Raw genomic sequence first — 138,589 nt, forward strand, 5'->3', positions numbered from 1 at the left:
ATTACAAGTTACTTCCAAATCATTTCTTGCATGAAACAACATTTTTATACATCACAAATAAAGTTCCTCCATTTGCTTGCTCTGCACCATCCTTCCAAAGTAATCTCAAAATGCAAGCATTCTGTTCTGCAGAATGTTAGATGGGCTTCCCCTTTGCAAACACTGGCTGTTCAGGCCTTTTAACACTCTTATTCAGAACCGGGGGCAGCCATGTCACTAAGAATCCTGAACTCAGGAAGTGCCTACGAAAAGCAGGTTGCTCAGCTACCACCATGATAAGCAGAGAAAAAATACCATAATTAAATAATTGAGAGAGAGATGACATTTTCTTATGTGAGAAGAACAATACTGTGCTGGCTCCAAAGCTTACTTTACTTGTCATAAGCTAGTGTGTCAAAAAAAATGGGATTAATAGGGTGGCTTCCATCATGCTATGTGACCTTCCCTGTTGTTCTCTCTCCTTCATAGTAAACAATTTAGCCATGAAGGGCACTTACAGAAGTGTCATCTGATTGGCTCATTGAAAGCATTCTACAGCCATGCCCTGACAGAAATGCATGGCTGCAGAGCACTTTAAAAGTTCCTGTTTGCAAGACAAAGTAATCATGGGCAACTGATTCCTCCTAATACTGAGGGGGGGCCAACAGCAGCTGATTGCCAACCAGAGATCATCCAGAGGTGACTAAACTGGAAGTGCTGGCAGCAAACCCAGAAGTGCTGCTGGCCCTTCTCTCAGGGTGAGGCACAGCCAATCTGTGCTGGAGGGTGAGAGAGGTGGATTAGGGGGTTCCAACCTTGCGGGGGGGGGGGTTCCAATCCACCTCTCCCACTCTCCAAATGGAGGTTGCTCAAGCCCCAGATGGAGCTCCCTCCTCTCTTCCCCACCCCCCCATCCCAAAGACAGCACCAGACCTGGGGAGGTGGTAGAGCTAGGGGAGATTGACTGCAGACAAGCAGCCTCTCTCCCAGGGACCAGTTCTAAAGTAGAACTTGATCACCCCCCACCCCTGACCAAACAGCAAACATTTGTTGGGTCGGAGGGTTCACAGTAACTCATGGCACTTTCCATAAAGCACCATGAGTTACAGTGGGGAGCTACTAATCTGTCAGTGCCCAAAGACTTCTCTTATCTGCTATTGCTTTAATATGCTCAAACTGACTAGCTAAAGGACGGTTCAGGTCCTCAGATGATGAAATTTCAACTTATCTTCATTGCTTCTTAAGGGAGTAGAAATAGCAGGAAGAGTGATTATCCAAGACTTGTATTTCTTTGGGAGGGCTGAAAGCTTAATTTTACAGGGCACAATCCTGGTGTTGCTCCTCTCACAGGGCATGCTTCTATAGGGGTAGCTCATGGCTGTGTGGCCTTTCCACAGTGTGCAGGGCGCGAGCCAGGTTGTGACTGTTGCCCCGGTGGGTTCTATCCCCTGATGTTAGTTTGCGAGAGGGAGAGGTGGACTCGTAAAGGTTCCAGAAGATTTTATTTGATTTCTTACTTACGCACCACCGGTGTGGATGTGGCTGCACAGGCGGTTACGCTTGGATCTGTCCCGGTTCGGGTAAGGGACAAAAGAACAAAAAACAAAATGATGGAGCCGAGATCTGAGATCTGAAGTAGTGATGAGATACGAACGAGTGCACAAACGATTGCCTATGGTTCCGGAGGCAGGAGAAGCTGTGGGAAGCTGGCCAGGCCTACCCACTGAGCAGTGGATGCTCTAGCTTCTCTCTCGGGCGGAAACGCAACCCTAGCTTTTATAGACCAGATAACAAGCCCAATTTCAAGCCCCGATTGGTCACATTTTCATGCTAAAATGTTCGCGGGGTTTTTCCACAGGGGATGGGGTCTCCCCAGCACATGGCCAGGGCCATGCAGCAAACCAAATAGGGGCTTTCCAGATTGCGAGGAGAGTGCTGACGGCATCTGTTGCTGGGCAAAGCTGGCAGAGTCCAGCTGGAGTGTGACACACAGGAGACCTTTAATGCAAGGAAGACTGCCTCAAAATTATGCCTCACTTCTTATTAAATACCTATCCACAGTCCTATCGACTTTCATGAAATACCCTAATTTACACCAGATCATTATGTTGGTCCTAAGGGAAAAAGAAAACCAAAACAATAAGTTATTCACAAGCAGTTACAACTGGGGGTTTTTCTCCAGCTTTACAGTGTAGCAGTGCACTATAATGGCACTGCACTACAGGACCACGCTGTAAAAACAAGCTGTATATTATGTTACATAAGAGTATTGCCTGCAGATACTCTCTGCAGGCAAGGCAATGGCACCATGGAAACTGCTCAAGAACAAAGGCATCTCTCTAATGGCATAAAACACAAGTTGTGAACAACCTAAGTAACAAGCAGCCTACTGAAAGAAAATAACTTTGACCTGGATCCATTGACCTAAGGTGAAAGTTTGGCCCTGTTGAAGTCAATACTAAAATGCACTGGCCTATATAAACAGGATACTTCTCCTATTGTTTGATGCTGTAATTATGGGATACAAAGCAAGAATCTGACTTGACGTATATTGATTCTGCATAAGACAGCTTTATTCATCTCTGTCTTGATGGGGAAGATAAGTCCAGCATGCAGGATAGTACAAGAATGTGTATTCTACATTAGGTACAGTATCACACTAACACTGAAAAAAAGAGAGTTTAATCAGAGGGGAAAAGATACTAAGACTTAATGAAGAAAACAAATGTATTCTCTATTATTATACACAGTAGGCCAGATCTTCATCTAATGCAACCCAGTTCAGTTGTCCTGAGTTACACCAGTTTACACCAGCTAGCTATCAGGTCCATCAAATTCTTATCTAACACTCAGATGGGTTAGACTGTAAAGGTGGCCTATAGATTCAAATTGCATCAGCTTGGAGCTGATCAGCAACATCTCTGTTAGGGAAGTGTCACTGACCAGTGATCCATTCTAAATACAGTGCAACATTTTTTCTTTGGTTTTAACTTCTTAATGCATTTACATTTAATTTTGAACACTGCACTTGAAAGTTCTAAATTTACAAAAACCCCTAAATAATCATGTGATTTCAGTGCATCTGTTTTTATCTGTGCTCTCCCCTTCTCCCTCCCATCGAGCCCTGATTACGTTAGGACAATTTAGTGATTTTGTGTACGGCACAAAGAAAGTATCAGAAAATAACTACAATGGTATCCAATAACATTTGGATCAGTGTTGTAACCCATAGTAGTATAATATCTATCTCACCTGTCCTTGTTAATGTTCATTAGTTTTAAATTTCAAGGCCAAATTAATATAAAATTAATTGAACCATGCCTCAGACTTCTCGATTTATACATGCCACACTTCCTATGACATTGAATAGAAGAATGTCCCAGCCAATGATTAGATGTTAAGTATTGCCATTTAGGGATGTACAACTTTATGGTTTGAAATTCCCTGGTCTTGCTCTGCCTTTCTATCCATGTCTAAATTTTGATTTAGACATTAACCTCAGTGATGCAATTTTTAAATCGACATCAGCTTGCTTATGAGTTCTATAACACTAAGAAGCAGCTTATACTATATAGCAAAGTTCTACTTCCTTTCATAGGCCTTTTAGGCTTTTATTTAAAAGCAGATTGAATGGGGTAAACAATCTTCTAAGAGGTATAACTGCCTTTGCTATATTTTTACTGGATGCACTTTTTATTCCATCACTTTTTATAATCACTTTCTAAGATTATGCTAGTTACTTCAGTAATATCTCTCAGTTTGTAATGATAGCAGTATGTCTAGCACACTGGGAGTTCTATTTTGGAGGCTGGAGAGCTCTACAAGCTGCTTTCTGACCACCTACTGTTACCAGATTTGCCCGCTACTTTGGGGTGTGCTCATTTATTAGGGCTAGGGTCTTGGTAATTCTATCAATGTGCTGCTTGTGTTACTTGTGTTGCTATATGGAGCTGTATCTCTCCCTTCTGCAAGCCCTCACCCCCCCAATGGAGCTATCTTGCAGGACTCAGTTCAGTGAGGCTGGGTTCCTCCAGTCCCCAAATCAGTCACACACACACACATACACAGATTAACGTGACACGCCTGACCTGGCCGGGTTGATCAGCATGGACAGGCTGACACCCTCATATGCCAAGAATCAGTTCATCAGAGCAACAATAAACTACAGTCAGACACAAGCACACAGTTAAACAGAATACCTCTGAATCTGGCTGGGTGTCCAGATGACACCCTCATGGGCCAGCATTCAGTTCATTAGGGCACGTCTGAGCCAAACTGGGTCAATCAGCCTGTACAAGTTGATCCCCTTATGTGTTTCAAACTCAGCACATCCCAATCTTTTAGCCTCTTGATGAGCAGACCCCACAGTATTTCTGGGCTTCACAGGGATCTTTAGCTTAGGTAAAAGGGGCATTGCTGCAGAGCAAGTGGGGAAAAGAGAAGTAAAGAAGGCAAAATATATTCAATTACCATCAGTTTGACTATAAAAGTTGTTTATTGCTAAGTAGATGAAATATATATTGACACTAGTAGTAATAGACATGCAAAGGAAAAACAAACACTAACAGTCACAGTATACCCTGGTTTCACTAAGTATATGGGGAAACTTAGCTCAAGTGTAACTAATACAGTTCAAGTTCAGAAATCTCTGCTTAGAGAGAGAGAAGAGAAAAGGGAGAGAGAGCTGGGATCTGACCAGTCCAAGGCACTCGGGTTGCAGAGCTGACAGGTCAAAGTTCTCAGCACGATCCTTGAAGGGAGATGATCTTCCTTCTGCAGCCTCTCCAGAAAAAAGCAAGTGGTGTCAGCACCCCCCACTGCTGCTTCTTTTACAGATTTTTATACCCCCAGTTCAGCTTCTTTCAGGCATTCTCAATAGTGTAAATCAAATTGTCCCCTCTATTGACAAGGTGTTATCTGGGTGGAACATCTCAGGAACTTAATTGATACTCAGGAAACACCTACTTGGGAGCCAGCTTGACATTCCTATGAATAGCAGATATACTTGATGGGATATCTCCTGCTGTCTTCAGAAACAATAGATTATAGCATCAGGGTTTTTGGATTTTTACTTGCTGTGAACAAGCCTCAGCTTAGCATGACTTTTCCAGATCTTACTATAGTCTTTTAACAGACTTAAGGCAATTATTGGAGTGTTCATAACCTGTTGTGGAGAGGACTTCCACCAGTCGTCTCGCGAAAAGTATGACAACACTTGTGGACAGGGCTCCAATGGGCTGGACGCTGTGATGAACCCGGTACCATTGTTCAAATGTTGCCCATACCCCCTCGGACTCGGTCTATTGCCTCAGCATTCCCTAACCCGGCAACCAAGTTTTAGCCAATTAAGTTTACATAGGCCTCCCATAGTGGGACCGGGGAATGTACGGCCCGAGATGCCTAGTAAACTTTCTCTTGCTTAGAGGTGTGTGTGTGTGGGGGGGGAAGTCCTTTGTAAATCCAGATTAGAACTGGTTTGATAAATGCTGAGCTGGGTGTGAGGGTTGATGAGCATTTGGAGCACAGCTTCCCCATCATGCAGTGCTCCCCTGCTTCACTGATCCCAGAATTCACTGCAGTCTCTGCTTCAGGCTTTCTGTTCTCCATCTCTCATGTAAATGAATAGTCATCTGTTCCCATCTCAGAAGGAAATGAGACCTAGGGCAGTTGTTTCACTTTTGTCACCCTTATCTGGAAGGTTTTAGGTGCGTCTCTCACTGCATCTTAATCAGCTTCTGTTTGGGGGTGGGGGGGCGATTCTTTGTGAGTCAGACAGTCTGTGTCCTGTGTCAGGGTTCCCCAAAAACATGGAGCTGACAGGTAACACTACAGAGGACAGGAAAGTCACTGATGAGCATTTCCCTTTCTTCCTGGGAAAATTACATCTTTTCCTCAATAGACTAGGGATGTTCCAAGACATACTGGAATCATACAAGTGAGTCAGCCTTCTGTGTCCAAGGATATTTGCCAGTTTCTGCTTGACCAACTATAACACATTCTGTATTTGGCCAGGGCTGTATCCTGCCAGCTGCTGAGAGTTCAGTGGGAGTTCAGGATACCTCTAGCACCTAGCCTTAATAGGCCCCAGTCTCAAATAGGATTAAGACCTAGAAGGAATAGGTCTCAGAGCAATTTGCCATCTATAATAGTAACAACCTGTCATGAATGCCATGTGCCCCTGGAGGCTGGGGGCGGGCATGGTGAGCTCCTGCAGGTGGCAGCGGTGCTTCGGCGGGGGTGGGGGGCAAGCACCAACCAAAGTTTGGCAACCACCTACAAACACCGCAAGCAGCAGTAGCAGTGGCCAACAGCAATTGGGGACCACCTGCAGATGCCACTGGCAGTGTCGGCATGGGCGGGGGAGGGGGTGCGAGTGGCAGCTGCCTTCAGGCGCTACTGGCAATGTCAACAGCACCTCTTTGCAGGGGTTGCACTGCCATGCTCAGGGGGTGCATGTGCACCTGCATGCACCCCTATGCATTGCCAATGAAACCTGTGTTCCTGTTTTCTTTGTATCACAGATCTCAACAAAGACCTATAGTACAAAAAACTGATAGGTACCCTGCCACTATGAGCAAACCAACTAGCTGTTATTTAGAAGGGATTTTTATTGGTGTCCATCACCACAGAATATGCAGAGAAGTGGGGAAGAGGAATGACAGAAGGAAAAAATTTCTTGGCGATTGGAGTTAAATCTTCAGCTGAAAAAGAAAGGTTGGGGGGGTGGAATTTCAGGAACACTTTTATTGTCATATTTTTAAACACTACACATATTTTTTTGTTACAAAACTAATTTATATTTAACCTTCTCAATCCCCATGGCTAGTCAAGCCTGGCTCCCCCACTGAATTCCCTACAGATTTGCTCATTGTGCCATTCAGATGGGAAAACACTGATGCTCTTCAATCACTCTCCACTTACCACAATGCAAGCAGCCCTTTCTGGATGGAAAGACAGACTTCCTTCAAGAACTTAGTATCAAAGGCTAGTGGGGAGGCTGCTTGGAGAGATGGTTTGCACCTGGCCTACTGTGGCTGCTGGATTCTTGTTTTTCCCTGATATTCTGGACAGTTCTCCAGGGACTGTTGGAATTGAGAGATATACAGTGGTGTCCAGACCTGTCTGGAGGTAGTAGCCCCATCTGATCAGCTCTTCTCCTTTTACTTTGTCTAGCCTGCTAATGCCACTTAAATATCAGTAGTTACAGTGGGTTTTAGCTCAAAAGGCTTTGATATCAATTTTTCTTTCATTTCAGAAAAGCCTCCAACTTTTAGAAGCTTCTAAATGGGTCAAAGTATTTTATAAAGCAGCCTCTCTCACAAGGTTTCTGGTAAACCCAGCTTTCAGACAGGCTATGCCATGAGAACAACCTTCCCTGAAATGTTTTGTCATTTGCAATTCTCATCGTGGCTACAAGCAGACAGTGCAGAGGCAGGAACAAAACTGTTTTCAACATTCATGGTTTTAAACCTGGCTTCAGACTTTCCTTTAGGTGGTGGTTTGAAAACAATCTCATTTAGCCTGCTTCTACTTTTCCTAATTTGTAGCAGGGTTTGTCCAGTTGGTAAACTGGCAGAACTGAAGGGATGATATTTCTAGAGATAAGTAGTGTTCAGTGGCTTCTGTTGAGTCAGCATGGTCAGCTCCATGCAGGTGAGAGGGGACTACATAATTTATTTTGCTCCAGGCAGCAAAATAGCTAGGGACAACTATGCTATGGACAAGTTCCATACTCCTGCTAACACCTGTTTCAACCAGCGCTTAAGAAATTCATGCCTTGGTTCTTACTGCATTTCAAAGGATGAGAGTGTCTATATACATGTGTGGGATCAACATAGTAGGGATGCCAACATAAGTTGTCAGAAAAAGGACTCATGTTTAATGTATTGTACCAGTGGCTTTCAACCTGTGGTCCACAGACCTTTGGGGGTCCACAGACTATAAGGTCTGTAAAAGATGGCTATGATCAATCAAAAGTATGTGAAAACAATTCAACAATTCACACTAAACAATTCAAATGGGTCTGCACTTCCATCAACATTTTTAGGGGTCTGCAAATGAAAAAAATGTTGAAAACCAGTGTATCGTACAATTATAATAATTATATACTGTAATATGAATTGTATTCCCAACTTCTGATGGGAAGTCAGAGCTGTAGCTTCCTACTGTATTGTCTTACATATGAGCTGCTCCTTTCCCCTGCCCAAATCAGCTGGGGAAAATTTGAGTGCATACTGTGTGCAAAGAAAAGTTTCCCCATAGGTCTGGCCACTTGGCATTGAGGGTGGGGTGTGGAGTAGCAGCAGCATTAATTTCCATAGCTCAGGGAGCCCTGGCAATTAATACTGCTATTCTCATCCCCTGTCCCTCCAAATGTCTGAATCCAGGGAGAGCCCTCTGCCCCAACAACATGCCACACTGGGCTGGCATGCAGGGTTGACTTGTGGCTGGACCCCACACACTGGCTCAGGATCCATGTTCAGGGTTGGATGCAGCATGCTGAGTCCACAATCTCACACTGGCTGTGAGTCTGCATGCTGGGTTTGACCTGGGACAGCTCTACTGCCAGTGTATGGGTTGGAATTGCTGTACAGCCTTAGCACTGCTATGGCCAGATTGGGCCTGGCCCCACTGCTGGGCCCTAGAGACCCCAGAACTCAGGTACTTAACCATACTTCAAAGTAAGATTTTTATTTCATTTCCTGGGGCCTTTGAAACAAAAGATGCATGTTATATTCAAGGCCATGTTATAGGCAAAAAATATACAGTATCTGTGCGCTGGCTGATCAGAAAAAATGGCTACTGTCATCCTCACCTTTATTATTATGCAAATACACTGCCCTCATTCACATGAAGATAGAAAGAGGTGGTACAGGAACAGCTCGGATTGCTTTCATTTTCAAATTCTCAGAACAAAGAGTAAAGATTTCATAGATTTCATAGACATTAGGGCTGAAAGGGACCTTGGAAGATCATTGAGTCCAGCCCCCTGCCCAAAGGGCAGGAAGTCAGCTGGGGTCATAGGATCCCAGCAAGATAAGCATCCAATTTACTCTTGAAGGTGTTCAGTGTAGGTGCTTGAACCACCTCCGCAGACAGACTGTTCCAGACCTTGGGGGCTCGGACAGTAAAGAAATTCTTCCTTATGTCCAGCCTGAAACGGTCTTGCAGGAGTTTGTGACCGTTCGACCTCGTCATCCCTTGGGGCGCTCTGGTGAACAGACATTCCCCCAGATCCTGGTGGTCACCCCTGATAAACTTATAGGTGGCCATCAGATCACCCCTGAGCCTGCGCTTTTCCAGGCTAAAGAGTCCCGTGGCTCTCAGCCTGTCATCGTAAGATCTGTTTTCCTGACCTCTGATCATGCGCGTGGCTCTCCTCTGGACTCTCTCAAGCTTCTCCACATCCTTTTTGAACTGTGGAGCCCAAAACTGGACACAGTACTCCAGCTGCGGCCTCACCAAGGCCGAGTACAAGGGGAGAATGACGTCCCGGGATTTGCTCGAGAAGCATCTATGGATGCACGCCAGCATTTTGGTCGCTTTACTAGCCGCAGCATCACATTGCAGGCTCATGTTCATCTTGTGGTCAATGATGACCCCCATGTCTTTTTCTTCTGTAGTGCTAACCAACGTAGCACTGCCGAGCCTATAAGGGTGCTGCAGGTTTTTCCTCCCAAGGTGGAGAACCTTGCATTTTTTGGTGTTAAACACCATGAGGTTCTCGTCTGCCCATTTGCTGAGCTTGTCCAGGTCAGCCTGGATCACCCGCCTATCTTCTGGCGTGGATGCTTTGCCCCAAAGTTTGGTGTCATCGGCGAACTTGGCCAGTCCACTCCTAACTCCAATGTCCACATCATTAATGAAGATGTTGAACAGTATGGGTCCCAGGACAGAGCCTTGAGGGACCCCACTGGTCACAGGGCACCATGATGAGTGACTGCCATCAATCATAACCCTCTGGGTCCGACCACGAAGCCAATTTCCCAGCCAGCGGATAGTGGTGGAGCCAAGGCCACAACCGGCCAGTTTGGCCAAGAGGTGATCATGGGATAGCAGATCAAAAGCCTTTTTGAAGTCAAGATATATGACATCAATCTCTTCTCCCTTGTCCAGGTGATAGGTCACCTGGTCATAGAAGGAAATGAGATTGGTCAAACAAGACCTACCCGCAACAAACCCGTGCTGGCTGTCCCTTAGAATGTTAGCCTGGGCCAGTCCATCAAGGACGGCCTCCTTAATAAACTTTTCTAAGATCTTCCCCAGGATAGAAGTCAGGCTAACGGGCCTGTAGTTAGCCGGATCCACTCTCCTCCTTCTCTTGAAGATCGGCACCACATTGGCCTTCTTCCAGTCTTCGGGCACTACACCAGAGCGCCAGGAGTTTTCAAAGATCCGTGCCAGGGACTGGGCTATGACGCTCGCCAGCTCCTTGAGTACCCTGGGGTGCAGGTTGTCAGGGCCGGCTGACTTGAAAGTATCCAGCTTCTCAAGGTGTTCCTTCATGAGGTCAGCATTGATGGAGGGTAGGGGATCCCCATCACCCAGATTTCCCTGTCCCATAGCAGGCATGGGCATCCCGTGTGACTGATGAAAGACTGACGCAAAGTACCTATTTAATAGGTTGGCTTTTTCCTGGACGTCAGTTGTCAGTTGCCCCATCTGGTTTAGCAGGGGTCCAACATTGCCCTTGCTTTTCCTCTGGCTCCCCACATACATGAAAAAGAACTTTTTATTGTCCTTGATGCCTGAAGCTAGTTGGAGTTCAGTTGCAGCCTTGGCTTTCCTGGTTTGGTCCCTGCAGGACCGGACCAGCGCGGAGTAATCCTCCTTGGAGGTGAATCCCGTCCTCCATCCTTTGTAGGCTTTCTTTTTTAGCCGCAGTAGGTCCGCTAGGTCTCTGGAGAGCCAGGGGGGCTGCTGTGCCTTCTTGCTGCCTTTCCTCCGTGTTGGAATAGATTTAGCTTGTGCACTGAGGATCGCTTCCTTGAGAAGCAACCACTCTTCTTGAACTCCCATCTCCCTGGGGTCATGGTCCCTGAGGGCCTGACCGACTAGCCTCTTGAGCTTGTCAAAGTCGGCTTTTCTGAAGTCAAGGACTTCTGTGTTGCTGACTGACTTGCCAGCTTTACGGCGGATGGTGAAGATAATGCAAGATGCGATTAAAACCCATAAAAAGTCAGTGGGAATCTTAGACAATCTGCCTCAGCGCATGGGGTATGGGACTGGAATTCAGGAGACCTGACCCTGTCACTGGCCAATAAGTTATTTAATTCACACATCTCAGTTCCCTTATTAGTAAAGAGGGGATGACAATATCTCCTTTGGATAGTGCTTAGTAAGCTCTAGACTAAGATGTCTACATCAGCTCTGATATAGTTAATTTTAGTGCATGCCCAGCAGCTATAGCCACTCAGTATACACTTGATTCTCATGGGCTAAGTACAGATATTAAAAAAGTCCAAGCCTGAATTGATTCAATCTTTTCAGGTTAGTCTAACCTATGTAAATAAGTTGAACCGGCAAGCAAGTGGAAGACATTCATTTTTGGTTTGGGAAATGCAGACACATGCCTGCAGTAGCTCAGGCCAGAAGTGGAGGGGAGCTACAGCAAGCCCTCCCTTCCCTTCCCCAGTGGCAGAGGAAAGTGGAGTGGGTGTGATCCCTAGCTCTGATGAGGCCTGGGGTGGCTTCCTCCTTTTGATAGTGTTCAATGCTAGGATCCGTCACCATGTGTATGCATCTAATATACAAGCATGCAGCTTTATACTCAGAAGGAAAAAGAGGTTGGCAGGCCTAGGAATGGCAAGGTCACTGGAAAGGATCTTAAATCAAATAAGGCTGCAAATGACAGGCATTTTCCTATGCATGCACAAATTCTTACATAATCCTCAAAGAAAGTGAATGTTATCAGCAGAGCCCAAGAAACTAATTCTGGGGTTGCAAAAAAGGTCAAACTGCTGTAATTCAATTAGGGGACAGTGGAAATAGCTTCTCGTTTAGGCTTGTTTCCAGCTTCTATTTGATAACGTCTTAACTATAGCACAATCATCGATACTGTGTCCCACTTACATCCATTCAATAAGGACCTCCAGGTAAGTGAGAGCAGGATTTTGTCCATTTTTTGTGTTGTACTTCTGTGAATTTTAAGAGAAATGAAATAAAATAAATTAAAATAAAATATTTACATAGAAAAGCTCTGAAGCCATTTCAGGTAAAACTGTATTTATCTCTAAGGTAACTGAATAAGTGTCAGGGCCACAAACAGTTCTCATAAGCAAATAAAGACATATTTTTATATATTTTCCTAAATTTCATGTGTACCCTTTTTGAACCAGAGCATGTGTTGGAATGGGAGCAACAATGCCAGCAACTGCGGGGTGCAACTCCATCAAATATTACAAGGACAGCAAAAATAAATTTATCAAAATATCTTTTGATATGTGAACAAGAAAATGTGGTCAAGCATACTTGGTCTCAGGATATCTGAGTTCCTAGTATTCTCCTTGATTACAAACAGCAGGAGTCAGCAACCTCTGGCACGCGTGCCAAGCACGGCACCCAAGGCCATTTTGCTCGGCAAGCCACTGCCAGCCCAGGCTCTAAGCAGCTGTTGCTAGCCGTGGAGCCCCGGCTACTCTCAGCAGGCAGTTGGGAGATTGCAAGCCCTGCTGCAAGCAGACTGGGCTCCATGGGCCAGTTGCAGCTGGCAGGCTGCAAACAGCTGCTCTGGGCCCTGTCATGTTGGCACTCTGGCATCTTTCAAGGTAGACATTGTGGCTTTTTCAGCACCCCGGTGAAATAACGTTGCCTACCCCTGACCTATAGGAAGCAAAACGCTAAGGGAAGATACATTACAATTAATCTTTTTGTCAGACAATAGAATCCCAAATCTGGTAAAATGCTCATGATTCATAGCATCTGATTCAGATTCAGTAGAAAAATAAAAGACTTAGTCTTCAAAACAGAACATTTATATGTAGCAAATCCCTTTAAGTAACCTCTTCTTGTGAATGATCCAGCCATGCCTCCATAATCATAACCATTTCCCCTGTTAAGATTTTTGCAATGAAGAACTTGTATGCAATTAGTATAATTAGGTTTTTTTTTTGTCAAACAGGTCAAGGTTATGCCTTAGAAAAAATCCTTCATGGTGCCATTAGGCCAGAAAGCATCAGGAATAGGTAACAGTTCTTCTTTCACCTTTGAGGTCAGAAGATTTTTTTAAATGTGTCAGGTCCACTTGGCATTCAATCCAGTACCATCTGTATTATTTGGAAACCTCTGCTGAAGTGCAATATGTAGCCATTTAGGCCAGGGGTGGGCAAAATGTGGCCCGGGGGCCAGATGTGATCTACCAGGCCATTCTATCTGGCCCATGGGGCCCCTAAAATATTTAGAAAATTAGTATTGATCTACCCTGGGCTGCGTGTCATGTGGCCCTTGATGGCTTGCCGAAACTCAGTAAGCAGCCCTCTGCCCGAAATAATTGCCCACCCCGATTTAGGCTGTTAAGCACATGTCTATCCTAAACATTCAGCTGGGCTCCTTACATGCCCAAAGACTAATCATACACTTAATTATTGAACCAGTTCCTTGAAAACTAATGAACTGATTCTCACTTATACCAAGGGCCCCTTTACACCATGCTAGTACCATAAAGTGGTATATAAAGTGGTGATCATATACTTGTATGATAGTAAATATAATCTAACATTTTAAGACCCTTTTATACAAAAACAGTAGTTTTTCATTACTCTGTATTTCTTTATGGCTACTTAGCCACTTCAGCCACACAGTATCATCCTTCCTAAAAAGGAAGACAGAGAGCATAATGAAGAGCTAATGTGCCTCATCTCCAGCAACTGAAGGAAGGAAGAACTCTGGTTCTGGTAAAGCAGACAATTGAAGAAGGGGTTATACCACAACAGTAAAAACAAAAAACCGAGCAAAACAAATAAACAAGCAAAAAACCCACATCAAGGTGTGGGAATTTTCTCTTTAGATCCTGGCTTTTACCTTGAAGGGAAAGGTGAAACTTTATGTTTAAGGGATTCACAGCTTGAGAAAACGAATGTTGACTATAAAGAAGATTTTGGCATTAATTCTTCAATTTCACAGGCTCTCTCTTACTATGCCACTTGTTTCTTCCTGTGAAAGCCTGGAGCGAGGATACCATGGAGATAAGCTGGATATAAAAACCTAGAGAGACAGGTTGAGAAGGTTGGGAAATTGTCATTCATTTTTCTGAGTGCAGCAGCATACAAGTGGCTGCCAGTGTCTTCAAGAAACATAAAAAGCAAGTGATATAAAAACAACTGTTGTCCTGTAAGGAAAGCTGCCTGACAGTAAAACAAGAAAAGTGAGATTGCTTGGATAAAATTGCTGTTAGACTTGTTCTCACATATACATTATATCTGAAGATGTGTGTTCTGTCATCAAGTGGCCTGTATGTTGCTGGTACTGCAGAGCTGATTTCATAGATTTCATAGACATTAGGGCTGGAAGGGACCTCGGGAGATCACCGAGTCCAGCCCCCTGCCCAAAGGACAGAAAGTCAGCTGGGGTCATAGGATTCCAGCAAGATAAGCATCCAATTTGCTCTGGAAGGTGTTCAATGTAGGTGCTTGAACCACCTCCGCTGGCAGACTGTTCCAGACCTTGGGGGCTCAGACAGTAAAGAAATTCTTCCTTATGTCCAGCCTGAAACGGTCTTGCAGTAGGTTATCACTGTTTGACCTCATCATCCCTTGGGGCTCTCTGGTGAACAAACGTTCCCCCAGATCCTGGTGGTCACCCCGATAAACTTATAGATGGCCATCAGATCACTCCTGAGCCTGTGCTTTTCCAGGCTAAAGAGACCCATTGCTCTCAGCCTGTCGTCATAAGGTCTGTCTTCCTGACCTCTGATCATGCGTGTGGCTCTCCTCTGGACTCTCTCAAGATTCTCCACATCATTTTTGAATTGTGGAGCCCAAAACTAGACACAGTAATCCAGCTGCAGCCTCAGCAAGGCCGAGTACAACAGGAGAATGATGTCCCAGGATTTGCTTGAGAAGCATCTATGGATGCAAGCCAGTGTTTTGGTCGCTTTACTAGTCGCAGCATCGCATTGCAGGCTCATGTTCACCTTGTGGTCAATGATGACCCCCAAGTCTCTTTCTTCTGTAGTGCTAACCAGCGTAGCACTGCTGAGCCTATAAGGTTGCTGCAGGTTTTTCTTCCCAAGGTGGAGAACCTTGCATTTTTTGGTGTTAAACACCATCAGGTTCTCGTCTGCCCATTTGCTGAGCCTGTCCAGGTCAGCCTGGATCACCCGCCTGTCTTCTGGTATGGATGCTTTGCTCCAAAGTTTGGTGTCATTGGCGAACTTGGCCAGTCTGCTTCTGACTCCAATGTCCGCATCATTATTGAAGATGTTGAACAATATGGGTCCAAGGACAGAGCCTTGGGGGACCCCACTGGTCACAGGACACCATGATCAGTGACTTTCATCAATTACTACCCTCTGGGTCTGACCACGGAGCCAGTTTCCCAGGCAGGGGATCGTGGTGGACCCAAGGCTACAATTGGCCAGTTTCGCCAAGAGGTGATCATGGGATAGCAGATTGAAGGCTTTTTTAAAGTCAAGATATATGACATCAATCTCTTCTCCCTTGTCCAGGTGATAGGTCACCTGGTCATAGAAGGAAATGAGATTGGTCAAACAAGACCTACCCGCAACAAACCCGTGCTGGCTGTCCCTTAGAATGTTAGCCTGGGCCAGTCCCTCAAGGATGGCCTCCTTAATAAACTTTTCTAAAATCTTCCCTGGGATAGAAGTCAGGCTAATGGGCCTGTAGTTAGCCAGATCCACTCTCCTCCCTTTCTTGAAGATCGGCACCACATTGGCCTTCTTCCAGTCTTCGGGCACTACACCAGAGCGCCAGGAGTTTTCAAAGATCCGTGCCAGAGGCTGGGCTATGACGCTCGCCAGCTCCTTGAGTACCCTGGGGTGTAGATAGTCAGGGTCAGCTGACTTGAAAGTATCCAGCTTCTCAAGGTGTTCCTTCACGAGGTCAGCATTGATGGAGGGCAGGGGAGCTCCCTCACCTGGACCTCCCTGTCCTGTAGCAGCCATGGGCGTCCCATGGGACTGATGAAAGACTGATGCAAAGTACCTATTTAATAGGTTGGCTTTTTCCTGGGCGTCAGTTGCTCCATCTGGTTCAGCAGGGGTCCAATGTTGCCCTTGCTTTTCCTCTGGCTCCCCACATATCTGAAAAAGGACTTTTTATTGTCCTTGATGCTCAAAGTTAGGTGGAATTCAGTTTCAGCCTTGACTTCCCTGGTTTGCTCCCTGCAGGACCGGACCAGTGCAGAATAATCCTCCTTGGAGGTGAATTCCGTCCTCCATCCTTTGTAGGCTTTTCTTTTTAGCCTTAGGACATCTGCTAGGTCCCTGGAGAGCCAGGGGGGCTGCTGTGCCCTCTTGCTGCCTTTCCTCCAAGATGGAATAGACTTAGCTTGTGCATTGAGGATCGCTCCCTTGAGGAGCAACCGCTCTTCTTGAACTCCCCTCCCCCTGGGGTCATGGTCCCTTAGGGCCTCATTGACAAGCTCCTGAGCTTGTCAAAGTCAGCTTTCCTGAAGTCAAGGACTTCTGTGTTGCTGACTGACTTGCCAGTTTTACGGCGGATGGTGAAGGTGATCAGCTTGTGATTACTGTCACCCAGCTTCCCATCGACCACTAAGTCACCGATTAGGTCATTCCCAGTATCCAGTACCAGGTCAAGAACCACTTTGTCCCTTGTTGGCCCATAGACTTCTTGATTCAGGTAGAGGTCATCCATGCATGAGAGGAAGCTTTGCAACTGCTCAGATTTTGCTGAGTGATCCTCCCATGAGATGTCCAGGTAATTGAAGTCACCCATGACAACCATGGTCTTGGAGCATGTGGCCTCAGCCAGTTCCCAGGCAAACTCCTTGTCAAGCTCTTGACTTTGGGTGGGAGGTCTGTAGTAGACTCCCACCGTTGTGTCCCCTATACCGTTTTCCTCATGGATTTTAACCAAGAGGGTCTCCAGTCATCCACCCAGGATGCCAATATCAGCTTGCAGGGATGCGTAGCTACACCCCTGCCCCTTTTATCTACACAGGGTATAGCCATCTATGCCCATGGTCTAGTCATGGGTGGAGTCCCACCAGGTCTCCATTATCCCTACGACATCATAATTATTTGCATTGAGCAGGAGGACGAGCTCCTCCTGCTTATTCCCCAAGCTCCTGGCATTTGTGTACAGGAAGGCAAGCATCCCCTTCGGGGCTCCTGCCTTGCCCACAGATTGTACCAGGGCTGGGGAAGGGGTGGGCTCATTTAAGTGCCTTGGCTTGCTGGCTTTGCAAGGGTTGCTCAGAGGGCCAGCAGTGGCTGTAGTCCCCCCATCCCCCAGTGGGCTTAGTTTAAAGCCTGGTGGAGCAGGTCAGCCAGCCTGGCTGAGAAGAGCCTCCTCCCTAGGGGAGAATAGGTGGAGGCCATCTCTTCCCAGCAGCTCGCTGCCTCTCTTGCCAATGAGCGGGCTGTGGTCATGGAAGCCAAAGCCTTCCTGATGACACCAGCACTGCAGTCTTTGTTTGACTACATGGATCCTCCTCAGCCCATACCCCGAGACTGGGAGGATCTATGAGAACTCTACCTGTGCCCCCAGACCCTTTAGCCCCACTCCCAAATCCCTGTAGTGCCTCATGACCTGGCTGGGAGCACTCCAAGCAGTGCCATTGATGTTCACATGAATAAGGAGCATAGGATGGTGGTCTGTGGGCTGGTGGAGCTTAGGGATCCTCTCTGCAATGTCCCGGATGCGGGCCCCTGGGAAGCAGCAAATTTCCTGGGCTAAGAGGTTGGGGCAGCAGATTACCCCCTCAGGATGGAGTCTCCCACAACAAATACCTTACGTTTGTCTTGGAGAGGGTGGGGGCGGTAGCTGCAGTTGGGCCTGTGGTCCCTGCAGGAGCTGGCAACTCAGCAGGCTCTGCTGGAGCAGCAAGAGGTTCATACCAGTTGCCAAGCTCCAGCGGGGCAGGGGCCTTGGTGCAGCGGGCCTTAGGGCCCTTGACCACCTTGGTCCATGCCCCTGACTGGACAGAGTGGGAGGTCCCTGAGTCCTCCTTTGTCCTGGAGGAAGACTGTGGTCTACCCTCTAGCTCCTGGGGGGGAAGGGCCTGGCAGTAGGAGTCTATCTGCTGCTCACAGTCCTGATGGCACGCAGTCTCTGGACTATGGCCTGGAGCTCCTCCAGCTGGCATGCCAAAGACCCCAAAAGGGAGCAGACCCCACAAGGGGAGGTGGCCATGGGTCCCAGAGCCTGAAAAAGGGACAGGCAGACCCCACAGCCAAGAGCCAGGGGCTCTGTCTGCATGGAGCCCAGAACCATGGGCTCTATCTGGGTTGAGTTCTCTGAGGTGCCAGAGGAGGAGGCTGCAGGCCCTGAGGGGACCCTCTGGGTGTGGCGCATGCCCATCCATGTCATGCCTTTGGTAGGCTGGCTACGGCAGGGACTGTCTACCTGGGGGGCTCACAGGCAGGGCCTCGGGCCCTCCTGCGCCCCCTCCTGTGCGAATCCCACGCTAACTCACATGCCAGCAGACAAGTGCACCTGTTTGCACAGCCTGTTCAAGTGGCTCCGGTCACATGGTTCCCTGGGGGACTGGACAAAGTAGGAGCCTGGGCAGGGCTTGGCCCGGCTCCACTCAGCTGTCGTCTCCTCCCACTCACTAAGGGGTTTACCCCCTCTCACCATGGTTCCTGCTTGCCTCCAGCTGTTCTGGGGGTTGGCAGGGGGCTCTGCGGCTGCTGGGAGGTTTGGGGGGGGGGCTCTGGGGGAGCGGGGGCGCAGCGGGCTTTCACCCGTGCATCTCTTGCCACTCCAGAGCCTAACTGATGGAAAGAAATAACATATTCCAGAAGAAATAACATATTCCAAAGTATAACAGGATGCTCCAAAAGCATGGCATTAGTCTGTCAGCTATCACAATAGTTTCTGTACAGTAAGAGACTAGTGGTAAAACACTTTGTCCAAGGTCATGAGGCAGAAAGGAAGGCAAAGTGGTTGTTTAGAAACTAACTGGTTCAGAGGCATGACCTTTTATAGGCAGCAACCTACTTCATCAGATGCCATTTGAAGAGAAACCAGTTTATCATCTTTCTAATAATATACAGTTAGCTTCTATATGCGCTAATCCACTTCTCTCTAAGATCATTGCCTTACTTCCAAAGGGTCTTGATGTGCTTTACCTGTCTGCTTCCAGCATCAGCTCATATGGAAAACAGAGCTGATTTATGAAAGTTGTGTTTGTTCTATTGAAACATCAAGTCCCCAGTGAATATTTTCAACAAGCCTATTGTGGACCGGCTAGTTAAACCCACATTTGTTACTCAGTGGGTGTATCTACACGTTCATTAACGTGCAGTAGTTTCTGTGCCTTTAAAATGTAGTACTTGCTTAATGAAGTACTAAATAAATGCACAGTAATTAGAGTTACTGTGCAGTAGCACTGGCGAATGCCTTTTTAGTGACACTACTGCTCAGCAGCCTAATAATACTGCACAGTGGCATATAAGCATGTTAAGTGTCTTGTGTAGACGCACCCAGTAAGTGTGACTTATTAGTTTTCTGACATGGAATCCTTTAAAACAATTTAATAAAACTGTAAGTTACTTGAAATGTTCTGATCCTTTCATATACTGAAAAGGTGAATATCCACAATTAAAAAGAAAACAGAGGAAGTATAAATTGTCCACAAAAAAAACAAAATATTGGTAAAAGAACAGCATTCTTAGGTCCTCTCACAAGGACTGTCTCCAAGCCAGAACAGTGCCTCTGGTTTGGTCTTCTAATGCACATAAATGCTCCCCATAATTATACAGAACACAGGAAGTGTTCTTGACCAGAGTTATATATGAACTAGTGAGAAAAATAAAATAGGATCCAATATTCAGCTATTCAAAAGAGTACTGACATTTTTCTATGTTTACCTTTTCCTACTTTTATAAGAAGAGGCCTGCTTTAACTTCAGGGATAGGTCTCTACCATATCTGTGACACTCACTCAAGTCATCAGCAGGATTCAGATCTGGTAACCGTATCAGAAATATTAGCTTGAGCTATAGAACAAATTATGAATTACTGGAAACAAAGTTCTTTGTGTGAATCTGATATCTTTTATTAGACCAACTTAAATAGTTGGAAAACAAGTTTTGAGCAAGCTTTTGGGTTGCTTAAAAATTACAGCCTATGCCCCTGTGATTACTGGCAATAAGTTTGTTAAGGATCAACCACTAGAGGGTGCTATTAAACACATTTTACCAATTACAGGGGTATAGGTTGTAGCAGTGATGGTCTAGGACATAGGCAGACTTCTTTTTGGATAAAGCTGATAGCTTTTATTTGAGGTGGTCTAATAAAATATATCAGCTTTACCCAAAGAACTTTACCAATTATACATGTTTCCATGTGATCACATCCCCTGGTTTATGTAAAATTAAAATAATCTGTAATCAAGTGAAAAATCCACAATATTTGACTATTTTGCATACTGTACTTACAATTCCAGCTCCCTGAGTAATATACCGCTGCTGTGTATGACATTACTAAGCAAGAGAGATGAATCCATGTTAGGAAAGAAGACATTTTAGAAATGGTGTTTAGATGCACAGTTATTTAAGGATAAATGGAAAAAAAATACTAAATGTCCTCCTCAATGATAGTTCAGCTTGCTGTATTTCAAGAATATTGGGAGATTTGTATAAAGGTCTAATATACCTTTTCAGACCTTTGAATCTTTTCCAAGATATCTTGAAAGACAAGAAACACAATTTGAACTGTTTAATAAAAACAAAGAACAACATCAGCCTTGTAATATTAAGAATAGCACTTTATATGAGACAGATTTGAGTTGATTACTGCTTGTGAGTCAAATTATTACAGTGGATAAATATTTCTAAGTGTTTGCTACAACACACTAAGTGGAAGCATATAATTATTTAGATTTAATATGGGAATGAGACTAAAAAGCAAAAGTCAAGTGTGACAGCAGAAAGATACAGCTTCTTTCTACAAATCAATAACATTTTTTGGAGCAATCCCCAAACCCAGGTCTGCCACTAAGGCCCTGCTGCAATAGGCAAATAGGGTGCATTTTTCCTTTGTGGTAGCTGAATCTAATCAGGAGAAAAGGCACTTTAGTTTCACGGTAAGTCAGACTCCTGCAGGGTTGACCTTGATGAGTTTACCTCATACTAAAATGGAAGTGCCTTGGCTTCACTCATTTTTTCCCTCCCTCAGAACAACTTAGTGTGTTAGTTAAGTGTGGTGGTTGTGGGTGGGGTGGGGAAACAAATGCTTTTGGGGGTTTTTTAATAGTCAAGACAATCCTTTACTTTAAGATCCTTAAAATGAAGCCATTTAACATATTAGCCTGCAACTAGGCAGAGACTTTAAATTACATTAAGCTAACTCGGTTGAGCAAACATGATTAAAATACCCTTTTCACCTGTAAGGTTAGGGCCAGTGGATCTGTACTTGTAAGAAGTGGGATTACGCAGCATCTTACAGGACCAGGCTTTAAAATATTCTGAAATAAAAATCCTTGTTTGATGCAGTATTTCATAAAATTCATCCACTTGAGATACTTTCAAAGGGAATTTCCTACCCAGGGACATAAAGCAACATATGGGCTGTGTCAGTCAACCTGAAAAATAACACAGTTGATCTGATGAAAAAGCTTCAGTAACAAATCCTCACTTTTGCAATCAGAGCATACCACCACACAGTGAAGGGGAAGACAATCCAGTTCATTCTTCCAAAGGTGCATGCATCATCTCTACTATTTCAATCTAAGCAAGTTCTTTTTTTTTTAAGGTGAACCTCTCCAACATATCTTATAGGAATTACTAGTAGGGCAAGCAGAATCTGGCTCTCAGTCAATCAAGTCAACCAAACGTGTGTCAAGAACCCAAGGAGAAGGCACAGGGAGACAATAAATGATATGTCACAAGTCACTTTTCTCATCAGAGCCGTATTTATGAGTACCTGTAGAAGCAAAGAGGAAAGGAAAAAGCAATGCCCAGCAGGTTGAAAAACCAGCAAAAGCTAGCAATTAGGAGTGCAAATATGTATCCACCTTGCTGATCTTACATATTATAGGTTATGGACAAAGATCCATCTGGAGCGGTTTCAAAAAGGCAATGTTTCAAAAAAGCAGCAGCTGTTATATTCTAACACTTATCTGTGGACGACCTGGGAACAATACTGAGGTAGCAAAATCACTTCAACTTCAACCCAAGGATGAACCAATGGTAAAAATAGCATGGATTTGCTACATTTGTGTCATTCCCTGCTGGCCTGCACTTAACAGCTAGAAGGTAACAGCTGCTGCCCTTCTTTTTTTTTAAAGGGGACAACAAAGGTAATAGGGTCTTCCAGGATTTGGAGAAGCCAAAAGCCACACTTTTGTAATAGTTTTGCCTTCTTATTGTTAGACACTGGAAGTGAAGAATAGATGCCTATGATTATGTACAAGTACTACAACCAGTATCAGTTCCTTTTTAGTTCCCCCACCGGAGATGACGATTGCCAGTGTGCTAAGAGGGAGAAGACCTCAGCCCTATTAATGTTGAAGAGCTTCTCTTAGTGTTGATGGTGCTGCCGTTCTGTATATATCCACTGGCCCAGCAGGTACATCCGGTATGTACTGTGGTGCATTTGTGTGCTTAGAGTTAAGTCAGGGATTTCTCTGCTGTTATCACAGACAGGGTTCACAGATTCACAGATGTTTAGGGCTGGAAAGGACCTCTTGAGATCATCGGGTCCAGCCCCCCTGCTCTGGGCAGGAAAGACGCTGGGGTCAAATAACCTCACAAAGGTGTGCATCTAGTCTCCTTTTGAAGATCTCCAGGATAGACACCTGCACCACGCCTGCTGGGAGTCTGTCCCAAAGTCTGGTTGCATGAACCATGAAGAAGTTTTCCCTTATTTTCATAGATTCATAGATATTTGGGTTGGAAGGGACCCAAGTAGATTATAGAGCCTGACCCCCTGCCCTGGGCAGGAAAGAGTGCTGGATTTAGATGACTCCAGCCAGGTGCATGTCTAGTCTCCTCTTAAAGACCCCCAAAGTAGGGGGTCTTTTGGGGGGGCATTCAGAAATTCAGCACAGAAATCTTGTCTATCCTTTTCAATATATATATATACACATATTTTTTCTTCTCTAGGAAATCTTCTCTTCCTGAGTTCAGTAGAAAAGACCCAGAATGCATCATTCTTGCATCTCAGACAGCAGATGAGTCAGCGCTTTTAGCTGATTTCTGGTATCTATAGCTCATGACAAAGATGCATTCAGGGAAGTCTCTGGGGGCATGTGCCCATAGCACAGTGCAGCATTGTTCAGAGACACCCAAGCTAGCTCAGAATGAGATAGCTTGGGTAGTACTTCTGGGACACAACCTAACTTGGGTATCTCCACATGGTACTGCACTGGGCTAGACATACTCTAGAATACCTTGAAGGGCAGTGGACTTTTACAGAGGGGATGTTTAAAATGTTATTTATTAAGTGTTGGTTTAGTTAGATCTTTACCCAAAGAAACTTCCAAACTCAACTCTGCACTTGACCTTTAAAGGGAATTTATACAGCAATTTTGCCCTCTACTGGCCATAGACAGCTATTGGAGGTTCTCCTTTGTCATCCCAAAGACTGTGATCACAGCTACAGCCGGCTTGGGTTTGGTAGAAGCTCCTGCACCTCTGCTCTGTAGCAGGCAGATAGAGTTACAGTAGATCCACTGGCTCTGCTGTCCCTCCTCAGGGAACCACCTGTGCCCCACTTCTAAGTTTTGAGGCAGTGGTCTCAATCTTTTCAGACCTGAGGCAGCCCTTGCAAAAGCCAGCTCTTAGTTCTCACTTTATTTTTTAGCCTACAGAAAAACAGTAGTGCGAGTTTTTTTTATTGCAAAGGACTCAGAAAGACCATAGCTAGGGATTTTTGTCTAAAATCTCTGTCTTATCTGGTGAATCATGTTTGTAAACCTAACAGTGCTAATATTGTGTGTCACCCTTTGGCACCTCTACCACAGAATCACAGCTTTCAGGCGTGGAGGAAAGCCAGAAAGCCTTAACAGAATTGGATATTATTGTGTGTGCGATGCAGGCACCCTGCACAGATTCCTCCTTGCTTCTGTGCTGCACAGATCCAAACTTACTGCACAGTATTGGGGGATTTCTTTGGCCATGGGAGTCAGGTTTTGCCTCTACACCTTGGTCCAAAATAACAGTAGAAATGCTGAGTCAGTGCTACGCATATGAACAACATATGCAGAAGTGATTCATTATTTTGAGTGTTTGAGATGCCTTTAAAGGAGCCAGATATTCAAAGAATAACAAGCACCTGACCTCTGAAAAATCAGCCCGCTTTATGATGTCTGAAATTGGACATCTCAATGGAATTTGAAAATCTTGGACCAGGTATCTAAATGGAAAGTGCTGTGTACATATCACTATCAACATTTAGAAATCATAAAAATGGCCCCCAGATGCTAACTGTAGCATCCACAAGGCATCAACGTTTGCCTAGCTGGGCACAAGAGTGGTAAGACATAAATAAAGTGAAATGGCAATGATTTTAATCATCCCAAAGGTGGAAAGATATATCTGATGATCAACATCTGTATCCTTCACACAATTCCAGATCTTCTCTGTACAAAATCAATGCCACCCAGCATGTAAAGAATATCCACTTCAAATTCCTTTCTAACAATTTCAAAGTATCTCTGCCATTTGGCAGCTCCTTACAGCTGTGGAGCAGGTATACATAGGACCCCTGACCCAAAAAGAAATGCCACTTAATTAACAGATAAATGAATCACTTTGCATAAAAAAATCTGGCATTTATTTTAAATCATATGGATGCTTTATTTCTCCCCCCACCCCCAACTTTCTAACCCTTTCACCATCACATGTCTCTTTCTCTTCTCAAAAAGCCCCATATGCAGGAACACTGTAGACGTGATAAACATGTGTATACCTTGGATTTGGTTACCTTGGGAACAAGCAAAGCTCTCCAGTATCCTTCTGTCTTCATGTCCCCTTGTTTTTCATAGTTTTCAGATACCTTAGGTAATAGATATGCATACTAAGTATGCCAATCAACATTTATTCTAGCAGGTAGTAATAGAGTGAATGGTGACAATTAGCTCAGTTCTGCTTGTAAGCTAACACAAATCTATGGGTCCCCAAGAACTCAAAGGACTTGCCACGCATCTTGGCTGCAAAATGTTCTTAAGTTCAAAAGGTTCAGGTACAATCCAGTACGGTGGTCCAGCCAATAATAGCCATTACCGCATTTTGAAAGCTGAAGCTTTGTAATCCTGTTCCGGTTACAGCTCCATTAGAGAAGGACTCTTTAAGGAGAAGGATTCAATGAGACAATGCATATTATTAGTTTGATTATATGTGCAGTCAATATCGATGGTTTGTGCTGTGCAAAGGAAGGGGGGCAGGAGTACTGGGGCTTTGTGTAAAACAACGAAAGTAATGAATTAAGTAGTGTGTTGGTTCTTGCACTGCTGATTAATGAATAGAAATGTACTTAATTTACATGCATATTATTCACTCATCCAAACTGAAACACAACAGATTTGATGAGATAATTGCTTAATTTTACAGGTCCCTGGGGCAAAGAAAAATATTAAGTCCTCCCTAGACTTTTCCCCCATGCATTACTGTATGCTATGCCATATGCTAACATGTTTATGAAGCACAAATAAAAAATATACTTTAAATGGAGGCACATTGTCTTTTGCCAGCGTGTCAAAAACTAAACATCTAAAAAATGAAGGCAGTACAAAATAAAACATTAATACCATCATTTAAGAGGATTATAAGGAACAGTGTTAGTTCAGAACAATACAAGACAGGTTAGAAAGCAGCACTCATAAGAGGCTCAGAGTTGTCACAAGTAAAATTTCTTTGCTAGCATGTGCTTTGGGTTGGTTTTTTTGTATAGAACTTGGCTTTTGATACCTTTCAATGTTTTTTGTTCCCTTTTGATTAGTGGTCTTCATTCAAAATCAGCTGACCAAAACCTCATCTGATTAATCCTCCCAACATTCCTATGAAATACGTAGTCTCTTCCCTCCACAGACTTACCAGCTCAGCACTCTCTACATGGCCACAAGAAAAAATCCTGAGATTTGAGGGTTCTATCCGGAGATCATGAGTCAGACAGAGTTCATTTGACTTGGAAATCGGAGTCTCGTGATATTTCTGCGAGAGTTGGCATTACTGTTAGTCAAATATAAATAACCAATTACAATACGAGCCTAAGTTCTACAGGGTCCATGCAGGTACATTCTCCTTGACCTCAGGCTTGAATGCCAGTATTTTCATTTGACTTGAAGGAAATTGGGGTTGTTTTTGCAACCTTTCAAAATCCAGTTCAAATTCTGACAAGCTAACTTCATAATATATACTTAAAAATTGAAACACTGATGCAACTAGTAGTGACAGCCTATAAATACATAAAACCCAGAAGTTAGCTACATGGTAGCACTGATAAAGTAAAGTACTGGTAAAGTAAGCAGTGTTCATAGAGGAAACTGAAGTAGAGGTAATAAAGAGGGGGAACTAGGCATTGGAAATTTTGGTTACAAACACAACTCTAAGATTTAGAGTATTTGCTTCCAACAATTGCACACAACTTCGAAGAGTCCAAAAATGACTATCCCTTCAGGACTCATAAGACAGAATGTACTTAAACTTAAAACTCAGAGGATTGCATATAAATGACAATAATGTACAATGGTGACCTATAAATTAAGTCAATGTGAATTCTGCCTCCGAAGATGGGAGGATTGGATTCTAGGGCATGAATCCATGGATTCAATTTCCAATTCTGATAGTTAGGAGTGTTCAGTATTTTCTTCTTGTAACTGTAGAATTTTATGATTTAAAATATGCTCTGGGGTCTTACAGTTCCACCTGAAGTCATAGTATTAGTCAGTGGAAATTCCCTAGGGCAGAGGTTCCTAAACTTTTTCTTATTGTGTACCCCCTTCCAGATTTACCAGCTGCCCACATACCCCTGCAAACATATGCTTTATATTTTAACCCCTTAAATGCCAATTATTACTATAATTAAATTTAGATATGCCATGACACAATTTCTCCCTTGTATGCCCCAGAGATGTCTTGCATACCCCAAGGGATATACGTATCACAGTTTGGGAACCCCTGCCCTAGGGGAAAAGAGGAATTTTAAAACTCAAATTACTGCAGAATGCACATGCATGGGTACAGCATGAACACTGTCAAACCAAGAATTTTAAAATGAGCATAAATAATGTGATAAAGTTAAGGGTAAAAGGGCTTTTCTATACTTTAAAGAAGGGGACCAAAAAGGGCATGTTGCATGGCACAATGTAGTGCTCTGAAGATATCCAAGCTAGCTCACACACCTAGAAACAGCATTACAATTGTATTGCCACAGCACCCTGCTTGAGTTAATTTACTCTGAGTGAGCCTTATAAGCCTCAGTGAGGCACTGTGCTAATGTGGCTATAATGCTTCAGGTAGCTGACCCTGAACTGTAAAAGAGTTACCAAAGGTATCTATCTGCACAGCACTGCAGTTGTGCAGACCAGAAGTGCCTGCTGATGCATTGAAACCATGAGTGCTTGCAGGGAGGGTTTGTCTTTCTAGTGTTACAGTAGAAGCTGCACTACTACAGTTCTGTACTATTGGCTTACAATTAAGAACAAGAGCCAGTGTTGCATATTTTAAGACTCAGGAGCAAGACTTCTTGAAATTGCTAAATAAAAGTGATATATGAGGATTTGCTGATCTGGAAATGGACACACATTTTGGTCAGCTCTTGTTTAACCTTGGGAATGAAGCATGGGAGAAATATTTCAGAGGCTGACTTTTTAAAACTGTTTTCAGACAAATTGAAAGAATGATACCTGAAGAACTTGCTTGTGCCTTCTCACAAGGTCAAGAGAAAAATGAGCTAAGACATCAGTATTACAGATAAAAACTTACACAACCCAATAAGTATTGTAAGGACTAAAGATCATTGCAGGACCCCTGGCACGGCTTTATGAGCACTCGTGGCGCTCTGGTGTGGTGGCAGAGGACTGGAAGAGGGCCAACATGGTTCCCAGCTTCAAAAAGGGGAAGGAGGACCCAGGAAACTATAGACCAGTTAATTTTACCTCGATCCTAGGCAAGCTGTTTGAGAAAATTTTTCTGGCACATATCCACAAGGGGCCAGCAGGGGAGATCATGCTTAGAGGCAACCAACACGAGTTCATTAGCGGCAGGTCCTCTCAGACCAACCTGGTGGCCTTCTATGATCAGGTCACCAAATCATTAGATGCAGGGGTAGTAGTGGACATAGGCTTCCAGGACTTTCGGAAGGCCTTCGACACTGTCTCTCACCCTGTTCTCATTAAGAAACTGGGGGACTGTGGTGTCGACACCCACACGGTCAAATGGGTCACCAACTGGCTGGAGGGCCACACCCAGGGGGTGGTGGTGGACAAGTCCTTTTTGACCTGGAAGGATGTGGGCAGTGGGGTTCCGCAGGGCTCGGTCCTCGGGCCCGCACTGTTCAACATCTTCATCAGTGACTTGGACGAGGGGGTAAAAAGCACCCTGTTCAAATTTGCTGATGACACTAAGATGTGGGGGGATGTGGGCACACTAGAAGGAAGCAACAGGCTACAATTGGACCTAGATAGGTTACAGGGGTGGGCGGACGAGAATAGGATGGGTTTCAACATGACAAGTGCAAAGTGATGCACCTGGGGAGGAATAACCGGCACCATACCTACAGGTACCTTCTTGTCAGTACAGAGGCGGAAAAGTATCTTGGAGTCATCATTGACTCCAAGATGAACATGAGCCGGCAGTGTGTGGATGCAGTCAAGAAGGCCAATCGTACCTTGTCATGCATCCACAGCTGCATCTCAACCAGGTCCAGGGAGGTGATCCTCCCCCTCTGTGGCACTGGTCAGGCCGCAGCTGGAGTACTGCGTCCAGTTCTGGGCGCCGCACTTCAAGACGGATGTGGACAACATGGAGGGGGTCCAGAAGGGCCACTCGCATGATCAGGGGGCAGCAGGGAAGACCCTACGAGGAGGGGCTACGGGACCTGACCCTGTTCAGCCTCCACAAGACAAGGCTGAGGGGGGATCTAGTGGCCTGTTACAAACTAGTCAGAGGGGACCAGCAGGCACTGGGGAAGTCCCTGTTCCCCCGAGCACTGCCAGGAGTGACCAGGAATAACGGTCACAAGCTGGCAGAGGGTAGGTTTAGGTTAGATATCAGGAGGCAGTACTTCACAGTCAGGGTGGCTAGGGTCTGGAACCAACTTCCAAGAGAAGTGGTGCTGGCCCCTACCCTGGGGGTCTTTAAGAGGAGGTTAGATGAACACCTTGCTGGGGTCATTTGACCCTAGTACTCTTTCCTGCCATGGCAGGGGGTCGGACTAGATGATCTACTCAGGTCCCTTCCGATCCTAGAAACTATGAATAGGGAGAGGCCCTCCCCACCAGAGCTTTTGTCTTTGATCCAACTGAATAATTACGGTAGTAGCGTAACTAAGATAGGGCTCACTTAGTGTAACTAAGATAGGGTGTCACAATAGCCGGAAGTTGTCAAAGCCCTTGTGTGACGCAGCAGCCCTGGGTGCATGGCTACCTTGTTATGCCTCTGAATATTAGGGTTCCACACAATTAGTTATAATTGTTTTTGGGGAGAGAAAGATGGGGCCTCATTCTTGGTTGGTGTCTCAGTGCTGTCAAACTGGTTAACAGACTTTGCTAGGGAGGGAATTATTCAGCAAATAACTGCTCTGTGCATAGGACTTTTCTATCTATAACCTACAAGTAGACACCTGAAAAAGTCTGGAAGCTTTCTAGAGTAAAATATTTTAACAGTACAAAACCTGGATAGGCCTTCTGAAAAAACTAAGCTACCTGGGCAAAGTGGCATGGCTGGAAAACCCGCTGGCATGATGACGTCTGCTGAGTCAGAGAATGCAAAAACAATGGTTTCTAAAGCAGATGGCCTGTGAGAAATCCTTCATAAAGCATCAGGAACCCTAGAAACCAAATTCTCCTGCCAAGACACTTATCTAGGTGTTTCATGCATGGCTGATCCACATTTTTTCATCTCTGGGTTATTTTAAAGAACCAAGTCATTGTTATTAACATTTGTCTGGTAGTAATACCCAAAGGCCTCAGTTAGCTCAGATCATAGAATCATAGAATCTTAGAAGTCAGGTCGGAAGGGGCCATGTAGATCTTCAAGTCCGACCCCCTGCCAGGGCAGGAGAAAAAACTGGGCTCAAATGATCCCAGCTAGGTAGGCATCAAGCCTCCTCTTAAAGACCCCCACGGTAGGAGCCAGCACCACTTCCCTAGGAAGTTGGTTCCAGATCCTAGCTGCCCTGATCGTGAAGTAGTTCTTACAGATGTCTAATCTAAACCTACTCTCCAACAACTTGTGGCCGTTATTCCTTGTTATGCCGGGGGCACTAGGGGAAACAAGGTCTCTCCCAAACCCTTCTGGTCCCTCCCCTAGTGAGTTTATAGATGGTCACCAGGTCCCCCCTCAGCCTTCTCTTGTGAAGGCTGAACAGGTTCAGGTCCCCCAGTCTCTCATTGTAGGGTCTGCCCTGTTGTCCCTGGATTATGGGGGTGGCCTTCCTCTGGACCCTCTCAATGTTGTCCACATCCCTCCTGAAGTGTGGCGCCCAGAACTGGACGCAGTACTCTAGCTGCGGTCCGACCAGTGTTGCGTAGAGGGGGAGGATCACCTCCTTGGCCCTACTAGAGATGCACCTGTGGATGCACAACAAGGTCCGGTTAGCCCTGCCAACTGTGACCTCGCATTGTTGGCTCATGTTCATTTTGGAATCAATAATGACTCCAAGATCCCTTTCAGATATTGTCTGATTTCTGCATCCAATAGGAAACCTGGGTAAGATACACAAATGGCCTTAAAAACATGCTCAGAACCAACATGTTTGAAATGACAAAACCTACTGAAAATTATTAAAGTGGTAAAAATAATGTAAATTCAAGATTTTGTTCCAGGAATAACCATGAACTATGCTCTTTAAACTAAACAAGCTAAGGAGGGTGAAAGATCAGCAAAAAAATGTGAAACCACCCTAAAATTAGATTCCCTTGCAGCATGACACATTATAGCGACAGTTCTTTTCTGAAACAAGATGCATTATTTCAGAACAATGGAATGGTAGTATTTTTTACCTTGCAACAACAAAAACAAAAATTTGGAATTGCCGACTTTGGCGTTTTACCTAGGAGATATACTCTAGATCTAAATTCCAAGTGCTAAGAGTATTAAAGTTATAGACAGTAAAATGTCCCTAGTACAAACCAAAGGACAGCCTCAGGTAAAGGTTCCAGATAAAGGTTAGAAGGTTCACTCCTAAGTAAGATGAAAATGATGTAAAAAGATTTCAGACATGTGATAGCTCTGATAAGTATGTCTTTATCAGACAGAATTTTATTTTAGCACAGGACAATAGAGAGATGAGGAAGATATTAACTATTGTGTATTTTTATAAAGACTCAAGCCAGTCTAACAGGTGGCCCATACCTTGTTGATATATGTTCTGCTGTTTTTGATGGCATAAAAACAAGCACCTCAAGAGGCTACTAGAACTTTACAATGTACTGAAAGCTGCAAAATAAGAAAATGTCAAATATTGGCAAAACCCATTTTCCAGTAAACAGGATTTAAACACAAAACAAAAACCTCATTATGCCTAGCCTTTCCCCCTCCTAGAATCCTGCTTGTGATGACTTGGTACTCCTTTTAAAATATCCTAGAACTGTCATATTGCCTGCTTTCTACCCAGTTTTTTTTTTTTTTTTTTTTACCTTTTCTCTTACATTTTTCCTATGTATTTTTTGTAATCTCTATTTGATCCAAATATTGCCTCTTTTCCAGTCCCCTACATTTTCCTGTTATTCCTCTACTTTCTCCAGAGAGGCATTTCTACATGCTGCTTGGGATGAGGATCAGAGCTGCTGGCAGCTCTCAGGCTATACTATGTTGTATGCATAAAGGACCAAAGCTTGTGCCAAAGAACAGCTGCATGAACCTATGGGTTAGCATGTGTAAATGGCTCCTGCGGCTTGCTGCATAAGTGATGCCTCCCCTACTCAGAGCTTCCGTTTTCATTGCTCCTTTCCTCTGCTGCCTTCCTCTCTTGACTAGTTTAAGACCACCCCTCCTCTGATAAACTCTGGGTGTTGTTTTTTTTTTGTGTGCGCAAATATTATATAAAACTTTATCTCCAACACTCTGCCAAGTGGCATTTGTGGTTCACTTGGCATATCAAAGCACACTAAAAGCCCATTACACAGTTTGCACCGTGTATCCATACCCGTACCCCTACCCATTGCCCTCCTCAGAGGGTTTGCCCCTGAAAAAGTCAATGCCAGACCCCTCTTCACCAGATGTGGTCTGTCATTTCTTTCCCATCATCCTCTTCTATCTTCTTGTAGTACCAGTACATTTCACTTAATGTCATTTTAATACTGTCCACAACTGTGAGGTCTGAGTGCATTTATGAGCAGGTCCCTGGCTTTCCACAGTGCATACCTGAAGCAGGATATGAACTGGTTGAAGCGAGCTGTCAGGGTCCCTTGATGTCTGGTCAGGTGCCTGTAGAGAACTGCCTTCCTGGTCAGATCTCTGAAACCTGTCACCACCAGGAGGAGCGCATGGATTTTCTTCCACACCTCTCTAGTGTATGGGTAGTCCCAGAAGAGGTGGTCAGTTGCTTCTGCCTGCCAGCAGCAGGTCTGTCTTGGGCAGTTTGATGGACCTCTCTGCCCTGCGCTATTTTTCCATGCCCACACAGGGAGTGCCCAGTGGGCTGCCCACCAGTTCAGGTCTCTGTGCTCCTTCTGCACGTCCCTGTGGAAGTTTTGCTCCCACACAGCCTGGCAGACATCACCAGGTAGTAAGTCTACGGGCAATATGGTGCCTCTTACCCTTACCACCTCCTGTATCTTACAGTGGTTCACCAGGGTTGCTAGGGTAGCTTTGTGTAGCTTGTATTTATCTCGAAAGTGCTTGGTGTGGGTACACCATTTTCTCCCTCATGCCCTCATTTGTTTTTTCTTTCCTGGGATTGTGTAACACTAGAAGCCACTGACAGCTGTGCATTTTGGGTCTTGCGTCATGAAGTGCCACTAGGGAGACTCATGTCTACAGGGCAGTCGAAGTAGACTGATGTCACTACCACACTGTGCATAGCCCAAACACCCACACTGTTCCTTGTAATTTCCTAGTATGAAGAGACCTGTCAAATAATGCCAACCTATATTACCCAATGTAATCAAATCTATGGCACAGAAAAAAGCTATGAATGTCACTGGTTTTATTTCTGTCAATAGTTTTTGCTGATATTTTGGGAATGTACTTCTATTTTTAAAAAAAGTCTTTATCCTTCTGCTTGCAAGTAACACTTTATAAATCAATGCGTTAGTGTCTTGTTTCCTCTGCAGTCAGAAACAATGAAAGAACAATGCACAAAGGTGTGACCTTCATGTACATTAATGGAGAAAGAATTTCTAAGACCAGGATTGATCCCTTATAAGTGTAACTCTTTATATTACTCTATCTGGTACAAAAATCTATGGCCCAAGCCACAGAAATATTATTTATTTGATTTACAGGCTGCCCTTCCCTAAAAGGGCTAAAAGTAGCTTACAAAGACTATATATAAAATATATATTCATAGAAAAAAGGAGAAAAATGTATGCGATTTGAAGAGAAACCAGAGTATTACTAAAATAAGAGGGTACAATAAAACAAACTTCCCCAAGCCCCACTAAAGGCAATTCATCCACCTTTCACATCTTCCTGCCCAACTCTACCTTGATTCCCAACTTACTTCATAAAAGAAAACAAAATCCCCCATCCTGCCCATACTCCCTCCCATCCCTATCTACTCTCATTCCCCAGCCTCCCCTACTCCCAAGCCATACCTCACTTCGTGAGCAGGCTCTGGGTGTTCTCAAAACTGCTCCCCCTCAAAAGAAACATATTATTCAATTAGAACAGGTAATAAAAAAACCCCACCCTGTCCCTACCGAACGGCACCTTGAACATCATCTTTTGGCAGCATACATCCCAGGCCAGCCTGTAGCCCCTCTCAAAGCCTACAGGCTGGGTAGGTCATCCCTTTACAACTCAGCTGAAAATTACTCCATAAACTTTTACACTGCCAGCCTACAATGAAAAAGCACATTATGCAATCTGTAAACTTAGTCACAAAAAAAAAGAATGATTTATGGATTCGGAATTCTGAAACAACAAATCAAAAGATTTTATTGGAATTCCTCAGAGATATGCTCACAAAACTTGGTGCCAAATTCTTGCTATAGGATTAATTTTGTATATAAAGGCAGTTAGTTACATGGAATATGCAAACTTATATAATGGACTGTGTAATTATAGAATATATATTCATGTGTTATATGCTATATGTTTATACAAGTTCCATGAAAAAATTAGCAAGCTGAAAAGTAACAGCTTAACACAGTGTAACTTCAACATTTTGACTTGAATTTAATTATATGAGCTGACAAATTATGCATCAGTGTTTTACTGGAAGTTTAATCCTTTTAATGTGCTTTTCCACTGTTATGTAGAGGAAGCGGAGGCCAACCATTTAAATGTCACCAATAATACAGACTTTCATAGCTTTTTAACAATAAAAGAAGTCAAACAAATATAGCGGATTTCTAAAATATTTTATTTGGTCTTTTTTGTAACCTACTTTATAAAACTGTAATATACAAAAATTGTCAGAAATAAATCTAAGTGTGAAACAAAGCAAGGTTTGTTTAATACATTTTTTTTCCAGAAAGCTTTATCTACAGGCTCAGGAGCAGTAAACATTCAGCCTATTAAAAACAACCTTCGTTGTTGCACTCTTATTATGACGCAAATGTATGACACAAATGTATTGTTGACACAAATGTATTGTTTTTGACACAAATGTATTGTTTTTGAGTTCTTCATTACAGTTTATGGTTAAGATAAAATATCCAGTGCCTACTTAAAAAAAATCCTTTCACAAAATACAATCAGCTTGGTTACTCATCTTCAGAGAAGCGGATGTGCTGAGTTGACTGTTGTGCCTTTTCTAGTCTCAATCTTTCAGCTTTGGCAATCAACTGCAAACAAAAAAAAATATTACAGTAAACTAAGAAAACTGATTCCAACAATGGGTTTATGTCCCAGTCATGGTCAAACTATTAATTAATTTACTAAAAAGCACAGAGAAGACAAGTATTTAAACAACTAAACTAACTTGTAGGTTCTCAATCTCATGATTTCTGTAACCCAGCAGCAGCCCTGATCTGCATTTCTTTAAGCAGTGCACCAGAGCAGTGCATCCAGAACAGCATAGAATTTCCCTTCAATCTCTGTACCTATTAGTCTTCTTCCATCTTCTTGTCCCCACAAAAGTGCAGGCATACAGGAAGGAAGACAGATTTTCAAAAAACCCCAAAGACTTAAAACACAACACTCCAATAATTTTTAAAAGACTAATTTTTTTTTAAAAGAAGAGGTTTTTTTTAGCGATAAAGCATTCAGACTTGTAATAGCTAAAATACATAAGGATCAGAATGAAAGACAGGAATACCATGTCATTTGTTAGAGTCAGTTAATGAACATACTAAAAGCTGAAATCCAAAATGGGGACCATCTGCTAGGCTGGGAAAATAACACAATATTGTACTACTGATGACACAATCCTACTGACAACCCATCCATGTGATTCAGAGGAATGACTAGGAATCCTGAATTCAAACACCAGCTGTACACTGACCCTTTTCTGTTCTTGTTTCCTCCTTGGTAAAACACGGATAATTCCCATTTTACTGAGGTTCTGTGAATCGGTTCATGCTTGTAAAGCATTTAAAATAATGCATGTTAAATTGTGATATTATTGATATAATTTCTCTTCCCCCCTTCAGTGTGACATGTTGATGGTTTAGAAATAAGCAGGAGTTTTAGCATTTATAGTGGTAGAGACACCACTGCAGATTAGCGCTGATATGAAATATAGCTTATGATGGTGCAGCTCCCTCAAAGGAACCCACTGACGGCATGTCTCTATTTAAAAACTGCACTGGTACGACTTATAGGAATGTAATGGAAAAACAGCCTTGTAATGCAAAGGTGACTATGTGGCTATATTGCTTGAACCAATGTGATTACATTACTATCATTACACCAGTGCAAATTTATCTAAGGGGGGGGTGTAAACTGGAGTGAACAAAATCAATACTTATATTCTTTAAAAGAAGAACAAAGTACCAGGTAAATAAGGCAGTTACTCTTCTCCAAAACAGGGTGACAGAACATACTGGGTGCATCTACATGTGCAATTAATGTGCATGAATAAACTGCAGAACAATCTGCTCTGCAGCAAACTACTTGTGGGTGCAGCATCTATACATGTGCCCAGGATAGCAGGAAAACTGAGCTGGGGAGGAGAAGTTTAAGCAAGGGATGCTCCTGCCCTACTCTGCACCCCTGTAGCAGTCAAGGGGAGCTCCAGGCTCCAACTGTAGTTGCTCAGGTGTCAGCCCCAGACTGGCAGGATGTATGGGGATCAGCCCTGGGTTCCGGCAGTGTCCGCTGGGGTTGGGTAGAAGATGGGGAGCAGCCCTGGGCTGGTGGGGGGTTAGGCCTAGGCAGCAGGGGGCTGCATCAGGTGGTAGAAGAGCTGGCTGGGCCATGTGGCTAGGCAGCAAGCAGGAGTGTGACTTTCCCCTACCTGGGCTGACAGAGCAATTTAAACCTGGGTCAGTGTCTGCATGTGTGCTGGTATAAATAACTGCAGTAAGATAGTACTTGTATTTACAAATACTACCCTGCTGCAGAGTTTATTTATTTCCTGTGGCCTAATAGCCTTGCATATGTGGATGTGAGAAGTTTACTGAGGAACTAATTAGTCTACTCTACAGCAAATGTCTCATGTAGACACACTCAGCATGTCATCCTCAGATTATTTTCATAGAGCTGGAAGGGTTCTTGAGAGATCATCTCCCAATGCAGGATCAACTATAGTTAAGCCATTCTTGATGAATGTTTATTTCACCTGTTCTTAAAAATCTTAATACTTTTTCCCCCAATCTGAACATGGGAGAGAAAGGAAACTAATAAGTATCTTTTAGAGTCCCCCCCACAACTAATTTAAAAGTGTCCATAGTGTGATATGCATTTATTTAAATAAACTAGAATGGAGATACCACATTCTCCACAGGAATCTGTTCCACTACTTAACTATTATTACATTTAGAAAATTATTCCTAATGTTTAAACTAAATCTCCTTTGCTGCAGCATAAATCTATTTCTTCTCATCCTATCTCCAAGGGAGATGGAGATCAGTTTGCAATCTTTTTGACAGCAGCCTTTTACATAATTTGAATGTTATCATGTCTGCCTTAGTCCTCTCTTCCCTAAACTAAATTAGCCCAATTCACTCTATCTTGCCTCTTGAATCATGCTCTCAAGACCTCCCATTCTTTAGACCTTTCAGGACTCTTTATAGGTGGTTCTTATTTTTATTGACATTTGGTACCCAAAACTGCATCCAGTTCTCTACTTGAGGCCTTATCAGTGCTGAGTACAATAGCAGGATTATTTCATTTGTCATATACATGTCAATTCCATTTATATATCTTAGAAAGATGTATGGATTTGCTTATGATGTTGTTGACTCCTGTTCAATTATGAACCACTATAGCCCCCATATTCCAGCAAGTCTAATGCTCTTAAAGTAAATCTTAGACCTTTCTAGAAAGGATCCATCTCTCTCTATACCATTTTTAATATCACTTACCTGAAGAGTTAGCAGGTGCCACGCAACCTGCAAATGGGAGCAACTAAGATCATTTGGAACCCAATGAGAGCAATAATTTGGTTGTATGCTTGCAGAAAAGAAAAACATCATGATGGCAAAGTCTTAAGAAAAGCTGGAGGGGGGGGGCGAGAAAATGTGGACAACTATTTCTACCATGTCAGGAGTAGAGATCCTGGTTTTTATATGTATATAAAACTCATCTATTGAACACTATGTTTTACTGATATATTTACAATTTTAAAGCAATTTGGAAGCCTACCAGTGCCTCAATCATTATAATAAAATAAATTCTAAATACTTATAAATGTTAGTGCTTGACTTTGGAAAAAAAGAGCTCCCTTGGCCCTCTTCATTCACCACTCAACCACCCACGTGTGTCCAGCTGTGGCTGTCCCCACACTGCTTTGTGGTGTTGAGCAGCCCTGATATGCTAGTGCCTTGCCCATGTTCATGCCGGTCCAAGCCACAATCCCCGCAAGCTCTGTTGGTGTTCCTTGCTCCCAGCCCACAGTCTCCTGCACTCAGGCCCCAGCCCCCAAGTATGTGAAGGGGGTGGAGGAGGATGTTGGGAAGTGGGGGGGTGTTGGCACAGGGCTGCAGCCTGGCTGGATCAGCTCCAGGCTGAAGCTGTGTCTTTGCCCCAGCGGACGGGACCCAACACAGGAGGGGTGCTGCGTCATCGCCATGGCTGCCAAGGTGAGGCATGGCAGCAAAGAGTTTTGCCCCTGCTGTTGCTGGGCTGGCAGAGGGTGCCTCATCTTGGTGGCAATGGCATGGTGGTCCCTCACCCCTGTGTCCTGCCCCCTCCTCCCCTCCCACTATCACACGCACGCACCTAGTACTCTCTGCCCCGTGTCCCACTCCCCCCAGCCCCAAGCAGCCCCTTGCAGGTTGCAGCCCTGCCAGCCTGCAAGGAAATAACTGTTGCAGGGGTGCAGAGCAGAGCAGGAGTATCCCTGGCCTAAACTGCTCCATGATTTTGTCTTTTAAAAGGGGAAAATCCACATTTTTCCATGGCATATGGAAAACCTGGATCCCTGGTCATGAAGTGCACTGAATTTCAGGCTCACACAAATAAAAATGTTGATTTGAGAGCACTTATAAAAGCTGACCTTTAACTGCAAGGGTATCTCAATCTTAACTTTAAGCTGAGCTGCTGCTTTGTCATAATGTCTAGTTTCTGGTGTTAATATGAGCAGCACTGATGCAAGCACACTAACATGAATGCTAGCCATCACTTAAAATAACAAATATCAATCTGTAAGCCATACTGATGTAGCTTGGAAACACAGATTGAATGTACCCCCTTCTAATATGAAGTAGAATACGTATACTTATGTACCTCTAAAGAAAAATATCTAATAATTTAGCTAATCATCTTGTAGGTCACAATGAAATACGATTTAAAATTCCTTTAGAAGTGATATTGATTATAGAGCTGTTAATTTGTTGTCTTCAACTGTGCATTTTTGATTCATGAAAGATTTTACTGCAATCATTTTCTTGCCCCCCCACCAAACCGTTGTCTTCAAAGAAAGAAAAATAACTAACTCTGAAGGATCTCTGACATGAATGCTGGACAATTAAAATGAATATTAATGACTGAATAAAAAATAATATTTTTCAAAGTGCAGTTGAACCGAAGACCATCGCCAAAATGCAGGGAAAGGGTTAAAATGTTATTTGACTTCAGTTAAGCATTCCTTTCCTGATGGTTTGCTTAAAATTGTTAGCATTTAAATAGTCCTGACTAGGCTTTGAAGTTAACACCTCCTCATGTTGTAAGGTGATGGGAGAGGGCGAGGAGTAGGAGTTCACACCTTTGCTGCTGCTATTGTTAGGCAGAACTGAAACAGTTTGTTTGCAAGCCTATAAAGGTTACACATTACAAGCTACTTTACATCAGTTTGCACAGCAAATACTGTATTGAGTATCCAGCCCCTTCCCCCTAGAAGTCCATGGAAGATGATCTTTGGGCAAAAATATGAAACTTCTGATTTAAGCAAAAATAATGACACAATGGAAAATGGCAACAGAAAAACACAAGGCTCTGCAGATATGAAATCTGTTCAATTTAAGCCTTGATGCTCCCATCAATACATAATGGTTTAAAAAACCAACAGAAATATTTGTGTTCTTGTTTTTTTCCTAAGGAGATGACACCCATCCTTTCTATATACTGTATTTTTCTGAAAAGTCATATACCTAACTCTAAAAAGACTCCACTAGTACTTTATCTCAGCAGGAGCTAAGAAAGAACATTTAGCCACCAGGAATAATATATATAAAATATGCTTTGAACAGGGTTTTAACTCGCGGAAAGAAATTACCAGGCAGGCATATGAAATTTTCTCTCATTTACATGGGCAACTACAACACTAATTATTATTTTTAATGTATATTGCCATTGTTCCTAGAAAATGTAATAAGAATTATTATTTAGGGCTGCAATCTCGACTACAAACCATCAAAAAATACCCGAAACTCACTACCTCACTAAACTCTGAAATTATTTGTGACTAATTAAGATGACCAGCTGATTCCTAAGTTTTACAAGTTAAAACAGTATTAAGAAAAGGGTCTATGCCAAACCAACTAGAGTTGAAGGAAAGGCCCTTTTTTATCAAAAAGTTTATATAACATTGTTCTCAGCTATACAGTAGGTCCAATAAAAGATATCACCAAGAACCACCAAAAACTCCAAAGCAACTGCAAAGGTTTAATTTGCCATGCCTGGTCATCATAGTCATAAGATGTGATGTGAGACTGGAGCCAAGTGCTTGAAAGCAGAGGTAATCAGCCATTGACCCACAGCCAGATCTGACCTGGAGCTGCAGCATCTAGCCTATGATGTTCCCCAAGGGTCTGAAAATTTGGCAGTGGGGCATTAATTGCTGATTCCCTGCTGCCAAATTTCCAAACCCAAAGGGATCCCTGTGGGTTGGATGACATGGCTTTTTGAGCTGGATCTGGATGGGCCAGTGTGCTGGGTCTGTGTGCCCAGACTAACCTACATTCAGACCAACATTCAGATCCATGTACAATATCCAGGCCACAAAACTGGCCCAGCACCACTGATCTGGACCACAAAGCCAGGTAGGCTGAGCACCACTGGTCCAAAAAGATTCTACATGCACCAGGGAAACTTTTGTTGGGGCACAAACTGAGGGAAACAGCCAGCAGGTGCCTTCTAAGGACTTCTGTACAAACTCTGACTGGGGCCCCTGAATGTTTCAGAGGTGTTTAGGGTGTCACAGTTGCTCATACACCAAATAATCTCAAACAGCCTTTAAGATTTGCCTAATTACACTAGGCCACTCTGACATTGAAAGGGTTCAAGAGGCAACTTAAAGCCACTTTTGCCTTTTAACAACTAGAACAGGGAACATTTTTCATTAATATTCATCACAAGATTTAAAAAATAAAGACTTTTTTTTTCAATCTTTCAATTTTTTTTCACTCTTTCTACCCATCACCATAAGGGCTTTGAGTTTAGATTCTTATACAATTACATGACTCAATGAATGGAGGCTTTAAGAAAAGCTGGACATTGAGAACTTGTTAAAATCCTCCCTAGCTTTCTCCTGTGAGCACGTGGCCAAGGGCAAGCGAAATTCAGGGGTATCTGAAACACAAGCCTCCGGGCATGGACCTGCATGTAGGATGCCTGCCAAATAATTTGGAAGTACCTGAACCCTACTACTTGTCCGTAGTAGGGCTACATATGATTTTTGAACGATTCAACGGATTTGGCTAATTTGACCTGGAACATGAAAAAATTTCCAAAATGTATAAACAAACAAACAAAATTAACTAAAATAGGAGTTGGTAGCTATTGTGCTCTTGTTTAGCACATTTTAAAACACTTGAAATGCTATTCAGGCATCACATTATTGCATTAAATGGAAATCTGCCTTACATTTTGGAACCAGAGATCAGAATTCCCCAGCTACGTCCAAAGGCAGCTGACAATAGGAGGATTGCTTCAGATCCTTGGTATCTAGGTGGGTAAGTAATTCATTTTTTATGGGTTGGTCGATATAAGGAGGGTCAGGAAAGTAAAGAGGAACTAAATTCAAGGCATTAAGTTAAGGCACGTAAATTAAAGCAAGTTAAACTTAGATGCCCTCGTTCAAAAGAAGTTTTTTTGGTTGTTTGCTGGTAATTTAATCAAAGTGAACTATTTTGGTTCTGAATGAGTTCCTCCATACAGGGTTTTAAAGCACTTGAATACATAGGTAACTCCATGCCCTTACATGGTTTGTCCTATCTTTTCTGAATGTTCCTGTTTAGACAAGCCCTATATTTCACAATGGCAACCAAGAACAACCAAGCATACTTGCTGCTAGCATGCAACTGTAAAAAAACTACTAAGACAAAGTTTGGAAAAATCTTCCCTTCTGTCCATGTTCACGAACAGAACTACATTCTAACCTTTGGTATTCAGAAATAAACACATCCAGACACTATATGATAAGCAAAAAAAAAAAAAAAAAAATTACCTTCTCAGTGCCCCGTTTCTTTTCTCGAGGTTGGTTAAGTTTAGCCTGTCTGTCCACTAAGATCTTCTGCCAGTACCTCTGTTCGTGATCACCTTGATGCACAAATTCATGATAATACATTAATATAATCACACTATATAAAAGATTCAACTTATTACTGATGATGGCCATATATATCTGTTTAAACACATGTGAACAGTGTGCAAAATTTCTGTGGCTGAAACTAGACTCCTCAGTTCTTAACAAAGATAAAACTTATTATTATTATGACAATAATAATGCCCAGTCCTTAAAAGTTGGATAAGGCCAGAATCAAGCTTCCTATATATCTTCAGTGAGTTGTGTGGCCAAGTTAGCTAGACACCCCAGCTATGATATTCTTTAGTTGAAAATTTTATAAGCTTCCCAAACAAATGAGTGTATGTGTTGCTTATGTCCAAAATGCAATTTGGAAAATAGTCAAATTAAGACAATTTTTTCACAAAAAAACAATTGCAGGCATTTCTCTTTATTCTTGTTTATTAGCCTGGCAAATTGTTTTCTACTACAAACTGAATTTGTTGGAGAACTTTTTAAAAAGAACCATCCTAAAAATTTCTGAGCCAGTCTTCTGTAAACATTTTTTGCAAATATTGTAAGTGTGTACGTATATATATATTAAAAAAACCTCTTACCAGTAAGGACTTCAAGTTTCCAAGTGTTTTTAATCTGAACTTCTTTATATGCTTTCATTACAACCTGTGCATCTTCAGGTGTTTTAAAACGAACATGGCATTCTGTGTCTCCTTCCAGCATGTCCACATAAGCAACATTAGCTATCATTGCCAGAACATCCTAGGGTGCAAAAGTGAAGGTAGAAAAATAAGACAGATCAAAAATAAAAAGGATTTATTTTTTGAGAAATCAAGCTACAAACAGCTGTAGTATGGGAAACATTATCAAAGCTCAGCTTGCAAGTAGTAAAAACATAAATTATATTTAAAAACTGTATCTGGTACACTCAGTTTATGACTAATATGTAATGATTTTTATAAGAAAATGCATTCTATTTACAGAGTTGTGCCCCTCAAGAACAACCTAGATTAAATCTATTAATCTCCCAATCCTTCCAGCCTCACAATTGCTAGTCCTTGTTGACTACATTTGTTGCAGAACAGTAAGTCCACAATGGACCACTAGTGATTCGCTGTGCAAGGAGCTATTGTAACCCTAAAAACTTAATGTACTAACTAACACATGCTGCACATACCAGTTTGAGTAAAATGGCAAGGTTCTTTGAGTAGATGTGATATCTTTCATTAGACCAACTGAGTGTTGGAAAAACTCAAAGAAACTTACCTGCCTATGTGCTTAGACCAACACGGCTACAACCAAAAGCCCAGTTTGAGTAAAATATACTCACTTCCATTCTTAAAATTCTCTGTAAGTTTAGGACTGTAGATGATATGTAAAAACTGAACAATGGGTAATAGAATGTGCGGTGCACTACTAGAGATACTGGGGATCACTCCCTTTTGTATGACCTGATTTGGCCTGAAAATTGACAGCAGCAGCTCAAGAAGAAAGTCACACACACCCTTTTAATAAAAATTCTACCTGCTATACCTGCTGTGAGGGAAATTAACCAGAAGCATGCATTCCCAGTCAATGTCATTCACAGCAGGTACCACAAGCAAGATGTTTTTATGCAGCAATTACACACTACTTTTAACCCCCCAGGATACCAGGGAGAATCTTAAAACCCCACAACACTCCATTTGGCAAAATCATGTGTGGTCCAAACAAAACTATTTCCTTACTAACTGTTGAATCTGACATAATATTTCCATAGAAAATTATGCAGGTTACCAAAATTTACCTTTAGTAATCAACTACAGTATTATTTGAGCTCTGAAAAGTGCCTGTTCTCAGGAATAGGACAAGAGAAAGTTTCAGTATGAAAAACTGAAATGTGAAAGTAATAATATTACATTTAGCCTATATTGTAGTGCCAGAGTGGTGTTGTAGCCATGATAGTCCAGAAAATATATGTGAGGCAAGGATTTTTGTGGGTGCTAGATTTTATTGTACCAACTGCATGGTTGGGAAAGATTTACAAGCTTCCAAATGCAAACAAGAATTGCACTGCAATCGAAAGCTTGTTTAAGTCTATTCCAACCATGCAGTTGGTTCACTAAGCAATAACACCCTCCCCCGCAAATTCTTTACCTCTCATTTAATACAGGTGTACAAAGCCAGCAAAGGATATTCTGCACAGATCTGCCCAGTATCTACCATGCATACAAGACTACAAAGACAGAAAGCTGACCAGCAATACCTAGCTTTTCTATAAATCCCTAAAATACACAAGATCTTATTGCATTCTGCTTGAACATTTTATGAAATATCAGGCCAGCCTTGCTTATTCTGGAGTCAGAGACATAAACTCTACAGTTAAAATTGGAAGTGACTTGCTAATTTTAGTCTCCATTCTAATTTTCACAAGTACTTCTTTTTCCCTGAAATTCTTCACACTTGGTCCCAGACCAGAGATTTTTTTTTTTAACACTTGATGCAAATCAGACAGATAATTAGATTTACATACCTGAAAATACCAGTTCAGCCTAAGACAGTTTGATTTTGTCTATGCAAAGGCTAAACTTTGTTAGTCCTTTGACTGCGTTACTTGTAACACAAACTCATGGCACAATAGATGTGCAGTGCAGACAAACTTTGAACAGCCCCTCAGATATTACAGTGATGAGTAGGTGGGGGAGGATGTCAGACATTCTCTCATTAATGTCTCCTCTGCCCAGATACTGCTTATAAATACCTAACCAGAGAAAGCTGATTTGGTTGAAACTATATCACTGCTTTGTTTTCAGCAAGAGATATGGGCTCTGATCTTACAAAGATTTATGCACATGCCTGATTTTACACACTTGCGAGTAGCCATAGTGATTTCAATTGCACTGCTCACTATGTTGTAAAACTTCAGTTACATTAATCTTTGCAAAATCAGACTTTTTTTCTGGAATAATTGATAGTGTTTTTTTTCTCCAGAACACTCTAGAACTGGATAAATTACTTTCATGTTAATTTGTCAGAAAAGCAGTTTCAGAAGGAATTAAACTATTTAATTATTCATTTAATCCAAAGCATAAAAGGACAATTTTGGAAAGTCCATACAAATAGTGACATTTTTCAAACTGAAGTGTTACTAATTTTAATTTCTAAATAATATTCCTTTAAGAAAATTCCATCCCAATTAAAAAAAAAAAAAAGTAAAAAACCCAGAAAACAAAACGTGATTGAACATCCTACAAAGCAAATTTTTTTCAGTTGTTTGGTTACTAAACCCATAAATAAATTATTTAAATGGCTCTAATAATTAAACAATAAAATAATGTTTTCCAGTAAAAGAAAACAATTCCAGCAATTAAACCTTTCAATATGATGAAAAAGTACAGAGCAAGGCCATATAAATATACAAAACCCATGTACATTATAAGAATCACTTTGCACTAAAACAATATATTATCAGGGCCAGGGTTTCTGAAAAGGATGTTGCTTCAGAGTTAAACTATGGTCATCTGCAGCATGTGGCTATCAAGATACTGCATTTCCACAGTCTCAGAAATACGTATTATTTTCTTAACGAAAAATGTAAAAAATGTTTCAGGCTATATATGATAAAAAGAAGGTTGACATTTAGCACCTCATAACACAGCAAAATTATATTGAGTTTTAGGAACCAGAACCAAATATCCAAAGCTGATAAGTAAAAGTTGAAACAAGCTTAGTTTATTAAAAGGAACACAACCTTTTGGAACAAAAATGGTATGTTTATCACTGCAATTGAGATGCACATTTTGTGATATTTTATGATTTTCTCAGAACACTTTCTGGCTCCAAATTCCTTTTTAGGGAATAAACTCAATTAAATTAAACTCCATCACCGAAATGAATTATTTGGGCAACAGATTAGCTAAATAAAGATTATAAAGAATCTAATCATAAAATAACAACAGGCCAGGGCCGTAAATAGTGCTTTTAACAGGCTTTTATTCATACCTACATTGCAAGGATGGTAGACAAGATTTTGGAGATAGAGGAGAATATTATCTCCCACCCTGTCCCTCCCCAGTACATTCCTTTACATTATTGTCATGGTAAACTTGACTTCTCTGGAAGTCTTCTTTCCTATACCAAAAGACTTAATGACTTTTTGTTGTCAAATAGTTTCCCTCTACCTGGTTCTGCTTTCATGAAAGCTGCCATTAATGGTTACTATTCAGAAATTTGTATACAGCTAACTGACAAACAAAAAAAAATCAGTTTGACTTGTTTAAATGGGATTCCTGTATTCAAACATTTTCAGGGCAGGAAAGGATAAGAGCTCCCCTGAGGTCACAAAGGCATTACCTTGATGTGTTTCCTGCCTGGCAGGGGCTCAGTGCTAATGATCTTCACAATTACTCCACTCACAAACTGTGGTCCCATTGTACTAGCCTTTGCAGGGGGGCCAGACCCTTCACTGGTGGCTGTTAATTTGAAGAGGAAAAGAGCATAATGAAATCTCTCATTTATCAATTTGACAAATATGAGAAAAAAACCCACAAAATTATACAAGCAATATAATAAATCTCATGATGATACTAGCAGTGGATGAAACAAGAGATACCAAACGTTGCTGGTACGGACACAGGGGTATAGATTGTAGCTGTGTTGGTCTAAGGACATAGGTAGACAAGGTTGTTTGGTAAGTCTGATATCTTTTATTAGACCAACTCAAATAGTTGGAAAAAAGTCTTTTTTGCTTGTATGGATATACACTTTTTAAAAAACACTGGACTCTACTGGTGGGAGGATGAAAAACCTTGAGAAAGGGTACTTCATACCTTATACTTTGTCTATGTCCCTTCCAATTATGCAGCTGGTCCACTAAAAGATATTACCAACAAAAATCCTTGCCTCAGAAAGAAAACCCATTTCATCAAGTAATGGCACAATGAATGAATACAAAATAAAGGGTTTTACATAAGTCCTTTACAAGCTCAAACACAAGTGTGGGTAGAACATTTAAATTCTTACCCCATCAGCTGCACCAAAACCTCTAGATTGAGCCCAAAGAGCCATGAAACAGATTTTATGTTTCCAGAACAGTTATTCTGAATTATTACCAGAAAAAATGTTTCAACGGATATTACTGTTAGGGTGAAGCATATCCTAATTTATTTTATTAAATTCTTGACATACAACAATGAAGAAAAGCAAGTTAACATTATATTGTCAAGATATATGTTCTTGCTAGTGTGCATATACAAGCAGAGCCTACATGAAGATTACTGCAATGCATTTGTTGGTTTACTTATTGACTTACCATGATATAGTTAGAACTAAACTACAGAAAATGAATTTGAGGATTCAGGAAGAGATCTTGGCTAATTCTTAACCTCAGTTGTTTATTCATTAGGCAAAAATTAAAAACCTATAAACTAGTTAAATTTTACTTTAGTTCAGTTTCTTTTTATAAAACACAGCATCTAGAATAGCAAGGTGTTAGCACTCCTTTTTTAACCTGCCTTTTGTGGTCAGACAAGTGACCAAGATTACAGATCTGTTAAATATATAATTATTTCACAATTCTATTAAAAACGTCAAACTCTAAGAACTTAGTTTAAAATTCTATAATGTGACACGTAAAGAGCTGCCTAATAACCAAATGCATTCACCCTTTTTTGTGTGAAGCTGTTTTTGGGCACAGCTTTCTGTCTCCATCTCTTCAGCAGTCTCAGGTTTGATTTGGGACATTGTTTTCTTTAAAGAGGCCATACTGGCTTTTTGAAGGGCCAAATATTCTTGCTTCAGCTCCAGCCATTCACTCCTATGTAAGAGGATATAGGAATTAAAATATACCAATATATAACTTTATGTATAAAACAATCTAGGAACAATATAAGACAGGATGGTATCTAAACAGACATAAACCAAAGTTTATAGGAGGAATGTGAAGCAGTGAGAATTTAATTCAGCTAGCGATCTTCCTTGCTTGTTCTTTAAAGGGCTCTCTACTTGGCTGCCTGAGGTTTTATGGGTATTTGTCTAAACTTATTTTTGTTCTATGCATTCTTTTCTACCTAAATGTCTCAAGTAAGCTCTACTAGAACACCTTGTGAATAATTAAGAATGACTGTTGAACTAAATATTCTTATTTCAGAAAGTATTTAGAATGCTTTGGTAAATAAGAAATATTCACAATTTGAACTAGTTACAGACCATACACACTAAATCAGAGTTGATTAGTTTACTGAATTAGTTCACTGAACCCTGTCTAGTGTTACTTGATTAAGAATTAGTCATTTCTTCTCCAGGAGAATCACTGATTGAAAACCAACAATTGTTTAACTCACCAAAAACCTACGGAGATAAGAACATTCCTTGCCATTCAAATGCATTAAAGTTAAAAAATAACACCACATGGAAGCAATTTATATATTTACATACATTTAACATGGAGATGTTTCTGCAAACAGCTAGAGCTTTGCTCTACAGAAACACAATGCCTATAGTGCCACTGTGAGAACGACTCATTGTTACCCTAATCTGTGCTATCAAACAAGCTGATAGGGGATTTTTTTTACAGAGGAGGATATCTTGTGGTAATGGTTTTAGCTGTTAACATTGACAACTATATACTTCAAAAAAGCATCCAGACTCAGCCAGGATCATACTCTCTCAGAGAGCAAAGACATTAAAATAACAAAAGAGCCATGTAATGATTCTTTTAAGATAAAAAGGCAACACCACACCATAGTAAGGTATGGTATAAATAGAAGCCTGAGAAGCCAGTAGAGGAAGAGAAGCAAAGGAAGAGAAGCCCATGGGAAAGAGACAGGCAAGTGATCCGGTCTGTGGGTGTGATCATTTAATGGGTTAAGGTTTGGAAAGAATGGTATGCTAGACAGTGTGTGTGTTTGTATATATATATATATATATGTATATATAATAAGCAACTATTTATAAAGAAATATATTTAAAAAAAAGATCACAATACTTACTGTTCTGAAAAATGTCTTTCCATGCAATAATGAAAAGAACTATATTTTTTTTCCCTTCTCTTGATACAGGAGGACATGGTGTGCTAACAAAATGGACAACTGACAGTGTGATTTAAATGAAGTATGGTTTCCCTTCTACTTTAACATGGAGGTGCTTTCTGTGACTTAAAAGAAGTAAGTGCTTCCATGTTTTAGTAGAGGTGAATCCTGTTCTCAGTCCTAGAATATCGATATGGAAAAACATGACATGAACATTGCCTCCATCTTTTTGTCACAGGATTTAAACAAATAGTGTAAGAGGAAAAAGAAGCCTTAGCCTATAAAATGTTCACCATGTAACAAAGTTCTATTAGCTAAATTCCTTATTTTTACAGGGTGATTTGCTCTTCTGTTTATTGAAAAATTATTTTCAATATGGTACTGGTGTTTTAAACAGCCTCCTTTGCTTTAACATGGAGGTACCTGCTGCCTAAAAAAAGTAAGTGCTTCCATGTTTCAGTGGTGGTGGTAGTTCCTAATATCCAAGACCTCCAGCGCTCAGACCAAGGAAAATGTGAAAAAAAATGTAAGAAAATGGTCCAAATTCCAGAAAACATCAGCTTTTGAACTTTTCAAGATTTGAACTTTTCAAATGGTAACAGTAGAAAATACTCTACGCATAAGAATTTCATTTTGTACTTTTACAGTATAACTGTCTTCAGTCTCAGCTTAAAGGACCCCCACAACTTTAATGTGGATGTACTTGCTTTGTTTCTGAAAAAGTAAGTGCTTCCATGTTTTAGTGCTGGTGAATCCTGCTCTCTCAACATTGAAAACATTTCCTTCTCCACAGAATATACATAATTTGTAACACAGTATTTATGCCCGACAAAAACAGAGAATATTCTCATTAAATCCTTCCCACATAAGGTGAGAATGATTTGGATATTACACATAATTCACTAGAGTAAATATACTTCTGGAAGGCATTGGTTTATAGGTATTCAGGGTCACATACACAGCACAAGCTTACACTATAAAGGACCCCCTCTACTTTAACATGGGAGGTACTTGCTGGATGCTTGAAAAAGTAAGTGCTTCCATGTTTTAGTTGTGGTGAATCCTAATAACTCCTACAGAAAATGATAAAATGAGATGCATGTTTATTCTAGTTAAGACATTTTAAATTACTGAGAACATGAACCCAGCAGCAGATAATTTACCTTGCTATATGAGATTAAATGATGCAACATTAAATTTTTAAAATGTAAATTATCTTCTATATTTTCAACTACAGGCTGCTACTGTTGCTAACATGCAACTCTGTTATGTTAACATTGGAATTGCACTTTAGCAATGGTGATGGACTGTAAGGATAGAAACTGGAAGGAACAAAATGTAATTCAGTGTGTTACTGGAGACAGTGAGAGATTTTTAAATGCTGAAAAGATGCATTAAAATTCAAATTAATCTGTAGCTTAATTTTTGGCAATAACGTTGATCAGTGTATTGTTTGCATGTTCCAAAATAAAGTATATCTTTATTAGAAACTAGTGGTATATAGTCATGTAAAAAGAGCAGCAGCTTGATTTTCATGGACATTTTGTGTAAATTTATTTGCCTCATCTGATATTCACAAGGCCCAGAGTGGGAGGGGGATTGGGGTACCAGGGCTCCAAACATGCCATCAAAAACAAGTATTATATTACCAATTCTCCCAAACTTTGGTGAGGATCTACAAATATTCACAGTCTTTATAAATAATCACAATCTATAAGTATGACACTAAAAAACATATTTCTACCAATTCTCCCAAGTTTTGTACCAGCTGAGTCTACAAATACATGAAACATTACAATCTTGACATGGACATATGTAAATTTACAAAGATGTACATTTACAAAGTTAAATAAAATATTCTCTGAACCTTTATCAGCTACAAGCTAGTCAGGACACAGTTAGCCTGCAGGGATAACTGACCCCTGAATTACTCACTTTCCACATGAAAAAGTCTCCTACATATTTGTAGCAATATGGTTGCCTAAAGGGAATAAACTAAAACCTTGAAAGTTAAATATCAGACACTTGAAGGTATGCAAATTCTAAATCTAAATGCTATCTTAGGTATTTCAATGACTTTAAAAGGGAAAAAGAAACATGGACCAAATTCCAATCTTTATTACACTGCTGTAAATCCTATCCCTCCACCTCCATTCTTAGTGGAAGAATACTGTTGTAAATGGAATTTAGTCCTTAGTTTGAATGAAGAAACAGCACTTTAGACACTCTTTCAACAGACAGATGCTGTCTATTTCTATCTAAGACAGTGACTAAACTTCCATTACCTGTGCGGGGAGGGGGGGGGGTGAAGAGAGCATTCCTCTTAAAAGTTCTCCAATACAAATTCCATCTACAACTCACAAAAGCATATATCTTTATCGATATAGATATATCGAGATATATATATCTTTGGTTAGTCTACCTTGCCTTCAACTTAAGGCAGTGACAACACTTATTCAGCAGAAACTCAGCTTGGCAAACAGCACACAGTCCAAACAAAATAGGGTGCAGGCCCTCTGGATGTAGGATAAGCTTCAGTGAGATTTTGGCAGAGTTCATTCTAATAAAAGATGAAGTGCTGAGTTTAGGAAGAAAACTACTTCCCCACACAATACATTATAGACAGAATGGGTTATTACTATATATTTTGGATTGTTCTGCTTGAATTTAATTGTTAAATCATAAAAAAACCCTCTGAAAGCTAATTAAATTAATAACATACTTTGAGAGTACTCTCAGTGGAATTACTTCCTCTCCCATCTTGTGCCTTTCTTTGCGCTTTTTCTTATGCTTCCTCTTAGATTTTGAAAGAGAGGTATCTTTCTTATCAGCAACGTCTTTTTCTTCTTCTGCAGAAACTATTAAATTGAAAAGTTTAAAGAAAGATAATTAGATACAACTTGCACAAGTCATGTTTAAAATGGAACACACTTAAATTAAAATATATCCCTTTATTTACTTTGTAATAAGGAATATGGATGGCCTACAAAATTTGTACCGGCCAGAGAATAAGATCTGGGAAGTACCCAGGACCACTTTTACATTTTTAAATTTTCCATTCCAAGATCACAAGTGTAGGCATATCTTTCTCTTTGTTATTTCAACAGTATGTTTAAAATACAGCAAAGGTGATATTCCACCCAACACACAATTCTACTTTGAACAGACTCCTCCTTGTCACAGACAAAGTGACTCTTATCACTGCCTGATAAAACCCTCAGCTATCAAAGTCCTCAGCAGCTAATTCTGGACCTTCCCCTTACTCTCATTTTTGTTAAGCAAGGATTCTAAAGAAAAGTTATTTTCTCTCATGAGCCCTTTGACCTAAATAAAGTTATCAACACTTTCATAGTACTGAGGTCTGGGTACTACTGGACCCCTAACCACAGATTGCTGTCATCTTTGCATGTGACTACAATATAGGTTTTGATGTCACTTATCGTATCACATTATCATTCTTATCTTCAACAAGAAGCTAGTGTCTCCAGCCCTCTCCTTCTGACCTTAATCCAGTTTATCATTTTGTAGAGAAGGCTGGAAGGACTTTGGTTTATCTACATTCTTATTCTGTACTCATCAGCACAGTGTCTGAGTCAAACTTGCAAAAGAACTTTGGTGTGGTCATGCTCAGCTCTGCTATGCTTAACCTTCAGGCACCCAGCTAGGTGCCTAGTTATCTCTGCTCTGAATGGGGCGGAAATTAGACCTCTAAAAATGGGATTCATGCTGAATAAGGAATCCCTATCCCACTCGAGAGGAAATGCTGAAAAGGGCGGCGTATTTCAAATCCCACTCCTTTTCCAGATTTAGGTGTCTAACTGCAGTAACTGGTCTTCACATTTAGATGCCTAATTGAGGTGGTTAAACTGTAGCTTGCAAGGCTGGCACAGTACTTGTGGTGCTCCCATTTCTCCTGGGGCTGCCAGCTCAGGCGCCAGAGTAGGGGCTGCAGTCATGCTGCTTACCCCAGGACGTGCTCCCCATGGGGAAAGCCGGAGTGGCTCAACGCTAAGGTGGTGGTGGTGGTGGGAGGGGTGGTAACCTCCACTCTCAGTCACTCAGCACCCTCCCGTCCCTCCACCCCCAACTCCTGAACTTCTGTACAGGATCGGATATGGCTCCCAGGGTGAGTAACTCTGGTCATCCCTGGCCTAAGCTATCCCTTTGAATACCGATGACTAGCTAATGCTTTTTTATTTAAGATCTGAGAAAGGGAGGTGGTAGCAGTGTAATGCTAGTGCCCAACTCATTTGTAACTCCTAGTGGTTAGAGCAGTCACCTGGAAAGTGAGTGACATGGATGATAGATTCCAATTTTTCACTCAGTGGGGAAGAAGGGACACACTGGCTTCTAGATATTCATTACATGGTAGACACCATTATGCACCCTTCCTCTTCCTCCTCCTGTGTTTTTTTAATGAAAGTGGCCATAGTTTTCTGCTGAACTTGGTACTGTCAGTGTTAGGCATGGCCACAGAACTTCAGCTTGCTCAAGATCTTAAGACAACCAGGACGCCAGTTTTATGAATCTTAAAAGGGCTGTAGAAGAGAGTTTACTCACCAGACATTGACCAATCAGAAGCTCCACTACCATCACTAATATTTACGTACATACCCACTGGTACACTGTCTACATCCTCCAGGTTATGCTGACTCATTTGAAACCACTGCACTAACGCATCCAAAATTCTAATCTGTCACAAACAACTGGGTTTTCAAAATCTCTCTCTCCTAAACTCAGAACCTAACAACATCTCTGATGCTAGGAGCACAGTTCTTTTTGTTCAAAATTTTTCCTCCCATTTTCATATCTTCCTTTTCTGTAACTGTACCTTGTATCATCTTTGGAAAATTGTCAAAACCTATCTTTGCTTTGATTTTGCTATTATGTAGGTAAATGAAAATCAGTAATTTTTTTTTTACCATTCGAATCCTTTTGAAGTTCTGTTGTTTCCTCTGTGATAGAATGAACCTCATCTTTCTGAGCAGTTTTCTTGACCTTTGCACTTACTGCCTCTGCATCTCCAGAGCTGCTTCTTTTTCTCTTCCCTGGCCTGTTTTCCTCAGGTAACTCCATGCTTTCTGTTCTATCCCATTTCTTTTTCTCTTTCTTAGATGGTTGCTTCTGGACTTCAGATCCTTCCATTTCAGAGCAGTCAGATGTGGTCCTGTGCCTCTTTGATTTTGTTATTTGTTCTGGTGCGGTGTCCATGTTTGTTTCTTTCGTCTCTGCAGCTGACTGTACGCTACTCTCCTTTTTCATTTTGGATTTCTTTTTCTTCTTCTTTTTCTTTTCTTCTGTATAAAGAGATAAAACATACTTGTTGCCAATAGTTACCCATTCTTGATTAAAGTCAACTGTCCTAACTGACTTAGTATAACTTTTCTATGTTCAGGGTATGAGATCAGATCAGAGTATGAACCCCAAATTCCATTTTTAGCCTCTATGCCAGTCACTTTGCAGAACATTTTTGTACTTTTTTACAAAGAGGCAAAACATTACACCACAGGGTTTTTTTTTTCCAGGGAGGGAAGGAAATAAAATGCAGAGTAGATTTCCCAATACGTCCTATACATGTAGCCTGAGAATTAGTTTCCTGTTGTATTAGAAAAACACGGTAACAGCTTATTAAAGTATGAATCAGCAGTCTTCCATGAAGAACTGAAGTTTAAAAAAATGCTGTTATACCTCAAATAATTGCAAGTTATAAATGCCATGCACTAGAACTGGCTGTTTTGAGGGATTGTCAGGAAAGACAAGGAACAACATACAGAACGAACTAGCACATAGGACAGCTGGCTGTCTTAAATTATGTGGCTTATCAAAGAGGAAGCTTACTTTTGGAATATACTGAGAAACTGCCATCTACTCACTGAATCTATCACAAATTATTAACAAAGACATATGTTCCTATCAAAATTTATAAAAAGGAGAGTATTCTAATGCGAGAACGCTGGATGTGATGCTCAGTACTGTTTGCTACCAAAATGTGAAAGACTAGATAACACTAGAGAAGGAGTCCTCAGTAATCACTGATCACCGTAACCGATTCAGAGCATAGGACTTTTAAAAGCACAAAGGAAAAAAAACAAACAAGCCACAACAAGCAAATGACCTGAAGTTTCAATTATGCTCACAGAAATAGATTAAAAAGTAATCTAGAGATTATTTACAGAACCAGGTCTCCCACGTATGGGCAGGGTGTTCTCTTTGTAATTCTCTCATATTTTTGTCGGCAAGCATTTTAAATTATAATATGAAGACTGTACTCAAATGTCCTAAAATTTTGAAAACAATATAGATGCTTAAGATACCAAGAATGTAAAATTCTAGGAAATTTCTCTGATTTCAGAATTATGGCCAGTAAGTTCACAAGTAAGACAGAAGGCCACAGTTGCCCTCTATTTCACAAGTTTGAGGGGTTTGACTGAGCAGCCTTCATCGGTAAATTTAATTTTGCCATTATAATTTGTACCCTTTTTCAGAACTAAGTATTTTTATACCAACCATGTCAAATTTGTCCTTTGCTCACAGTGTTTGAAAAACAATGATTAATTGTACAATCTGCAATCTGCTCTACTAGCATGACAATAATTAACATTACTGTTTGTTAGCAATATAGAAATGTTTTTTTCTTATTCCAGCGAAAAAGGAGAGGCAGAAATTTCTGGCCTCTGAATCTTATTTTCAAGTTTAAAACCCACAGTAGCCAAGGAAAACAAAAATAAAAGCTTTCATTTTAATATGATTTCAAATATCAACAGGTTAGACTACAGCAAAAATGGCATTAAAATGTTTTAGTTGAATGTTATACAAAAGTTTTTTCACTAGTTAAATAATACCTACCTACAACACTACAATCACTTGTATTCAGTGCAGGAACAGATTTATTTTTTACTGTTTTGGGGAAAATCCCAGGTTTTCTTGGTGCCTTCTCTGGTGGATTATTCAAAAACTGAAAACATTGAAAAAATTGTAAAATAATGTTTAAAAAACTGTTTATTTCCAATGGAATAATCCACCCCTCCAATTATATTACCACTATACCTATCAAGAGAGAGATGGTCTGGAAAAATCCATCAAAGGATCACCTTTTCTTTTTAGTCATTAGTCTAGGCAGGGAGTACTCAGCCCCACAGGCCAGATGGGGGACATGGCCAGGCCACAGCTGAATCAGACCCTGGCGCTCTATGTCACTTCTGCCCACTGGGATCCGATTTCAGGGGCCCCACGATGCCCTGGCCTTGTCCCACATGTGAGGATTGAGCTCCCCGGGCCTCATACTGACTCCACCCAGCCTCACACACTGGGACTGGGCCCTTCAGTTCTCTTTTACTGCTATCAAAATAGGCCTGCATTCAAAAGAAGTAAAAGAAGTGTCCAACAAAAACTGAGTGGAAGGAATATCCAGTTTTGTCTGTACTTAATTCAACTGAATGAATACATTTTGCATTTTATGAAAATAAGTCACTGCTTCTTGCTTCCTCCCCATCTAACTTGCTGCTTTCCTTTCTGCTTCTTGCACTATCTGCTGCTTTATTTTGTCTCTCTTCTGCTCCCCAATCTGTTGCATGCCACCTCCAGGCCCAGCGTGTCACTTCTGACAGGTTGCCCTCCCACCCCCAAAAGCTATTGCCATTTGTACCAATGAAGAATGCTTTCCATGAAACTGAATGGCCAATATGCCGATAGACACCACCCTCTACCTCAATAGCCTTGTCTGCTTGCTCTTTTGTTTCGAATTCAACAAATGCAAATCCTTTTGGGTCTCCAGTGGACTTATAACGTGGAATACTGACATACACTACATTGCCACATTTTCCAAACACTCGCTCTATCCAACTGTGGTTGACATTTTTGGGAAGCAATTCCTAAAAAACAAAAGCAAAAAAGAAACTGTTTTGCAGTCATAAATTAACCTCTAATTGGGTAGTAGTAATTTTTAATATTTATGAAGAAATTAAACATTACCATGAGTATAGCATAGACACAGTGTACATTTAATATACATGTTAATTACCTGCTTTCAGTGATAGCTACCAAGACCTAAATCTTTGCAATTCCAAGCCTAAAGACCCTTGAGGTAATCCAGAGCTTCACTGTCTTAAGGCAATCGGTCAACAGCATAGAAGTCTAAGACTCCTGATAACCCATTCAGTAGACTAAAAGTGAATGAGCACTAACAAAAAAACCCTGGTAAATAAAATCTGAGCCTTATTAATTTGTAAAACTTTGTGATAAGCACTGGTATGGTAACTGATCAGCTGCAGAGGTGATCTACTGTTAGATGTTAACCAGTCACCTGGGTGATGGATTTGGATTGGGAATATTAATCTTCAAATTCTGCAAGTTTGTAGACAGCCTGTTTCAGTTCCTACCAGGTTCCTTTTTCACCCAATGATAATGAAATCTAATATTAGTATTAGATTAGTATTAGATTCCACTGATACCTCCCCTCAAAGATAAGATGGCAAGTTTAATAATATCTGAAGAGTTTTGGAAGAAGCAAATCTTAGAACTGCATTACAGAATTATGGCACATGATTCTTAACGAAAGCCCAGAAAGCAGTATGAGCTGTTCAACAAAGCCTAATGATGCAAGCAACCCAAGTTATTTACTGCGGTTACACTTTAAGAGCTGTAAAGGCTACAGTGCTTTAAACACGTCAATACCTCTGTTGTGATTATGAGGTTTCTCCCATAAGGTAATATTTGTGTCACAAAAATCTGTTGATTTGAAGGAAAAAAAAATCAGCTTCCAATAGCTTCAAATTATGTTCTATATTTTGGTATTAACCATAAAACCTTTGTAAAGATGCAGAGATCCCTAGAGCTGGTTCCAGTTTCACAAGGGTTTTTTTTTTTTGCTTTGGAAAGTCTCTCAAGATTACAGCTCCACAGAAGAAGCATTAGTGTAGAACATTTTTTTTTTAATGCAGGCAATGCACAAAAACACTAGTGATTATTCTACTATTATTCACTATTGATTATACTAGTATCCATTCTATAGCACCAGTGACATGCACTACTACAGCACCAGGGGCAGGGAAATATTATTTTAACATCTGCTATATAACTAAACTGTAAATACTTCCAGATTATCTGCAAAATTCATCTGGTTCCTCATTGTCTGATCAAGCTGTTATCATTCTATAGCTTTGTCAAAAATCAGAAACTTAGTAAGCCTTTATCTGCACTGATGTAACTCCACTCATGATATTAACTAGAGAAGCTGAAATTTAGCCAATATGTATCATGTTCTCCAATACAGACACCCCTTTTGTATGCTAAAACAGATTTCTTTCTTTTGCTAACATTAGTTTATAGAAGTTCGATTACCAAGTGACATCTGATGTGCTTTTGTATCTTATGCCACTGCTCTCCTTCTGCTGTTAAACTGAATTATACCAGAATATGCAGTTTATAAATTTTTGTATTTTCTTTGACCAAAACTGCTGTGATCTCAAAATGAGAACTTTTATTTTAGCTCCACTAAAATGTCTCTTAGAATTCTACAAAGATGTAAATTCAAAATTAGTCTCCACAGAAGTTAATCATATAGGACAAGAAATAATGGTCACAAACTGATCGAAGATCGCTTTAGGCTAGACATAAGGAAAAACTTTACAAGTTGAGTGCCCAGGGCTTGCCCCAGAGGTGGTACAGTAATTCACCCTGGTGATCTTCAAAATGTGTCTCGATGCCCACCTTGCTGGGGTCATTTGATCCCAGTAGTCTTTTCCTGCCCAAGTGCAGCGGGGCTGGACCCGATGATCTGTAAGGTCCCTTTCAGTCCCTAACAACTATGAAACTAAGATAACCTTAGACACAGGGCAGTTGCAACAGATGCAGTCTTACCACATATACAGTGCGACTATCCACGTCTTTTGGTTGCTCACCCAATGGCTGGCGTCTTCTAATTCTTGTTCCTTCCAAATCCAACTACAAGCAAAAAAGTAAAAGTATGAAAATATATTTTACAGTATTATCTTCCACTCCTCCCATAGAAAAGTTGATGAAAAAGATAAAAAATGAAAGACTCACTTACTTCTACAACTGATGAACTTTTAACTGCTCTGGCTATCAACTTTCCATCAGTAGTCAATTTTTTCATTTTGTTGAAAGAAATAAGAAGTGAAATATCTACATCTGAAAAAAGGTGAAGTAGTTAAAACAGAGCAAGTTAAAAAGAAAAAGATATCAATACTACTTATAAGGTCTAAAATACCATTGAGGGCACTAGAACTATTTCCATGAGTATATGCTATAAGATCCTATCTGTGGTTTGTAGCCATTCTGGGTGTCAACAGGGATTTATAAAAGAATCATGTTGTCAAAATTCACCTAGAAATTAGACTCAAATTTTAATTATGTCTAACTTCTTTTTGTATTCATTTCTTTCCAAAGGATTTTTGATTCACCCCCTTATGTCCCCACTAGTAACTGTGTCTAAAATGAAAGAAAGAAAAACCCTTTGCCAGTCTGGTTTTATGATGCAAAACCTTTGCATTTAAAACAAGCCTTCCTTCAAGCACTTAATTAGTGTTTGACACAATCTTCCCATCACAAAAGATGTCTTTACTCCCTTTAGTTAGCAGTAATGAGTCATGCTGCTAGAAATTTGACAAACTGTTGCAATACTTGTCCTGGTAAAAACTGACCAGCTGCTTTTCTCCCACCCTTTTAATTTTAACACCCCCAAAAAGAGGTAGGAATGTGACTTTCTAGAGGACAGCTTTAAATATAATTTCACGTAGCTCTAGTACATTCACATGACATTCTATCCTGTGAAGAAGGATCTCTGCAACACCTTTCCAAAATATCAGAGAACTTTTGAATTTGTACTAATATCCCAAAATGAGGATATCACATACACAATACAGCTGGAATACCTAATTATGTACTCTTTGAGAAGTCCAATCCAAAATTTGGGACAGTTTAAAAAAAAAAAGAAAAATCTGTAAGGTCAAGTAATAACTACATTCTTCAAAAATATTCAACACGTTTACATCATTATAATGTAGATATTAAATCACTCCCTGATACTAAGGGCTCATTATTTACTAAAAAGTTAGTGCTATTTATTATGCTATGTACCATAAATATATTGCAAATAAAATATGTAATAAAGTTGTATTAAAGTACGATCTGCCCTCTAGACATTGAGATATAGTTTTATAAATATGCATGAAATCTTATTCCCTTGTTCCCAAAGTGAAACAAACTACAAATAAAAATCATAAAGAAGAAATAATGGAAGTCTTAATAGTCCCTCTTCCTACGCTCAGCCGCTTGCCTGTAGGTCAGATCTAGACCCTGGTGCCATGTCATTTTGAATTGGGCAGAGTCAGTGTGGTTTTGTTCAGTTCTTTGTGGTTGTTTTTTTTAATTTCTTTTGTTTTTTGTTAAGGTTTTTTCTTCTATTGCATGCTAGCAAAGTGACAGCTCTTATTATCCCTGTCAGATATACTATAAATGAAAGACTAATGAGAAGATATTGTGCTCTTACACTTTTACTGGTTTTAAAAAACAAAAAGAAATTAACAAAACCATAAGAACGGCATATATTCACCCATGAAGATGCTCCAAAGGTACTATCATAATTGGCAGAAAAGGGAAAGAAAACAGATCTCTCACAAACCTAGCCTCCAGTTGTTTATTAAGACTTGGTGCATGGGCCTGCTTTTTGACACACACACATACACGCATGCACGCACGCACACTTATAGTGCCACCAGCAGTAGAGGTTAGGGCTGAAAGCCGAATTTATTAAAGCAAACTTACATCCATCTCTAGATTTTTCTATTTGCTCTCGGAGGAATTTGTCTTTGTGAAGATTGACATCTCCAAACCAGAAATCCACTTGTTTTGCTATATCTGACAGCACCTGTTTAACTCTTGACCTCTTCTTTTTTTCCCGTTCTTTTTTCTGTTCAGTGCTTTCCTCTTCCGCAGGTTTGCCTCTTGCAGTTTCTGTCTCCATGCCTGTCATTCTGTCATCTGAAAGTTATATCGAACTTGGTCAAAAACAGGGGTAGGTAACACTACTGTGCACTTTTGTTGCACCCATCAAATAATTCTAAGAGCTTTTATGAACGTTAATATTAGCTTCCCCATCTTTCCTGTGACATTCACAGACAATAACAATACTTGCCAAGAGACACAAAGATGGCAAGTACTTTGCACCAGGACACACAGCAGCCGAGAACTCGTAGCTCCCAAACCTGTCCTCTAACCACAAAAGTATTTTGCTACAGGTATTTCTACAATTATTTTAACTGTTTCATTTTTCAAATGTTATTAATATTTTACTATTTTATACCTTTTGATGAGGTACTCCCACACGCTGCCAAAAAACAGTTTTTGAATCACACTTTATGAATAGTCACAAGATTCATAGTGGCATTTAGTTTATGAGCCATCATGCAAGCAATATTGTCAGGAAGCAATCATTTAAATGACAGAGATTTAAAATTCTTTGAGGATGATGATAGATGTCTTAATAATTACAATTATACTTTAAAGGAAACACTTTGGAAAGGGTCTACTAGTTCACCTAAAATTAAATGAGCAACGAGCAAGATTTGGCAGGTCTGAAAGACAGGCTTAAGGTGACATCCTCTTTTGCCAAGGTCTCCCAACATAGTACAAAGAGAATTTAAACAATAATGTGCTGTACTTCAGAACTAGCCCTTCTACACTGACAAGAGACAGGAAGCGTTGCACACATCTCTAGGTAGACTACATACCACAGGTCAAATCCTAAGTACTAGATGCTGCTTTTTGCTCCACTGATTTCATAAAAGAGGTTATGCTTTTTTGTACTGAGATTCTAGCTGCATGAGTCTCTGGTCTGATGCCAAAATGTAAGAGTAATTTAGTAATTCTTAGGAAGCAATGCAACTTGAAGCAGCATGTGTATAGCTGGGGGCATTCACGGAAAAAACTAACAATGGCTCTTGTTTAAAAGGTTAAAACATCTAGGAAACAGTCCTGTCAATTGTTACAGCACCAAAGAAAGCAAAAATTCCCAGCCTCCCACTCAGAGGTTCTGAGCATAATACAATGCATTTTTATGACAGTGTTAACCTTTTGTCAAAGATTTAGAGCCCCACACTTTGGGGCTCAATGATGAATACTCTTGCTAATCTGTATACATACACTATTTGAAGAACTTAGTATTTTCCTTTTTCTTAAATTATTTAGGACCTGATTAAGTTAGGTCGTGAAAAAGAGGGATCTCAACACCTCATACTTTGATTAAATAGAAGCAGAGAAAATAGAGCAAGTTCCATGGGCTGTAATCACAATGCCAAACAATGTCTCTTTAGACATTAACATACTGTATATTGTTTAAACTCCAAATACTTTGGCCACTTTTCCTCTACACCCCAACCTGGAAAAAAAAAGTCACCAGTTGTTCATAGTACTTTACTTCCAATGAGCTAGTTCCCAATAATAGCTTGGAAAAAGTAGGAAGTGCCTGAAAATGAAATTATCACAAAGATTTAAGTATTTAAGGTAGTAGCTATCACCATATAAAAGGCTTCTCATCTCTTTGCCAATGGCCAATACTGCGAAACAATATACAAGGAAATGGTGGTGAAGGTGAGAACCATCAGAGGAAGCCCCATCTATAGAACAGGATGACAAAAATGGAAATGCTCTTCAGATTATTGTGTTAATCAGGCTCCTCAAGCAGGATTCCAGTTTCCCTCCCTGCTGTGAGCTGACCATTCAAGATGCTTAAAGGTCAACAAGTTGTCAATTAAGTTGAAGGTATGTGAGGTAACACTCTCCCCAGGAAGGCAGAAGTTCAACATGGGTTCAAGTCCCAGAGCAAGACAGTTACTTAAACCAATACAAGTAAAGGAATACTGAATTTAGGCAAAATCCTTTAGAAGTACTGTTTTTCAAATACAAGATACCTCTCATGGCTTTCTAAAGATTAAAGATTACAAGCCAACACTTTAATTAAGATACAGAGGTAAGATAGGTGCACGCTGAACAAAGTTCCTATTTCTTAAAAACATCATTTTTACTATCCAATTCCCTGTAAGCTACTACTTAAAATATAATAGCAGCTGAGCTCATCTGGTCTTAACCATTGCTACATTATCAGGCTGGAACTTATTTGTCACAGTTATTAAACACACCCTGCGATTCCAAACTTAAGTCTATGAAAACTCTTCTAGGAAGCTGGGAGCATTAAAAAAGGCCCAGGTTATGATTGGCAAAAATTCAAGGGCAGAACACTCTTACACTTCCTTAGGATTTAGGCAGAATTTGGTCTGTGGTTTCCTTCTTCCTATAAGGGAATGAAAGAATGCAAGTGTAAAGTCAAGTAAATTAGAAATATAACTGGCAGATTACTTCTTTCCATGTGCCACCTCAGCTCCACTGGCTAATGGGGCAGAAGATGCAAGGTAAGACAAGGAGAGGAGGAATGGCTCTGAAGATGCTGCTCCCCCTTCTGTCCCACTTGCTGACATACAGGTTGTCAAGGCAGAACATTAAGCAATTTTGAAAGAGCTGGGTCACAATCAGGCATTGCACTTGTAATGGTGGTGGTAGAGGGGAAGGTGGAAGGAGATAAAGACTTTCTGTGTTCCCTTTGAGCCAGCCAGTCATTACTTGGCCTCAACTTAGATCAGTGTCTACATATTGAATATTCTATAGCTATTTTGTAACCTAGCACAATACCCACACTCAGAACAACCTTAAAAGAATGAAAAAAATGTCTTGGAAAGAAAGCTTTTAAAGCCTTATATTAAAATCTAGCATATTAAAATCTAGCACATTTTACACAGGTAACGTCTATTACAGGAAGTACCTTCTAATGTCAGCTCAGTTTCCAGCTGAGATGCACATAACTTTAGTAAATTAAACAACAGAAACAAAAAATGGAGAATCATGGTTATGTGCCAAATAATGTGATTCTTGGACAAAACTTACACTGACTTCAGTGGGCTTTTACCTTTGGAAGAATTACATTTCCCAATGATTATGTAGGGCACAGACAAAACGCCACTGTCCAAGTCTGCTGACAAGCTCGTATTCCAGAAGTTATCCCTACTGGAGTACCTTTCAACAGGCATTCTTTTCCTTGGCTGATTTTATATGTTCCTCCAGATGCCCAACAGCATGCCATGCCTTCCATGGCAGATGGTCTGGCTTTTTTCCTAATATACTCCCAAATAACTCCTCCTCCTTTTCTGGATATTTTGGAGACCAGGGTTGCTGAACTCCGTGACAAAATTCACTGCAAGGGATCTAAACCATTTACTTAGATGACTGTCCATTAGCTTGGTTAATATACAACTTTCATATGTCTTAAGAAGGAAATAGGCAGGTAAGGTTCTTTGAGTAGATGCGATATCTTTTATTAGACCAACTGAGTAGTTGGAAAAAAGTTCTTAGCAAGCTTTTGGGTGCAATCACTCTTTTTAGACCAATACAGCTACAACCAAAAACCCCTTAAGAAAGAAATAACATTTTAATTTGTAGTTTAATCTTTAAAAGTTTGGTCTTTAAAAATCTGTATCTTAAACTTATAAACATAACTGTTTGCTTGTATTGATTTATGGCCTTATTTGCCTCTGACATCAACACTGGCTCACACATTATGGCTAGGGTTTATCAATTAACTTGCTATTTTTAAATTTCCTTATCTCCTAAAGTAATATTTAAGTTGAGGCAGAATAAGGTTATTTTGATTTTTTCCACTACCTCATTGACCCTATCTTTTTTTTTGCAATGCTGAACATTTTTTTAGTCATAGAATCAGAGCGAAGTGGGGCTGGAAGGGACCTCCAGTGGTCCTCTAGTCCAGCATTTCTCAACCTATATGAGTCACAAGAATATATGAATAGGTCACGAAAAAAAACTTTAAAAAATGGACTCATTAAAGGAGAAAAACTTGGGAAACCATGGCTTCTCCCTTACAGGTTGTCAGAGTTCCAGCCTGCAAGAGGCTGCTTGGGGCCCCCCATCCTCCATTTCCACACCCCCCTTGCCCCACACACTGGGGGGGCTTGGGGGCAGCAGGCCAGGAGCAAGGGACACTGGGCCAGGACCAGACATCAATGTTTACAAATGGGTCCTGACACAAAAAAGGTTTAGAACCACTGATCTAGTCCAACTCCCTGCCTTAGGCAGGATCACCCCTATCCAAAACATCCCATGTAGCCATAATCTAAACTTTACATAAGACTAGCCTCAACCCTGATACAACATAAACCTGTACCTAACCTGCCACAGGTAAAGCAGATTTTGACAGTATATTTTTATAAACACGTACATTTGTATTTTTTAAGATGATTTAAGAGAGCTTTAGTACTTTGGATTCATGTTGAACTCATGAATGCAAAAATGTTCCAAAGGCTATTAAGGAAAATTGTAACAAAAGCTCCATTTTAACGAACATAAACAGATGAGATGAGCGACAGCTTAAGTGTAACTACTACTCACAAAATAAAATTTCATTTTATTTTATTTGGTTCTCACATATGCACACATACATAGCATTTCATACCAAAAGCAGAAGTAAATTTAACTTTGAGAGGCTATGTTCAAGTACTTGAAATTGTAGCCTAGCACAGTTAGCAAGTTTAAGTTATGCTGATGTCTGTACGACCTGATCTTAAATTTCAGCCTCCTGTTTCTTCAGTTTGTCTCCTAAACAGACCTCCCCAAAGAGAAAGTGTAGGCCTCCCTGATAGTTTAAAAAAGCAAACAGAAAATAATTTTTGGCAGGGGCAAAGGACTTCCAGATTTTGTTTCATAAAGAACAGTAACCTCAGATGCATAAGAAAGAAAAAATAAAGAAAGAACAAAACAAATAGTCTCTGCAGTTCAAGGTGTTAATTACTCAGCGTTTCTTGCCCTGTGAACGGTTTGTTGTGTATTAATCCATATTTTTTTGTTCAGGACTGTAATGAGGGCCACCCATTTGAACATTAATGAGTTTAGGTAATCAGTTTAGTGATACATAATGATTAATTTTTAAAAGCCTAGGGACAGCATATCACTTAGTGATCACGATCCTTCAACAGTACAGGACAGCTTGCCATTTCAGCCCATGTACTGTTGTCCTCTCCGATTTCCATTCCACTTCTGCCTCGAAACAGCACCTCCGAAAGGGTGATGTTCAAGGGAGTGGGAAGAGAGAATGGGAGCAAATGTCAAATGTCAGCTATGAACCTGCCACCTCAATGTGAGAACACACTTATTTCCAAGAGCACACTGAAGTCAACTCCTGTTGCAACTGGGTAGTTTCCTAGGTAGTATCTGATCTAGGGGGCTGGACTACATGACCTACTGAGGTCCCTTCCAACCCTAATTTTCTGATTCTATGATGGGAGGAGCTTAAAAAAAGTAGGCAGATATAGCGCAGACTTTCTTGGACTAACTCACAGGTTGGCTAAGGGGAGGAGATTCACAACTGTGAGCTGGGCCCTGCCAGGCGATAAAGTTAGGAACAGACAGTCCTGAACGGGTACCACAGGGCCGGAGGGGAGGAGTGGTACTACAGGAAGGCAGAAGAGGATGGGAAAGAAATGGCAGACTATCTGGTGGAGAGGGGCCTGGCACAGACTTTTTCAGGGGCAGGCCCTCTGAGGGCAGTGGGTGGGGGGTTCGGGTATGGAGATGGGTGTATGGGCGCATGGTATGAATTGTGTAACATGTTCTTAGTGTGATTTGACCTGCCAAGTGAACCACAGGGGCCGCTTGGTAGTATTGAAGGTAGATAGCTATAGATAGATCTACCTATAGATTTTGTTTTTTTGCCAGAAAAACACAACCAACCAAACGGTGTGTGCATGCTCATGTGTATACACATCTTGCCCCTGTAGGACACTAGGCTAATGGTGTCAGGGTCAGCTGAGGAGGGTCTGGCATCTTCCCACTAACAAATAAGAGACAGCCGCATGTAAGCAGGAACACCAAGCCTCCTCCAACCCACAGCACGACAGCCAAGGCAAAGCGGTGCCTGGGGTGTGGACCACATGTTGGAGGGGGCCGCTAACGCATGCGCGGACATCGCCCTTGCACACGACCCAACTGGCGCAGGACCGCACAACAGTCAAGACGCGGCGACACGCGGAGTTCGCGCGCAAGTGCTGTAGGCCCCGCCCCCTCCCCCATGACGGGCAGCTGACGTCACAGCATTCCCCTTCCAAGCGCCGCGGTAGTTCTCGCCCGCTCTTCCGCCCCTCCCCCCCCAGCGACACTGACCTGCAGGCGCCCACCGCTCGGGACTTCTGGCAGCGTCACGCGGGCACCCCACGGCCACAACCCCCCGCGCCTCCTCCAGCGCTCCGCCGTTCCGCCCCCCCGTTACGTCACAACCAACGCGACGCTCGGGTCTCAGAGAGGAAGCCCCGGGGCCAGGCCAATCAGCGAGGGGCGCGCTCGTGACGTTTTACGCGCGCGCCGGTTGCCAGGGTTGGTCAAGGAAGCGGTTTGGTTCTGTCACCCTTTTTTCCGTCAGGCGAAGCGCGGGCAGGCGGGGGCCTTCTGTGCCGGCGCAGGGAAACAACGTCATCGGCAGCTAGCGCGGGAAAGCTTTCAAAGTGGAAAGAATCTGGCTGCCACCTGGTCTCTCCGTGAGGTGGGCACGCGCCTTCCCTCCCCTGCTCCCACGTCACTGCCTGGGGGCGGGAGATGGGGGTCGGTTGGGGCTGGCTTGGCTCGCTGGGGCCGGTGCCGGAGCGGAGCGGAGCCGGTCTCGATTCCGCGTCCCATCCCCGCCTGGTTCCCTGAGCGCAGCATTGCCACATCTTAAATGTGAAATTACCCGCATTGGAAGCTCAGAATGATGGTGTTTGTTTGTTGAAATGCGATCGTACCCTGAAAAATATGCAAATAACCCATCTCTTTAAATTTACGTTGCTCACTAATCGCCAGTGCGTGAGTGAGACCTGGGTCAGAGTTGAAGCATTTTTTAATTTCAAGGCAAGCAGGCAAAAGAAAGCGCTGACAGCAAACCTAGAAGTTGGCCTTTTGTGGGCTAAGATGAAGCAGGGGCCTTTCTTGAGCCTGCAGGTAGGATGCCTGCCAGTGGATTTGGGAGTGTCTAAAGTCCCAGGATGAGAGCCTGGGACCACGTCCTGCTTGCACTGTTGATATGGTTTTTGGAATGATTGAGTTCTGCTCACTAGTATGATGTGGAACTGATCTGGCTGATTTGACCTGGAACATGAAATGTATTAATAATAATAAAAAAACAAAGCCCCCAAAGTTGGGTATGACCCCCCCTTGACTCAGGGCTGTCATCCCCAACTTTCACAATGTGGCACAGCCGCAGCAGTTCATCGTGGTGGGTGGGTGGGAGAGACAGCTACTCAGCGTGCTTCATCATGCCCTGTCCCACGTGGTACTGTGCAGCCCTGGCAACGCAACAACCAGCACCCGGTCCAACAGGAAGGCTGGAGGCAGGTGTGAGAGGGATGCATATGGGTGGGGGATAGGGAGGTGTTGGAGAAATCTGCATGCTGTCTGGCCCAGGAAGGTCCTGGCTGTGGCAGAGTGGAGTGGTGTGCAGTGCTCCCTCCTCAGGCTTCCAGCAGCAGCTAGCAGCCTGGATAGGATATTTGGCATCTCCCTGGCTCCCTCTCCCCTTTCCTTCCCTCTCCTCCCAGGCCTCAACAGCTCACCAAAACTTCATACCTGGCCTTCCAGCCCAAACAATTGCCCACCTCAGCTTTAAATGATGTGAAAGAGAGAGGCTGTCAAACAATCCTTGTAATAAAAGGAGTGATGGGGAAACAGACTTATTTTGATCTTTCATAACCTGTTAGCATTAGAAGAACTTTGAAGTGGTACTGATCCTTTCAGGATTATCAGATTCTGTAGGAGTTAGTCCCAGTCCGAAAAAAAAGATGAAAGTTGATTCTTTTTTCTTTGGTTTCCCCTTTAATTTCTTTCTTCCTTTGTTGTTGAAAATATTTCAAGGTAGTTTGTGAAAATTAAGTGATGTTCTATCATTAAATATTAAAACAACAAGAATAGCCAGTTTGATGTCATTTACAATTTAACAACTGCAGTTATGTTCTTTCAATTGTCAATGAACCAAGGGAAAACGAAGTCGCCCCTATTATTCAAGCTGCCTTAAATTTGTTTCCATTGAGTTTGAATGACTGCTTCTATAATTCCCAGTGTTGTTCTAGTTCCATTTTGTTATTAAAGAGGCCGTAAAAAAAATCGAAAACTACTCTTCTCTTCAGTAGCATCTTTATGTAAATGGATTTATTTAATGCTGGAAGTCCGGAATGCTCTTCTAGCACTAGCACAAAAATGATGATAAGTGTAGAACCTGCCTTTTCTGTGGAACTAGCATTTACACAATTTGAAACATGATTTTTCTATACAGCTGAACCAAAACTGATAGCGAAAAATATGGGAAACGTGAGAGCCCTCTGGTGGTAAGGTGTAGAATTTGAGCATTTGAAGATTTTTTTTCTCTCTTTTTTTGCTTAAAAAAATAATGAAACCAGTTGCAGTTTGAGACTCATTGCCACAAATCTCTCATTTCTAATACCATAAATCAGTTGTATATGACCAGAAACTGTTTTACAGCTATGACATTTATTTTTACAATGTTGAATCAGTTTGGAACAGAATGACAGATTTTAGCCACAGCATTGCAGATGCTTAGGGTGTGTGTAGATGTGCGGGGACACTGCCTCAATGTGCTGTAATTATAGTGCGTTGGAGCAGGCTCGATTAATCGAGTCTGCTGGTGCGTACTGATTGGTTTCACCCATGAACCACAGTTTGATAACTGCTGGTATGGTGCTTCAAAAATTTAAAATATAGTATCTGTATTATCCATCCAACTATATTTCTAATAGACTGGCTATCATGTATTTTCCTATAATTTCTACAGCTGTTCAATATTTCTTGGCTTTTCATATTCCTTTTCTTACGTGTGATTACTTTTAAATACTTTTTCCTTCATTCATATTGATGTCTGTAGAGGCAGCCGGAGATTGTAAGTAGTTTGGGAGCATGTGCCAGTACTAGCTATTTTCCTGTGGTCAATTTTCATCATAGTGCCAGTAGCTAACAAAACTGACAATAGTTCCAATGAAAGTCAAACCCTTTGAACATAAACAGAGATCATTATATTTTTATAAAATGTTGTTCTTTGTTGACTGGCTTACATCGGAGGGGGCGGGGGAGGTTTCAGCAGTTTAAATTTTAATGGGCCAACTTGTTACATGTAAAAACAAACAAACAAAAAAGGATTTTTCAGACAGTGGGCATTCTACATTTTCTGAAAATCATACCTTTTGAGGTAACTTAAGTTCTGATTGCCAGTGTTCATGAAGATGTTATGTTAATACGATGAAGCTTTTAATTTTCAAAGTACTTTGCAAAAATTAATGGGTATATTTTCAGAGGTATCAACTGAGTTAAAATGAATGGTGCCTTGCACCTCTGCATTATTGGATTATTTGCTGATGTCTACTAAAAATATATTTGTTTTCTAGATAGTATGAGGGAGTGAATAGTTTTAATGTAGACCTTTGAGGAAACAAAGCCATCCAAAGCAATGACTTGTCAAGAGTTTACTGTAAGTGTTTTTTTAACAATATATAACATTCAGTTAAATATTTCTTGTGTTTGTGCAACCACAGTAAATTATCATTTCAGTAATTATCACAATTTTATTCAAAAGGTCTTATACACTCATCAGAAGACCAAGAAATCAAAAGTATGGCAAGATGGGGTTTTGAAGACCAGCATTGGAGGAAATAAGGTGAAGAGTTCAAGTTTAATACAGTATGATCTATTCTCTGAGTCTACCAAATCCACTCTGCTCTTTGAAATGCAGTGATTTGATTGTTTAACATTTCATTATGTTTCAATGCAGGTAACCTTATTTGATGACAAAGGACAATGTTTGGAGAGCATATTTGTCAGAACTCAGGTATATTTTTAACTAAAAACTAGTCTGTGTTGGGACCACTTTTCATCTTTGCACAGTCTAAATTTCCTTGTCCAGCTATTTTGTCTAATATATTCTGATTTTATCAGTTGTTACAAATACAGGATTTTAAATGGTCAGATATAGCATATTTTTGATCTAACAAAGTGTAAAGCATTATAGTAGTAGATTTTCACTACAGTGGATAATGTCTAATAAATGTGCTTTTTGTGGATAGCAAGTATCATTGTACTGTATAGTGCAGGAGTGGCCAACCTGCAAAACTGGCACAGGCAGCCTCTTTGTGTGGCTTGCAGGAGATTGGGCAGGAGACAGGAAGTGGCAGATAAGGCAGGAAGCAGAAAGAAAAGCAAATGAGGCAGGGGGTACAAGGCGGGAAGCATAACAGCAAATAAGGCAGGGAAAAGGGATTGGAAAGGCACTTGGAGAGGGTGCAGGGCTATTTTGTGGTATGCTTTCCAAAAAGGTTGCCCCCCGCACTGATACAGCAAGTACATTTTTTTTAATTGCATGTGATTGTGCAATTGCATAAGCTTGGGACATTCAATAAATGTATACTGATTACTTTCCATCACTCCTTTAAATAAAGTCAATCTAGATGCACTCACTGATTCTTGGGAGCAATATCAGCTGTAAGGTAGGTGAGTGGTGCTTTTTAGACTCAAGGTACCTCATGAAAAAGGCCAACTCTTCACTTTCATTCATTTTTTAACTACAGAAAAATAGTACAATAGTACTTCTGTTCCAAAGAAGTCAGGAAGACCAGAACAGGACAGGATGTTTTTGACGCTGTGGATTCCTGTTTGAAATCTCTGGGTTTACCATCTGAATCACGTGTAGGTTTTTGCACACCTAACACGAGGTGTGCACCCTGGTTGAGAGTCACTGACCTAGACTGTTGTGTGCTTGAATTTGCTCTGTATGGTCCTTTCTTATACTCAAGCTCCTTCAGGCATGGAGCTGTCATTTGGTACGCTTCAGTTATGCAGACTAAAATTGATAGATATATATAAATAAATGATATAAGGAGCTGGGTACCTGAGAACTTTGTTCTTTTTGTAATGCTTCTATCTGGTAATGTACACAATCTCTGGCTATTTTAAATTACATTAATTTAACATACTAAGTGCTAATTGTTGCTTTCACATTTAGTCTAATCCAGTTATTTATAAGAGTTATATTTTGAATTAACATTTATTTTTTGGACATGTTAATATTTTAAAAGGAAAATTCTCTATGTATTAATATGTTTTGCAAGATGAAGAGAATTTCAGTGTTTCAGGTACCTCAAGTTTTTCTTTTCTTTCTCCTTTAGGTGAAACCTGGAGATGATTTAGAAGGTGATCAGTATTTGATCACAGTTGAAGCAGAAAAAGCTACTGAAAACAATTGTACCTATCCACCAAAGAAAATAGAAGCTTCTGCATCAAACAGAAATGGCGTGAAACCATCTAATCTACCTCTGCTACACCTACCTGTTGGCTTGAAAAGGAAATTTACAGTATGTCTTTGTTTTATATGTTATATCTAAAAATCTTATGCCATTTAAAACCTTACTGGAACCTCTCTTAATCTGTGGTGTCGTGAAAACCTGTTGTGAACAGCTGAATTTTATGTTCTCAACAGTGTGTGCCTTATCACCTGAATGTGGATGTCCTAAAACTATATTGAACCTTTTGTCTCATGTATTGCTCTCTGCTTACACAGTCTGTGAGACTGTTCTGACTTTGAGTGAGATTTATTGGGCTTCTGCTTCACTGGAGTGAGTTCAAGTGAGGTGCATGTATATGGATAGAAGCATATAAAAAGTCATGTGCAAATCTCTAAAACAAAACATTAAAAAATTATGCTGTATAAACCTATGACTTATTAAACTCTCATTGGATTTGCTGTTATAACCAAATATGATTTTAAAGTCTTTATTCATACTGTAGTAAGTACTCCTTCAACTAAGCATCATGAAATATAATTTTATGTATATATTCATTTATAAGTTTATATCTATAGATTATGATTTTTTTTTATCTATAGAGTCTAAATATATAATATTTCATGATGCTTATTTGAAGGAGCACTTTCTTATTACAGTATGACTAAAAAGTCTTAAAAAACTCTTAATGGAAGTTTCAGCATATATTTGGGTTATTGAAAATAAAATAATGCGTAGGATGTAGGATAAATTAACAGTTGTGATGCCCAGTACACACCCAAAGCAACTGGTTGAACCTACCCTATTTACATGAATCCAAAATTACTTTGAATTTAAGGCAGCCTCCCAATTATTAGATTTTTATTCAGGGAAAATTATACATTTGTTATAATTTTCCATGTATAGAATCTGATTATATGTAGATCATTTAAAAATTTTTCCCTCCTACATCTGCAGTTTCGAAAGCAGTGGTGGGTAGGCAGGTAGTCTCCCTCATCCCCCCTGTGCCTGCCCTCCTGTCACTTGTCCACCCCTTGGTGCCAGCCCCTTCCTGTCATCTGCTTCTCCCTGTAGCTGTTTCCCTTATGTGATGGCTCTGTTCCTAGTCCAGCTGACAACAATGGTGACAGCTCTAGCTCCAAGTCCTGTTCAGGGCTGGAGGCAGAGCTAGAGCTGCAGCAGCTTCCTTACTGCTGCATGGTCTCTCTGGTGCTCCCCCACTCTGCTGCTGTGAGCTGCAGCTATCAGCAGTGCTGCTGCCTGGCCAGGCTGGAGTGGCTCATTCAGCATGGGAGGAGGCACCATGACAAGAGGATTATGGTGGAGACTGCGCAGTTGGGGGTGGTGGAGGGGGTGGAGCTTCAACAACTGCCCACCCCACCTGTATTTGAATCTAAGACGAGGCTTTTTTTCCTCCCCAAAGTTAAGTGGGGAAAAAACTCATCCTGAATTTGAGTAAATACAGTATGTAAACAAATCAATCAGTATTTACTCCTTGTGTGTGTGTTTCAGCAGTTTCTTGCCACGCAAATACACTTGAATGCTTATCTTTGTTACCCTTTTTTCTCAAAGGGTCTCAAAATATTTCATGATTGGAATAAATATAATCTATGTGCTTTAAAATGTATGGGCCCAACAAGATGGATTTATAACATATTTGATACTAAATACACTTATATCCTTCTGCTTTTTCAGGCGTGAGAACCAGAATGATCATGCCACTGAGTGCTACATTTTCATGGTGTGGTAGATTTTTGTGTTTAACAGCATTATGGTTGGTGGAGCTGGAAATTATAAAAGCCCAATCATTTTCCATTAACCATGTGAAATAGTTGTGGGAGGTTTGGTGAGAACATGCAGCATGATATACTGTAGGTTAGTTTTTATCTTTTGAAACGTGTTAATAAAAAGGATTAATTTTAAAACTTTCTCTTAGGGCTTCAAAGGGCCACGTCAAGTTGAAAAGAGAGTGGCAACAGTGGAAGAGAGTGTATCACCAGCAACCTCTTCATCTAAGTGGTACCAGTCTCCTTTTCCTTCTGAGTTGTATGTCACCTCTCCTTTGTTTTCTGCTATTTGCAAGAAACAATCAGGAAGCAGTTTGCCTGAAAACTCTAACAGTGTTGTTTGCGCAAGTAGTGCTAGAGAAGACGTTTTCATCTCCTCTCTGGTTTCCTCTCCGTATACTAACAGTTACAAAGAAGATATACAAAATAGAAACCATTGTCACCCTATTGCAGGTTCTGTACTTACGAAGCAAGAACCTTCAGTTACTGGATGTCTGAAAGCAGCCTGTGAGACAGTTGGTGTGGAAGTCTCTCAGAACATCAGGAGCAAAGCACAAATAATAGCACTTCTGAAATCCAAGCCAACACAACAATGCAGGGAGCAAAAAGCTGAAGACATAAAGGACATTTCTAGATGTCAGCCTTCTGAAAGAAGAGGTATTTTATGTAAACAGAACAGTACATTTGTACCTGAAGGTGCAAACAACACTGACATAGGAAGCACTAAAGATACAGAGCACCAATATCATGCAGAAATCACTGAGACTAATACAAGCCGATGGGATGTTTATATGCTGCCAAGTTCAGGTGGCCAATCTTATGATGGAGTTGTCATGGGAAAGAAATATGACCAAGAGACAAATGATGCAAGTCTGACTTTACAAGCCCCTTGCCACCCAAAGGCTTTGCAGTTCTTTACAACCTCTGTGCAGCCAGTTGGACAAGAGTTAAAGTACAGTTGCATGGAACTAATGGATGATGGAGAGCATGATAATGGGGAATGTAAACTAACTTCTGAAGCATCTACAGTCTGTAGAAGTGATGGGGCAGCTAAGCTATTGGCCATTAATGGATGTATTGGCAAAGACCAGCCAAGTAGTACTGTATTATCTGAATCCAACATAAATAAAAAGAACAACCTTAAATGTGCCTCATCTTCAGAGGCTGTTTATTATGCAAGGAATGCAGATGAGTTTGTTACCTTTGAAACAAATATTCCCAAATCCAGTGAAAACCTAGAGACTGACAGTGTTAAAGAGCCAGAGGGCTTTCTTGCTCAGCCACAAATTAAATCTCAATCAAGAATAAATGTAGACAGTGTAGCTGGTGACTCTGGGGTGCCTGTGTGTGTAACATGCGCTGGTCCTAAAGCTGTACATGAGGACTTGCCTGAATGTGGCAAGCTTAGTGATCTGCCTGAACAATTTTTGGAGGTTAACTTCAATCTGTTAGAAACTTTTGATTTCAGTAACACTGAAGATAAAGAGCTATGCAAAGGGAATGTGCTTTCACAATGTTCAGCTGGTTCGACAGAGGGAGCTGTGACACAAAAGGAGATGAGAGTTCATGGGCAGTGTGAAGTAATGACACTCAGTAATCAAGAAAAAGATGTCAAACAATTGACATTTCTGGGAGGGACAGATGAAAATTTTACCCCAGAGTGTCTGCCATTACAGGCTTGTGTTAAGACCTCTGAAGGTTGTGACCGAATTGAGAGAGATGCTGCAGCTCCTTCTCAGATTGAAGTAAGGTGTTCAGATGCTGATACTGTTGTAGAAGATGCAAATAGAAGCACATTAAATATTGAAACTGCAATCAGTAAGAACCTTGATTTCTACCCAGCATGTACCATTAATGACATGTCTTTAGTGAATAACAAGCATACTGATCTAGTGCAAAGTGGAGTGAATAATTACGAATGTGATGATAATAGCAACAAATTTGAGAAAAATAAAATTGTTTCATATATTCCTTCTGCTTTAAAGACTTCTATTGACAAAAATTCTAAAAAAGATACTATAGAGCTTGGAAGTGCAGATTCCCAGGGTAGTTGCTTAGAATATTTCAGTGATTCTCCTGGTGGTGATATTAATTCAGAAAGTCCTTTGGTAACCTTCCCTCTAATGACTGGCTGTTCTGATGGTTCGTGCCATGATGCAGGGAAATACCATGCTGCATTTACTACTCAGATTTTCAAACGTGATACTTTAGCAAAAATCCAGCAGTCTTCAGAGAAAGGGGAGATGGATGAAACTGAATTTGAAAATGTGTCAACCGTCATGAATTCCATCCAGGAACCAAGGGAAGATGAAAGAATGAGAACTGATTGCATGAAATACTTGGCTTGTGATGAAAATTCCTCTGGTCTTCCTGATCTACCAAATGACATCAGCCTTCTAAGGTCTTTGACTGAGCATAGCACAGCATTAGAAAGCTTACACAGTATGGAGAAATGTAATAGCTTGCTGTATCAAAGAGAGACTTATAAATGTGAGCCCACTGGAAAATTTGAAGGTTAGGTAAACTTCCATTTTATATTGGATTCTGAATTATTGTTGATGGCTTTCTATACTGATGTTTATCTAGTTCTTATTTTTCCTGTGGGGGAAAAAATGATTTTTATAAAAAGTTAGGACATTCTGGTTAACAAACAAATATTTTTAGGAGTTATGTCATATATATTAAACTTTTTTCCTATGAGTACCCATGATATAGCTAGATGTTTTCCTGAAACTGCCAGTCATAATGCCAGAGTGTTAACATTCACAATTAAAAAATCTGACTGTTAATTGTAACTTACAAACTGATTTTGCCCTATTGAGAACAACTTGGGTTTTTCAGTGTACTTTACTTGGTGTCAGATTTAATCCTTAAGAAATAAGAAATGAATTAGGGCTAAGTAGGATTGACATTTGTTTGACAAGGTCTGGATAAAATATAGCTTTAATAATAAAGACTATAGCTAAATACTGTGTTATTGTCTGAGAACTGAGGTAAACTCTTCTTCCTTCTAACATGGTAGAGTATTGGAACAACTAGAGAATAGAAGAACTGAAAAACAGTGGAAAAATAGTAACTTGATACGTGAAACTATATATAGAAGAGATGTAATTTATTGTCAGTACAAATCATATGTGTAACAGTAATTGATTACAGCAAATAGCTTTAGAAGGTCTCATTTTTAAGGCCTTTACTTTTGATTTTGAACAATTGGGGATTGTACCCTCTACCATTTGAATGTCTCTGACAAGCATTTGACTTTTAAACATGGCTATTAAGCATTGAAATTTGACAACAAATAGCTTTTGTCAAAGCAGACCATTAAAATCATTGAAAAGAAATTGAAACTGACCTTTGATTATGAGCCAGATCCTGTCTGTGGTTATACCTGTGAATTGGACAGAATTTAGCTCTGTATGAGGTGGACAGCTTAACATGCCAAGAACAAACTCTAAACATAAGAGTTTTGTAAATATGGTGGTATTCTTTCCTTACTGAAATTTAAAATAAATAGAATTATTTTTCTTCATGCACTTCTCATGATGTTGTATATAAAACAAAGATTAAGAAAACAACCAAAATAATTATAAATAGCTAATTTAATAGAAAATATTTAAAGGAGCTGCTCTTGAAATTATTTTAGCATTTAAGGCACTAAGCCACTTGCGGGACTGGATGAATGAATTCAGTTACTGGAAAATATAACCAGAGAAGCAAATGGTTGAGCCAGCTAAAAAGATTTATTTGTTGCATATTAAATTAGGGTTGGAATTTTTTAGCTATGATGGTCCAGGAGCATGTGAGAGAAAAAAATCTTTCCCTTGCATATTAAGTTCTTATTTTAGATTTCCCATTCTAGCAGTATGTTTAATAATATGATTGCTCTTCGGTGAACTAGAGATGTTAATTTGGAAAATATTAGCATTGGTATCAGTGGCTTAGCAATCTGAAATACGAGTTAATTCTTTTTCAAATGTAAGTCATAACATGCCAGCAAAGGAAGAAATTGCTCATATTTACTAATTTAGTGAATATCAAGCTTTCCATGTCAACGACATGTATGAATACTGACCTTGATGAGCTTAGGTTAGTTTTAAGTCACTTACAAAGACATTGCTAAGTATAGTTCTAAGACCCTTTCCAGTGTTTCTTTGTTTTATTTAATACGAGAGGTAGTGATACGTCAGTCCAATGTCAGATCAGCACCAATGTAACGAAAATTGACCGTAGTGGAAATCAGCCTAATGCTCATAGTTGCAGTGCAGCATGTAGGTGGTGAGGAGCACAGGTGGGCAGGTTGGTAAGTCTGCTGTGGTGGAAGGGGCTAGGGGAGGGAATGGGAACTGGCAGTGGGGCAGATCAAGGCCCCTGCGGGGGGGGGAGGGAGTGGGGCTGAGGCTGAGACTGGGACAGGTGCTGCCCAGCCGGGGCGGGGCAAGGAATGGAGCCGCAGCTCATCTAGGGGTATGGGGCTGGGTGGGAGGGAGGGCACCTCCCACCGCTGCGTGTACCATGGGAGGGCATGCAGGGCATGTTCCCCTGGATCTGATTGGGGTGGTGCTGGCTGCCACTGCAGGCTGGGCCCGGGGCTGCACTGGGCTCTTCCCGGCAGGGGGTGGACCAGGCTGTACTTGGGGCAGGTGGGTGGCGGTGCTGGGAGGAGGGGCTGGGGGGAGCTACAGCAAATCTTAGGGTGGTTTCAGCCCCCTATAGCTTCCTTCCCAGTGCTGCCAGCCCACCCTGAGTACAGCCCAGCCCCTGCTATGAAGAGTCTGCCCTGCACAGATCTGGGGGCACACATACCCCATGCCTCCTGGGGTGTGCACAGCATCATGAGCTGCACCCCCCTGGGATGAGCTGCAGCTGTGTCCCATGCCTTGCCCCACACCAGCTGGGTAGTGCCTGCCCCAGCCCCACTCCCTTCCTTACTACAGTGGCCTTGATCTGCCTTCCCCCTCTCCTTCCACCACAACAGACTTGCCAGCTGGACACCTCTCTTTAAGCTGCCAGACTGCATATTGGAAATTAGATACGGCCAATACACTGATACGCCTCCTTTAAAATCAGCTATCGGTATCGGCCCCAAAAATCTCTATTGGTGCACCCCTAGTAGAAACAGATGTGGCCAATTGAAGAGGACCAGCTGTGCCAGGATATATCCACTTCGGTGGATGAAATGCTTGTTGTTCTGCAGGATCAAGCCCTTACTGCTCCTTGGAGTGACCAGGGCTCAGTCATGCAGGGTAACACTCAGGGTATATTTCTACAAATGTTGGGGAGGGAACCCATGCAGGTGCTCCAGGGCCTTCAGGGTCCCAATCCTGCCTGCCCTAGGAATGGGAATTCTTGGGACATGCAAGGTTAGGCCCTTGAAGCCCTGGGAGAGCTTGCCCTTGGTACCTGGAGAACATGGGTGGCTCTGGGTTTTCTGTCTTCCTACTTTAAAAGAATCAGGTGTCTGTTTCAAAATAGTAGTATGTCATGCTCACAGATTTTGGCATTTAAGGTGCTACAAGGAGCATGGACTTCTTGTTTGCCTGGCCTTTGTGCCTCCATACACATGTTTATGGTGGCACAGAGGCAACCCCTGTTTACAACCTTACTCTAACAAGATTAACTACCTCTCTCTGTTTAAAATAAGAACAACTAAATAAGGATAAATGCTTTGACATTGGCTTAGTTCCAGAATGCTGGGGTCTTTTGGCTAATTTTCTTTCTTTTCCTCATGCGGGACATTCATTTATGTGCTTTGCTAGCATTACTGAAATTGTTTTATGGTCTAATCTTTCAAAAGACTTAGACTTCTGCTTAACTTTACCTGTATGAGTTATTTTGTTCATTGGGCCAAAAAAAATTACTGGTTGAGAGTCTGTGGTTACTGAATAGCATGGGAAACTTTTTAAAACAAATGTTGCTACAATGAAATTGCAGTAGCTCCAAAGGACTCCTGAAAATGGGCAAAAGATGACAAAAAAATGTATCAACCTCTTCTGTGGTGATACATGTCATGAAAACTTTTTATACCCATATTACTTGCATAAGTGTGTGCAGTAAGTTGTGTATTAAATATTTAATGTAATTTTTTATGTATGTAGCTAACTGAAAAAATGGGCCCAAACACCTACTCCTACTCAAGGGAATAGTTCTGTTGATTTCAAGGGAACAGCTACTCACATAAGGGCTGCAAGATCAGTTTCTATATAATAAGACTTTTTATGTTTTGAATCAAAATTGTAACTAAAACTTGGTCTTTTTTCATTCTTTGTAGCTAGGAAACAGTTTGCAGAAGTGTCTTGTTCAGGAGATATGCAAACATCTTGTTTGTACTTTGATTCTTCTAACCAGAGGGTAATTCATTTTCATGTGTGTAATCATACTTTTAAAATAAGCTTGCAGAATTCTCCTTGAATTCAAATTATGGTTTGTGTTACAGTAGTGGTTGCGTTGGGAGTCATTTAGGAATATTAACCTGAAATACATATTTACGTACTTGAACATAAAACATAGTTGACTTGTGGCTCTTGTGATATGAATGAGGCTAAGAGTATCATAGACTATCATAGAACAGAATATTTAGTTACACTATAAAATGAAGGCAAGGATATAAACCTTTATGTTTAAAAGCCTGAATCTACCACTAAGAAGTTTAAATTTATTAAAAAAAAAAAAAAAAAATTTCCTTTGAGAAAGTTATTCCATAATTGTTTCTTATGGGGTTTCTTACATCTCTGTCTGAAGCATCTAGTATTGATATTCTAGGAAGTCTTAAAGGGATTAAGTTCTTCTCTTTATCATAGTTCTAATTGTAATTTTAAATTCTGAATAATTTAAGTGTGAAATATATATTGCATATTTTTTAACCTTGTCAAGACTTGATACTTGAAAAGCTAGTAAAATATTTATTCCTTGGTAAGATTGTACAAGTCTAAGATTTTCAGAATTTTATTTGCAAAGGTGCCATCGCTTTTTCATGGAAACCACTATGTCATCCAATATTGGTATTAGATAAGCCATATTAAACCTTTACAGTCACTTATTTAACATACAAGAGTGGCTGAAAAACATGTTCTTTTTAGCATATTTATTGTATGCCTCTTTATAAGTCTTTAAGGACCATTAATATACATGTTTGACAGTGCACTTGAATATTCTTCATGAGATCAGTTGGATGACTTGTTTGCTTCATTTTACACATGTGAGGACTAAAGCTGAAGTATGGAACAGCTTCAGTAACGATATAATTTTACTGCTTAAATCATTATCACCTAAGAAAACAATGTGACAATAGCGTTCTGTCATATGATTCCTGTTTTCAGCACACCTTTTACATTTGTACTATTAAAAATAAAATATTGTTCCATCATTATGCTGACTGACTGAAGACTGAAATGCAGTCCTCATTCATATGCCTGTTTTTGTTGCTCGTCTTGTTTTCTTTGCTGAAGGTAGCTCTTAAGGCATTCAGTTTAGTAGCTGTGTTCCTTTTCTCTGTACTTGGAGGTGCCCAGAACGTATTTGGGTAGTGCAAAATAACAGTATTTACAGTCCCAACTTCTCAAAAAGTTCCCATTTAGCTCAGTGGAAAATTTAAAAGGAGTTTTTAACTGAGTAAGGAATGAAGGATTGGGCCCTGAAACAAGATACGGTTTGGAAACGGCAATGGGGAAACCAAAAGGAAAAGCAGAGTATTTTATAAAACTTTAAATAAAAAGAGAACAGCCATTGCTCTCATGATTTACTACAGTCATTCTGATTTATATTTTTTATCATTGTTCACATTGTCCCCCATTTCTTTTTTTCTCATGTTTCTGCCACTTTGTGATGATCCTTTCTATATCTGAGCGAAGGTATCTTTGATTGAATTTTTGTGGCTGGTACTGGTAGATTCGGATTCCGTCTTGGCATAGTATTATAGCATGATGGAAAAAGGGCCAGGCCAAAATATGGGACCACTGAAGGCAACAGTCAACCATTATGGTTTCAAAGTGTTCTTAAGATGGTATCATTTGTAGCGGACACGAATCTAACATTAAGTGTCTTCTATTCCAGCTACTGTATTATTTTCACTACCGTGGTATGTTGTCTCATTTTCTCTTATGCGTGATACTATAATGGACATTTTTCTTTCCTGATGCTTTTTCATGTTGGAGCTTTCTTTATTCAGGTCTTTTTTGTGTAGCTTTTTCCTTTTATGATTTAACTTTTCTTTTGCTGCTTGCTTGGACACCACGTCCTTTTAAGTGGTCTAGGACCTGAAATTAGGCTGTGTGAGGTATTTTGCAGGGAGCCTGGCTTCATTATACTGATTTTATCTGGTGCTATTAACAGTCTTCACTTTCATCCCCAAAGACGTAGTTTACCTCTTTCCTTAAACTGAAAGAGGTGGCCGTTTTTTTCCAAACACATTTTTCCATTTCTCCCTGTCACATTTAAATGGCAGATGTTATTTATGACCTGCTTGTTGACTTTCCGACTTTCAAACAATGAACGTGACTTAGAGCATTTGCTACCGACAGAAATTGTCAGAAAAAAAATAAGAACTATTCCACTTGGATATGGAATTTGGAACTTTCTGCATGGAGAAGGACTTGATTGCAAGCCAGAACAGGCAATCTACTAAAATAACTTGTGTACATAAAATAGCTGATTACCCTACTTGATTAACTTGCTTTTGTTGGTTTTTTTTTTGTTTTTGGTGCTTTGTATCCAGCCTTCTTCTGTGGAGGCACCTGTGCTAGAAACACCCATTCTACCTGTGATCCAAGGCCGGGGAAACCTTGGGACTTTTGACTACCAACCAAAGGTACAATCTTTTAAGTAATGGCAATTCAGAATAACAGTTTGTTTTTTTCAAGAAAATGCTAAATTGCATTCTTAATCCCCCTCTGCCTCTCCCTCCCCCAAAAAAACAGTTTTAGTGCACCCAGCTCTTAATACACCTTATCTGTATGTAGTTTTCACTGGAGATCTCAAAATCATAGCTTAACATTTGAAAGGGACATTTTGTGTTGAATTAGAAATTTGTGTAGTTCACTGGTGTTGAGCTGCATAGACATCGCTGCTTTTTGTCAGTGTTCTTAGCAGCCTTATTCTAAGTTCCAAAAATTGTCCTTTGTATGTATAGGAAATGTTTTCTGATAGTAGATTCTTTCAAAGTAGTTTTTTCTTTCATTTAACATTTAATAATAATTGCAATACATTGTGTAGCCAGTTGAGTTTCAAGGTCACCAAATAAAAGGATCAGCAGCTAGTGAGATGATGATGAGATCTTCTAACTCACTGTTAGGATGGAATCAACATCCAGTAACTTCAGAGCATGAAAGTCTCACAACAGAGAGTTATTTGTCAGCCCAGTTTTCAAGTAGTTATATCCTGAGTGACTTCATACAGGTAAAATGAGGTTTGTTTTAGTTGCTTTGTCTTCTCTTAATACAAGAACATAATTTGTCCAGATGGTGATGTTAAGGAGAATTAACTATTAATCATAAAATGTAAATCATACCAGAATCACTAGGAACTGAAAACTATTCAGAGTTTGAGAATAACCATTGTTGAGTAATGATCCTACAAATATTTGCTATGCTCACACGAGTAGTTGAAGTTTCTGAATTTATTTTAATACATTTCAAAGATCAGTCTAAAATATGCTTGTAATTATGCAGCATTGAATGAATAAATTCCTCATAAAGGAAAACAATAAAGGGCTTTTTGAGTCATTCTATTTTCTTTATAAGAGTGAAAATTTAAATCTGCCCAGTCCTGATATCCTGAAGTGCATGCAGAGTTCCAAATCAAATTTGAAAAAATGATGTTCCAACTTATTCATCTGTTTTTGATATGAGCCAGTAGATTCCTGGAATGCTATACTGTGTCTTCATTTTTATAATAGAACATCAAGGGCAGTTCTGAAAGGGCTATTTGGATGGGCTTTTCCTTTCCAACACCCACTGAGATTGCAAATATTTCTTTTTTTTTTTTTGGAAGTGAGGTCTTGAAATGAAAATAATGGTGATGTGAAAAAGAGTATTCTATCAGCTTTATGATTTTTTTTGTCTTTTTCTGAAGTCCCCAGGCTCAATGAATTCTCCAGAAGATGATCTGAACTTTATTACAGAAGAGAACATTAAAAAGTCTGACTTTATTGAAGAGCCAGATGCCAGTAAATCTTGTAAGTAAAAGTAAATGTGAAAATAATGATGGTCACTGTGACTAGTCTATCTGAAAGTTGTCTTTCCTTTTATCTAGCAGTGATATTGGATATGACTTCTAAAATTCCAGAATGGATGGAATCTTCTCCTTCAGATTTTAATCTGGAACTGACCCAGTGGACTACAAGGAAACATAACAAGGTGTGAACAGGCTTCTTATTTTAAGCCTTTCTCCTATAATATTAGTATCTAAGTATATTATATTTTGTTAGATGTCTCTTGAAATTTGGTAGAAATGTATTAGATAAGGTGATATAAAATAATAAGAACATTCTTGAGATTTTTCTTGTCTTCGGTACTCAGATGTACATATTTTTTTTCTTTGTGTGTAGGTGATGTCACAACTGTTCTCTTCATTAAATCCAGATTCTATTTCCTTAACTTTAAATAGTGAAGAAAATATGATCGATATCCCTAAACAGGAGTCGCTGACATGTGGAGCTTTACCAAGCGATACAGAACATTTGGAAATCTTTTCCAGTAAGAAATTATACTTTATAATTGCAGTTAATTCTGCTTTTTCCAGCAGAGCTTTGAAGTCCTTGACCCAGACCAGACCCCCAGTGCCCATTGGATATACCAGCTATACCTGAGCCCTAATCCTGTGGTGTTCAGTGTATGTACTGGCAACTACCCCTTCTTCAGAGCCTCTTTGTTTCAGCTTCTAAATGCATGTTATTTATCCATAACATTTAAGCACTGATTAGCTAAAAGATCTTGCTAGTGTGAACAGATTTGTTAAACAAGGATTGTACGCTTTTTTTTTTTTTCCCCTTAAGCTTTACACCAAATCAAAAGCTGGAATCCAACATCTCACTCTTAGTAATTTTTTATTTGTTGTCTTTTAATTTTTCTCCATCTTATGATACTTTTGAACCTATTTTGAGTAACTTGTGTTGCATCTGGCTACAGTGTCTTCTTTATGCTGAATTTAAACAAATGGGGACTTGTACTTTCAGAAACCTGGTATTGATAAAGGTTGATAATATTTAATTTTATATTTGTATTATTTTATATTTTATCTTTTTTTTAAATTGTTTTTTTTTATTGCCCCCAGCACAAATGAGGGTGGTATTTTTTATTGAAAACTTATTGCTGATACAATGATGTATTTCCAATATTTATAGACAGTTTCATTACTAGAACTAGTTTACTGAGACTTTTTTATAAAAATGTATATTTTTATTTCACTATAGAAAATTGGATTTGAACATAGAAATTTAAATTGTGGAACAATTATATTTGAAATTCCTTATTAGGTGGTAAGATTTAGCTTGGTAATGTACAGGAGAAGTGAGTACAAAGAGCTTGCTATTACAAGAGAGGTCAATATTCACAAGAAAGTATTTGATTTTTTTTTTTAACTTTTTTCTCTGTGTCTTGAAGCCTAAGATTTGCATCTCAGGGACAGGTGCAGTAGGTTGCTAAAGACGTATTTGTCTTGCAGGAATAGAGCAGTCCAGCTGTCCAGGAGATGGCAACCTGTCAAGACCCTGCTCCAGACTTAGAACAAGAACTCCACTTGTCACTGTTCCTGCCACTGGGAAGATTCCTGATTCAGAAGTTTATTCAGGTGTGACTGGCTGTGAGGAAGTCCAGCAAGCTTTTGGTTCTCCAACAGTCAAAATGTATGACAAATCAGCAGTGTTTCACGTCAGTGCTTTTGGGCCTGAGGACAGGAAGTATGAAACCTTTGGGTCTGGCGAGTGTATGGAAAAAAGACAAGAGGCATTTATGCAACCAGTGTTCCCTAATGTGGCTTCACAAAATGGACAAAGCAAGTGGCTAAAATATCAAAACACAGCTCAATGTGATTTGATAACTCAAAACAGAGGTGATGTGAAAGTGACTGATGACTTCTGTGCTGAGAATGTCATTGGAATGCCACCGGCTGACACTGGAGAGAGTCAGAGTGATGCCTTGAATAAAAGTTCTTCAGACTCTGTGCATTTGCAGACGATAAAAAGCATACTGGGTAAACACCGTGGAAATTTTAGTAGCCAAGATTCTGTTTCAGAGGGGAAGAAACTTTCTCTGCACTTAAACCACGTTCCAGTTCCTGAAGCAACACAAAAGGTGTTAGGTCAGTTGAGCTGCCAGACTGTAACAGGAGACACCCAGGTGTGTAGCTATTCAAGCAGACTGTGTATACTTATTACATGTTTGCCCCATTGGCCCTGCATGTCTGAATGTCCTGTCAGGAACAGATCTAGTCAAGGGCAGAATCCTTTGTAAAATGGTCCTGAAAATTCACTGTTCTTGACAGAGTCTTCTCTCTTGCTCAGATCATACTAATGGAAAGACCAATAATGTTTAAAAACTATTATGGTATAGAAATTTTCATGGGTAATGGGCGATATATTTATTTTTGATGGAAAATCATTTTATTAGGCACCTTCGCTGTATCTGTGTAATCTGGGGAATATTATGTATATAAATGTCAAGCAATAATTCTATATGCTTAATAGCAGAAAAAATACCCAACTACAGAACTGGGCCTGTCACAAAGTGACAGCTTATAGTGCATTTTTTTTTTTTACTTTAAATCTTTTCTAACTCTGATTCTTGGCATCCACTGCCAGCTATAGATGTGTATAATTTGAATATTGTTGCTGATTGACATGAAGAGAAGTAATTTATACCACGAATGTCCAGCCTGTATTTGGTAGAATTATTTTTCAAAATGTGGTCATCCTAAGTTCCCTGATCAACATTAAAGTAAAGGTGCAATAGGATCTGATACGGGATCCCAAGTCAAGCTTTTTGCCATGTTGCATGTACATGGCAGGACACACAGTTGTGGGATCCTGCATCTAATCCCATTGTATCATATTGCTGGTAAATGGGAAGCCCAATCCCTGGCTTCCCCTGCACCAATAAGCAACAAGCTTGGTTCTCAACTTGGGAAGTGCACCATATGCTCCTGCAGCTGGGATTCCTGAGAGCCAATTTGAATTCCAGCCTCCGGAGGGCATGGTGCACTCCCTTGCCTGGGAACTTCGATTAGCTGACATGGCTCCCAGCCTGTGGAGCACATAGGAGTCTTGAAAAGCTCCTGTGTGCTGCAGAGGCTTGGCACTGGTGATATAGAGCCAGAGTCAGTGGACTCCAAGAGACCTGTAAAATCATCAAGTCCTGCCCCCTGCCATAGGCAGGAGGTTAATGAGCTCAAGTGAGCTCAACTAGATGCTTGAACACGTCCAAGGATGTTGACTGTACCACCTCTGCTGGGAATGTTCCAGGTTCTAGTTACTCTTATGGAGAAGAAGTTCTTCCTTATGTCCAGCCTAAATCTTTCCTCTATTAGTTTGTGACCAGTGGTCCTCATCATCCAAAGGGGTGCATTCCTGAAGGGTTGCTCTCCCAGATCCTGGTGTTCTCCACTGACATATTTGTAGGTGGCTATCAAGTCACCTTGCAGCCTCCTCTTTCCCAGACTGAACAAGACCAGCTCCCGGAGTCTCTCCTCATAGGGCCTATCCTCCAGGCCCATAATCACATGAGTGGCCTTTCTCCGCACCCTCTCGAGTTTATTTGCATCCTTCTTGAGGTATGGCACCCAAAACTGGGCACACTACTCCAGTTGCAGCCTCACTAATGCTCAGCTGAGAGGGAGAAGCACCTCCTTGGATCTGTTGGCAACACATCAGCTGATGCACACCAGAGTTCTGTTTGCCCTCCTGGTGGCTTCCTTGCACTGTTGGCTCATTTACATTTTCTGGTTAATTGTGACCCTCAGGCCCTGTTCAGGTGCCATGCCAGCCAGTGGGCTACCACCTATCCTACAGTTGTGGTGAAGGTTCTTTCTACCCAGGTGAAGGACCCAGTACTTTTCCTTGATGAACCTCATCTGATTCTGATCAGCCCATAGAACCAGTCTGTCACGGTCATCCTGGATCTTTACCCTGTCCTCTGTTGTGCCTGCATTTCCCCACAGCTCGGTATCATCAGCAAACTTAATCATAGAGCATTCCGCCCCCTCATCCAAGTTAATATGTTAAATAGCACAGGTCCAAGCACCAATCCCTGTGGGACACTGCTGGGGACAGTCCTCTAGGATGAGGCCATCCCATCAATTACAACTCTCTGGACCGGCCTCTAAACCAGTTATCCACGCACCTCACTGTCGGCTGGTCCATGCCAGTACCCTCCAGTTTGGCTGAGAGAATTTCATGGGAAACAGAATCAAAGGCCTTACTGAAATGTAAGTAAATGATGCCTACCTCTTCACCCTTGATCTGGTTAGTTACCTGGTTGTAAAAGGACACCAGGTTTGCCGAGCATGATCTTCATTCCACAAAGCCGCGCTCGTTGTTTTTTAATATCCTGTCAGTTACAAGCTTGTGATTGATGACCTCTTTAATCATTTTTTCAAAAGTTTTTTCCGAAGTCAAACTGACCAGTCTGTAGTTTTGCAGGGTCATCTGTCTTCCTTTTCTTAAAGATGGGCACCCATTGACTGTCTTCCAGTCATCTGAGATTGCCCCTGAGTTCCATGACTTTTTGAAAATCTTCGCCAAGGGCCCTGCTACAAATTAAGTCAGTTCTTTCAGGACTCTTGGCTGTAGGTCATCTGGCCCAACAGACTTGAAAATGTCCGCTTGTTCTAAGAGGGACCCTCACCTGTTTGGGATTGATTTCATGTTGTTTATAGGCTTCCCTGTGTTGTCTGGGTTTCTGGATGGGTGCACAGCTCCTTTAGCCTTCTGGAATACCAATGTGAAGTATTCATTTAGGAGCTCAGCCTTTTCGTGAGAGTCAGCTGTGGGCTGTCCCTCCATATAAAGCAGGGGTCCCACAGTGAAGGACTTTTTGTTGTCTTTTTATTTCTGATGCCAGCTTGATCTCCATCCCTGCCTTGGCTTTTTGTATCTCATACCTGCAGACCCTGGTTATATAAATAAACTCTTTTCTGGTTGCTGAACCTTCTCTCCATTGATTATATGCATCTTTTCTGTTTCAAAAGTTCTCTAATGTCCCTGTTGAGCCAGGTGGGTCTCTTGGCTCCTTTCCTGTTCTTTGATCACATAGGAATGGCCTCTTTTTGGGCAGTGAGAATTGCTCCTTTGAAGAGGCACCATTGTTCCTGAACTCCGAAATCATCCAGTCACTGGTCACAGAGAGCCTTTCTAACTAGGCTCTTGAGTTTCTTGAAGTCTGCCGTTCTGAAATCTAGGACTTCTGTTCTACTAATTAGGATCCTCACCATCCACCGGAAGGCTAAGCTAATCGGATCGTGATCACTGTCATCCAGAGTACCTCCAATCTTCAGGTCCCCTATCATTTCCTCCCCTTTGGTAAGCACTAAGTCCAGATTGGCTTTATACCTAGCTGGTTCTTCCACAACCTGTGACAGAAACAGGTCATCAACAGCTGCCAAGAAATTGGCTGACTTGCTGGAGCTGGGCCAATGGTCCTCCCAACAGATGTCAGGGTAGTCACCCATGACAATTGGGCCTTTATTTCTGGCTGCCTCAGTCGATTCCCTGGAGAATGCCCGATCACTCTCCTCTTCTTGAGAGGGAGGTCTATAGTAGACTCCTCACCATCAGGTTTCCCTCTCCTGAGCCTTCTTGTATCTTGACTCAGAGGGTCTTGAGGGACCTCTCTGCTATCAAAGCTGACCTGCAGGGAGTGGTATGTTCAATTAAAAGCCTTATAGGAACCAGCCACAAAGTTATTGCACATATTACTCAAAATATGTGCAATAACTTTGTGACTTATTGCTTGTTTTATCATACCATTAATTGAATGAACGTGAGACCAAGTCACTACTTAAAATGTGATTAACCCTTTAATTGCATCTTAAGTGTAACTTCTGTCGGACCTAATCATGTTACAAATGTTACAACTGCATTTGTACACATAAGTAAAGATAATGCTCTAGCCCAGCATTTCTCAACCTGTGGGTCACAAGATTATATGAAAAGGTCACGAACAACCTTTAAAAATGGATTCTCCTTTAAAAGGAGAAAAACATGGGAAATCATGGCTTTTCCCTTGCCGACTGGCAGAGTTCCAGCTATCAAGGCGCTGCTTCCCCCCCACCCCAGACACCCACCCTCTACCCCACACACTATGGGGCTGGGAGGCAGTGGGTCCAGACTGACTATTGATGTTTACAAATGGTTCCTGGTCCAAAAAAGTTTGAGAACCACTAGTATAGGCACAGGAATGACATGTAATTTTACATGTATCCCATTAATAGAAATATGAATATTTTTACATATAATAGGTGAATCTGTAGATTTGGTAAGTGTATTTCAGGTGGTCTTCAAACATTTAACTCTCCAGATTTTCTGCTTTTACTCTGTTTTGACTTTTCAAATTGGTTTTAAATGAATTTTCTCTTCAGAAAAGAAAGACACTTTCAGTTATTTTTTGTTTAAAGCAGTTTAAAAAACAAAAACATTAACTTGATATATCATAATGGCTGATTTAATACTATTTGACAACCATGTTATATTAACGTAGTTAACTATAAATCACACTTTGATCTGTACTTTCTTACCCACTACTGTAACAAGTAATATGATTATTACAACTCAGGAGTTCTATCTTTAAAAAGTATGATTGATTTGTTCATTCTCTGAATGTAGAGTTGTCAAATACAGAGTAAACTTGATGATTTCCCTTTATAACCAGTTACTGTTTTATTACTTTTGTGTAGCTTTCATGCAGAAAGGTGGGGGGAGAATGGGATATAATGTAAAATCAAAATGAGCTTTTTAAGTTGGAACCTCCTTTTGAAGTTTATTAGCATTTGTAATGTTTGTTCATACACTGGTTATGTTAATGAGGTTATTAAGGCTTAGAAATGTTACTTCAAAATGCAGTTGTTAGTTTTTTAGAATTTAATATTCTGTTGTTGAATACAAAGAACTGAAGAGCAGATTTGCAAACTGAAACAAAAACTGAATTCTGAATATTGAATATGTATTTTTAAAAGTTTGAGAAAAATGTATTTCCAGGCATAAACCTGATATGCTAGATTTCAGCGTTATTTCTGCTTTTAGTATCTGGTGCTTGTACAGGGTGTCTCATTAGCTATCAGTGCTTTACAAAGTCACATTATCCTCATTTGACAGGAAGCTGAGACACTGAGAGGAAGTGACTTGTCCAAAGTCACTGGGCATATGGCAAAACTGACAATGAAAACCTTATGTCCTGAGTCCCAGTCCAGTGTCTGTTTCGCAAGGCCACATTACTTGCTTAGTTTGCTAGAGTTCTGCTTTAACCTCTGTGCAGAAATGGTGCTAATTATGAGTTAGGTGTAATTCATCAGAGTATAAAGGACTTGAACACCATACTTATGCGCCATTTAAATTCAGCTTAAAGCCTTAAAATTGGCAATTAAGTTTTTCATAGACTTTATTTAGCTCATTTGTATTTTACTCTGTTCAGCCTTCTGTAAGTTCATATCATAATATAGAATGCTGCAAACTTGCACTTGTTTAATGTTACACATATGAGCAGTCCTTAAAAGTCAGTGAATTGATCATGTATGTGAACAGAGCTTCTGATCTTAAATTAAGAGTTAGGCTAACAAACAATTTATTTGTGAGTCCTCATAGAATGGCTGTAAAATCAGTCCCTGATTATTCTTATTTGTATACATTAACTGAGCATAATATTTTTCAAAAAGGAAGTGGGTAACTTTTTGCATGCCAAACAGTTATGGATCAGGAATCAAAATTCCTTTAATTCATGATTATTCGTTTTAATACAGAATTAAGGCATCGGGATTTAGCATAGGTTTTTAATGCCTTATTTTATTACTTTGCAGGACATATCAATCTCTGAGCTTTCTTTTCCTGCAGGGAGGAAAGTAAAATATGCTAATTTTCCTCAAAGAAAAATATTTATACCCACTGCATTTCAGTCTCATGCTCATTACAAACAGATCTTTACAGCTGCTTTGACAGGTACGATTAATAATTTATTCTGAAATTACTATAAGCTGTCAGTAGGTTTTTGATATTTTAATATTTTTCTGAAGTTTTACAAAACAAAGACACAGTGGTGGAATGTTGTTTGTATGCGTCTTAGTTATTTGAACCCAAGGCTTGCTAAAACTGATTGCTGTTTAGACTGATCTGAATTGTTTAAAAGGAGCCTGAATGTGAAATTCACCTCTATGCAGTTACTCAGAACCTACCTAAATTGGGGTGTGATTAAGAGTTTTTTGCAGCCCGCTTGCACAGCCACTTTTGCAGGCATTTCGTGGTGGCCCTGCCCCTCGTCACTAATTGGTGGAGAGGGCTGCCTTTCGTGTGATCCCACCACTTTCCACTGATTGGTAGAGGTGCCCCAGTGGGGGAGGAGGGCAAATGCCAGTTTTTACAGCAATCACAGTAACCACCACTTGTGGTTTCTGCAAAAATTGTGAAAGCACATGTTAAGTTGGTCCCTGGAAGTTACCTAGCCCACAGCCTGTGTTACACTTTTTTTTAGATCTACTTTAATTATCAGTATTTGCAACTCTGGTTTTTAATGTGCAGATACTTTAAGTGGGGGGGGGTTGTGGAAATAAGGCAGTTGAAACTCATGAGTGTGCATATGCAAGTTATGAATTTTGCATCTTGAAGATATTTAGTTACTTTCAGAGGCTAGGTCCAAATCCCTTGGAAAAAATGTCACTATTGATTTAGAAGCAAAAGTAACCATGAAGCATGTGTTTGCTTAACTGTTATACATACGTAAGTATTTTAAGATAATCCTAAATTCTCTCTCTTTTCATATGGAGAACACTTAAACATACTGCTTTTTGAGCTGTCAGAAAGGCTACATAAGGCTCTTTTGAAAGTGGACATATCATTTTACACTTCAGTGGAAAATGGCCAAGGAGAAAGTGAAGAAAACCATGTTCCTCTCTGCAATCACAAGCAAGCTGCAAAGCTTGTTATGGTTAAAAAAGAAGGTAAAAATAAGGTACTGTTTGTTGCTTGTTTATTTAAAGTTTTGGTGATTTATTCACATGATGCTTGGATTATATTCAGGATGGTTCTGTGTATTTTACAACTATATAAGCTGCTAGTAATTATATACAGCTATATAATTTCTAAACTGCTGATATCAGTGTTAATACCTGGTATTAATTTGATATTCTGAGAGATCTTTTCCGTCTATGAACATCTGTATGTGTAATACATAATATTTATACAGGTTTCGCTCACTTTATGCAGGTTCTGTATGTGAGAATTCACGTGATGACCCTTTTTATACCAAAAATGTGTTATTTGCAAGGTAAATTCACTCTTTTATGCGATCGGTGTGGCAGAATCCAACAGTCAGTTGCTTTGTGCAGTGCGTTGTGGCAGTGACACGTACCAAACTATAGTTTCCTGTGTGGATCTGCGCGCCTCGCTCATTGTCTGTGACACACATTTCTGTAATTGCCAAAAGTGGTGGAAATGGGTCTGGGAGGTCAGTACAGTCAAGGTCTTGGAATATCCCTGTTTGTTATATTGTAAAGTGGGTTCCTTTTACGTGAATTTGAATTATGCACCATTTTCCAGAAACGCATGTACCACATAAAGCAAGGGAAACCTGTATATTATATTCATATGTATGTAAATTGGGATTTGTATATCTAAATTTCTTTTTTGGGTACTATGATAGTTGATTAGCAGTCAGGATGCAGTTACAAAAATAAACTGATTTTCTGCAGCTTCTTGGTTTTCTGGCAGACTCATGGACATTCATAAAAACAGATTTATTCTCTTATTATTTACATAGTGTCTAAGTAGGGCTAGCTTCCTTGCATTGCCACTTATTTAAGTAAGTTTTGATGGCTTCTCTCTGTTCTAGGGTCGTCTTTTTTATACCTGTGATGCCCCAAAAGCTGACCAGTGTACATTTTTCAAGTGGGTAGAAGAAGTTAACCCAGGACAAAAAAATTCCAGACCCAATGTAGTGCTTCCTGATGTAAAAAGTATTGGAGCTTACCTCAGAAGTCAGAGGATTTTCCTCTATGAGGAATGCCAGCTTTTGGTGAGGTATATTGAAAATATGTCCAACTCATAATGTCATATGAAATATAATATTTCTAAATGTCCAGCTGCAGTTTTGCTGCTATAACTCCATACACTTCAGTGAAATTGTGAAACCACGATTAAAAGAATTTGCAACTCCATTCAGTCTGTGTTAATGATTTTGTGTAGCAGTTTAAAAGTGAGCTGTCTGACAGATAGTTACAGTGGTATTTCAGGTACTGGTTTCTTACGATAGTTGAAGAAAACAAGATCAGGTCACAGGCACCAGGTACTCTATGTAATGTTGTCTTAATTAAATCCCTTCTGATTTGTCCTGCTTTCACTACTCCTCATTGCTTAATATTTTTCAGAATGCTTTTTGAACAGAGTTTGACAAATCCACTTGGCAGTGCCAAGTTGGAAATGTGCTGTGAAAAGGACACTAGCTGGGCATTTTCTACAGAAATTAAATTTCCATCCCTCTAAGAACTCTTACAGTTTAAGAGCTCTTTAACCTTCTGAATGTGAACATGGATTTTTCAAACAGACAATGTGAAGTGAGCTGCCTTACATCCAAATCTTAATCCTAGCATCTCTGTTATGATAGAGAAAGTAAAATTTTACTACCCTTTAAAATGTTCTATGTAACAGCCCTATTCCAAGTGTTGTCTCCATTAAAATGGAATATTCTACTAGCCAAAAAACTTCTATAGCCTCTTCATCAGTCAAGAATTGGCAGCAGTGATTAGGTGACTGATAGTTGCCTATTTTTACCTTCAAATCACTATTTTAATTGGGATGCAAGTTAGTTGTGATTAAAACCTCTTACTGTATGAAACTCCTTTTTCAGGGGAGAATGGGGAATTTTCTTTAACAAGGGACAGGGAGTTGTTAAGCCATCAATTTCTGCAAAATTTAAGTTTTAACTTTAAAAAAAATAGTCCTCACGGTTTTGAATGGAACCTTTCAACTATGAACTTAAATCTAAAATGGTCTGATAGCATTTTCTGACATCCTCTTCTTGTTCTTTCCTTGAAACCCTTCAGAACTCAACAGGCAGTTATCAAAGATCATATAAATTATAAGATGCTATGAAATCTATAGGTAGTAGCACAGATTACTGATAATGTTCATGATTTCTGTGTAGTTAAAATATTGAGATTCTTATAGGGAGTTGTAAAATTAGTAGGGATAATCTGTAAACAGTTTTACGAAAAATATTTTTCTGTTTTTATAGAAACTGCAAAATTTAATTAAACTTTCTGAGCATCTTTAAAAATTAGGTGCAGTATATCATATGTAGCTTCCTATTGAAGAAACACATTTAATCTTAAATATTTGCATTCTCAACATCTTAACTTTTTCATATTCAGCAGCAGTATTAGTAGCAGAGAGGAGGATTTGATAGCTCTTACACCAATTGCTAAGTTGAGGGAGGAAGAGGAGCAATCTGAGGTTGGCTAAATATCAACAAAATATTTGGTTTAAATGCATTTGTTTATAAATAGTGCTTGTCAAGGAAAAATCTGCAAGAACATTAACACATTTAAAATGTTTTGCTATTCCTGATAAGTGTTGAATCCTTATTTCTGTGGTGAATCAGAATTCTGCCTTTCTGTTTTGTTTTGCTTAAATGTTGATTCTTGATCTTTTTTTTAACAGAAAAGCCTTTGATGTTCAAAGAAAACAGTTTAGTAAGCTAAAGAAATTTATGATTTTACATGCTAGAGTTGATGGTGATTCTAAAAACAAAATATATCTTAAACTGAGCAGAAGGGAGCACTCTTCCATGTACAGCAAAGGTAAGTAAATCTGAGCGTCTCACTGGTAAGTTTAGAATTGACCTTGAAATCCCCCTGAACCAGCCAGTGCTATATGAGCTCCTCATTTAGCCTGAACCAAAGCTGTTCCCATTGTGTTCTTTATTTCTTGAGCATGGCACTGAGATGTATCCCAGGGTCCTTAGGAGGCCATTTTAAGAATTGGTGTGTGGATTACTTGTCTCATAAGGCAGATAAGGTTTTTTGGGTAAATGCAATATCTTTTATTAGACCAACTAAATAGTTGGAAAACTTTGTCCTTTGTAAGCTTTCGGGTACAAACACCCTTTTTCAGGCATAGGGAGAGTCTTCTGGTGTTTTGTATTCTCCTGGGTAGAATAGAAACCAATAAGCAAAGCACAGGTCTGAAAATGCAAATGAATTCTGCATTTTTTTGCAGTGAGGATCAGAGGCAATGGGAGATTATAGGTGAGACAGGTAGGTGTGTGGCAGAGGGAAGGGAGAAATGTTGACCTGGTGATAGACTGTAGCTGGTAAAATGTAGAGAGGCTACCTGGGGTTATCAGATGGCAGGCAGGTTATAATGTGCCATAAATCCAATGTCTATATTTGGTCTGTCATTTTTTTTGTATCCAGTAGATTTATGAAGTGAAGTTCATAGGCTTGTCTATGACAGGTGTTTTGTAAATTCCCTTTGAGGATTAAAACTGAGAGATAGGAGACGACCTAAAACAACCACTCTCTCTCTCTCCAAAGAGCAGCTGAGACAGAGAAAGTGGGATGCAAGAAACATTAGATACCAGGAACAGGGAATTTGGGTATTGCCCTTGGTGGACTTTCTGTCTCAAGACCTGCGTGCTTGGGTAAGCCCCGAACACTGCATGAAAGAGATCGCCAGGAGGTGAAAGGTGGACAGTGTGACTTCATACCTGGGGAATCCTGGATTCTAGTCCCTGCTGTCTGCCATTGTTCATGCATTTTGTAGTCATCATTGGAAAAAAAACCTGGAATAAATCTGAACCCAGAACTCCATGGTAGGAAGGCCTCCAAGTGAGCAGAGGGATTTATGGATTGCCATTTTAGACTAGCGTACAATCAGCTGAAGTCCTGTTTTAAGCATTTGTGATCTTTTTAGTGCTTTAGCAAAACAGTAGTTAAGTATAATTTGTTTATGGTTTGTGGTTGGCAATGAGAACTGCTCCTTTTAACAATTCATCTGAACTCCAAGTAGCCTGAAAAGCGTTAAAACTTTAGATGAGTCATAAGTCACTAAACACTAAAGTCACAGAGAAGAAACTTTAGCACATTAGTTCTGTACTTGATGTTATTTGTGGTAGCTCTAATAGAATTATTTGGTTACTCCCTTTTAAATAACTATACTAACAAATCTTTTAAAGCTTTGTAATTATCCCCTTTATTTTAATTGGTACTTATATTTTTTGTTCTAAAGGTTTAATTTGCAAAATAATAAACACCTATTATTATTTTCAAATCTACAGTAGCAAAAGTGTAGAAAAATGAAATTAATGGGTGTATTATTGTGGCAGATGATCTTTGGGTTGTTTCAAAGACACTCAACTTTGAACCCCTGGAAACTTTCATTGCATGCAGTGCTTTCTTTGGACCATCAACTAACAATGAAGTTGAATTATTGCCTTTGAAAGGCTTCTGCCCATCAAACTGGCACTCCAACAGTAAGTTTTTTGCTTAAAGATATTTTGTATATAACTATTATTTTTGATAGATGTGTGAGCAGTGACATAATACAAACTGGCCATTTCTCAAGCCTCAAATGTCAGTTTATGAGTATGTCGTATTTATAAAGCTCTGAGAGTTTCCTTCATCTGAAGATCTTAAAGTGCAAAGTATTTTTTTGATCAACTACTTAAAGCAGGGGCTGTCAATCAGGGATACTTTGATAGGTCCCAGAGGGCATGTGGGGACAGAGCACCGCCACCCCACATTGCTGCCTTACAGGAGCAGAGCTGGGACGGGGCGAGAGCAAGGCCGCATAGACACTGCGCTGCCACCACTCCGCCACTTGCCATGCTCCCGCTTCACATCTAGCCACTCCCTGCCACCCCTGCTCCCAGGGTACACTTACTAAAAAGGGGGCTGCTGGGGGTACACTTATTTAATAAGGTTGAAAACCCCTGATTTAAACAGTAGTAGCCTATTTATAATAAACCTTATTGCTGTTGAGTTACTTTTAATCAGCGAGTTTCTGAATGTAAACGTTGTTGATTCAAAATTGATACATCTTTAATGACCCAGTGTGCCCTATTTATTATATAATAAATGGTTCAAAAGTAAATGACATTGTCTTCCTCCTCTTTTAGATTAGTTCAGAGGCCTTTTAGTTTCACTTAGTATCTTTATTGCATTCTGCTGTTGGCATTTGTGTTATTTCTTAGAAGGAGAGGGAACCAGGTATGGAGAAGACGCTACAGGGGAGAGCTACAGAAAACCCAAGAAACTGACATATACGGGGGCAGGGAAAAGTTTAGACTAAAATTTGTGTTTTGTTAATGTTGCTTGAATTGCAGTAAAGCCATGAACGGGAATAAAGCAGTACTATCTGTTGTATGGTTGTACACTCCTTGGAAAAAGGCAAAAATGTACAGCTGCTTTGTAAACCCAGTGTAATATTAAAATTATACTCTTCAGTGCAAACATTGGAAAATTCAAAAGTTAGTTTTAACAGACTGAAGAGTCATTAAAAATACCACAATGCATATGTGCAGCATGGGCATACTAATATGCCTTTCAGAACCAGGGCCCCAAATTCAATGGTTTTGTCTGGAGGAAGAAGTATAGGGTTGGGCCCTTAACTCTTCCTGAGCCATGGATTATTTTTGTCTGGCTTTGCAGTTTTATTGTTGTGTGTTAGCATAGGATTTGTTTTTAGGGGTGCACCAATAAAGATTTTCTTGGCTGACACCATTAGCCGATTACCAACCAGCCATATTGGCTCATACTGATCCGATAGCCGATTTACAGGAATGCAGCCGGTCAGTGTGGAGAGCAGTACCCTGCAGGTTAATCTGTGTGGGAGAAGAGGAGTGAGGGAGGGAAGGGGCGTGGGGTTGCAGATAGAGGGAGGGACTGGAGCAGGGACAGACGCTGCCCAGCCAGGGAGGTGAATGGGACCCTGAGGCAGGTTGAAGGACAGAGCCACAGGCGGCTCATCTAGGTGGTGAGGGAGGAGCCTGAGGATGGGAGAGATGGAGTGGCTCCCCACTGCTACACACACTTCCAGGGAGGCATGGGGGACATGTTCCCCCTCGGATTTCTGCATGGGGCAGAGGCAGGCTGCCTGCTATGGGCAGGGGCCAGGGGCTGTGCCAGCTTCTTCCCAGTGTGGGGCTGGGACCAGGACAGGCTCAGCTGTGCAGGGTGGGCAGCAGCGGTGGCACAGGGAGGAGTGGCTATGGGGGGGCTAAGGTGAATTTTGGGGTGGTTGTAGCCCTCTAAGCCTCCCCCCAGTGCCTCCCTTGCTCGGAGCACTCTGCTCTGCTGCCTTTCCCTCAGGAGTCCTGCACCAGTCATGCACCTCCAGCCCACCCTACAGCATGGGGTCGCTGAGAGAAAGGCATCAGAGCAGAGTGCTCTGAGCAGGGACAGCACTAAGAACAGCTTGGAGGCTATAGCTACCCTGAAATTTCCTATAGCCCACATCCCCAAAATCACCCCTGACACTGCCACTGCCACCTGCCCCACACAGCTGAGCCAACCCAGTTCCAAGCCCCTCCACTGGGAAGAAGCTGGCGCAGCCCCAAGCCCACAGCAGGCAGCCTGCCTCCATCCTGCACACATCTGGAGGGACACATCCCCCCCCATGCCTACTCCAAGGGTGCATGCAGTGCAGGGAGGTGACTCCTCTCCCTCCTGCGCCCCCTGGATGAACTGCCCATGGCTCCATCCCGCTCCTGGCCCTGGGGTCCCATTCACCGCCCTGGCTGGGCAGCACCTATTCCTGCCCCTGCCCCTGCCCCTGCCCCACTCCCTGCCTCATCATGGGGGCCTTGATCTGCCCTCCCATGCCTCTTCTCTCCCCCATGCCCCTTCCCCTGTACAGACTTACTTGCAGGGCACTGCTCTTCAAGCTATCAGGCTGCATTCCTGGCCATGTGCATGTTGCAGCTGTGCGCATACACACAGCATTTATTGGTGAGGTTATTGGTTATACCAGCCAAAAAAGCTGATAATGTTAATTTTCCTTTTATCAGTGCCAATCCAATATATGACCAATATATTGTTGCACCTTTATTTTACACGTTCTTTCCAGTTTTTAAGACAAAATAATTTAAAAAACCCACCTTATTTGTGGCAATAGCAAAGAAAATGACTTCTGTAAGCAAGTCCAAAACACACAACATACTGTATTTACTTGAATACAAGCCAAGGTTTTCCCTCCAGTTGGTGTGGGGGGAAAAAAGGCTTCTTGTCTTATAATCAAATATAAGGAAATCTCATTAAATACATTGTCTATCATTAAACTGCTGTGAAAATTGGCATATGCTCAGCAATGGAAACCAACTATGAAGCTGATTAAATGGAGCCAACATTGAACATGACTATAAAACACATGGCCTACACTGGGCAAACACACTGATGGGAACCAACCACAAGGATAGATTAGCGGAGTCCATCTGAATAAGACATATGGAAATGCCCACTAAGCATAGTCTCCCCCCATGATCGACTATTTCAAGTCATGGTAAGCCACGACATTGCATACATATAAACCTCGTCTTTACTCCCACAGCTGAGCTGTGCCTTTCCCACTTCCAATGATTCCTGTTTCTTCACCAGCCTTAAATGCCTAGCATTTAACATCATGAAATAGGGCCCAAACAGTTCACCCAAAATCCCTGTCACCCACTGTCTTACCTTGGCTTATATCATTAGTATGGCCCCCACCTTCCATGGGGTGAAGGCAGACCAGGTTTTCCTGTATCTCATCTGTATATATATTTTTGGAGCATCCAAGGACTCATGATTACTCCGCGCTGGTCCGGTCCTGCAGGGACCAAACCAGGAAAGCCAAGGCTGCAGCTGAACTCCAACTAGCTTCAGGCATCAAGGACAACAAAAAGTCCTTTTTCAGATATGTGGGGAGCCGGAGGAAAAGCAAGGGCAATGTTGGACCCCTGCTAAACCAGATGGGGCAACTGACAACTGACGCCCAGGAAAAAGCCAACCTATTAAATAGGTACTTTGCGTCAGTCTTTCATCAGTCACACGGGATGCCCATGCCTGCTATGGGACAGGGAAATCTGGGTGATGGGGATCCCCTACCCTCCATCAATGCTGACCTCGTGAAGGAACACCTTGAGAAGCTGGATACCTTCAAGTCAGCTGGCCCTGACAATCTGCACCCCAGGGTACTCAAGGAGCTGGCGAGCGTCATAGCCCAGCCCCTGGCACGGATCTTTGAAAACTCCTGGCGCTCTGGTGTAGTGCCCGAAGACTGGAAGAAGGCCAATGTGGTGCCGATCTTCAAGAAAGGGAGGAGAGTGGATCCGGCTAACTACAGGCCCGTTAGCCTGACTTCTATCCTGGGGAAGATCTTAGAAAAGTTTATTAAGGAGGCCATCCTTGAGGGACTGGCCCAGGCTAACATTCTAAGGAACAGCCAGCACGGGTTTGTTGCGGGTAGGTCTTGTTTGACCAATCTCATTTCCTTCTATGACCAGGTAACCTATCACCTGGATAAGGGAGAAGAGATTGATGTCATATATCTTGACTTCAAAAAAGCTTTTGATCTGGTATCCCATGATCACCTCTTGGCCAAACTGCCCAGTTGTGGCCTTGGCTCCACCACGATCCGCTGGCTGGGAAATTGGCTTCGTGGTTGGACCCAGAGGGTTGTGATTGATGGCAGTCACTCATCGTGGTGCCCTGTGACCAGTGGGGTCCCTCGAGGCTCTGTCCTGGGACCCATACTGTTCAACATCTTCATTAACGATGTGGACATTGGAGTCAGGAGTGGACTGGCCAAGTTCGCCGATGACACCAAACTTTGGGGCAAAGCATCCACTCCAGAAGATAGGTGGGTGATCCAGGCTGACCTGGACAAGCTCAGCAAATGGGCAGACGAGAACCTCATGGTGTTTAACACTGAAAAATGCAAGGTTCTCCACCTTGGGAGGAAAAACCTGCAGCACCCTTATAGGCTCAGCAGTGCTACTACGTTGGTTAGCACTACAGAAGAAAGAGACTTGGGGGTCATCATTGACCACAAGATGAACATGAGCCTGCAATGCGATGCTGCGGCTAGTAAAGCGACCAAAATGCTGGCGTGCATCCATAGATGCTTCTCGAGCAAATCCCGGGACATCATTCTCCCCTTGTACTCGGGCTTGGTGAGGCTGCAGCTGGAGTACTGCGTCCAGTTTTGGGCTCCACAATTCAAAAAGGATGTGGAGAAGCTTGAGAGAGTCCAGAGGAGAGCCACGCGCATGATCAGAGGTCAGGAAAACAGATCTTACGATGACAGGCTGAGAGCCACGGGACTCTTTAGCCTGGAAAAGCGCAGGCTCAGGGGTGATCTGATGGCCACCTATAAGTTTATCAGGGGTGACCACCAGGATCTGGGGGAACGTCTGTTCACCAGAGCGCCCCAGCTGACTTCCTGCCCTTTGGGCAGGGGGCTGGACTCGATGATCTCCCGAGGTCCCTTCCAGCCCTGATGTCTTTGAAATCTATGACAAGAACACCTGGTTCCAGTCATGAGGTGGGGGGCTAATTAGCAGATAGATTCATAGATAGAGTCATAGATTTCTACGGTTGGAAGGGACCTGTTAGCTCATCGAGTCTGACCCCCTGCTTTGGGCAGGAAAGAGTGCTGTGGTCAAATGACCCCAGCCAGGTGTTTGTCTAACCTCCTTTTGAACACCTCCAAGGTAGGAGAAGCACCACCTCGCATGGATCTTTTGTAGGTGGTATCTGGAATACTTGCATCTACTGAGCAATGCTGAGCTGTGGAGTCACCATGGCTTGAAATGCTGTTGACCTGGGTGGAGCCACCCAACTTTTTTCCCTTAAATCTCCCCATCACCTGCCCCCTACTGCCTGTTTACCCACTGCTTCCTTCACTGTCTGCCCCTTGCTGTTTCCCCCACCTCCTGTCTCCCTACCATTGCTTTCCGTGATGCAGTGATGGGACAAATTTAAAACAATCTTCCAATAATTAGATTCTATATATGGAAAATAATTACAAATCTAATTATTGATTGGTTGCCTTAAATTCAGGATTGGCTTGTATTCAGGTAAATACTGTATATATGAGAAATGTTAATCAATTTTTCCTAATCACCGAATCTTGAACTTCAGCTACTTTTATGGTATCGGTCAGCAACTCTGTTTATATTATATTTCTATAGCAAAAAGTGCAGTCTAGCTAACCAGTCAACAAAATAACTGAATTTAATTTGCTAATGATTTTAAAAAAAAAGAAACAAATTTTTGGGTGGAGATCAAGCACAAAAACTTTCAGTTCCTTGTTCTTTTTGAACTGATGAAAGACTAAAATGAAAACAAGAGTTGTGACTCTAGCTGCAGCAATCACTATTACAGATGACGGGACCACATTTACAGACTGTACTGCCTATTGTGGAAAGACCCTAGAAAACATTGCAAGTGAACTTTAGATTTTGTGATCATCATGTCATTTTATTATACATTTGTTAGGTAAAATACTACATTGCATACTTTGTTTAAAAAAAACAAAAAACACTTAGATTTAGTCCACAGAAGTAAGCAAGCAATGCACTAAAATTGATCTGAAGAATACATAACATTGTTTTGTCTCTATACGCTAAGAGAAATTATAACCTATTTGTCTGATCAAAAACTGCTTTGAAAAATAGCCACTATGATCAGAGATTTAAAAAAATGGAAATACAGATGGTGTATTGATGGGCAACAGAATTTCGTATGAGAGAGGATAAGTTTTGAGGGTTCATAGCATGAATTAGATCTCTTTCAAAAGTTCATTTCCTACATTCCAAAGCCACTGAAATGTTTCCTTAAAATACTAGAGCAAATGGTGTGGTTTTTAATCCAAATTTGGATCCTGGAAAACGTTTCCTACTAAAGTCATAAATCACTCCTAGATGACAAGTATTTACTTAGCCGTAGAAATGAGTTGTATGCAATATCTTTGGAATTCTGACTGTTTTCTCTGGTTGACTTCCATTCTTGTTAACTTCCTTTATTATCTTTCACAGTAATTGTTCATGCTTTGCTGGTTTGTAATGCCAGCACTGAGCTCACCTGTTTGAGAAATATGCAGGAATACTTCAATCCAAATAGTTTACCAATACTACAGTGTTTACTAAAAATGTAAGTAATAAGCATTACTACTTTCATGATGCTGCTCATATACAGATTGAAGTAGGTGTGGAAAGAACAAGCAAGCATTCCTTTGGGATATCTGTATTAAAAGCAGCCAAGAAGAATTTAAAGCAGGATTATATTGTTCCTCAATAAATGAAGTGACGTTAGTTCACATCTAATGAATTGAGGGTGAAAACTAATCCCTTGCTTAAATCTCATTTAAGATTTGAATAAAGGTTTAGACTTATTTGCAACTCATTCCGTATAGTCTGGAGATTATAATATTATGTTTCGTAATGACCACTCATTTAGTAGAACAACTTTTAAAGTTCTGTTAATTTGATTTCATTGATTTAAGTTCCATTTGTCTGGGGGTTGCTGATACTCCTGTTCAGAATTTAAAAACCAAGACATTCCTGGGGCTAGATTTGGCCTGGGGAACCATGTCCCAGGTACAGGCTGGGGACTGACAGGCTAAGCAGCAGCTCTGAAGAAAAGGACCTGAGAGTTTCAGTGGACAGTTAGCTGAATATGAGCCAGCAGTGTGCCCTTGTTGCCAAGAAGGCTATTGGCATACTGGGCTGCATTGGTAAGAGCATTGTCAGCAGATCAAGGGAAGTGATTTTTCCCTTCTGTTCGGCACTGGTGAGGCCACTTTTGGAGTACTGTGTCCAGTTTTGGCCCCTCGCTACAGAAAGGATGCAGACAAATTGGAGAGGACAACAGAGGGCAATGAAAATGGTTAGGAGGCTGGGGCACATGACTTCTGAGGAGAGGCTGAGGGAACTAGGCTTATTTAGTCTTCAGAAGAGAAGACTGAGAGGATCTAATAGCAGGCTTCAACTGCCTTGAAGGGTGGTTCCAAAGCAGATGGAGCTGGACTGTTCTCAGTGGTGGCAGATGACAGAACAAGGAGCAATGGTCTCAAGTAGCAGCAAGGGAAGTTTAGGTTAGATATTAGGAAGAACCTTCTCATGGGGAGGGTAGTAAAGCACTGGAACACATTACCTGGGAGGTTGTGGACTCTCCTTCCTTGGAGGTTTGTAATACCTGGCTAGACAAAGCCTTGGCTGAGATGGTATAGTTGGGCTGGGATGATATAGTCCTGTTTTGAGCGGGGGGTTGGACTAGGTGACCTCTTGAGGTCCCTTCCAATTCTGATTTTCTATGATTGTTTGTCATCTGGCCTGCAGGGCTCCCCATGGGTCTGGAAATTTGGTAGCAGGGCATGGTGTCAGTGTTAATTCTTGCTCCCTTGCTGCCAGATTTCTGGACTTGTGGGCCAGGTAGTGTGGCCCTGTGTGCTAAATTATTGGGCACAGATTGGGTTGGTGTATGCAGTTCCTTTGTGGCCAGATCTGGGGCAGGGCTGGTATGGAAGAATGCCCACAGACTGGCCCCATGCCACACATCTAGCCCACGGTGCTGGGAGATTGGGCAGTACAAGTGTACACAAGTTAGCACATCTGTACCACAAATTTCAGATGACCCTTATTCAAATATGTAAAAATCAAACTAACTAACAATATGTTCCTAATATTCTGTAAGGTGGTGTTTACTGACGGTGCTCCTTCCCATGTGTTAAAACTAGGCACCCTTTTGTCTAGCAAACAGAAAATCTATTGAGTCAAAGCAGCAATCATTTTATAGTTTGTTCTTTTTATTTAAAGCACACTATATATTAGTCTCTAGCCCAAATGTTTATTTGCGTTATTTGTAATACTATTTGAAAATATTTGGCAGCCATATAAAGATTTTAGTGACTTTAGTATGAATACCCTTTTTTCTATGTTGATGTTAATACAGACCGCAATAATGAAATAATTTTTCCACCATTTTTATTTTAAAGTATGCTCCAGTTCTCACTTACTGTGATGTTTTTCTCCCTTAGAACGGTACTTTCCCATGCATGTATATGTGTGTATGCAGGTAAAATTAATACAGTGTAAATTGTGCATTGATTCATTTTGTAGCAATAAGTTTGAAATAACTTTACTTTTCTTTTGGCTATTGTGGTTTTTTAGGCCATTCAATACTGAACACGCAAATAATAGTGTCAACAAAAGGAAGTTTATTCCACCAGCCTTGAATACAAAATGTTCAATGGTTTGGGGCTTACTCAGTCCAGAAGTAACACTGGCACTGGCTGAAAAGATGATCCAGCAATTCCAGCTGAACATGGATCAAGCTAGAGCACTGATTCAAATAGCTCAGATGATGTCTTCACCTGAAACCAGTGCAGAAAAGGAAGAACAGCAGGTCAACCCCATCACAATCATACATGGTAAATAATGAGGAGTTATACAAATTAAAGCTTTTATTTTTTATTATCCCTTTAGCTCCTTTATTGCACACACACATGTCCAAAAAGATGATTGATTACTTGATCTATGCCAGTGCAAGTGAAACGCTTGGACCTAAAGTCTTTCAGTGCTAAGCCAATAGACTGGCATTCTATTCTGTTAAGTGTGTACACTTACCATGCAATATAGAAGGAGAGAGCTGTCCTTATGCCCCTGCCCTCATGCATCAAACACCTTTTGTAAATCCAGGCCCTCTCCTTTTCTTAAAAAGTCCTAAAGGGCGGCAGAATCAGGGTTTGTAACTTTTACATACTCCTATCAGTTTTTCTCATTACAAAGTAATGAGCATTTCCTGCATCATACTGTGCACTGGCTTTGCTAAATAACTCTGAAACTTTCTTGATTGTGCCTTTGTTCTTAATCACTTTTGCCTCCTTACTGTCTTTACCTTTCATTGCATTGTGTCTAAAATAGCTAGCAAAATCTTCAGTGCAGAGAGATGTTTTTTCTCATACTTAACAGGACCCATTAGTTATTTGGATAATAAAATAAAGGCATTAAAAATAACGTTACATCAGTACACTTTTGTCAAGTTACCTATATTTAAAAATAAATTATTATGCATTGAACATTTACAGCCATCTATGCTGCTTCTATTAACTTATAATGAGTATTTATAGAGAGTATTATCTATGAGTATAATGGATGGCATCTGGCTGGGGGCATCTGACCCCAGTACTCTTTCCTGCCTAGGCAGGGGGTCAGATTCGAAGATTTGTTGAGGTCCGTTCTGACCCTAGCATCTCTGAATCTACGAGTAATATTAGTCATCTCTTCGCTTCCATAATTCCCTTTCTGTACTTCAAGACATGATGCAAAGCCATGCTTTGCAAACAATCCTGTTGCATTCGTTTCTTGAAATAATTTGTACTTTGGTGAACTTCAGGCTTGCCATATTTATTTTGGTTGTCAGGATGACTTAGTTTACTTGTCCCTCTAGTTCAGGGGTGCACAAAATACAGCCTGTGGGCCCTTGGCCCACCAAGGGATTTTTTCTGGCTCATGGTGGGTCCCTTGGCTCATGGTGGGTCCCTTGGCCCTGGTAGGCACAGGTGTCAGGGCATCTCAAACCATGGCATAAGTGGCCAATCCTGTTACCTGTTGGTGCACAGTGGGGCTGTGGTGGCATGGCAGCTGGATTCTGCCCAGTTGCTGCTCTCAGTCCACCCCAAACTCACCACTGGGGATGCTGGATGGAGATAGCAGGCAGGCGGTCAGAGTCTCCATGGAGACCAGCCCAGGATCTCAGTTGGCAGGGTGCGCTTGGCTGAGCAGATGCGATGTGGCCACAGGTGCGTGGGGGTCAGTGGTGAGACTGGTGCTGAGACTGGGATCGTAGGGTAGTGACAGCATAGGGATGGGCCCTGTGATTCCAGACCCAGCTGCTCTCCTCCTGAACATGGCCCCATCCCATCTTCCTTGCCAAGTATGCCCTGCCTGTGGGGGTCTCAGGCTGGTCTCTATGGAGACCCTGCCCACCCAGTATGTCCAGTGCCCCCAGCAGTGGAGGGTAGGGTACCAATTGATTCAGCCCCCCCATCACACTGGGCTGGGTCAACACCACCCTTGCCACCCACAACAGCTCACTAAAACACCTTAAGTGTCCTTCCAGCCCAGATAATTGTATATCCTTGCTCTATTCCATATCATTTCAAACAATAAACTCAAAGCTCAGGTCAGCAGGTTCCCTAGCACTGTGTGTAGTTCATGAAGTGATATGCTTCTGAAGGAAGCCCTGATATAGAAGTCTCACCTGAATACTTCAAAAAACCACTTCATGAAGTGTCCCCTGAAATTCTTCACTTGTGACCTTGTATTTTTCTTCTAAAACAATAGGTGTTTTTGGAGCTGGAAAGAGCTATTTGTTGTCTGTTGTGGTCTTATTCCTGGTACAAGTCTTTGAAAGCAGTGAAGTGAGTAAGGGCCCACGGCCAACTCCATGGAAGCTTTTGATTGCTGCTTCTACTAATGTTGCTGTTGACAGGGTACTTCTTGGGTAGGTAATATTGAATTAAGGTGCTTTGGGCGTGCGTGTTCCACAGGTAGCAAATATGTCACATCTCCATGTAAAGATTAATCTGGGTCCCAGCTCTGCCGCCCCCACCCCGCCCCCCCAACTAGCACAGCCAGTTAGTAATGGAAAAGATGCACGCTGCATCCTTCTCAGGAGTGGCACAGCAGCAGTGGAGAGAGGTGAAGCCTGGAGACCCCAACCACTGCAGCCACAAAAGCAATGATGGCTGCTGGCTGGAAGCCTGTGGGTTACGTGTTAACCCCTTCTGGGTCATGTGTGGCCTGTGCGCTGCTAGTTGGATGAACCTGCTCTAGAGAAAGGACAAGAGAAGAACCTTGTGTGGAACTGGGGCATCAAGTATGGGAGAAGGTAGGGTAAAGGGGTAGGGATTACATGACTTCCCGAGGTCTCTTCCAGCCCTACTTTTCTATGATTCTATGAAATTACTAGCAAACTACACCACAAAGTAAGATGGGCAGATCACACAACACACTTCAAATGGGTGACAGTGTAGCTAGCAAGAGGGTAGGGAAGGTAGGGTAAGACTGTCATGGTGACAGTCAGTTGTGTATTCTGATATACACAGTGAACAGAATATTAAGTGGATTTGAGCTGTGTTAATTTTGGGTTGAGTAGAACATTTGAAGGAAAACTAGAAGCGTTGGGAAGAAGTTGGAAGAGGTTAAGGTGTGATAAAGTTTGTAGGACTGGAAGATAAGCATGAATGGAGGGGCAGGGATAAGATAATAGGAGATTAATAGCATTCTTGTAAGAGGACTCCTATGAGACGCATAACAAGTAAAATTCATCTACAGCTGTCAAAATGAAGTAACTGCATTTTGTACTATATAAAATGCTTGCATTACTTCATGTGATAAATCGGCTGCAAAAAGTTTGTGTTAACAAGTATTTGGATGTAAACCTCTCAATAGTATTTTGAATGCAAGTTTCTCATTTTATTCCATTAAAACATTAAATTTTGTCTCTTGTGTTCTTCTTTCCCCAAAGACTACTCAACCTTGGGTTTGAGGACTTTATCCGAGTGGGAAGTATTAGGAAAATTGCCAAGCCAATTCTTCCACACAGGTAAGCATGTTAAATTCTTTAGGGCACTGGATAGGTGATAAGACTGGTAATAGTGTATAATATTGTAAGAAATATAATGTGAAAGCAATGGAAACATGATTGTAATGTGTTTTTTCAGCAACTGTTGATTATAGTGGGTCAGTGTTGATCTGTTGCTGAGTAGAGATAGAACTTTTGAGTGAAAAAAAGGAGAGCAGAATGAATGATTTTAAATGACAGGCTCAGGGGATAGGAAAATACATAACAGAAGGAGGCAGGGCTGAAAAGATTTTACTGACAGTGATAAGCAGTTGAGGGAGGTGAGCATGAGTGTAGAGCTGAGAAAGTGGAGAGAATTATGGGTTTTACATCTATAACAGTCTTCTAGAGTTATATTAGTATAAAATTGTTTGGCTTTGTCCACTTATCACTTAGGCTTCAGCTGACTTTTAAATGGATATAAACAGCATATAAAAGATTGAACTGCAGCACAGTTTGAAAATATTTATTGCAAAAAGTTGTTAGCTACTCAGAATCACCAGCTGAGTATTGCTTAATTTGCACAGAGGGGGTATACATTTGCTATTTGCAGTCAACCAATGCTCCGTGGTACTGTTGTATAATTATGTTCAGAGGAGATTCTGACTTAGAGGTGTTCAGTCATAGTTTAAAGTTTCTTCTCAGCTCCCAGGACAGTTCACTCATCAAGTCAGTCATTGGACAATTCACTCATTATATATCTTTTTATGCAGTTTAAAATGGGGATAATACTTACCTATCTCACTTTGGTATTGGGTAAACTAGTTAAAGTTTATAAAGCACTACTGAAGTACTAAACATGATTATTTCACTCTTGCATGTTCACTAAGTTCAAAAATCAGTTATAATTATTTTGTGATATGAGTTATGTATACTGTCTTTTAAAGCTTACATGCTGGCTCAGGAAGTGAAAATGAACAATTAAAGGAACTGCTTGCCTTGATGAAAGAAGATTTAACACCAATAGAAAAGATACATGTGAGGAAGAGTATTGAGCAGCACAAGCTGGGAACAAATAAAGCTATACTACAACAGGTACTAACAGAATGTTTTAAGAAAGAGTGAATATTTGGACCACTGATAGGGACACTTGTGAACTGTGACTAAGTCTAGAAAATTTTATCCCTAAAGAAATTCATTCCAGCAAGTTGAAAGCACCTGAGAAAGTGAGAGTATAGGGGGTGTTTTTAGTTGAAGCTGGAATTCAGTGTTGCTATGTAGATAATGCAGTACTATCTGTGTTGCAAACGCCTATATTCATAATGCTCTGTTGTCAATTATCTATTTTGTAAAGTTTGTATTGAATAATCTGTCTTCTCTCTTCCTTTCTGCTCATGACAAAGGTAAGAGTGGTTGGAGCAACCTGTGCTGCCTGCCCATTCCCTTGTATGAATAACCTTAAGTTTCCACTGGTGGTGTTGGATGAATGCAGTCAGATGACAGAACCTACTTCTCTGCTCCCCATTGCCAGGTACAGTCAGTCTTTTATGTTTTTGTTCAGAGGTGTATTTAGGTGATGGCAATGCAACTCTATAATGACTAGATTTTTTTTTAAAGAATGTGATTAACTCAGACTCTCAGACTATTAGAAAGCAAGACTAATTAAGGGTTAAATTCTCCTCTTGAATGGGTGCACTTGCTGTCCATTTAATTCCATAAGGAGGGAACTCAGCACAAAACAAACTACCAAGTATATAAAGAACCATATTTTTATAAATATGGAAGTAACTCAAATTACATATAGAGCAGTGGGTTTTCAACCAGGGTGCCATGAGACTTTCAGGGGAGCTGGCAGCTCCAGTGCATCCAAATGGAACTGTCTGGCATACCTTGGTTTTCAAGAAGGGCATGCAGGGTGGATTGGGAAGGTGCTGCAGCAGGAGACCTCTGCTGCATCTCCTGATCTGTCTATCATGTCCGTTCCTGGAAACAAAGGTGCAGGGGGCAGTTCTGCCTGACCAACCAGGACATGAACCTGGGCGCTAACCATGGGGAGAGCACTGCATTGCAGACAGGGGGCAGTGGTATAACAGGGCTGGGGAAGGAAGAACAAACAGGGCATTAGCCCTGGTGCCCACTTAGAGGGCCCTCTGCTGCAACAGGGGCAGTTCTGCATTGTCTGGCTGTAGAAGCTGGTCAGGTGCAGTCCAGTGCTTAGTAGAGTTTCTGGGGAGGGAAAGAGGATGGAAAAACAACCTCCATCCCCAGGCTCTGCCATGGGAGGTGGAGCCCTGCCTCTGGGGTAGGGAGATGAATGTGGCACCAGAAGTAGCCCCAGGGAGCCCATCCTCCTGCCTGCTTCTCAGCAGCCCATGCCCGTGTCCATGCCCAAGCTGTTGCTGTTCAAGTAAGAAGAGCCCTGATAGATAAAACTCTTCCTCTCCACTTCCTTACAGTGATCAGCACACTTCCTGCCTCCCCTTGCTGAAAGAGGTTCAGTGCTCCCTGTGGAGGTGCTGGAGTGACAGCAGGGGATCTGTGTTTAGCACAGGCTCACCCACAGGCTGTTTGCTCTGGCTGTTTAGAGGAGCTGAGCCTGGCCAGAGTCAGGATTTCCCCTTGACGCCTGACTTCCAGGCCCCCACTGTCCAGCAACAGCTCCCAAGTTAACTTTAATTTGGTTGTGGCTGTGAAAAGGTTTCTGCAGCCAGAATCTACCTGCAGATCCTGGCACCTGTGAGAGTTAATGGAGGGAGAGCATGAGTGAGTCTGAGGCAACTGCAAGCCTGCAGCCCCTGGGGAGAGCCCACACTGTAGCAGATAAGACTCTGCCTGCCCTCCCCACCCATCTTACACTCTTAGCACAACTCCTTCCCCCCTGCTCTGTCCCCAGGACACAGAAATAACTAATTTTGTTGCTGGAACAGTGGTTCTCAACTGTCAAATTCAGAAAAATTATGGAAGGCCTCAGGTCTAAAAAGGTTGAGAACCACTAGAGTCACTGTTTTGTATTTTATCTGAAATACTCATTGTAGGTTTCAGTGTGAAAAGTTGGTCCTAGTTGGAGACCCGAAGCAGCTACCACCAACTATCCAAGGATCTGAAAGTGCTCATGAAAATGGATTAGAACAGACTCTCTTTGACCGGCTTTGCTTGATGGTGTGTACTGCTAAGCTGTCTTTTAAAAGATGTGGGATAGAATCCTGGGTTCAATGAAGTCAATAAAAGTTTAGTCTTTGACATCATTGGAGCCAGGATTTCTTTTGGATATTCTCTGCAGCAGAGTTCATATGATTGCATTTTGCTTTAAATGTAATTTTGAGAGAGTAACTTTTTAAAAAAAGATGGCTTGATTGGGATTTTTGATACAGATATTATGGATAAGTACAGCTGTTACACATCGCATAGTAAGCACACAGGAAGTGCTCTATACCCATAACTGAACAGACATTCGCAGCACATAGAGCGCTTTAAAAATGGCAGATCTTGCTCTGGGTGGATGTGGTATCAGACAAAAGCATTTTAGGTTAGAGTGCTTTATCAAATGTCTGTACCACATCCCATCCCTACTCAAGTTAGGTCACAGTCCAACAGCTGTGTGGGTGCCCCCCCAGCTTGCTTGGGTCTTATGGGGGTGGGGGGCTGGGTCCATGTGCCAGGGGAGCTCTGTTACCCCACCCCCAGTTCCTAGCATGGCAAAAAGATGTGCATGGGTCCAAGCTGAAGCTGTCAAGAGGCTGGGGTGCAGGGAATGGAGCCCCCCGCCACGTGGACTGGACCTGAGCTACCAAGCTGGAGGTGGCCTGTATGGCAGCATTCCCCTCCCCCCCCCCAGCTGCTGCTGACAGCCACCAGCTGGGGGGGAGTAAAAACACCCCCTATACTATCACTTTCTCAGGTGCCTTCAGTTTGCTGGAATGAATTTCTTTAGGCATAAAATTTTCTAGACTTTGTTACAACTTGCTGGCCTCAGCCAGTGCAGGTCGCTTCTGTGCCACAACCTCCATAATGGTGAACATCAGTTCTTTTTGCTCCTGCACTAATCTAGGGTGCTTTGAGCACTTCTGCCTCAGGCTTTTTGAACATTTTCACTTAGCCTCTTTGTCTATGATGTAACAGTACATACAAACTTGACATTTGTTTCTGAGTGTAACAGCACTTTCCTACTGGCACTCCCAGTTTCTCCCCTCCAATATGTGCATGCAGTTTTTCCACAAATCTGCAGGAATGTAACCTATGAATCCTAATAGTTTAGTGCCATTACTTTTAACCATAGTCTAAGTAAGAATTAAGTTATTACAGAAATCGTTGCTGTCTGTGTGTATTTGATGTTATTTTACCACAGTTTGACTATGAATTAGTTATTTTAATGTGTTTCATTTTTTTTTCTGTGTTGTTATTCCCTAGGGTCATGATGCTGTAGTTCTTAGAACACAGTATCGCTGTCATCCCGCTATTAGTGCTGTAGCCAGTGACCTGTTCTACGAAGGAAATCTGTTGGATGGCATTTCAGAGATGGACAGAAGTCCTCTACTGGATTGGCTTCCAATACTATGTTTCTATAATGTCAATGGAGCAGAGCAGGTAAGACCTATTTAAATAACTTTTGTACTAGTTGGTAGATACCTTGGCTTTTGATTTTTCCGTCTTGTGTTTAAAGTTTTTGCATTGTCCTTGGACACATTATTCATTGCAGCAAAATTAGAAGTCTTTTTTCTTATCCTCAGATTGAAAGAGATAACAGCTTTTATAACATGGCAGAAGCTTATTTTTCAGCCAAGCTTATCCAGTCTCTGATTGCAAGTGGAATAGAAGGGTCCATGATTGGTGTGATTACACTATATAAATCACAGATGAATAAGGTATGGGCTACACACCTCAAAAGAAGTTTCAATAAGCAATTTATTTCTTTCTTAAAATTAGGTTTTTAGATTAGGAGTAAAGATTTTTATGGTTTTGCTCTTTTGGAAGAAGCCAATCTTGTTATAAATAGTCTCTGAAATGAGCAATCTAGATTTTTCCCTTGCTCAGGATTCAGATTTGAGGAAGAAGTGCTGAGTAGACGGATCAAAGTTTTGGTTTCCTGTCACACAAATGGAGTTAAGCTTGTTTGACTTTGCCAATAAATAAATTATTTAATTCAAATGCATTTGATATAGTAGTTTTTTGTCTAAAAATTTTGGGCTCACTTTTTCCTCCAGCACCTAGCCTAGGTTGTAGAAAACTGACAAGTAATACAGTAGACCCTCACTGATTTTCATTAATAGATCTGTTGTGAATTGATGTTTATGACAGGAATGGAATCATGGTTGATGGTACTTTATATTGACAGGGAGTTGTATGTATTTGTCACCATGTCCTCATAAAGTCTGGCTCAGTTGATTTAACTGAGGTTCTACTGCAGTGCGTGTTCAGTAGTTACACTTTCTTATCTTTTTAATAAGATTAAGTGAAGACTCATCAGTATTTTTGTTAGTCATGAATGTGGATGTTAGTCATGCCTAACATGTGAATGGCATAATTATAAAACCAATTTGACCATGCTCTTTATTCCACAGGTTAATAATTTACTTAGTGGTATACACTCTGATGCTCATGAAATTAAAGCTGTCCAGGTTTCCACTGTAGATGCATTCCAAGGAGCAGAAAAAGAGATTATTGTTTTGTCATGTGTGAGGACAAGACAAGTTGGATTCATAGACTCAGAAAAGAGAATGAATGTTGCACTGACAAGGGCAAAAAGGCATTTGTTGATTATTGGAAATCTCGGCTGTTTGAGTAAGAACAAACTCTGGGGAAGAGTAATTCACCATTGTGAAGGTAAAATACTAACATTTAAAAAAAATTAAAGCCACGTGTCTTAATTTTCAATGTATTGTTATTGCTGTAATAAATTATTCTGCATTTTATTTAAATGTCCAAAGTTTATCTGCCAAATATATTAGTTATAGCAACCAGAAAAAATGTTCAGTTATGGGGCTGCTCTTCATTCTAATGTTAACTGGTAATCAAAGAGTTTTCATACTCATCTTCTTTTGGGAAGAAGCTCTGGTCTTAATAGCAGTTTTCTCTGCCTCTGCAAGAATGAGTTTGGTGCAGAGAAGAAACAAAATCCACTGTGAGACCCCCTGAGATTTCTCCACAGAGTCAGAGTGGAGTCACTTTGGTAAAGGGGCCTGAAGCCTCTATGAACTTTGCAACTCAAACCCCAGCCCAAACCCCTAAACAGTATACCAGGCTAGCCTTGCCTGCTAAACATTTTTCCAAGTAGAAAGATCTTTACAGTTCATCCAGAAGATGTCCAAGATGGGATTGTTCGAGGCCTAAAGGGACAGGGAGTTCCAGAGCTGAGGAGTGACCTCGGAGACTGTTGTAGGTCTTTATGACACTTCTGTCCATTTTTTTTCATGTCTTGAGCAGCAAAATAGTTAATAGTGAAATAACATTGGTACCTAAATTGTCCTAGCTGAAGTGGGACAGAGTTCAAAGTCCAAATCATTACTTATTTATATCATGTTTTAAAAGTTTTCTTTGAAGTTGTAAAGGGAAAAGACCTTTTATGGAAACTGAGATTTTTGAAGTACATTTGACAAGGTCTATCTTGATTCCCATGCCTGAGCTAGTTATTTATCGTGCCACGAATAAGACGCAATAAACAACTAGGCACTATAGTGTTAGGGGTTACTATAGAAGCCCACAGCTCGGGAGGAGAAGGTTAGAACTGCTGCAAGAGAAGAGCAGATACCAGTTCTGCTCACTTGATTAGTGTAACTACTAGGGCTGTGCAAAGCTTCTGTCCCTGATTTGATTTGGTGGAGATTTGCCCCGATTTGGTGGCCAAATCTCTGAATCCAAATCAAATCAGAGGACCCTTTAATATCTCCAAATCGAATCGGAACCCTCTGATTTTGATTTGGAAAGATTTGGCAGTTTGGACATAAACAGAGCTTGAAATGTTTTTTCTACATAGCTCTAGGTAGCAGGCTTCTGAATGCTGTGATGCTGGGGCACATGAAGTGTCCCACAGGAGCACAGGGGGCTCCCCAGTGCACTTGGCAGGAAACTTGGAAGTGGACCAGAAGCACTTCCGTGTCTGCCAGGAAACATGGTGGGGGGCCCTCCTGTACCCCCTGGCTTGGTGACTGGTGCCTCCTGGGTCTAGGGGGGCACCTGGGCTCCCCCCGCGGCTGATCATGGAGCTGGGGTTGGGGGGCCTGAATGCTCCCTGGTGGACCTGGAAGTGGACCAGAATTACTTCCAGTCCACTTCTGGGTTTGCTGCTGAGCACATGGTGGGACACCCCCCACCCCCCTCCAACGCTTCTGTGGGATGCTCCATCTGCCCCAGCATCATAGCATTCACAAGCTGTGCCTGGTACCTCGAGGTATGTAGAAAAAACATTTAAAGCTCTGTTTATGTCTGAATCATTGATTCTCCGAATCAGCATTGAATCTTCAGATTATGATTCGTCCGAATTGAACCGGGACAGCGATCCGAATCAATGAATTACATCACTGTCCCCTATTCAGGCCGAATCCGAATCTGAATTGAATAGGGCCCATTTCACGTGCCCCTAGTAACTACCTGTTGGCATCATAAGAAATGCTTTGTTTGTTTATACTAGTTGAGCTCCTTGCGGAAAACAACTGTTCAAGGCTAAGATATCATTTCCTTTTGGAGCATTTCATGAATTAGATATTTTCATTATGACAGCTTGGTTATATGATTGATGCTGTACGATAAAGTTTAATTGTCCTTTATTACTGCTTTTAGGAACAGAGAATGGACTACAGCATGTAAGCCGGTATGAGAGGCAGTTAAACAACATTCTTCAATATTATTTGGAGAGAAAGAAAGAAGAAGAAAGAGAGAAGCAAAAAGAAAAATTAATCGATAAGTCTGTTTCGCAAAAAGAGGTATAAAAATTGTGTATTTATGTAAATTACAAAGTATATTTTAAAAGAGTTATTTGTATTTTACAAGGAATAATTGCTTGTTATTGCTTTATATTTCTGTGCTAATGCCTTTGTATTTAGTTCAGAGATTATATGAATAAAAACAAAAATAAAAATGTATCTAGTAAATTGCTTGATAACTGCAGTCTCTTAGAATAAGGTGACTTGTATTATTTATTTGTCATAACGCACTGGTTTAGATAATAGACATAGCACACAAATGTTGTGGAGCTGTTTTGGGCAATTACAAATTAGTAAACCTGATATTTGAACATGGCAATCAATTGAAACCAAAAAAAAGAAAAGAAAAAGACAAAATGTAGAGCCTCTACAAAGCCTCTCTCTCTCAGTAGTTTACTGATACATTAAGAGATCAAATAGAGCAGTGGAGTAAAGAGAACAGATTAATATTGAGTTAGATTTTCCAACTCTAACTTTGACAAGGTTTACGAGATGTTCAGAAACTGTTAAGGAAAGCTACCTAGTTAATTCTGGAGGGAGAATATTGTTCTATCAAAAGCTGGTAGATTTGGGAAACAAAGTAAGTCTAAATGATCAGTCTTTATTATGGCAAAAGCTTGACAATAGACTGCCTCAAAGTATTCTGTAGTAGATAGTTTTGTTTAATATATACAAATTAACAATCGGGACAATTAAGCCATGACAGCAAAATTTACAGATAATGCATAATTTAGGTTAGACAAATTCCTGCGTGATATATACCATTGCTAGGTGAATAGATAACCTTCATGGTAGATTAAAAGAAAAATTCACACCTTGACAAAAAACACTGGAATTACTTGCACACTATACAGGTTCTGTATAATCTCAGAAAAGGGAGATGGGCATCATTATGGGCAAATTAATAAGACTTCTGTACAATATGAAGATGCAGTCAAAAAACAAGATATTAGGATGTCTAAAAATTTTATGACAAATAATAGAAGGAAAACAATTAAATCATTATATAAATCAGTGGTGCTGGATTCCGTAGCAATAAATCCCAAACTGCTGAGATTTTTTTAAAACAACTAGATGAGTTAAACCTGTCCTTGGTCCCATCTTTCTACTTCATGTATGTATCAGAATTTGGGAGGCACTGAATGGCAGAACTTAGTAAGAATTTCTTGTCTGTTAATTGCTTTCTCACAATTCTTCATCCCTGGAATGGTATCTTGGGTAAGGAACTGTGTTTTGTTTTTGGGTTTTTTTTAACTAAAGCTGGTGGATCAGTCAGTCTACTGGACATAGTAAACCAACTTGTCATTATTATTAATAGTTGTATCCAAAGATTTTTTTAAATTGAGTAGTAAACCAGAGAATTAAGTGTGATCAGCAGAGGCCGTATTACAGCAGTGAGCTGTCTTTGGAAACTTACCAGAGTTGTGGGAGACACTGAAATGCGTATTTATTCACACAACATATAATTAGATTCTGGAACTCCTTATCACAGGGTGGTATTGAGTAAAAAAGATTAGGAAGATTCAGGAAGGTACCATATTATATAGATAATAGTATCTGGAATTACAACACTCTGTGCTCACTCAGATTTGGTGGATATGGAAAACTTAAGACAATCTACCATTAAGAATTAGAGTACAATCTTTGCACAGGGGAGGGAAAAAAGAAGAGCAGATTTTTCCCTGTTGCAGATTTTCTTGCCCCTCCAAAATCTCATTGGCTACCAGCAGTGACAGTATACTAAATTAATTAAATCACAGAATCACTTATTTCCTTTTGAAACCAGTCTTGGTTTTCTTGAAGTAAATGGAACTTTGCCATGATCATTTGTTGGAGCAGGAGCAAAACCTTGATAAATGGCTGCAGCAAAGTGACTTTCTTTGTTCCAATGTCATTGAAGAAATAGAGGCTACCTTCCATGTTGTAGGAGGGTCAGAGTGGTATTGTAGCTGTGATGGTACAGGGAGCACACAAGAAGCAAGGTTCATAGCTACCTCTGATAACTTCTCTTTGCTCTACAAATGTACTGCCCTCTTCCGCTTCTTTAAGTGACTATTTTCATTTACATAATGGAATTAAAGAAAATGTCATTGTTTTACCTATTTTTTTTTAGCTTAGGCTGCTAGCTGTTTCTTTCCCTGAAGTGTGAGAGTATTTTGTTCTCAGAAACTTGCCTAACTTGTCTCCCAAATAGACAGGTAGTCCGATAAAACCAACCTTACTTCTTGCATTAAAGAAATTGAAAAATTAGTGATGTTTCCTTTTAAAAAGTGTATTATTTTAATGGTCGGTCCCTATAAACTTCTTTGCTACATAAGTCATTCTTTTTATTTTGGCATTTTTTTCTTTGCATTCAATTTGAATTTAAACATTTACTTTTATTTGTACAGTTGCCAGTGTGGAAACTTGCACTATTGAGTTGCTAAAGCATATGTTGTTGATATTGTTCCTGCTTGATTTCCATGCTTTAAAAAGCCAAGAATAAGTAATTATGCTAAAAATCAAACTATTTTGATTAGAGGCTGGAGAGCTTGTACTTGCAGAACAAATTGTAAATCATGTTCCATAAGACTCCTTGGTGTTTTTAGATGCTGAGGTAGCAATGGCAGCACCCACAATGATTTCCCTTTACAACTGCTCAGAGAAGATGCCTGCATTGAAGATGCCTAAAATGGTTCAAGTTAAAGCAGCGCTTGAGATAATTCAACAAAATTTTTATGGTTTTTATACTAACTCATGAAAGTCTGGAACTATAAAGGTTAATCCCCCTAATCTGAAGGAAATTGAAGATAAAGATAGCGACATTAGTATCAAGAATAATCACATGGATCAGATCAAAGCTGCAAGATTAAAAATGCACTGAAACAGGACAGCTGTTTTTGACCTCAGTCATTCCTTTAGACATGAAGAATAATGGGATAGTTTCTGGGGTCCAGCTTTAATATGCACAACGTATGTCAGAGCATGCTTGCAGTGCTCTTATTTGACTCACCTAGTTCTTGGACCAATGTATGTATGGTCTGTCTCCTTTTATTCTATCATGTTGGCAGAGATCCCTTCCTCTCACACATCCACCTCTGCCCCTAGTAGTAAGGTTAGGATCTGTTGTTCAGAACATCCATTGTCCAACAACCTTCTACTGTGTGCAATTTCCAGAGCTTATGGAAATCTCTCCCTCTCTCACATGCAAGTGCATATGTGTATGTGTTCTATAATGCATGTAAACATAAATATACAGAGTCAAAAAAAAATTTGGTCGATATTTTTTTATTGGACCAATTGCATGGGTGGGGTAAAGTTAGACAAACATCTGAATGCAAGGCATTCTTCCTCAGGTCTATACAACATGACATAAATATGAATGTGTATGTATGTATCTTAATGGAGGCTTAAATGGAGTATACCATAGCCATGAGGTCTACTTTTTAAAGGAAGTGGAGAGAATGGGTAGAAGTATTTTCTCGCTCTCCAGTAGTATACCTTCCTCCTCTTTGGGTACGTCTACACAAGACACTTACTGCTCATTAGCTTAATAACATTGCACGGTAACATGTCGTGGCAAAAACCATGTTAATAGTTTACTGTGCAGTGTTAGGCTAATGCATAGCAAGCATCACTAAATAACCATGTGCTGGTGCTACTGCGCAGTAATTCTAGGCACTGTGCTTTTAGGTAGTGCGTTATTAAGGAAGTATTAGGCAATGTACAGTATCTAAGGTGCATTAATGAACATGTAGATGTGCCCGGTGTGTTCTAAAGCAGGGGTGTTACACCTGGCCCATGGAGCTGTGTCATCTACCGAGCAGGGCTCATTGAGGGGCTGGCAATTTGGGGACAGGGCCCACCACTGAATTCTTAGGCAAGAAGCCTCCTTGGGGACTTGTTCTGGTGGCAGCATAGTGGGCAATGACTGCATTAGCCCCTGCACCTCCCTGAGCATCAGCAGGGCTCTGGGAAGCCTGCTATTAGAAACCTTGGAAATTAATAGAGCTGGTTTGTTTTAGGGCTACTCATGCCACTGTACTGACAGTGCTGTGTACCTCAGAAGCCCTGTTGAGAGCACTGTCACAGTCCTGAACCTGACTAGCTCCCCTAATTTTCACACACCCACAGTCCCCAACACCTTCACAAATAACCCCCACCACACACACTTCAAAAATAGCATTTCATGATTTACATGCCAATCTCTTGATTTTTTTTTTTTAAAGAGTTCTCATGATTTTTGGCACAGTGGGGTTGGCAATACTGCTTCTCAACTTCCTCAGATTCAAATCAAACTTATCACCACCACTGTAGTCTATTGCCACTCTTGTCAGAAGTTCACAGAGTTACATCACAGCTTTCTGCATTGCTTTGGGTCAAAACCAGTTTTGGTAAATTTCAACCGTTTTTCCCATTAACCCTTTAGAATCCAGTTTTAGAATGGCCTTTTCTTATTTCTGTGGACCGGATTCTGAGACACTGTCATTAAAACCAGTGGGACCCCTTCTGGAGTTGGTGTTCCTTTATATAATAATACTAAGTGCAGCAGACTCTGTTCTCTTAATGTTTTTTTTTTATTTTAAGAGTCTAGATGAGCCTTTGAGGCACAATATATTGAGGAATGCTAAAGACTATCTTATATCACTCTCTGGGAATGTGGGTTCTGCAGATCACCTTCAATTTTTACTTAAAGGGAAGATTTTTTAGTAGATTTCTAAAGAAGGTTGGGAAGTATTTAACCAATCTTTAGAAGTATATTTGTATTCAGCATAGCCTCTTTTAATAGAGATTTAGCCTGATGAATTTGCAAATCCATTGACATCAGAAGCGAAGGCCTATATTTTTCTCCCTAATGGGAAAAGGGAAATGCCCCTTTACAAATAAATTCTCTTCAGAGGTTTTATGCATTATTTTAAAAAGAAGCATGTACCTTAGCCACTCTCAAATATTTTTTCTTTCTTCACTCTTCTGGGTTATATCATTGCAATTTCATAGTACGGTGCAGTAGGACAGAGCTGTTCCTCCCTTGGACAGGAGGCAAAACCTGTTATCAAATAAGGATGAAAATAACCTGCAGCAATGCCCCTTACAAAAATATTTTGTCCAGACACCCTCCATAAAAAAAAAAGTTTTTACAGCTCAAGTTGGGTGTTTATAAAAGACACTTTGTTTTAAGAAGCAACTTGAAAGTGTAGTTTTACAATGTGATTTATTAATATTGCATATGGGCCATGTTCATTATACGGGAAAGTCTTCCAGACCGCCTCGCAAACAAAAACCAACACCTGCTTTTGCAGTAATATAAAGTTTGCTCACTAGGTGGTGCCAGTGTACTCTTTCCTGCCTCCTGAGGTCTCTAAACTATGAAAGGTTTAATGAAGAAAGATAGCAAAGGGGGAGTATTTGAATAATCACCTACGACATCAGTGTAGATAATGGCATAGATTTGATGCAAGTCCGATGCCAGCAGAAGCCGGAGGGCCATTGTTTTTGTGTAGAGAAACAGAAGAGCGTTATACCAACCCCAACTTTCCTTCTCTCCACTTTAAGAAGCTGGCTGGGCAAAGAGCCCTTCTTGCTATCATATTTGATAAGTATTTTTGGCCCAAGTGGTGTCTGAAGACATTACTAAGTGAAGTGTAGAAAAAGAAGAAACAGTAGACGACTGAATAGCTCCTTTAAATTGCTGCTGACACCTCTGTTACAGCTCCCTAAAATCTCAATCAACAATCCATTAGAACTCAACAGGAGTAAAACTAAATCCTCGTTTAAGTGTATTTATCCGATCTCTTTTCTCTCTTTCAAATGCTAAATCCATTTCAGCATATGCCTCTTCTTTCTCTCGCCTTTCTCTAAAGACTGGCAGCCTATACTACTCTTGTAAATATGAAAGATGCTAATCATATGACATATCACGTCTCAGTCGGAGCCTGGAATAAAGCCTTGAGATTTGGGATCATTGCCTCCAGACAACAGCTTCATCAGCCGGAAAGTTGGTTTTTTTCTCCTTTCCTTCAACTCTCAATCCCTTCTTTGTCTGGGGGAAAATGCAGCCAACTCGAGCCACCCTAGCCATATGGTTCACTCTGTATTTTCTTAGTTGAATTCTGAATTGTTTCTGTGACTTGCGAAGGATTTTTTTTTTTTTGAAGTGTGTATAGAGACATAGAAGGGGCTGCTGCTTGTGCTGGGATGGCTTGGCGGAGCAACTGCATCTTCCTCCTGTGTCCATTTCACACGCACCCCCCTCCTGCAGCCACTTCACTGCTCCCACTGCTTTCTCTTGGTCCTTGCTTAGGAACCAAAAGACATGCTGTTGTCAACAACAGGCCTGATTCCACTGATCTTAGCTTTCCCTTCACCTGATGGAAAATGCTATTCACAGGGGAGGTTCAGCGCTGACTGCACAACCTCTTTGAATGTTTGGCAAGTCATCCTTGGCAACGGTCCTGGGAGACCATGGAAATTGTACCTTTGGTGGATTACCAGGTACCACCACAAGTGTACGTTAAGTGTATGGCATTGTATATAGGGGTATAGGTTGTAGCCATGTTGGTCTAAGGACGTAGGCGGACAAGGTTCTTTGGGTAAATCTGATATTTTTTATTAGACCAATTCAAATAGTTTGAAAAATTCTTCTTTGCAAGCTTTTGGGTATAAATACCCTTCATCAGGCTGAAGAAACATCTGCAGTTGGTGTGTGCTCTTCCTGGACGGAGTGAATAACAGCACCCATCAACTGCAGATGCTTCCTCAGCCTGACGAAGGGTATTTATACCTGAAAATTTGCTAAGAATTTTTCCAACTATTTGACTTGGTCTGATAAAAGATATCAGATTTACGCAAAGAACCTTGTCTGTCTATGGCACTGTACATGAAATAATATACAACCCCATCAGCTCTTTTATTCTTTGTGCAGGTATTTAATGTCTCAGATGGAAGCCCAGGAAGGTCAGTAATAAGGCGGAGTGGTTTTAAGCTCTGTATCAATGAGGTGAATGAGTGCGGTGTCCTCCAGTTTGGCTACCCCCGTTTCATAGCAGCTTGCCAAATTTTCTTTCTCTCCCTCTCCCCCCGCCCCACTCCTTCCCCAAACCCCCAAAAGGCCCTTTCACCAAATCATTACATTCTACAGAGGTGGCCAGGCTAGCCCCGCTTTTCAGGCCTTCCAGAAAGAAAAGGGTCCTTGAAGTTTAGAAGATGCCCAAGGAAACCTCCTTGAATGACATCAAAAGAATGAGTTTCCATAGCTGTTGAAGCACGAGAGCTGTGTAGCCGCACAAAGGCGGGTTGGGGCAGCGGGACGGGCCCACGGCTCTATCCCAGCACAATTGGGTCACTGAAATAGGGAATTAATTACCATTGGAGAGTGGGCAGCCCATTCACCGCTGCCTGGGTTTTATTAAACGCCAATATAAATAACAAAACAACTCTTGTGGCTGCGCTATTCCTACACGCCAAAGGAAGGATTATGTCGGGGATTAACATCTTAAAGTCTATGAGACTTTCTGACTCAAGGCTCGGAGCTGGTAATCGTATTTGTCTCCTGGTTCAGCGATTAGTGCTCTCTCCCTCGCACCTTCGCCTGGCTGCCCGGTGTCCCTTTTTCTGCGGGCCCCGGGGAGAAGGGGGGGGTGTCTGCACGCAAGGCTGCCCCCCTCACACAAGCGGCTGTTCTTTTGCCCACAGCCAGGGAAAATAATCAGGGAAAGAGAAGCGTGTTCACGCCGGGCTTCAGCATCTTCCCTTCTGCCTGGGAAACCTGCTTCATTGTGGGGGGGGGGGGGGGGGGGGGAGGGGGGGGGGGACAGCCTTCTCTGTAAAGGGGAGCCGGGAGGGTGCAGGCATTGCCTGCACCTGCCATGCAAATAAATGGCTGCAGGGGTGACAATGCAGTCCCTGTCCAGGGACCTGCGCAGCATGGCCTCCTGGGGGCACTGCTGCCCAGCTGGGCTCCAGCTGAAGGGGGCAGGCAGTTGCCCAGCCCTGTGGGTACAGGGGGAGGTGGTGCCACCACTTGTGAGGTTGGAACGTGCAAGCGCTGGAGCCTAAGGGCCTCCCTCAGCTGCTTGGGGTGGGCGCTTGGGGTGGGGGCTCCCTTCAGGCCCTCGGAGTTCACTCTGCAGGGAGGGATCTGGCCAGCTCTTTTGAGGAGGGGGTGGGAGGCAGCTTGCCCTTTCCAGGATGCCTCTTATCAGAGGCATCCCCTGGAAAATGCCAGCTCTAGTTTTTCCCTCCTCTTCTGACGGCAGGAAAAGATGAGAGCAGGGTTTTTTTCTAGCACAAAGAGCTCCGGGCGGGAGCTCTGGGTTTGTCTTGGGAATCACCCTAAGGGGGCTCACTCACTGTCTGGCACCCTTGACAGGCTCACTTGCAGTGTCTCCCTATGCCTGAAGAAGGGTACTTGTGCCCAAAAGCTTGCAAAGAACTTTTTTTTCCAACTCCTCAGTTGGTCTAATAAAAGCTATCACATCCACCCAAAGAACCTTGCCTGCCACTCACAGGGTGGCACCCTGGCAGACTCTCAGGGGCACCCTTGACAGGCTCTTGAAGCTCCCCGTGGCACCTTGCTGGCTTCTCCCTGGTCTGCAAGGTGCAAAGCTTACCCCGCCTTCTACTTGGATGCAGGGCTCCAATTACATTTTGACTCTTGGTGGGGGTCTGCAGAAATTGGGCTGCCCAGCACGATGCCTTAATAAAACTGGAAACCCCCCACAGGTTATGATTTTCAAATCTTACAGGAGGGCTTTCATCTTTTATGGGGAGTCGCAGCCCTCCCCCCCCAGCTGCCCCGTAATGCAAACTCTGCTTGGAGGCAATGCCATCCCCTTTCAACTGACCCTGCTAGCAGCCTTCAGACCCCTTGGTTTCTGCTTCCTAAACCACTCATTTTGGAGTTATTGGGATAGGAAGCTTCCTTCCTTCCTTCCTTTCTCTGTAGCAGCATCCTCAGTATGTGGTCCTGACTGCCAACAGGGTCAGCAATAGGTTGGGTTTGAGGGGGTGGCAAGGCACCTCTCTGGTTGCACTTGTGGCTCAATCATGATCCAGACTGCTATCAGGATCCATTTTCTCATTTTTCTTCTATCAGTGAACAAATTAATTGAAACTGGGTAAATGAAGAAAAAAATCTCCAACGATGGGGCAAGCAACTGGCAGTGGTATCTAAGCCACACTAAAGACAGTAAGTGTAGAGAAAGGGAAACAAAGACTGTGGCAGGGAGTTTTTTTTTCCTTTTACTCTTTTTGTGAGGTTAAGAAAGCCTGTAGGCACTGTGTATTTCTAATCAACCTCATTAAAAATGCTCAGTAAAATCATTTGCTAAACTCACAGAGACTTTTCTTCCATTCTACCTAATATAGTATTGGTAGGAACAAATTACACTTATTTCACTGATCTTCTGGAAGGGTGTATAAGTAATGTCGAAAAGGTCCTTTATTTGACACCTGGAACTGTGTATGCACATGTGAAAGAGAGAAGTAATTCTAATAGTATAATACCATTTTTTTAAAGCTGAGTTAGCACTCATCTCTGAAGTTGGCTTTGTTGCCAGAATCTCAAGAGCTGAACTAGTCATATGTTTAAAGTATTCCTCACAAAGAAATCCAGGCACCATCCTTATTCTGGACTGAGTGAGACAGGATCTGGACATGCATATCTTCCATATGAAGTGAATAGACCCTCCCTGGGTTTTAATTAAGCACTGAGTTTCTGTGTAGTCTATTTTATACTTTTGATATCTCTACTTCAGTTTTTATCTAGGTATCATGAAGTTTTCTTCACACGTCCTAATAAAAAAGGTTTTGGGGTTTGTTTGTTTTTAAAGTCATGATTTCAACATTTTCAGAAAATGGGTTTTCACATTGTCGTATACTGTGGTCTTCACTTGATGGTATACGTCCTTAACATAATTCGCTTTCCCTGTTGGTCTGACAGAGAGCAAGTCTGTTGACCTTCAGGGCATGTTGCAAGGCCTCTCTATTCACTCAGGCTTTTGCCTGAGAGGGTGGTCTGGAGAAGAGGTGGGGGGGTTGAGGTTTTTTTTGTGGTGGATGGGCAAGGGTTCTTTTTTAAAGTTCTTTTGAACATATATCGGGTTCAGTGCCTTACATTGTTGTCTTGGAACTGGCGTATACATGCCTGGATGAAGCGATCAGTGCATTTTAGAAATTAGGAAAGAAATGCATCACATAAATTACATTTCCGCTCATTCCTCTAAATTGTCATGCTTCTACAACTGCTGATGGAAATACAACGTAAAGTACATAGTAGATAAATCACGCGCACATGGGTCACGTGATCTGTCAATCTGTGGGCTGTGTGCACCTGGGTATAAAAGATACCTTTATAGATGGCAACCTTGTTTCTAGTTGCTCCTCTTGTTTTATTTCCAGCATTTTGAAACTTGGTAAAAAAAAAGAGATTTTTATTTTAATGTCTTATTACGGGCTAATAAAAGGTTCTCCATCTCCAATTTACGTTCTGTTCCCGTTATTGGCCATGTGTTTGCTCAATGAATACCGGATTTCTCCTTGCTAGTGTTCAGCTACAAGATATAGTATAAATGTGGGTGAGACACCTTTCTTCTTAATCTAAGATTTGGAAAGCTGAACCAAGCCACATCGATTTCTAAGTGTCAACGGCAATTTCCACAAGCATTTCCTTTGTTTCTCTCATGTTTGTTCTAAAGTTGCTCTGCAAATCCTAACTTCACTTTTCATTTTATAAGACACCTCCCAGGGCAAGAGGGGAGAAGTAAACAGAAAGGAGCAGTAAACATGCATTGTAAAGAAGCTGAAAAAAGACTCTGGCCAGTCCCTTGTCATGGATGCATTATTTTCTCTCTGTGTTGGGGGCTGCTGAGAAAGATTTCAGTTGTTCAGATCCCTTCATAACAGGAGGTTCAGGTCCTTGGAGACTTGCAAAGCTTTTATCGCCACATGGGCCCTCCACTGACTTAGACAGGCCATGTTAGCTGCACTTTTCTCCTCCCTTTGAAAACTGACTCTTAAAAGGACTTCCCTCCCTCCCCCACCCCCTTTTTAATAGCCTCCTTTCTTAGATCGTCAGATAGATATTCTGGCAATAGTTTTGTTTTGTTTTTTCCTTTTGTGTTTTCCAAGTTCAACGTTTCTCCTAACTTGGTTACCCTCATCAGTGCATCTCACTGAAAAATAACTCGAGTGTCCTAATGATTAGAGGTCAGGAGAATCCTGCATCTATCCTTGAGCTCCTCCTGCAAACTCTGCTGGCAAAGGATCACTAGCTACACCCCTGGAACTGTAACTAACACCTCTCTAATCCCCCTGCCACCCTTTCAGCCCTTGCAGACTCATCCTTTCACTGGTGTCTTTTGGTGACAGGACTCCAATGCCCTCGGAGCCACAGGAAAAGAAAAGGGGAAGGGATTAGTTTAGATAAGTCAGTGGGAAACTATTGCAAGGAGGCAAGCAAGGAGGACTCGCCTAGCTGAGGGGGACTTTGGACAGCTCCTTTACTGAGACTCTCCAGGAACAGGCTGATGTCAAGCACACGCGGCTGGGTCCTGGTGGGGGAGAAAGGGGGAGGGGGATGGGTGCAGAGGGGTCCAGAGCCCAGCAGCAACTCGGCTCCTTAGGAACTGGTGGCTGGGCCTTGGGAGGTACAGGACTCTCACCCCACATGCAAGTGATGGAAGAAAAGCCGCCTGCCCCCTGCTCCCGGGTTATGTAGAATCACAGGGAATGAGGTTTGGAAGGAACCTCAGGAGGTCATCTAGTCCAACCTCCTGCTCAAAGCAGGACAATCCCCAACTAGATCATCCCAGCTGGGTCTTGAAAACCTGAAAGATTCCACCTGTCTGGATAGCCTGTTCCTGTACTTTACTACCCTTCTCCTGAGAAAGTTTTTCCTAGTATCTAACCCAAACTTCCCTTGCTGCAACTTGAGACCAGGACAGGTGCCACCACTCTGCTGCCACCCAGGCTCAAACCCATCCCAGACACCTGCGCCCCCTCTACACTTGCAGGTGCTCCTCTACTCCACACCAGCGCTAGGGACAAAGCTGCCCAGCTAAGACACACCTTGAAGTGGGGGCACACCCAGCTACACCCCACTGCAGTCCCAACACAGCTAGACTCCTGACCCTAGCCCCTTCATCTTGGAGGACAGGCTCTAAACCCATTTGACCCCATGTTTCCCAAGGGGCGCCCTTGATCTCCACAGGATCAGATACATCATAGGAAAGTAGGGCTGGAAGGGACCTCAAGAGGTCACGTAGCACAGCCCCCTGCTCAAGAGAGGATTGTTAAAGGGAGAAACCCTGGGGACCGTACCCACAGTCTTGGCATTATTCGTACCATACTTGAACTGACTGAGCTAACCAGCCAGTAACAAGCCATGTCATTAGGGAAAACAAAATCTCACTGTTCTCAGTGGTGGCAGATAACAGAACAAGGAGCAATGGTCTCAAGTTGCAGCCAGGGAAGTTTTGATTGGATATTAGGAAAAACTCTCTCACTAGGAGGGTGGTGAAGCACTGGAACGGGTTACTTAGAGAGGAGGTGGAATCTCCATCCTTGGAGGCTTTTAAGGCCTGGCTGGACAAAGCCCTGGCTGGAATGATCTAGTTGAGGATGGTCCTGCTTTGGGTGTTGGACTAGATGACATCCTGAGGTCCCTTCAAACCTTCACTTCCTATGATTGCTCCATGAATCCTAACTTTCTTTTCATTTTGTAAGAAACCTCCCAGGGCAGGAGAAGAACAGTAAACAGAAACAAGCAAGCTGGCACATACAGGTGACAGAACAAGGAGTAATGGTCTCAATTCACACCATGGCAAGTTTAGGTTGGAGACTAAGAAAAACTTCATCACTAGGAGGGTGGTGAAGCACTGGAACAAGTTACCTAGAGAGGCAGTGGAGTCTCCATCCTTGGAGGTTTTTAAGGCCTGGCTGGACAAAGCCCTGGCTGAAATGATCTAGTTGGGCATGGTTCTGCTTTGAACAGGGGATTGGACTAGATATCCTCCTGAGATCCCTTCCAACCCTAATTTTCTATGCTGATGATTATTATTATAAAAACCCTATAACTGGAGCTTATGCAGTCATTTCTAGTGACACAAGCCTTATTGTTTTAAAGAGAACTTTTTGTATTTCAATTCAAATCAGCCAAATCAATTCCAAATCCATGAGTCAGTCCAGAACTGTAAATGGCCTACTACTGGCAAACATCCTCAACCCCACCTGGGGCTTCAGATGTTTCCAAATCCTTTGGCAGGCATTGTACCTGCAGGCCCAAGCCTGGAGGCTTGGGGTTCGGATGCCCCCAAGTTCTGCTTGCCCTCAGCCATGTGGCCACAGGAGCGAGCTAGGGAGGAGTCTCCCATTTCCATACAGTGGGCATAAAGCCAACATCTTCCCACTCAAACTTTACTATACTTTACCTCCACGGGTACTACCCTGTGCCAGAAAAGTGGTTATCCCTGGCAGGGCCATCTGGGGAGGGGAGGGGTGATAATTGGGGTGACCGCCCTGGGCCCCAAGCTTTGGGGGGCCCTGCGGAGCTAGATGGAGTGGTCATGGTGACTCTGAGCCACTGGTGGTGGCTTTGTGTCTGGCCGCTCAGTATCCCCTGGTGCTCGTGCTTCTTCACATCCAGCACATGCAAGGCAGGGACAGGGCCCCGCATGCGCTGATTTGCCCCGTGCCCCGCGCCTGCTCCAGTCAGCTCTGATCCCTGGGTGCGACTGGAAAAGCTGCCCTGGTGGTCGTGGCCTTTCCCTTGCCTACCAGAGTACAAAGGAATCACCTAAGCTGTTAGTAGGATCGCTAACCCTCCCACATTGCCCAGGGAGTCAACCAGAATCGGCGTGGATCTCCTGGTAACTACTGAACGCAATCCAGGAGACGTTTAAGAAAAAACCAAAAAACCCCAAATCCTTCTGGAACAGCTTCAGTCAAAGTTGGCAACCCTAACTGTTAGTTCAAGGAAGCACAGAAAATAGAAAATACAGCCTGCAGAAGCAGCCTCTCAACCGAAAAAAAGAAATATAAGCTCCTCGGTGACATGGTCTCAGTCTCCAGCTCGGCCAGAGGTGGGGAGGAAAGTGCGATCCTGCGGAGAAGGAGGGGAGGGGGTGACTCCAGCCCCCCCTCCGCGCCCGCCCCCAGCCTAATGAGCTCCTGAAAGGGAGCAGGCTCCAGCGCGCGTGGCTCGCGGGGCTCCCTGATTGGCCAGCTGCGCCTCGCGACCCCCATTCATTAATAAATTAGCGGCACGCTCCAGCCGAGCGCGAGGCACCAATCAGGCGGCGGCCCGCGCCCGCACTTGGTGGGGATCAGAGAGAAGAAAGGCCGGGGAGGAGGTGGGTGGGGAGGGGAGGGGAGGGAGGCGAGCCAGGGGTGCAGGGGGGCTTGGAAAAGAGAGAGGGAGAGCAAAGAAAAGAGATGAGTGATGATAATGAAATGAAAAGAAAGAATAAACTGCGGGAGGAGGGGGGGGGGTGGGGAGCCGAGGGGGCCCTGGGGGTAGGTTTGATTGTTTTCTGGGGGGTATATAAGGGGTTTTAAGGAGGGTCGTGTGCCAGACACGCAGCCGCGGAACCTCAAGCCGTTTCGCTTGAACTGGAGGGCCGGGGCGCGTGCCAACGCACACGCACCCCCACACACGCAGACACACGCACAGGCCCGCGGGGCAGCAGGACGCCCCCGCTCCCCGGCGTTGGCTGCCGTCGGGCCGAGGCAGCCGGGCAACAGCAGGGAGCGGGGCCGGGCGGGCGCCCCGCAGCGGGCGGCGCGGAGGCGCCCTAGCGAGCAGCCGAGTAAGCGGGCTGGCGGGCGGCGGCGGGCAGGGCTTGGGGCCGGGGCGGGCGGCAGGGCGCTGAGGGCTGCGGCCGTGTCGTTGCAGGATGCTGGTGCAGGAGCTGAAGGAGGACGAGGAGCTGCTGCTGCTGAGTCTGGCGTCGCCCGCGTCGCCCAGCGCCGGCGAGGACGAGGGCGAGGAGGACGAGCCGCCCGCGCCCTGCCCGGCCCGGCTGCAACGGCGGCGGCGGCGGCGCGGGGCTGCGCCGGGCCCGGGGGCGCGGGCGGCCGAGACGGCGCAGCGCCTCAAGCGCAGCCGGCGCCTCAAGGCCAACAACCGCGAGCGCAACCGCATGCACAACCTCAACGCGGCGCTGGACGCGCTGCGCGACGTGCTGCCCAGCTTCCCCGAGGACGCCAAGCTCACCAAGATCGAGACGCTGCGCTTCGCGCACAACTACATCTGGGCGCTCAGCGAGACGCTGCGCCTGGCCGACCGCTGCGCCCTGCTCCCCGCGCCCGGCCACGGCCACGGCCACGGCCCCGCCGCCAGCCCCGCGCCCGCGCCCTCCTGGACCTGCGCCGCCAGCCCCGCCGCCTCCGCCTCCGCCTCCCCCTACAGCTGCACTTTATCACCCGCCAGCCCGGCCGGCTCCGCCTCGGACCTGGACTATTGGCAGCCCGAGCAGGCGCGCTACGCGCCCCCACGGGCGCTGGCCCGGGAGTGCGCCTGACCCCGCACCCCTCAGGCACCCCCGGGCGCCCCCACACCCCCTCTGCGCCCTCCCACTGCCTACACGCCCTGCGCACCCGCTCACACCCCGCTCATGCACAGCCCAGCACCCCCTGCACCCTCCCACACAGCACGCACACCCGCACGCACCCCTTCTGCACACCCCAGCACCCCCGCACACGCACCCCATACAACCCCCCCACACCCTGCACACCCTCACATGCACACCCAAACACCCCTGCACAGTGTGCACCCCCTGCACCCCCACACCCCTCATATACATGCACTCACCCCCCCACAATGCACACATGCTAACCTCCCCTGCATGAGCACACGCTATGCACACATGCACATCACCCCCATACACACCATGCACATGTACACACCCCGCACACTCCCCATACATACATCTTACCCACACATGCATACACATCCCTGTTACGCCCCCCCCACACACCATGCACACAAATGGACCCCCCACGCACCATACATGCACACACACATACCATGCATGCACTCCCCACACACATAAGCACACGCCCACTACAACTCTTTCCCCACACCATACATCCCCCTCCATGCACACCCACCCCTTACATACACACACCAGGCATGCATGCTTGCACACACTCCCTACACCTCCCCCCCACACACATACAGCATGTGCACCCACACCCTACATATCCACACCACACAAGCGCACACCCCATACCCCCTTCCCTCCCCACAGAGGCGCAGCACTGTCCCTCCCTGCCATCTGGCTGCTGTCTCTATTCGTGCCCTTGCAATAATGTCACTGGGGCTGGCTGTGCAGCAGTTTCTCGGAGAGGCTGGAACCATGGGCGAGGCTCCCCCGTGAGTGGGCTTCAGATAGGGTTAGGCGCAGCCCCCCCTCACCAGTGAAGCCAGCTGAGAAGCGCAGTGTCTGCACTAGGGATGTCCTGGGTGGCCTGGATGCGGGGTGGCTTGGGGACAGGCGTGTAGGCAAGCCCAGCACCCCCTGGGACTCATGTGAATGTGCAAGGGAGACACAACTGGTTCCTGTACTCTCATCACCTTGGGTTGCTCACAGAGATGTTCACGTCTGCTGGAAAGAAATGTGTCTGAGCCTCTGCATTCGCTTCCTGGTAACCCTATTCCCCACTGATTTGCAATGCACGGCATCTGCTTTCTTCCCATTGCAGCCTGAAGGCTGTGGGAATTTCACCTGTCAAACCAAACTTCTTTTCTCTCTCTCTCTGATGTGCACTTTGTTCCGTTTCCCAGATTGGTCACAATGCCTTTTGTCCTGTCCTTCTCTTTCCTCCCCCCCCCCCATTTTGCCATCTGTCTCTTATGATTTATCATAGGAGGGTGGGGGGAAAAAAGTTGTTTTGTTAGAAGTCCAGGTTAGAAGTCATTGTATAATTTGTAGGCTTTGTAATTACTGAATGCAAGCGTGGAAATTTAGGCTGAACTCTCTAGCAAAAGGGGGGAAAAATGTCGAGGAAAAAGGGAAAAAAATCAGGAGGGAGGATTGCCTCATGCATTATTTATCTCGACCTTTTAGGGGACGAGGAACTCCCCCAGTCTTTCAAGAGATTAAAAATAAATCAACAGACTGAACACCCAAACAGACACGGAGCATTACAGCGATCAGCCGCGCACGTGTTCCCATCTATTTATTATAAAGGAAGATTTCATGGGAAATATGTATTTTTTGTGTATATTTTCACAGAGTTTATTCTAGTATGTATTGACCGCTGAAGAGCAAAGGGATTGTACTTGTGATAAAAAAATATAAATAAAGGATCTAATTTTCATAACTTTTGGCTGTTTGCTGCTCGTGTGCATGTGTGCTTGTTTTAAATGGTTTACAGCCCATCTGGCTGGAACCCGCTGGGGAAGGCTTGTAGCCGAGGTAAACACCATGTGAAGGGCCAGCTTTGTGAGATAAGAGTGTCCTCAGCTGTCAAGAAAGTCAGTGCAAAGTAGGTGCCATGTTCCCGGCAGGATCCATATTCAGAACCTAGAACCACGCATGCATGTGTGTCCACCTCCAGAGAAACTCATGGTCAAGTGTGCCTTGAACAAGGGACACTTGTTTGCCCTGTTCCCAGTCCCAGCCCTGAGTGCATTTCACTGGGGCTACAGCATTGATTCACAAGCAGGGTGCGCTGGCACCCTTGAGATCCTTTCCAGGGTGCCACACAGTGTGAGCGCTGTGAGGTGTGCAAACATGATTCACAGGATAAACCCAGAGGCATCCAATAAGAATCCACAGGGTCAAAAACATCCTGCCCTCTTGGGATCTGAGTTCTTTGGACCAGAAAAAAACTGCTATGGTTTTTTTCTGCAGTCAGAGAAGGAGTAAAGACTAAGAGCTGGAGTTTTCAGAGGGGGGCATCCAGTTTAAAAGGGTTGAGGACCACTAGACTAGGGGAAAGGCAAGTAAGGATTATTATTATTATTCCTAAAACCCACATAAATTATTTAAGGGCTGAAATGAACCTTTTGCTTTTTTTTCTGGACATTATCATGCTACATAACAGGGACCTTGCTGAAATGCTCCTGGATTTTTGCAAAGGTCTTTGGAGAAATGTGAATGAGGGTTTGGAGAAATATGCCTCTTCAGCCACAAGCATAGCGTCTGTTGGAGAAGTGAGGTGTGGCAGGGAAGGTATAAAAGTGAAGCAGAAACCAGCCCCCGCCCCTCTTCTGTTGAATCCAGAGCTGGGCTGCACTTAGATCCTGTCGCTCAGGTGGCTGCTGAAGGGAAGCAAAAGTTGCATGGAATGGAAATCAGCTGAAATGCTCTGAAGCTTTCCCCTGTGCTCTGTGCCTAGCCTTTCTGCACAGAAGGCAGCTATGAGACCCCGTCAGCCAAGCCCAGTGAGATCCACCCTTCCAGCCTTCTCTCTGCCTCTGTTGGGAGACAGAAAACAAATGGTGATGGGGAGAAGCCAGTCTGTGCACTGAAGAGAAGACAGCCCTCTCCTTGCCTTTCCCAGGGGCATGCAATCACGTGTTCCTGACGGATGCACAGTCCTATCCAGCTGAGGTGCCAATCAGCAAGTCACCCTGTACTATACAGACACAGTTCACCCTGAGGACCTCTGCTAGCAACCTTATTGCAATATAGACACTAGCCTTTCCCTCTGTGCTGCAAATCGTCAGCCCAGGACATATGACACTCAGACCATTTAGAACCGTCTTGCTTCTCCACTTTCTCCTGGAAGAGTGAGGGAGTGGGTTCAGAATGGCTACTGCTTGAAATACGCCTGTAACAAGTCAATTAAGAGCATCACAGCTTAAAAGCCAAGCCATCAGTTTATGTCAGGTGTTTGAAATGCCTTCTGGGCAAGAGCACAGATTTGCTTTTCCTCCCCACAGTTTACAGGGAGTTTTATTACAGATGTCCAACTGCCCATGGATCCAATGTGTTTGTGGGCTCTTTTTCAGGGCATCCACTATGCTCAGAGGAAATAGACTGCTTGTGCTGTGCAGCTGTCCCAGTCGGCAAATCACTGCCTGTCTAAAGGCAGCCTTGTCTATATTCTGGGGAATGGATACAACCCCATTTATACCATGCATCCCTTTGCTGTAATCCTTGCCACTCATCTTTTTAAGCTCTATCAAGGACGTATCCATTTAAATACGTTTTACGTATCAACATTTTTTTTCTCCCTAAGGCCAAAACATTCTCCATCACCCCATTTCCTCTCCTGCAGACTCCTGTAGAACTGAAAAAGTTGCCATCTGGGACTTTTTGTCTAAGTGAGATTCTAGTCTAGATGAGCCAGGGTGGAAGACTCCAGCTCTAAGGGTCCTGATACAGGTTCAAATGCAAGCTGTCTAGAAACCAGCCCTAGAGTTGTTACACATATTCAAGCACTAACTTTATACCTGGTTGGCTCCCTACAGCTGGTGAGTCTTTTTTTTAATCGAGTGGTAATTACTTTGTATGTGTGACTGGTTTAAATTTATTGCACAATGAACCAGTTAATTGTGTGATAATTACTTTGCACTTGTGGCCAGTCTAAATTTATTGTGCGGTTAATTGCATAATATGGAATGTCACAGGGGTTTATGTGATTAGTTAAATGTGAAGTTTATGGCTGGTGACCTATACCATGAAGTGGCCTTTGGATCTTTTTTGTGTGCTGCCTTGACTTTTACTTATGCCTGAATATCTTTTTTTTTCAAAAGAGAATATACCCACCCTCCCCCAAATTTCTATTTGAACAGATCAGTTTATGAAACCATATTATTAGTAGGATAATACTCCCAAGGCTGTATGTAACTCCAAGGTTAACTGTTCTCTTAGGTAAATAAATTCAACTAGGAAAATGGAAAGGCAGCTTTGAATTTTTGAAAAGAGGTCTGTCAAATATTTTTTTTTCTGAGAGCCACTGACGGAAGGGTTACAGCGCTCAAACTTGAAGGCAAAATGAAACGGGCACCAATTAAAATCTAGCTGCCAGCACTGTGGCTACTAGGGCTGTGCTAAGCTTCAGTAGCTGATTTGATTTGGAGATTTGGCTCGATTTGGCGGTAGAATCTCTGAATCCAAATTGAATTGGGAGACAAAAGGTCCGAATCGAATTGGAAGCCTCCAAATCCATCTGGAAAAGATTTGGCACCACTTTGGAGATTCAGCCATAGACGAAACAGGCAGCAGTGCTCACCACGCTGGATATAGCTGCCTCCAGCTGGTAAGTCTATTGTGGTGGGCGGAGGTGGGAGGGAAGGGGCATGGGTGGGCAGATCAATGCC

General features: G+C 41.9%; 3 protein-coding genes across 4 annotated transcripts; 2 read left to right on the forward strand and 1 right to left on the reverse strand.

Moving 5' to 3' along the window:
• Positions 1-34,797: 34,797 nt before the first annotated feature.
• LARP7 (La ribonucleoprotein 7, transcriptional regulator) lies at positions 34,798-67,891 on the reverse strand. Its single transcript, XM_090036678.1, has 13 exons — positions 67,762-67,891; positions 61,309-61,524; positions 59,573-59,673; positions 59,383-59,466; positions 57,231-57,395; positions 56,371-56,479; positions 54,447-54,821; positions 52,247-52,382; positions 48,160-48,311; positions 46,850-46,968; positions 43,120-43,279; positions 42,446-42,537; positions 34,798-35,240 (listed from the first exon to the last, which is right to left on the reverse strand). Exons 2-13 carry the CDS (start codon positions 61,514-61,516, stop codon positions 35,160-35,162), a joined length of 1,782 nt encoding a protein of 593 aa, XP_089892804.1. The 5' UTR covers positions 61,517-61,524; positions 67,762-67,891; the 3' UTR covers positions 34,798-35,159.
• Positions 67,892-67,997: 106 nt separating this feature from the next.
• ZGRF1 (zinc finger GRF-type containing 1) lies at positions 67,998-121,568 on the forward strand. Of its 2 annotated transcripts, XM_090036676.1 has the most exons (29): positions 68,188-68,571; positions 71,022-71,104; positions 71,210-71,290; positions 71,405-71,461; positions 72,795-72,980; positions 74,845-77,209; positions 80,964-81,043; positions 83,406-83,498; positions 83,903-84,085; positions 84,761-84,863; positions 84,941-85,044; positions 85,236-85,383; positions 86,351-87,024; positions 92,690-92,828; positions 93,650-93,834; positions 94,714-94,901; positions 96,540-96,679; positions 98,206-98,352; positions 104,893-105,007; positions 107,026-107,285; positions 109,201-109,360; positions 110,387-110,464; positions 111,370-111,517; positions 111,826-111,953; positions 113,458-113,581; positions 114,830-115,006; positions 115,150-115,284; positions 115,981-116,242; positions 118,196-121,568. In XM_090036676.1, the coding sequence occupies exons 2-29, from the start codon at positions 71,084-71,086 to the stop codon at positions 118,342-118,344; spliced, it is 6,630 nt and encodes a 2,209-aa protein (XP_089892802.1). In that variant the 5' UTR covers positions 68,188-68,571; positions 71,022-71,083; the 3' UTR covers positions 118,345-121,568. The 2 variants fall into 2 exon arrangements, with proteins under 2 accessions (XP_089892803.1, XP_089892802.1); XM_090036677.1 differs by lacking the exons at positions 68,188-68,571; positions 83,903-84,085 and adding an exon at positions 67,998-68,137.
• An 11,640-nt stretch (positions 121,569-133,208) lies between these two features.
• NEUROG2 (neurogenin 2) lies at positions 133,209-133,835 on the forward strand. The gene has a single exon (XM_090034740.1). The coding sequence runs from the start codon at positions 133,209-133,211 to the stop codon at positions 133,833-133,835; it is 627 nt and encodes a 208-aa protein (XP_089890866.1).
• The last annotated feature ends 4,754 nt before the right edge of the window (positions 133,836-138,589 follow it).

The sequence above is a fragment of the Crocodylus siamensis genome, chromosome 2 (genome assembly GCF_052110815.1).
Source record: "Crocodylus siamensis isolate JL-2025a chromosome 2, ASM5211081v1, whole genome shotgun sequence".
Taxonomy (NCBI): domain Eukaryota; kingdom Metazoa; phylum Chordata; order Crocodylia; family Crocodylidae; genus Crocodylus; species Crocodylus siamensis.

Excerpts from the sequence above, each read along its gene's own strand:
- LARP7 (XM_090036678.1), bottom strand. The coding sequence starts at position 61,516 with ATGACAGGCATGGAGACAGAAACTGCAAGAGGCAAACCTGCGGAAGAG. Across the intron at positions 59,674-61,308 it reads AGAAAAATCTAGAGATGGAT|ATGTAGATATTTCACTTCTT; the intron begins GTAAGTTTGCTT and ends ACCTTTTTTCAG. Across the intron at positions 35,241-42,445 it reads AGAAACGGGGCACTGAGAAG|TTGATTGCCAAAGCTGAAAG; the intron begins GTAATTTTTTTT and ends TTTTGTTTGCAG.
- ZGRF1 (XM_090036676.1), top strand. The coding sequence starts at position 71,084 with ATGACTTGTCAAGAGTTTACT. Across the intron at positions 72,981-74,844 it reads GCTTGAAAAGGAAATTTACA|GGCTTCAAAGGGCCACGTCA; the intron begins GTATGTCTTTGT and ends ACTTTCTCTTAG. Across the intron at positions 85,384-86,350 it reads ACATTTGGAAATCTTTTCCA|GAATAGAGCAGTCCAGCTGT; the intron begins GTAAGAAATTAT and ends TTTGTCTTGCAG.
- NEUROG2 (XM_090034740.1), top strand. The coding sequence starts at position 133,209 with ATGCTGGTGCAGGAGCTGAAGGAGGACGAGGAGCTGCTGCTGCTGAGT.